The sequence below is a fragment of the Amphiura filiformis genome, chromosome 15 (genome assembly GCF_039555335.1).
Source record: "Amphiura filiformis chromosome 15, Afil_fr2py, whole genome shotgun sequence".
In the NCBI taxonomy this organism is placed as follows: domain Eukaryota; kingdom Metazoa; phylum Echinodermata; class Ophiuroidea; order Amphilepidida; family Amphiuridae; genus Amphiura; species Amphiura filiformis.
Window position 1 is genome coordinate 3,041,534 of NC_092642.1, and position 144,179 is coordinate 3,185,712.

The 144,179-nt window shown below is 36.6% G+C and overlaps 6 protein-coding genes across 6 annotated transcripts; 2 read left to right on the top strand and 4 right to left on the bottom strand.

Annotated features, from left to right (window-relative positions):
- Positions 1 to 32,828: 32,828 nt before the first annotated feature.
- LOC140172061 (broad substrate specificity ATP-binding cassette transporter ABCG2-like) lies at positions 32,829 to 59,088 on the bottom strand. The gene is made up of 17 exons (XM_072195408.1): positions 58,865 to 59,088; positions 55,807 to 55,866; positions 55,421 to 55,535; positions 54,003 to 54,155; positions 52,232 to 52,389; positions 51,442 to 51,593; positions 50,707 to 50,817; positions 49,933 to 50,141; positions 47,636 to 47,701; positions 46,954 to 47,039; positions 46,599 to 46,688; positions 44,787 to 44,911; positions 44,170 to 44,324; positions 41,248 to 41,337; positions 40,756 to 40,820; positions 39,496 to 39,578; positions 32,829 to 32,956 (listed from the first exon to the last, which is right to left on the bottom strand). Exons 1-17 carry the CDS (start codon positions 59,086 to 59,088, stop codon positions 32,829 to 32,831), a joined length of 2,070 nt encoding a protein of 689 aa, XP_072051509.1.
- A 4,210-nt stretch (positions 59,089 to 63,298) lies between these two features.
- On the bottom strand, positions 63,299 to 66,279 carry LOC140172062 (broad substrate specificity ATP-binding cassette transporter ABCG2-like). The gene is made up of 6 exons (XM_072195409.1): positions 66,257 to 66,279; positions 65,889 to 66,013; positions 65,180 to 65,334; positions 64,634 to 64,723; positions 64,080 to 64,144; positions 63,299 to 63,908 (listed from the first exon to the last, which is right to left on the bottom strand). The coding sequence occupies exons 1-6, from the start codon at positions 66,277 to 66,279 to the stop codon at positions 63,761 to 63,763; spliced, it is 606 nt and encodes a 201-aa protein (XP_072051510.1). The 3' UTR covers positions 63,299 to 63,760.
- Positions 66,280 to 68,751: 2,472 nt separating this feature from the next.
- Positions 68,752 to 78,529, bottom strand: LOC140172063 (broad substrate specificity ATP-binding cassette transporter ABCG2-like). Its single transcript, XM_072195410.1, has 9 exons — positions 78,306 to 78,529; positions 75,259 to 75,318; positions 74,785 to 74,899; positions 73,611 to 73,763; positions 72,840 to 72,997; positions 71,623 to 71,774; positions 70,562 to 70,675; positions 69,771 to 69,994; positions 68,752 to 68,835 (listed from the first exon to the last, which is right to left on the bottom strand). The coding sequence occupies exons 1-9, from the start codon at positions 78,527 to 78,529 to the stop codon at positions 68,752 to 68,754; spliced, it is 1,284 nt and encodes a 427-aa protein (XP_072051511.1).
- A 17,864-nt stretch (positions 78,530 to 96,393) lies between these two features.
- On the bottom strand, positions 96,394 to 120,478 carry LOC140171150 (broad substrate specificity ATP-binding cassette transporter ABCG2-like). Its single transcript, XM_072194338.1, has 10 exons — positions 120,170 to 120,478; positions 114,786 to 114,845; positions 109,238 to 109,352; positions 103,354 to 103,506; positions 102,556 to 102,713; positions 100,131 to 100,282; positions 99,555 to 99,653; positions 99,059 to 99,278; positions 98,259 to 98,321; positions 96,394 to 96,459 (listed from the first exon to the last, which is right to left on the bottom strand). The coding sequence occupies exons 1-8, from the start codon at positions 120,427 to 120,429 to the stop codon at positions 99,085 to 99,087; spliced, it is 1,191 nt and encodes a 396-aa protein (XP_072050439.1). The 5' UTR covers positions 120,430 to 120,478; the 3' UTR covers positions 96,394 to 96,459; positions 98,259 to 98,321; positions 99,059 to 99,084.
- An 18,948-nt stretch (positions 120,479 to 139,426) lies between these two features.
- LOC140172064 (uncharacterized) lies at positions 139,427 to 141,034 on the top strand. Its single transcript, XM_072195412.1, has one exon. It carries the CDS (start codon positions 139,427 to 139,429, stop codon positions 141,032 to 141,034), a length of 1,608 nt encoding a protein of 535 aa, XP_072051513.1.
- A 763-nt stretch (positions 141,035 to 141,797) lies between these two features.
- Positions 141,798 to 142,169, top strand: LOC140172065 (uncharacterized). Its single transcript, XM_072195413.1, has one exon. The coding sequence runs from the start codon at positions 141,798 to 141,800 to the stop codon at positions 142,167 to 142,169; it is 372 nt and encodes a 123-aa protein (XP_072051514.1).
- Positions 142,170 to 144,179: the final 2,010 nt, after the last annotated feature.

Consider the following 144,179-nt stretch of genomic DNA (forward strand, 5'->3'; position numbering starts at 1 on the left):
ATTCCATTTACAAATGGAATTTATAAATTCCATTTATAAATTCCATTTATAAATATTATTCTACTTATAAATTCCATTCAGAAACTCCATTTAGAAATTTTAGTTAGAAATTCCACTGACAAATTCCATTTATTCTTTTTCTTCTTCTTCTTCTTCTTCTTCTTCTTCTTCTTCTTCTTCTTCTTCTTCTTCTTCTTCTTCTTCTTCTTCTTCTTCTTCTTCTTCTTCTTCTTCTTCTTCTTCTTCTTCTTCTTCTTCTTCTTCTTCTTTTCTTTTCTTCTTCTTCTTTTCTTCTTCTTCTGCTTAACATGGGCTCGGGAGGGGGAATTGCTACGTACTTAACCTTGCTTATCGGGTCAGCAGTGACATCATCGGAGTCCCATGCTTGTCCAATCCCCCAAACATACACAAAGTCATCCACAATACCAAATTGATCCACCGTATACATATGACGAACAAAATTCTTCTTTGACAAAAGCTTGTCATATTTTGCCTTCACTCCTGTTGGAAAAGTATAATAGACTCTTACGAGTGGATATTCATACGTAGTGGTAGATAAAATTAATAAAAGTTTTAACTTCAACACTACACTATGTTTTGCTTACCTGGAACGTTTTACAAGTTCGACTAGCGTCTTTAGCATCAGTGAGAGATATCCCGATTGTAGACAAGATATTATCACAGCAACACCATCTGCTGAAGACGCTAGTCGAACTAGTGAAAACGTTCCAGGTGAGCGAAAAATAGTGTAGTGTTGAAATTCATCTTAGAATGGTATTTAGGAAAAGAAAGAAAAAAGGAATGAAAGAAAGAGAACAAAATAAATAAAGAAAGCAAGGAAAAAGAAAAGAAGAAAGAATGACACAAATTGTGTGATTTAGATATCATATTGCTAAAAAATATCATATACATGACATGTTGTATAATTTCATATTTTAACATGTTTTTTTCTTCTTCTCGTGTTTTATATGTGTGTTTAAGGGGGTACTACACCCCTGTGGTAAATTTGTGACTATTTTGGCATTTTTATCAAAAAATAATATTACACTGGTAACAAAAGTTATGTATATTATTGGGGCAAGGAATCCAATTACGTCACTGAAATTTCAGTGATTCAAGACAAGCGGTTCAGTAAATATGATAGGATATGAGGTACATCCTTGCTGTACCTCTTTTCTTGTCATAAATAAAGAACCGCTTGTCTTGGGTCACTGAAATTCCAGTGTAGTAATTGGATTCCTTGCCCCTATAATACAGATAACTTTTGTTGCCACTGTGTTATTAGTTTTTGAGAAAAATGCAAAAATAGACAAAAATTTATGGAGGGGTGTAGTACCCCCTTAATGTGTAAAGATCCGCGCAATTTGCTATTGTTATTCGCGCAAATCATTTGCCCATGATCATGTTTAGTACTCAATGTTCAAAATGTTATAAGATTGAAATTACTTGTCTTAAGTTTTTCATTTTACACACCCTCTTTGCCAATATACGGTGGAGCTCCTATGTTCACAAGTATCATGTCCTCGGTAACGAGGTCTTTCAATCCTTCTGTATTTTTCTGCATTAAAAGGTCCGAAAAGGTAGAAAGAATGGTTGTTATCTAACTTATCTTCACTTCCAACTCTGCAGAATCTGTACAGAAACGACAAACATGGTGAATGCATCGGTATTGATCGAAGTTCAGCAGAAATTATTAGGTGAAAGCTGTTATGTTTTCTAAAAACTCCTTGGCTACAAATTGCGATCATAAAAGATCATCGGCATTATTTAAGAATAAGTCATATGCGTGTCGCATCAAATAATCAAATAATATAAATATATATTTTCTGACATATTGGTCTAACAAAATTTATATCTTTAATATGTTCAGAAATATGCCTATTGATGAATGTATATATATGATGTTATCATATAAGATCTGTTTTAAAGTCAGAACCGACTTTATATCTTCTATTATTTTAAAAGAAATCAAATAGTGTTTATGAGCTATGGCGCACTGAAAAAGAATTTGAACTTGTTAATGATCTTTTGACTTACCCATGGCAATCTCGGCAGCACTGAAATCCACAGCAGTTCCTAGCATGAAGACAAGAATCACCAGATAACCACAGGTCTCCATAGTGAAGATAAAGTGACGATGAGCGGAGCAAATCTGAAAGGTTCCAATAATATTAAAAAATAATGCTGTATAAGTACAAGTTGTTTCAAACGAATGATGTTATATAGAGCACAATTATCAGAAAAATGATATTTACTGTATGGTTACTTTGGTTTTTGTACACTGCGAACTTATCTATTGTACTATATAGAATCGCCCAGAAAGTGCAAAGCATGATTATGAAACTATATTTTAAAATAATCATATAAAGCTTGATTTAAATACACAAAAAGTACAATACCATACTAATCATTGTGATGAGTATTTATAAAAAAAACCCTAAATTTAAACTCCGGATTAAAACGTCATAAAAATATATTTTGCATCTCTAATGAACACACAGCCCTACATAATTGTGACAAAGTGTGCAAAAGTAAAGTGATAAAACGAAGGATATGAAGACGAAGAAAAACCGTGAAATCTAAGGTGAGCGCGTAGAGAGAGTGTCCGTGTGATGTAGTGTAATATATCCGAGTGGTCGCGGAACAAAATGTAAGGCGCTTCGAACAAATTACAAAGGCGACATTTGTTTTATATACATAAACAAGTAATGATATAAACATATTGCAGCCAGAATAAAAACGTCATAACTACAGGTTGTCCCAAAAATAATTCATTTGGAATGCGAATAATTTGAGAAAAACTTTGAAACCTATGAGGTATTTTGAAACTGTACCATGTGTACCGTAAACAGAAATGATAAGTTTTATTATAAACTTTATTTCACTTCAATCGGTCATTTAGAGATGGATGGAACATAACGTTTGTTCTAGACTACCGATTGAAGTGGAATGAAGTTCATATTAAAGCTTGATATACACCATACGGTTAAATACCACTAATTATGTATTACACGGGTTTCAATGGGAAAATGGCTAATTTCGGGTGGAATTTTCTCATATTCAGAACTCTCACAGTTAAATGCCACTAATATCAGGTGAAACTATATGATTTAGATGCCAAATGATCAAAAACACAGCATAGGTGACCTGAGACTTTTTGACGCACGTTTTGACTTGTTTTAACGCACTGTACCGTAAACACCTTAAAATGACAGTGCGCCCTCGAAGCTGAAAGTTACAATATGGTAGGGCGAATATTTACTAAAAACTAAAGCCGTGCGTATGAATTTTGGTACTATTACAACAAAAATAATGAGAGAAAATATACCATTTTGAAGCATCAAACCCTAAAAAGTACTTTTTTGGCAATACAACTTGATTAATTTCAGGGATTTTAACGCAGTCTTTTCAGATGCGATGAGAACAAATAGTTACTCGTCGTATTTCCATGTATCGCCCAGGCCTATTAGTGGTATGTAACCATACGGGTTTCACCGTTTTTCTTTTTTTAACACCATGTACAATCATTTCATAAAAACACAGTGAACCATCTGCGAAGGTCCAAAATATAAAACAATAACAATTTACTACATGCGCAAATAATTTTGTCAATAATTACAAACAATGATGTTTACAATTGACAAATTACAAACAGTGATGGTTGTAAGGGCCCATACTACAATGATACAATTAACTTATATTATAGCAATGTAATTAAGGCGATCGAGTGGGATGGCAGGTGCCATATTTTTCCAGTGTTAGCCATTGAACTAAAACAATGCAGTGTAAATACACTGACTTTTAATAGGAATGAATCAAGGTAGCCAATAGTCGCATTTTATATTTCCCACTAGTCTTGCGATTCTTGCGTTATAAGGCCAGTAATATACCAAAACGAAAGTCATGGGCGTTATGCCCCTCCCGAGAAAAGCAGGCACAAGGGGTAGCAATTACGTCTCTATATAAGCCCTGGGATCTTCCTCAAAGATCGCACTCCATTACTCTTGTGTGTCAGCTTTATTTGTCTCATTATTTGAGTGCAGATACCACTAAGTCATACTCACTTCCATCCTTAGCAAACTACTAGCGTCAATATCAAATATTAGTACCAAACAGGCCTATTAAAATCAGCATAGCAGATGCTGCTTTAAAAACAAATACTTTTTACTGCCCTATCAAAACAAAATACCCACTGATACATACAAAGTAACAGTGGGCCAGCGTAACGGGCTAAAAAATTTGAAAATAAAAACGGACTCAAAATTTTAACCAAAAATTGTTGAAAATAAAATGAAAATGGCGAATGTAGAAACTGGAGCATTATTTTATTTTTGATTTTGCTTTTCTAATTTATGGGTCGTCCAACATTTTCGCCATTTTCACTTTCAACGCCCTCTCCCTATTAGACTAGAGATACGATAAAAATCGGAGACATTCAATATCACTAAATACAATGTCATCCGAAGCAAAAGCTCAGTGGTACCGCTTAATAAACGGGAGAAATGGATTTTTTAAAAATTTCTCGGCCATTTCTCGGCCATAATCATGATAATGCGTTTCCAACTTCTCTGTTCCGGATATTGTTGGGCGTTTTCATTATCTGATTCTGTTCAATGTTCAACACCCAATGGGAGGAAGTAGGATATGATAGAATAACAGATAACTCAGAAACATATTCTTGTGTTCTGATATTTAAATCATTTATTGAATACAATTTTAAACATTTTACTGTGTAGTTTTAACATCATTGAATAAAACATACTTAAATCAAAGACACGTATTTCTGCTAAATATTCACGTCTAATATAACACACACTTTTTATACTTTTAAAGACGTGTTAAGTTTTATTAGTTTACATGTAAAAGATTAGGAGACGTTGCATAAGATGTTTTGTAAAGCGCTCAGAGGCTATTTGCGTATGGCGCTATATTAAATCTCTCTTTATTATTATTATTATTATTAAAAAAGGGGCCATTTGGTGAAAAAGGCATGGTTACTGGCTGAGAGAACACAAAAGTGGTCATTGCGTGAGAGGGAGTTCAAATGACAATATTTAGCCGCAAATCTCTGTCACCCGTTATTAGTGATTCATTTCTAATTTACAAAATATAACCAGCATTTATATATTGGTGTAGATTATATATTCCTCCTCTCTGTCTAATTTGCGATGCCGGCCACCACTAATAGTGATCAATCTTGGACGTGTAAGAAAATCGTAAGCGTGTAAAATCTTAGGCGTCTAAGATTTCATTGGTCAAAACTTGAGTACGTTTAAGATGATTGGCTGTTTGATGTTTCTGGCTGTAATTCGTTGATTTTATTCAACCGCGTAATTCTTAGATGTCCAAGTTTGCGTCTTATGCGTCTAAAATTGCATCTTGGACGTCTAAGATTGCACCTTGGACGTCCAAGGTTAGGCGTATCATCTTTTGATGATATCCGTCATTCATTATTATAATATAGTTTCAACGCGAGTATGCAGGCCCGCTGGTTAAGAGCCGATTAGGCGACGTAGCATTGATGGTGACTTGGTGAGTATGAGTACAAACCCCCTATTTTTCCAATAAATAAGATTTCTAAAGGTTTTATTAGGTTTCATTTGTTTGTACCGCCTCTCTCTGCCGTTGCTATGGGCAGACCGAGGACAAAGGGGTATTCATGGTATGCATCATTTTCAAATTTTCATGAACTGCAGTCAATAGCCAGCATCTGCGATTTGTATTTTGCCTAGAGGTCTTTGTATAAAGTGTTAAATGGCTCCTTATGGATTATTAAATCTACTGAATTTCATATAGCTAAAAATATATTCAACATATACACATGTTGAAGAAGGTTGACATGCTCCGTCCTACCAAATCAAGAGTAAAGATATGTCTGAATTAATACCCAAAATGTTTGCTTTGCACATTTATGAGTTATTTACGGCTAAATTTGTTTTTTTGTGATGTCAAATATTAAAATAGCTGTCATTTTAAAAATAAATTGAGTAGAAATTTCATTTCTATTGTAGATGTGTCATGTCACATGGTTTTTCAACACTGGTGAATAAAAAAAAAGTCACAGCACAACTCCAAAATTTATATATAAAAAAAAGGCAAAAATCAAATTTTTGTGCTATTTTGGCTATTTTTAACCTAAAAAAAGTAATTTTTGCATGGGGAAAAATAAATATATATTTTATTGATTTAAAAAGTGTGTCATTATATATATGTTATGTGGAACAATGAATGTCTGTGAGCCACAGTTTTTGATCTATGGGCCTTTTAATAATCACAGGTGGACTTAATATGCATAATTTTGTCAATTTTTCCATAATTAGGCTGAAAATGGTAATTTTTAGTAATTGTAACAAACTTTCAGTGTCTGGAAAGTGGGAACTTCTTATCGATATATTATAGTACTTTCATTTTAAGCTATTTGTAGATCCACTGGTAGCTCGGTTTAAATGGCAGCAGCAATTATGTCAGTCAATTTGACTAATTTCAATGCAGTAAAATCATTTTAGTCACATTTTACTGCATTGAAAGTGGATAAAATTGCTGCTACCATGGTAGTAGGCATACTAGTGGATCTTAAAGTAGCTTAAAATGAAAGTACAATTACATGGCCATAATATTAAGTGAGGTTCCCACTTTCCAGACACTGAAAAGTTGGTTAAAATGGACATAAAGGACCATTTATAGCCAAAATAGCACAAAAATATGATTTTTGCCATTTTTAAAATATTTAATGTTGTGCTGTGACATTTTGATTCACCAGTGTTGGAAATCCATGTGTCCATCTACAATAGAAATGAAATTTCTACTATAAATGTATTTTTAATGTTACAGCCATTTTAATATTTGACATTTTTGGGCAAAAATTAAAAAAAAATCACGAAAACACATTTTTAACCCTAAATAACTCCTAAATGTGCAAAGTAAAATGCGGGAACTCTTTAAATATTAATTTAGAAATAGCTTTACTCTTGATTATTTTGTTGTGTTTTCATGTTGTACCCAAGAGGGGACTACGAAAGTGGAAAACCAAGGGCCGTAGAGAGCTGTAGAGACGCATGGCCTATAGTCTATATATTCCATACTGGACAACAGGAATGTGCGTGTGACGTAATTACCCGCAATCGTGGTGAAATGCTTATTCGTTCGTTCAACAAATTGATATTAATGTCTACCAAATACACATTACATTGATCTATGAATAGTAATATCTCTGCGGATTGATCGCAAAATTCTACTGAACAGACTTTAGCAGAGAATGATATACTACATGTAGTTTGATTCTTGAATACAGCTATATATTTGTACGGTAATTACTTAGTATATTGTACAATGCGTATTGTATTATATTATTTGGTTATAACCATTGAAATATCGTTATTCATTTTTCATGAATGATTATAATCAAGATCTATATACAAATAATGTTACCACAGTGGCGTATATACAAATAGCTTTACAATTTTACAAATATAGTGCAATGTTATTTTCATTCATAGATCGATGCCATCATATCCAATCAAGTTTACCAGTAATACTACCATTATTATTTACTCATCACTATTTTACAACTATAGTTACATTTTGTGACAAAGTAAAATCGCATTATTTTGTTTTGATCTATACTATGATGTGCTCGTAATAGGCGAGAATTATTCGGTTTATGATACTGCGCGAGTCAAATAAGTCCCAATTTACGCCGCGTAAATTCACAAAAGCGTACGCCAGTCACCCAATACGCAAAGCAAAATTCGCGTAGGGTACCGCGTCCAGCAACTGTGTGTACGTCAGTCTATATCAATTCCCGTGTTATGAGCCCCACCTATTACGAGCTGATCAGAGTATAATATAGCAATCACGTCCGATTAAATCACCATTAATGCGTTTATAAACTTACGTCATTTTCTGTTTTCAATTATTCTAATTTCTGTGCATTTTATATAATTATTTATACACTAAAAAACCTGGTTACTATATTCCGTTTGTAATACGCTTTGTCCATTGATGCAGTTGGATGTTGTGCAATAGGCTATGTCACTCTATATTCTCGACGATCTTGATCATGATTGCTTACCTCTTAAGTAGATGGAATATTTTGCAGCTCTGTGTCTGTGATTCCAAATGTCTGTCGCCGATTCGAATGATGAGGTGTAGCTTGTTTACGACGATTACTGATGATAGCCGCGATTGTGTACAGATATGGGTTGATTGCAGAATTGATAGGTAGAATGACCGTAACAGACCATGCAAATACTGAAGGGGGCAAAGTCAGTACACCAACTTGCACCAGAATCCCTAGCAGAATAATCGGGGACCAACAAAGGAAGTCTGTGAGGACTATGGCGGCAACTTTGACAGTCATTCTGATCTGGTCTTTCATATCCTTGTTTAAACCTACACGTTTCGCTGACTCGAAAACAAATCGCACAATCTCCACATAGCACATCAGTATGACGAAGTAGCAGATGCCGTTAAGACCAAGGAATACCGCTGTGGCATAGTATAAGCCAGGAATATGGCCGAGAGATTGAGATTTGACTATGTACTGCTGGTATCTGTAAATGGCGTTATCAGGCCAGATCCATTCTCTCGATACATTCTTTGAGAACTGTTCGATTTGAGCCAGTGGGAGGCCAATGCACACGTGAGAGTTATCATAGAATTTATAATTGTTCCCAGCTAAAACAGATGGAACGATTCCCAATGCTAGGGAAATCAACCAAATTAATATAGCTAGTATAGCCGACGAAGCCCTTCTTAACTTGATTTGGGAGTAAGGAAAACGAATGTTCATGAATCTATCGATGCTTATCAGCGTCACAAAGAAAACAGAAGCTTCACTAGATACTATTGACATTGCTCCAGTAATTCTGCAGGTAATACCAGATCTCCAAGATTCAGATTGCATCGGAAAATATTTACCGAAGTAAATATCAGCAGATGCAATAATTAGCATGTAGATGCCCATGAGTAAATCAGAAATTGCCAGGTTGCTAAGCAGAAATGTTTGAACTTTGTTCTTTTCATTTTTTGTTTTCTTTCTGCTCAAAACAAATAAGTTCCCACCTAAAGCATTCAAACCAATAACCCACATCATAACCATCAACACTCTATCTGACAATAATCTATCGCATGTCAAATACGGAGATCGCACATCTACAGCATTACAATTAATATCACTTGGTACGTAACATTCACAGATTTCAGTTTGGTTTACAACTATTTCAACCTGCTTTGGGAGACCAATAAATGTGTACTTATCAATCATTGTCAATTCATTTTTCAGTAAGCTCAGGTAAGTAAGTTGAGCTAAGTTGTTAAAATTGGGAATACTTGTTAACTTGTTCCCAGACAATCCCAGTATACGGAGATTGATCGTATATTCAAATATACGTACATCTAATGCACGTAGTTGATTGTAATCCAAGAACAAGAGTTGTAAGCTTTGTAATCCAGAAAATATTCGGTAATTCAAGTTTGATATTTGATTGTGGTCTAAGGCAAGAGTTATCAACGTTTTCAGCTTCAAAAATAAGGCATAACTAATTATTTCAAACATGTTTACGTGCAACCCAAGAACATGTAACCTGGGTAAATCGTGAAATATTGTACTGTCTAATGACATCAGTTCATTCTTATACAGGTGAAGATCAGTCAGGTTGTGCAAACCATGAAACAATTGCTTTGGTAGATGTTGCAACCTGTTCTCGTACATACTCAGTAAAGTCAGTTTACTGGTCTCATTAAACAAATCTTCATGTAATGACACCAATTGATTTTTCACAAGGTACAACACTTTAAGGTTGGTCAAACCATTAAATAATCCTCTAGGCAAAGTGGTCAGGATGTTATCATATAGATACAGACTAACCAGCTTATTGGTCTCATTAAACAAATCCCCGTCTAGAGAATTTATATAATTTTTCGAAAGGTACAATATTTCAAGGTTTAACAATCCGTTAAACAACCCTCTTGGCAAAGTGATCAGTATGTTGTCATGTAGATTAAGATGAACCAGCTTACTGGTTGCATTAAACGAATCCCCGTCTAGTGACCTGATCTGATTTCTCGAGAGGTACAATATTTCAAGGTTTATCAACCCTTTAAATAACCCTCTTGGCAAAGTGGTGAGGAGGTTGTCATATAGATCCAGATAAACTAGCCTACTGGTTGCATTGAACAAATCGCTGCCCAAAGAAGTTATCTGATTTCCAAAGAGATACAACCGTTCAAGGTTGGCCAAACCCTTCAACAACATATTTGACAACATTTTCAACTTGTTATAAGCAAGATGTAAAACACTAAGATTAATTAACTCGTCAAAAACATGAGCATCCAGAGTGTCCAACTGATTACCATTCAGGTACACTTCTGTAAGGTGTTTCAAACCTACAAACGCTCGAGAGTGTAATCTAGACAATTTACAATCACTGACAAAAAGTTGATCTAAAAATTTCAGATTGACAAAGGCATTTTCAGATATCGCAACTATATACTGCCCTGATAGATCTAATATACTGATATCATTGGGATAAATTATTAGGGATGTCTGACTTGAATGGAAATTGTCATTATGACAAGTATATTCTACATATCTGTTACCAAGTGTGTTATTACAATTAGATGGAAACTCAAACGAACACATATTATCAGAGGAGCGATAACAAGACAAAGTACGATTGAATTCATTCTTTGAACAATAACCTTTCTTACTTAGTCTAGGAACCGGTTGTTTTGGTTCATTATCGGAATGTTCTTGATCGCACCTAGACAGGGTCTTATTTATTACTATGTCGCTGATGAGGATACTGGCATTACCTTGCAGAGACAGCTGAAGTTCTGCGTGCGAAAACGCGACGAAGCAAGGTTCGTCTGTTGCTATAACTTCATACTTGTTTTCGCAATTCAATAGATCACCTTGTTTCTGCACGTAAACAAATGTATCATAAGGCATCCGATGAGGTATATGTATCATGGCTCCTCTTCCGACAGATGTTGTCAACTGTACATTGCAAATGTCGACTGGATTACTAGTAAATTTAGTCCAGTTTTGTCCTTCGATGTTTTCCATTGTGAGCAGGCAGAAGTCAGAGCTGTTCTGAACATGCTGAAGAGTAGTTACATTCCATAGAGGAACAACTTGTAAGTCGGCACTGGCGTGCAATTTCAGATTGCAGTTGGTGAGTGCAAATAACAACAAAGTGGTAGAGAGTTTGATATGCAGCATAATTCTCTTCATTGTTGTTGTCCCTGAAAGTAATGCAAAAACAATACAAATTGTCCATCAAATAATAATAGTAACAATAATAATCAGCAGATATTTATAAAACACAACTTGTAGGTAAACAGACTCAAAGCGCTATACAATGCAAACATAAGAAAAATAAATGAAACATACATTACATCATAACTGGCTGGTACTAAATATAAAATATTGGTAAACACAACTGATAAAATCATAAAACCTGAAACAAACTTATTGTTGTTGCGAATTGACGAGACTTTATCATTGTGAAAATCTACGCCGTTTGATGCAATATCTCCAACTTCATACCAAACGTCTGCATGAGCGCTATGGTATCACTGGTACCGCTCTGGAATGGTTACCTTATATTTGCCCAACAACTGTTGGTACTTAATACATTTGATGCGACTTTGACTTTCACTTTATATACCTCATTGTATTCTTGATTCATGTTTTTCGTTTTCTGTAATTCGTGTATTTTTTCACATGCAATAATTTAACATGGTACTTAATTTTTGCTAGTTCTGGTAAATTTAAATATTTGACTTCCTTTAAATGTAGGTTTTATTGCTTTTCAATTCGTTTGGTTTGTGAAATACTTTCATCGATTTCTTGGTTTTCCGCTCACGTGTTACCTTTTTGTGATATACATCTTTACTTATTGCTTGCCCTGCTGTTTGTTAATTTTGTTTGTTTGGCATTTTTAATATCGTTTTATAAATTACGCATTGGCATGTATTGGTCACTGGTGGTTTTGATGTATAATATTTATCCATGTTTCTTTGTTAACGTTCAAGTATTGGGCTATACAAAATAAAGTATTTTTATTATTATTTTTCGATTTATGACATTGTTGATACATTCATAGCAGAAATTAATTTCCGCTCAAAGATATTGTACTCTTTGGCTCCGGTATAGACCCGTTGCCAGGAATTAATTGTGACTTCACGGAAAAAGATCTAAAAATAGTAGCATAATAGTAGAAAAGAAAGAGGGCAAGATATACCAACTTGATGTGGGGAAACAAAATACAGACTAGACGGTATGCAGAGGTGGAGAAAAACAACAAATGTAGGCATAGAAGTAGGTAAAATTCCACAGCCAAAAATGACCAATTCCAAGAACCACAGAAGTGTTAAACCTGCAAAAACAACAGGGATCAATAGGAATACAGAACAGAAGTGCACCGGAACAAGTGATAAAAATCACTGTCCAAAGACACGAAGAACCAAACAACCAATGTAAGTACATGCAAAGTTTGATGGCCAAAAGTTGCCAAATAGCCCACAGAAGTGTCAGGAAAACACTTACAGGATGAGTAAAAAAAGTGCAATAGAGCAAACAATCGATATTTATGTAAGAACCACGTCCATCTTTCTCATTATTGAAAGTTTCTATAAATGCCAAACTAAATAGTCACCTTATGTGAAAAAATGAAGTGACTCGTTACTAAAGTTTAATTTTTATGAGTCCTTTTGCTGCGATACCCAATTTCATTATTTGTCCACGAGGTACCATGCATTTTGAATGAGAGCACACAATGCACGATAAACACACCAACTCTGAAACTGACTGTAACTTAAATAAGGTTGACTTTTGCGTTATTTTAATTTCTTTTTTTTTTTCTGTTCAAACAAACTTTCTAACATTACTTTAAGTCCTTCATACCTCACTCGACTCTAGCTCCAGATTTTTAATCCCAATATATCCAACTTACTGGATATTTTGTAATTCACTCTACTTCAAGTTGCGCGCATTTCATTTCGATATTTGAAAAACCGGCCTACAAATTTATATGTTTTTTGATAGAGAATAAACACCTTTTAAAGAAAAAATGAAAATAACAACAAATAATGTTTCTTCTCCTTAAAAAAGACCAAGGGCAATAACACTATGGATGCTCCATTTTTATTTAAATGCCAATGAGGTTAAGCAAATTGCAGTTGTTTCAAATCTACCTTACACAGAGTGGGCTGACATTCAAATTTTATATTCTCTTGGACAAACATTAAAATCGGGTATCGCTATAGAATGTGTCATAAAAACAAAACGGCAAATGCTAATTCCTTGATGTTTTCAAACAAGATCACTAATGGATATGTTATTTATAAAATGTTTTAAAACCTAAAAGGTTCAACTCGGTTCTTAAATAAAAGTGGATTCTTTTCTTTATTGCACTTTTTTTGACTCACCCTGTAGTACAAAAGTGCACAAGTGATGAAAATCACTGTGTACGTTTAGGCAGCCCAAACAGACAACAACAATAAAACCGACGTTTCGAGCAGATAAACTTCTCTTCTTCAGGGACAGACAACAAAATATAAAATCAAACAGCGAAAATTACATGCTGTAGTTTAAAAACAAATTGTAGTCAAAAACTGGTAGTGAACTTGCTTTCATGGAGTAAAGACACAGCTTATTTTGCTCTGAGCTTGTTGTCGTGTTTGCTACTGAGTTCTATTTGAACTTGCCTTCAGTTTTTCAACGAGTGCATATTTGAAGAATTGCCTTCCCAACAAATCATAGAGCGTTTCGTAGTATTTAAAAAAGAACGTTATTAAAATAATAGGCTATACTTTCTACAGTAGATAGCAACGTGTATAAGTAGGTGTAAAACTAAGTTCGGTCGGTTTAATTAAAATGATCGTCAGTTTATAAATCAGGTGAAAAGTTTACCAGTGCATATTTAAAGAATTACTTTCCCAGCAAATAATAAAACGTTTCGCAATATTTTAAAATGGACGTTGACAAAGCACAATTTTTTTTTATATTAAAACGTTTTATATTCTTTTTTTTATACCTAAGATTTAATTTAACACTATTTTTCAACGTTTATTGAAGATTGTTTTCAATATACGGTATTTTGACAACATCGTTACAACATTTTTATATTAAAACATTTTTCTAATTTCTTTTCATACCCAACATGTTATTAACAGTTGCAATACGTTTTGGAAAATGTATACAAACATTTTTAATAACATAATTTGTGTTTGCTGGGTTCGTGTAAGAGTAAGGCAGGAAAAAAGTATATATTTCTTATTATAAACGGCTTTGTTTATTGAGTTTTATGCTCGAAGGACGTTAGTAATGGTATAGTCTTCATTTTAATCTGTATATAATTATTAAAGCAATAATGTGTGTTTTGCATAAAGAATAGATTATTACGATGGAAATATTAGTCGAACGCGTACACGATGTGCATAACACAGTACGTACATGGCGTGCAGGCAGTTGTGACCGACATGTCTCACGTTCGAATGAGTGGCTCGCATTGGCAACATATGCGCTGGTATTAAATGTTATAATATGGCTTTAAGGTTATAATTAGGGACCAATCAATTTTTAGATTAAAAATTAATCTTATAGATTTGAATTTTAAATCTTAAAGATTTAATTTTAAATCTGTAATATTTAATTTTAAATCTAATACTTGAATGGTCCCTAATCACAATTCTTTAGGATTTATTTTAAATCCTTGAAATTTTGAGTGTACAGTGGATTATAATAGCCTTCATTTTGTAATGGTAAGTTACCGATTTGATGTAAATTAATTTGGACTTAATTGCCATTGGCATTGTTTTGTCGACAACTTGCCAATGTCGGATCTTGAGATTTGACGATTGTCGGTGACCACCTCGATTCGCCATTTATAGGTGTGGGCATTGCTTCTAAAATAAATATAGTTAAAATATTTAGATAATTTATTTTGTTTTCCTGGTGATAATAACATGAGTTATATACAACAAATATTGCATGTTTCTATTCGTTCAATGGAAAGAATATTTTCATTCGGTGAAATATGATCTGTTGCATTTAATTTAAAGCCTCGTTGAATGGAACAGTCCATATTTCACATAATGAAAATACTCTTACCATTTAACTCATAAACATGCAATACCGTATTTGTCTAATTCCACTTTTTAGATGCTGATGACAACCTGAATCCTTGTGATATGACGCTACTTATTGATTCAATTTATTGACTCAATCAAATAAGGGCCGGAGTAGGATAATCACTAGGCATGACATTATTATAGGCCTACTCATTAGTGCGACAAAACCAAATATCTGAAAACTTACCCACTTTGCAGACAGGAAATGTTTACATGATACACTATGTAACGTCTGGAAAAATTTACCGATGAAGCTTGGTTGAGCGAAAAGCATAAAGTGACAACGCTCCGGATCTTACCTAACCACCCGACTTAAAAAAAACACCCCGCTGTAACGCTATTGTTATTAATTAAATTACGATATCGATAAACTCTTATTCACATGGACTTCATCTTTGTTAGAAAATACTTTCTTTTCATCATAAATGTCTCTTGCTTTGCTCTCTGAGATGATTTTAATTATATTGCAATAGCGACAAATCTTGAGAACATTGAAAACCGAATCCTATGCAAAAAAATCGAAAATCTAATTTATTTCTAACGTAAAGCAATCAAATTTCAGATCAGAATGTGCTTATATTATTGTTTACTTTTGTCTATTATCCCTGTGGTTTTGGATTTTTACTAGCGCAGTGTCGGTGTACACCACCATGGTTCACACACCAGTAGCGTAGCCAGCGGGGTAGCGGGGAGGGGGCAGAGTGCCCCCCTGATAAAAAATGAAAAAAGTGCCCCTCTGGCAAAAAATCAAAGAGAAAATTTGGAGGGCAAAGGAAAAGAAAAAGGGCAAGGAGGCCCTTTTCCACCAAAGGTCACCCAATCATGGGCCAAAATAGAGTCAAATACAAAACATTTTCGCGCTGTGTGCGCATATTGTCGTAATAAAGCCCTTTTTATCCTGATAATGGGCGAAAATAGTGTAAAATACAAAATTTTGGCAAGCTACGCGCGCATATTACCCCAGTAAAATGTTTGGTCTATTTATATATATATATTTATTTAGGAAGAGTTAATATTAATAATTTTTTCTTGTGTATTATAAGCTTAGCATTTTTTTATCTTTTTTTGGATAATTTATGCATATCAGGAAAAACGAAAAGTCAAATTTGTCATATGATGATAATCATTCCATCCCAGCAGCTATATACATTGTGAGTACATAGCATTGGATTTAGGAAGACTTACCTGAATGCGGCAAATATCGACATTTTTTACTTGAAATATTGCTCTGAAACAGTGGCACATGGTTCTAGTGTGATTTGGCAACGCAGTACGTGCATGGTTGTCTGTCTGTGTTTCGTATTTCCTGCTATGTATACGAGAAGTCTACCGCATCATGCATCATGTGCACGAATTGAATAGACTGCACGGTCTATTTATATATATTTATTTATTTATTTATTTATTTATTTATTTATTTATTTATTTATTTATTTATTTATTTATTTATTTATTTATTTATTTATTTATTTATTTATTTATTTATTTATTTATTTATTTATCAATCAATCAATATATCAATCAATTAATCAATCAATCAATCAATCAACATATCAATCAATCGATCGATCAATCAATCCAACAATCAACCAAGTACTCAAATATATCAACATTCAATGGAAAAATGAACTGATACCTAACTAATCTAATGTATGTGACCGTACAGCACGAATGAGCCGTAAATTTCCTAAAATGTATTCTGAGTCACAGTGTAAAATGTATAATGAAGGTCTTATTCATCAGTAACTCAAATCTCATTTTGATAGTCAAACACCATTCTTTGGACAATAGCCTTTCTTGCTTACTAAGTACCGCTTGCTTTTGCTTTTGCCAATAAAATAACATCAGTTGCTGTTTTTAACAGTGATATTATTATTGAGTAATTCAACGTTATGAATTGCATTTTTTATATGACTGTTGCTCTCCGTTATTGTTACAATAATACTCAAGTACAAATAAAATATATTACGAAAAATATAGTTGAGTCATTTGATTAAAATGCTCTAATCAGCAGATATTACTGCTAATAGGTCATCAGTATACTTCTATCAGAAGTATTATAGTACTGCTAGTAGGTCATCAATGCTGCCATCAGCAGTAGATAGCATTGCTAGTAAGAGCGAGCGTGGCTTAGGGTACTCGTCTTTGTCGCATGAGGTCTCCAATGCACATACAGTCATAGCGTAAATACACTCTCAAACAAATATACACGATAGCTTAGTAATCGTATCTCCCCGCTTACTCTATTTTTTAGATCAGAGATTGAAGTGAATATGCAATTTGCAAAAGCATCACCACAATGAAAAGTTTTAAAGTTCTCTAATTTATTATAGAAGAAGATTATTCGATAAGACAATCCATATTTCCCCTCGTGATTATATTTCAACCTTTACCACGATCATAAACGAATTCGAGGCAGTAGTATACATAGATACCGTACCCTGTTAGAAATGATCGTAATTTTACAGTTCTTTTTAGCCACAAAATAATGGTCTATAAAGTTTGTAAATTAAATTAACAAAATTCTGACGTGTAGTACGTTTTGAAATATTTGAAAGTATTTACCGTAATTAATTGAACGAGAACAGGTACTTTTTTATAACTGACAGTTGCTCTCCGTTATCGATACAATATAACCCCCATTCAAGTACAAATTACATAAAATATAATACGAGAAAGTGCTTTAAAATGTATTTTTACTGAATTTGTGTTAAATAACTGGAACAGTGCATAATATTTCAAGTGTCCACTGTAGATATGTTCGTAGTTTTACAGATACTGTCAGACCTAAAATAACCGTCCTTTAAGTCCTTTGACGTGCGATAGGTACAGTTTATTAGAATAAACTGTCATTGTAAGTAAAATAACACAGTTTGCTCTTTTGGTTTTTATTTTTTTTATTGTTTTTTTGGTCAGTGACATATCACCATTGGGTTTAACAATTCATGTCTTTAATCGCGTCCGATTTTATCGCAACTACTTAATGCAAAAGTTTGTCTTTGTTTTCGTGCATGCATGTCACGTATTTGTTTTTCATTAATAAAACGTTTTTATTGATCATTGATCGTTTCATGCGTTAACAAAGTACTGGTAATTGCTAGTGGGCCTTACTCATTTATGAGGTATCTTTTACGTCAGAACATACTTTAATACCACTCTCACAAATTGATTTCCAGCGACACTTTGAGCGCTCAATATTACTTATAAGTTTCACGATTTTAATATGTGAGTATCACGCACACCCTGATTACCGTATGCTATAAACCCGCTTTCGATCAACGACGCGATCTCTGATCTAGCAACATTTTAATCAACAGTTACTTGTATGTGCTATACTTTGGGGTTTTTCGCAGTCAGATTTTGCTATGAAGCCAAGATGGTAACACACAGATTTTTCATTTTGAACGTTCAATTTTATGTTACACTCTTTGCTCTTTATAATTTCATATGTGTAAAAAGCTTGGATGAATTCCAGGAAGAATTGGAAGGTGACACGGACTATTCACAAAATGGTAAGTGTATTCTTTGTTGATAAAACTTTGTTTTCTTAAAGTGATTGACTGCACTTATTAAAGGCTAACGTATACTCCGACATTTTTACGGGCGTTTGCGCTGTTTCGGATGTTTGCAGCGATATTCCGGTTGTCCGCAGCGACCTTCTTTTTTCTGCTCAAACGACCAGCTTTGTGCGCCTATAATATTGACGTCTTCGGCAGCTGAAGATTTTAGCTTCTCCGCTACGGCAAAACGTCTGCAAGACGAAGGGGTATACGGTGGCTTAATGCTTTACTCTGTATTTGTAAAAATTGTGTTTATTAGCGTCTGTCCTTCGTTGATTCTAAGAGTTTACAGGACTGAGTGCTTCTAATGCTGTGAGCTTTTCGGAGTCTTCTTCATTTTATAGAGCTAGGCTTTCAATATCTTCAATACTCTAAACATGCGAGTAATTTTTTTTTTTTTTTTTTTTTGGGGGGCTTTGGGAGCGCGAGCCCCTAAGGGCAAAAGCAGGGCAGCCAAAACGAAGGGGCGACGGAAGAAGAAGGGGCGGCCAAAACAGAGGCGGCCAAAACTAAGAGGCGGCGGAAGAAGAAGGGGCGGCAAATACAGGGGCGGTAAAAACGAAGGGGCGGCAAAAATAATTAGTATAGAAAAAAGGGCGGAAAAATTTGAAAAAGTATAAAGATTTTTGGAAAAATTGTACTATACATCAAAATGTGTTGCTTTTAGGGCGCTAGCGCCTGAAATCCTTTTTTTTGTGCTCTTCAATTGGGGCAACCTTTTCGGGCTGTTGGGGGCGGCAAAATTTAATTTTATTCAGCCCCCACCGGGGGGTAGGGGCGGCCACGGTACGCCACTGCTAAATAGACGTAGCGTGAATCATCGGGACTGATTGAAGGGCCACTGGGTCTGATTGAAATTTTGTTGTCATATATCTTCAATACTCTTACTTCGTCTAATCAAATATGGCGTGTAGAATGAACGTTTTATATTTGTGTAGAAATTAAACGAAATTCAGAAGTTGTTATATTGATTTGAACTTCTTGTTAAAATTACCATAATTATAATCTTTTTCATTAGGAACTGGCACCATTGGCTATATTACAGAAGATCTAGAGCCGCTTCGGTTGAACCAAACCAGAATAACAGTTCATTTGTGTATATATTATACCCATGGTGGTAAACATTCGTGTAAAGGCCGCTGCTTTGCTTTAGGATATGTAACAGATGATACCTTTTGCCAGTGTGACAAGCTTTGTATACCTTATGGCGATTGCTGTTACGACTATGAATATGAATGCTTTAGATCACAAGATGGGAACATATCTAATTCCTTTAACAGCTCTAATTCTAATTTTGGGAATGTATCTGACCACGATGGCACTGAATGGCATTTTCCTATTCCTAAAGAAGACGGTTTAGAATATTCAACACACTCTCCAGTCGTTTCTGAGACCGACAATGACTATATAGTACCCACTCCTCCCAGTCATTTGTTAGGTGATTTTACAAAACCAATTCATCCTTGGGAACTTGAAACGGAAAAGTATTGGAACAAAGTATTGGCAAGAAATGTGTCAACATTGGTCAGAAGATTTGGTTGCGTCAGACCTACTCGAGACAGTAATGCATATCTCCTTATAGACACATGTTTGACAAAGACACCGACGAGTCATCGTTGTACATCAACTTCTTCATCTGATCCATTTTCTTACATTCCGGTACTTGGATTAGACAATGTGCACTACAAAAATGTATTTTGCGCTCTTTGTAATGGATGAAGCTACTCCGTTCTTCAATTGTGGCATTTAGTTTTGGCCGATTGCAATGCTTCAGAAACGGAATATAAAAATCTAACAATTCTAAGCGAGAAATGCCCTGTAAAAGTTTCTTTTTCTGGTAAGAATGAGCCACGCGTTTGTTCAAGCGAAGTAAACATAGAATGTCAAGATGATAAAATTCTGTCACAGTCATGCATAAGTTATTCGGCACCTATCAAAATTAATGGCGTCCTTATCAAGAATCCTCATTGTGTTGCATGTTTCGGCTGGAATACAACGGCTTTTGCAAATTGCTCTATGGGTGAATCCCGTAACCAACTGGACACGATACCAGAACATGGACAAGCAATTGGACCTTCTGGTCCAGAAAATGATGTCAAAGGGCCAACATTAAGTATCTTATTTGACTTTTTAAGTGGTAGTGCTGAAGTACACAAAGACGATGAAATCACGTCAATTGATTTGCAGACATGTGAAACAGGAAAAACTTACGATCCATTCTTAGGTATATGTCGTCAGCTATCATGTCTAGATCATTATGTTTTCATCAATGGCACATGCATCAAGCTTATCTCAAATTCATCTAACCTAATTCAACCTGGCGTCTTTCACATTGACTTGGGATTCTTATTAACCAGTACTACCAATAAGGATGATGAATTCATTCAAGAAATTCTTCAGAATTTACGTCATAATTTGACCTTCGACAACGATTTGTATCTCTATAATGCATCAGGTGTATTGTGGGAAAACGACACGTGTACTGGACCAGGAAACATCAATCAGTACGTAAAGTTTTCGATTAATGAATCGCAAGATACGTTATTAGCTGATTTAGCTGCGACAGTTTCCAGCCTCTTGCAGAACTTTATGAGTCATTGTCAAACATCTACGAATGGAACTAAGAAAGGCCTCCTGATGGAATTCGCAATACGGAATTACGATGACCAAATTAACATCTGTGACGCTTTAAGTATGAAAAAGATTGCTCTTTCAAACGTTACAGATGTTCAGACTTATAATGGTAGTATTGTTGTATCGATGGACGGCATGAATATCACACAATTTGACGTCACTGAAGTATTTCGCGAAGTGGTGTTTTCTCGCCAATCAGATCAAGATTCTTGGCTTCAATCTGAGGAGAGCTTCGTTTGCAAACCAAAATTGAATTGCAAATTAGTTACCCTGAATTCATCAGAGTTTAGCTGGTTGAACAACGAAAAAAATTCACTGCGTCATACCAGCAGTAGTGAAATACTTACGTCTGCGGAATTTATTGAGATATCAGAAGACCGTGTTCAGATTTGTGGAAAGGATCTCGTGAGTCCCGACTTTCTCGATAACTTGCCCCCTGGCACATTTTATGCCGAAACTGAAGGTCAGGTTTTGTTGACAACAATTAGTCTACCCTTGTCAATGGTTTTCTTGAGTTTAGTTCTTATCACTTACATAACTTTTTCCGAACTAAGAAATATCCCGGGAAAAACAGTGATGAGTTTATCCGAGGTCTTACTTCTGGCTCAGTTGTTGTTACTCGTTTGCATTGATAAAGTTGCCAATAAAATTGTATGCCTGGCCATAACATTCATTTTGCATTACACATGGTTGGCTGTATTCTTCTGGACAAATGTGCTTGCATTTGACTTGGCTAGTACCTTTGGCGGGTAGCACAATATAATGGCTTCAAATTCTTCGACACGTTTTGTCAAATATTCGTTTTACGCATGGGGATACCCGCTGTTTTGGTGGCCATCACTACCATTGTCCACTTTACGGTTCCTATTGAAGGCATAAAAGAGAATGTTTACGACATAACGTCTGCCTGCTTTCTGCGCTCAGGTTATCCAACATTGATCGCATATGGAATGCCTATTCTGTTTATTCTGTTGGGCAACTGTGTATTGTTTTCATACACTGTAGTTGGAATTCAACGTACCAGAGCTGCAGCAAAAATACTGCACAAAGGTGGAGAACAGTCTCGTCAGATAAAAAAGGATCTGAATTTAAGCGTTAGGGTAAGTATTTCAATGATTCCATTGTTCGTGTAATTTATAAACACAGAACAATAGCGCTTTAGGTTATAGCGGCCCTGATTTGGTAAAACGATCTAACTTAAAATTTGGACATTTTGAGATAAATCCATATCATGGATAATGTGAGGGCGCTCTTTATATTGGTGACATCCTCAAATCACCACCATGCCGCCAAATAATGAGATTTATATATTTTCTGAGACATTAGATTTGTTTAATAATTTATTTTATTCAAAAAGAAAAACGTCAAGTGTTCAAACTTTAAAGGTCGTTTTCTCGAAACAGCGATTTTAATTTCAATTTAGATCATTTTACCAAATCAGGGCCGATAGGTGTCTTTTCATGAATTCTACAAGAATTCTAGTTCCTAAAATCCATTATCCATTCTTTGAATTTGTCGAATTTGTAAAATATATTTGATCACAAACAATGTTTGCCTGTTATACTAAGCTGCACTCTCTGTAGCGGCAGCGATAAGATCAGGTTATTGGAATTGCTACTTTGGATTAGGCGCGGAAGCAGGAGGCGTCGCAACGCCCCCCCCCCAAATAAAACCCCTGAAAAATCGTGGTACATGCATGTTTAGGAATATTTTTGGGCCAAGTTGGCTATATTGCCTTTTTGTTTTATGGATTATAAACACCTTCAGTTTCAAGAATTTGTCAACCTTTTCCAAGTAAGACTCTGTGGAACATGCGCAACGCAATGGCCGCTTCGTAGCCATTATCTACCCGCCCCTGCAGTTCCTTGCCCTCCCACCCCAACTCCTTGCTAACAACAGCATTTACAAAGTCTTAGACACGGGCGTCACATTTCACAGATACCCAATTGTGTTTCTTTCTAAAAACTCGGAACTTTGAGAAATCAAATTTTACCACCAAAAATATTTTGAAAACGGATTAGGGAATTGTTTCTCAAGTACTGTCTAATGTTCAGCGAAATCAGAATACAAATTAAGTTAACAGCATAGATGACGGTGCAGATGCCCTATTCGCTAATTCAAAGGAATTCATGCGTAACATGCATTTTACTACGAATTGATATTCGGCCGGTAGTCTGCCAAGGTCATTAAATCTTATTTGCCATTATTATTGTTTTCTTGTTTAATATTTTCCTCTTGTTTATAACATTTTCAGTTATCGGTCATCATTGGCCTGCCATGGATTATCGGCTTCATCATACCCGTAACTAACATACCTGAATTGTGGTATGTTTTCATCATTCTTAGCTGTTGCCAGGGTCCTATCATCTTCATATCTTTCGTCTGGAATAAGCGAGTATTGAATATGTGGAAAAGTAAGGCCGGCTGCAGGGGAAGTACTGATTTGTCAAAAATTGGCGATAGTGGAAGAAATCAACAGAACACAGTTGTCACCTCACAAGAATCACGATTTTTCTGAATAAATTTTAGTCTTAGCGGAGGATACGTCATGTTAGAATGGATAGAAAAAACGGTAATGAAAATCACTGTGCTGTATTATGATTCACCCTCACTGTAATAAACAGTCAAAATATGCAACTTATGCATTCGGTAAAGACGTTGACAATATTCCAAATATTGTCCATGGCTGATTTTAGTTCCTATCATTGTTTCACACCATCATTTTCATACAAATTCAATGCTAAACTTATTGTACATTCAGTAGTGTAAATTTTCATGCACCCGAACCTGATTTCCCAACCACTTGAAAATTTCTAAATTTCGCTATTGCGCTTTACAGAAAGTCGCCAACCACTTGGCCTTAACCTTGACCTATGGCGTTCACTCCAACTTGGGGTTGAGTGGTGCCATCTGCTTCATGATGTCCTGCCACTTCCTTCTGTCTTGAGCTAGCCTGGTAGCTCTGACCAAAGAGCTGATGTTTACTTTATTACGGTCGGCTTTCAGGCAGTCACTCCATCTATTTGGTGGTCTCCCTTTGCCATGGATATGTGCCTCAAATGCTAGTTTAGGAAAACGTGATGGTTGCATTCTCTGTATATGGCCGAAGTACCGGAGTCTTTTTGATGAGATTCTGTCCAGGATGGTAAATTCCATGTCGAGGGATTTACGAATGGCGGTGTTTCGGAACCTGTCGAGACGTGACACCCCCATTATTTTGCGAAGGCACATCATTTCAAATGTTGAAAGTCTGTAAGAAACATATTATAAAACAGTTATAGCATATAAGGGATGCAGCTCTATACAGGCGCAGAACACTAACCTGCCTACATATAATATCTATTGCAGCAATAATCAATTCCCCAAGTCTGAACATTTACAATAAATTCCTGGCCCAGACTCTTTTTCACAAGAATAGTGGTCAAACCCGGCAAGGTATAGAGGGTATTCATTACTACGTCATTGATGTGATTGCTCATGCATAAAATTCCTCCACATAAGTTATTTAGCTTAATCGGGAGAGTGACCTCTTGAAATGATGATCACTTTATCTTTGAGTTATTACAGTGAGGCCCACGTACAATGTTCAACACAAAGTGAACAATGCTATACTTTGGAGGACAAACAAACCAACACCGCCAAATTCGACTGACATGTGTACAACGTTGGAAGCTATGGGGAAATTGAACACTTGTTGTCTGATCATGTATGTGTTTATGGTTCGGGTAGCGGTTACTTAGCAACTCTCGTTCCGCTTGGGTTTATTGCATACACTCTATTCGTTAAAATCAAATAAATGCAAACTGCTAGTGACCGCCATAAGGAACTCCTTGTTACTCAAAGTTATTCATGAGGACAAATGACAGGACTAAGAATGCTGTGATGATCCCATGTTTGATTTGACAAAATAAGAGTTTTATCATAAAGAAGTATTGTAGTCATTAACGAAATGTACCGAAGACACGCCCAAGTTGTAGTTGTGAGTATTAAACTGTGCAACAAATGTACCCAAATATCGCTAAGGAGAATGGCGAAGATAAAGTACAGTTATATAAAAGGACAGATAAGCACACTAATTAGCTAATGGATATGTCACAGAGCCAGAACAGAGCGCCAAGAACATTTCGGAGTCTTTTGAGATGCTGCTGGCAACTTAATACATCATCACGATCGTGAACATTGTTAAGCTTCCTTCAATGTATAATAGCAATATCTACTCTACACGTTGAGTTAACGCATATTGGACCATTGACACAGCGGACCTTATGACATCTTAAGGTAACCCATAAAGCAATTTAGTTATTAAAAGGATCACGGATGCTTCTATGAACGTCAAATTATTGTTTGTAAATTATGTACATATATATAATAAATGGTGCATTGATCTGGCGGTTAACTAGTATTGTCATTTGAGTAATGTTTTCCGTGTTATGGAATAATTGCCCATTAAGATGATAAAGAACGGTAAGGGAGGAAATCAACACTCGGCCGGCGGTGGACTGCCGGTTCCGGTCGGTTCCGTCCTGTTGGAGCCGGTTTCTTCCGTTCTAAACAATGGAACACGGCTCAACCATCGGTTCCGGCGGTCGAGTTTTGCTTACATCCCTGACAGAATTAACAGGTAGTCTACCTGATAAGTATAAGCACGGTCATAACAATGCCTATGTTGCATGCAAATACCAGTGTTACGAGCCGTGACTCAAGGCCAAAATCACTTTTACCCAAATTTTCAGGAATGTACAACAATAATATACTGTTTAAGTTAACAATATCTGAATTTTGTGTGTGTTGTGATCAAAGGTTTAAACCACTAAATTAATATCTGAATCTTTTAACCAAAAGATAAGTATGATTTATCAATAATCTTGTGCGAGAACATAAATACATACAGTCAGTCAGAATCAATCAATTACACTGTGTAAAATAAAGTTACTTAAACAGCTAAGGTGCTATTTTCACCTTCCATGCAATATCGTCAGGAAAACAGGTCTGCCTTGGATCAACTGATTCCACTTCCATTGACAGATGTGTTGTTTAATAAACCAGACTTCAGCAAGTAGATAGAAGAATATATGTATTCCTTTCTTGGAAGAGGTACACACTTTGACGTATTCTAGATCTTCTCCGATATTACTGGATAGTAGTATATTGACTACATTAGATATGTCTGGTTCGCAATTTCCCTTTTGTTTTTGAAAAGTTGAAACTTGAGTCATTTACAGTTGCTGTTTTTGACAGTGATATTTTCGTTGAGTTATTTGGCGTTGTTTTCTGTAATTAATTGCACTTTATTTTTTTATAGCTGACTGTTGCTCTCCATTATTGATACAACTCCATTCAAGTACAAAGTACATAAAAATATAATACGAGAAGAATAGTTGAGTCATTTCATTTTAAAAAGTTGAAATTTGAGTCATTTACATTTTGACAGTGATATTTTCATTGAGTTATTTATCGTTATTTCCTGTAATTAAGGGATCTAAAATGAGCGTTTATTGCGTTTCGACAGTATTTTTGTGGGACATGAGAGCACCTCAGACCTATCGAATTGCATTCTGAATACGAAGCATGTCTTTCTGATATCAAATAATTTTCATTTTTTGAAAATCACAATATAATACAAATTTTATGACAAATTATAAAAATTTGATATTTTTCCAATTTTTGATATACAACAGCCCTCGAAGTAAATTATATAAATCTAATGACATATTCTTAAAGTGTATGTAGCAGGGAGGAAAAGCCGACGGTCAATTGAAAATTTTGACCTTTCATATTGAAGATATGGATTTTTTCCCAAAAGACCTAATTTTTTTTGGTGTTTTGGGAAAAAAAATCCATATCTTCATTACGAAAGGTCAAAATTTTCAATTGATCGTCGGTTTTTCATCCCACCTACATACACATTAAGTATAAATCATCAGATGTATAAAGTTTACTTCAAGTACTGTTAAATATCAAAAATATCCATTTTTAATGATTTGCCATAAAATGTGTGTTAAATTGCGAATTTCAAAAATCAAAATTATTTGATATCAGAATGACATTCTTCGTATTCAGAATGCAATTCGATATGTCTGATGTGCTCTAATGTCCCACAATAAATACTGTCCAAACGTTCATACCCCAGCCCTTAATTGCACTTTTTTTTTATAGCTGACTGTTGGTCTCCGTTATTGATACAACTCCATTCAAGTACAAAGTACATAAAAATATAATACGAGAAGAATAGTTGAGTCATTTCATTTTTAAAAGTTGAAACTTGCGTCATTTCCAAATCTCGTAGATAGTATTGCTAAATGCCACGTCAGTAGTAGATAGCAATGCTCAATGCTCCAATCAGCAGTAGATATTATTACTTATAGGTAACCAATATGCTTCTATCAGCAGTACGATCGTATATACAGCAGTATATAGTTTTGCTAGTAGATCATCAATTTTGTTAAGATAATCATTAATGTGTAAATTCCCTTAAAACTAGAAAAAAAAGCCAAATCTGCCCCCTTGTACGTCTTTATTTGGCCGGCACTTTCTCAATTTATGACCGACTTTAATCAAATCGTTTACGACATACCCGTTAAATGACAGAAATGTCTTTAACAGAGCACGGTATTGTATAGCTGTGGGTCCACTTCAGAAATGTTCGCAATTTCGCAACTTATTTTAAGTCCAATATAACGCTCGGGTGAGGGAAGTAAAATAACACAGTTTGCTCTTACCTTTTATTTGTGACAGCTCAAATAACACCATTGGGTCATTTAACTCTCTTCACGCGGGTGTCGACTGCAGACGACAAGTTTCAAAATTTTTAAAATTCAAAAATTTCAGAAATGTAAATTTTCATGACCATATTTGGAATCAGCATGAAAAATGCATTAAAATGAGTACAAACAAGCCTAGTATTGATTCAGTAGTTCTTAAGATAGCTCTTGATATTTTGAGAAAATATTTCAAAACTTGAACTTTTTCCATGGAGGCGCATGGATAGCACGCAGAGCATTACACAATTCCTGTCTTTGATCGTAATTACTTAATGCAAAGGTTATTTTGTGTTTACACGAATGCCACGTATTTGTTTTTCATTAATAAAACGTTTTTTATTGACCATGCGTTAACATATTACTGGTAATTGCTAGTGGGCTTTGCTTTTTAAGGCATCTTTTATGTCAGAACAATCTTTAAAAGCTTCCTCTCAAATTGATTTTTAGCGACAATTTGAGCGCTCCATATAAGTTTCACGATTTTAATTATGAATATATTTTGCTGAAAAGTCGTTTTCGATCTACAACGCAATCTAATAACATTCTAATCAACACTTGCTTGTATGTGCTATACTTAGTTTTGTCCGCAATCAGATTTTATTATAAAGTTAAGATGGTAACACACAGATTGCTCATGTTAAACGTTCAATTTTATGTTGCACTCTTTGCTCTTTATAATTTCATATGTGTAAAAAGAGCCGATGAAATACTGGACGAATTCCAGGAAGAATTGGAAAGTGAAACGCCGGTCTATTCAGAAAATGGTAAGTGTATACTTTGTTGATGACACTTTGTTTTATTGATGTGTTTGAATGCACTTCTTAAAGGCCACCGTATACTCCGACATTTTCCGGTTTTCCGCAGCGACCTTCAGTTTTTTCTGCTCAAACGACCAGCTTTGTGCGCCTTTAATATTGATGTCTTCGGCAGCTGAAGACATTGCGGACAATTTTAGCTGCTGCGCTACCAACGGCACAATGTCTACAAGACGTAGGAGTACACGCTGACTAATATGGCTTCCTCTGTATCTGTAAAAATTGTGTTTGTTAGCGTCTGTCCTTCGTTGATGTTTAAGAGTTTACCATGTTTACAGGACTGAGTGCTTCTAATGCTGTGAGTTTTTTTGGAGTTTCTTCGTTTTGCAGATCTAGAGGGTTACAATGTCTTCAATACTCTTCGCTGACGTAGCGTGAATCATCGAACCTGATTGAGAGGGCCCCAGTCGGGTTTTTTTTGTATGTTTTTGTCATATACCTTCAATGCTCTTGCTTTGTCTAGTCAAATATGAAGTGTTGAATTAACGTTTATAGTGTAGAAATCAAACAAAGTTCCTATATTAATTTGAACTTCTTTAAAATTACCATAATTATTATCTTTTTCGTTCCAGAGCTGCTTCGGCTGAACAAAACCGGCAAAACAGTTCAATTGTGTATATATTATACCCGTGGTGGTAAACATTCGTGTAAAGGCCGCTGCTCTGATTTAGGATATGTAACAGATGATACCTTTTGCCAGTGCGACAAGCTTTGTATATCTTATGGCGATTGCTGTTACGACTATGAATATGAATGCTTTAAATCACAAGATGGGAACATGTATAATTCCTTTGACAGTTATAATGCTAATTTTGGTAATGTGTCTTACCATGATGGCACTTCCGAATTGTATATTCCGAAAAAAGGGAAAGAAGACGGTCCAGAATATTCACCATTCTCGTCAGTTGTTGACAAAGATCCGGCACCTTGGGAACTTGAAACAGAAGAGTACTGGAACAAAGTATTGGCAAGAAATGTGTCAACATTGGTTAGAAGATTTGGTTGCGTCAGACCTACTCGAGACAGTAATGCATATCTCCTTATAGACACCTGTTTGACAAAGACACCGACAAGTCATCGTTGTATATCAACTTCTTCATCTGATCCGTTTTCTTACATTCCGGTACTTGGATTGGACAATATGCACTACAAAAATGTATTTTGCGCTCTTTGTAATGGATTGAGCTACTCCGATCTACAATTGTGGCATTTAGTTTTGGCCGATTGCAATGCTACAGAAACGGAATATAAAAATCTAACAATTCTAACGGAGAAATGCCCTGTAAAAGTTTCTTTTTCTGGTAAGAATGAGCCACGCGTTTGTTCAAGCGAAGTAGTCATCGAATGCCGAGATGACAAAACTTTGTCACAATCATGCAAAAGTTATTCGGCTCCTACCACAATTAATGGTATTCCTATCAAGAATCCTCATTGTGCTGAATGTTTTGGCTGGAATACAACCATATTTGCAAATTGCACTATGGATAAAGCCGACAAGCAACTGGGGAATCTGCTACCAGATAATCCAGGAAATGATGTCAAAGGTCCAACATTAAGTATCTTATTTGACTTTTTAAGTGGTAGTGCTGAAGTACGTAAAGACGATGAAATCACATCAATAGATTTGCAGACATGTGAAACAGGAAAAACTTACGATCCATTCTTAGGTATATGTCGTCAGCTGTCATGTCTAGATCATTATGTTTTCATCAATGGCACATGCATCAAGCTTGTCTCAAATTCATCTGACCTAATTCAACCTGGCGTCTTTTACATTGACTTGGGATTCTTCTTAACCAGTACTACCAATAAGGATGATGAATTCATGCAAGAAATTCTTCAAATTGTACGTCATAATTTGACCTTAAGCGACAACGATTTATATCTCTATAATGCATCAGGTGTATTTTGGGAAAACGACACGTGCACTGGACCGGGAAACATCAATCAGTACGTAAAGTTTTCGATTAATGAATCGCGAGATACATTATTAGATGATTTAACTGCGACAGTTTCCAGCCTCATGAAGAACTTAATGACCCATTGTCAAACATCTACGAATGGGACCAAGAAAGGCCTCCTAATGGAATTCACAATACGAAATTACGATGACCAAATTAACATCTGTGACGCTGTAAGTATGAAAAAGATTGCTCTTTCAAACGTTACAGATGTTTGGACTTATAATGGTAGTATTGTTATATCGATGGATGGCATGAATATCACACAATTTGACGTCGCTGAAGTATTTCGCGAAGTCAAATTTTCTCGCCAATCAGATCAAGATTCCTGGCTTCAATCTGAGGAGAGCTTCGTTTGCAAACCAAAATTAAATTGCAAATTAGTTACCCTGAATTCATCCGAGTTTAGATGGCTGAATAACGAAAAAATGTCACTGAGTCATATCAACAGTAGTGAAATACTTACGTCTGCGGAATTTATTGAGATATCAGAAGACCGTGTTCAGATTTGTGGAAAGGATCTCGTGAGTACTAACTTTCTCAATAACTTGCCCCCCTCTCACATTTTATGCCGAAACTGACGGCCAGGTTTTATTGACAAAAATTGGTCTACCCACGTCAATAGTTTTCTTGAGTTTAGTTGTTATCACTTACATAACTTTTTCTGAACTAAGAAATATCCCGGGAAAAACAGTGATGAGTTTATCCGAGGTCTTACTTCTGGCTCAGTTGTTGTTACTCGTTGGCATTGATAAAGTTGCCAATAAAGTTGTATGCCTGGCCATAACATTCGTTTTGCATTACACATGGTTGGCTGTGTTCTTCTGGGCAAATGTGCTGGCATTTGACTTGGCTAGTACCTTTGGCGGGAAGCACAATATAATGGCTTCAAATTCTTCGACACGTTTTGTCAAATATTCGCTTTACGCATGGGGGATACCCGCTGTTTTGGTGGCCATCACTACCATTGTCCACTTTACGGTGCCAATGGAAGGCATAAAAGAGAATGTTTACGACATAACGTCTGCCTGCTTTCTGCGCTCAGGTTATCCAACATTGATCGCATATGGAATGCCTATTCTGTTTATTCTGTTGGGCAATTGTGTGATGTTTTTATACACTGTAGTTGGAATTCAGCGTACCAGAGCTGCAGCAAAAATACTGCACAAAGGTGGAGGACAGTCTCGGCAGATAAAAAAGGATCTGAGTTTAAGCGTTAGGGTAAGTATTTCAATTAACTCAAGGTCACTCAAAAATACGCACCTGCGACCTAAAACTCCATTGTTCTATGTTTGTTTAATCAATTTATATTGATTAATAAACATAAAATTGAAAAGTCCATGTCGGAGAAAAACGAGTTTGAAAAATGCCGATTTGTAATGAGGTTGTGCTGTTGTGTTTTTGCACTAGTTTCGAATTTACCGTGTGAAAACTGTTCCCAAGTGTTCAAAGCACCTTCTTGTACTATTTTTACTTCATATTTTAGCTTTTAAATGGGTAAAAAACGATTCGAAAGTTATACGTCAGTATATTAAACGGAAAAAATACCGTAAACATATGAATAAGTGTATTACATAGTGGTGTATCATACGATATGCCACTATGCACGCAGTTTTTCGTAAATAGGAAACAACCGCCATGATAAGGCACTATGTGATACACTTTTTACGAAAATAGTACATCACATAGTGACGTATCGTGGCACGATACGCCAATATGTGATGCGCTTGTTTTCCTATTTACGAAAAAGTGCATCACATAGTGGCGTATGGTACGATACGCCACTATCTGATGCTCGTTTTCTACATTCTTTACTATTTTCTTATCATGCGCCAATTATTAATTATTTTCAGAATTAAAAATACCAATTAATTACTTAAATTTTAGCTTTGGGACTTGGTCTAATTGAAGAGGATAATATATTAATATTTCCCTCTTGTTTGTGCCTAACATTTTCAGTTATCGGTCATCATTGGCCTGCCATGGATTATCGGATTTATCATACCCGTAACTAACATAGCTGAATTGTGGTATGTTTTCATCATTCTTAGCTGTTGCCAGGGCCCCATCATTTTCATATCTTTCATCTGGAATAAGCGAGTATTGAATATGTGGAAAACTAAGGTCTACTGCAGGGAAAGACTGATTTGTCAAAAACTGACGATAGTGGAAGAAATCAAAGGAACACAGTTGTCACCTCACAAAAAACACGATTATCTGAATGAATTTTTGTCTTAGCGAAGGATACTTCATGTTAGAATGGATAGAAAAAACGGTAATGAAAATCATTATGAAATGAGTTACATAAAACGATTCACCCTCACTGTAACGAACAGTCAAAATATGCAACTTACGCATTCGGTAAAGACGGGAACAATATTCCAAATATTGTCCATGGCTGCTTTTAATTCCTAACATTATTTAACAAAATCATTTTCATACAAATTCAACGCTAAACTTATTGCACAATCAGTAGTGTAAATATTCGTGCACACGAACCTGATTTCCTCACAATTTGAAAAATTGTTCTTCATTACCCGGTTGCGCTTTACAAAAGTCGCCTTCTACTTGGCCTATAAGTAACATCTTATAAAACAGTTATCATTAGGGACGCAGCTCTATACAGGCGCAGAACACTAACCCGCCTACATATAATATCTATCGCAGCCAGAATCAGTTCCCCGTGTCTCATACGGCCGGAACAATAATAGTACATTCCTGGCTCAGGCGAATACATTGTTCCACAAGAATAGTGGTCAAAATCAAGGTATTTCTTAAAATCAAATAATGATGGTACCAGGTTTGATTTAACAAAATAGTAGTGTTATCATAAAGAAGTGTTGTAGTTTACGAAATGTACGGAAGACACCGCAAGTTGTTGTTTTGAGCATTAAACTGTTCAACAATTTAACAAATGTACCCAAATACCGTTGAGGAGGATGGCGAAGATAAAGTACATAAAAGTACAGATATAACAAGTTTACTTTACAAGTGACTAACTTTGGAATTTAGAGTGCTCAAACCCATTACAGGTGAGCTATAGAAACAAATTCAAAGTATAGACCTCTGGCAAGGCAACCGTTACTAATAGTTTAACGGAATACTCTCACTTACGATCATTGGGTATACCAATCATCAGACGGATAATTTGTCATGATTTCAACTTAACAGAAATGTTTATACATGTATATACATTCTGCGGTGTCGAAAAAATGACAAACCAAGCCAACCAGAACAGTCTCTACTCTACAAGTGACTAACTTTGGAATTTAGAGTGCTCAAACCCATTACAGGTGAGCTATAGAAACAAATTCAAAGTATAGACCTCTGGCAAGTACAGATACGTACATTAATTAGCTACTGGCTATGTCACAGAGCCAGAACAGAGCATCAAGAACATTTTTGGATTCCTTTCGGGTGAAAGGCTACTGACAACTCATCATGATCATGAACATTGTTAAAGTTCCCTTTAATGGATAATGACATTATCTACTCTACACGGTGATTGATTTAACGCGTATTGGAACATTAACACAGCGGATCCTATGAGACCTTAAGGTAACCCGTAAAGCACTTTAGTTATTAGACACGGATGTCTCTATGAACTACAAGCATATGTGTATATAATATATTAATAATAAATGGTTCGTTGATTTAGAGGTTAAATAGTATTGTCATTTGAGTAATGTTTTCCGTGTTATGGAATACTTTGTTGCCTATTAAGATTGTATTATAAATCAATCAATCAATCAATCAATCAATCAATCAATCAATCAATCAATCAATCAATCAATCTTTATTTTCATCAATCTCATACAAACATTATAGCATCATTATATACAATTATTGTGAATTAACAAGATTTGATGAAGGTAGGTACATCACAAAGCCGAGGCCTGATGACGATGTACCACCTTTTAACTAACAAATTATAATTTAATCAAAACAACGAATATACACATAAACATAAAAAAGTAAAAAATAAAACATTTACAAAGAACCCATATTAATTTACCGTAATAGAATTTTAAGCAAACAAATATTTTAGCAGTAGTATAGTATCAAGTAGTATAGTGAATAAGAGTCAGCACAATATGAATTATATGTAAAGAATGGTAAGGGATGAAATCAATACTCGGCCGGCGGTGGATTGCCGGTTCCGGGCGGTTCCGTCCGGTTGCAGCCGGTTTCTATTGTTCTGATCAATTGGTCGAGTTTTGGTTTCATCCCTAACAGAATGATAGGTAGTCTACATAGGATAAATTTAACTAAGCACGCTTATAACAATGCCTATGTTGCATGTAATTAAAACAATATTAATTAAAATTAATGGTTTTTAAAATCATTCTAGCCCGCGAATTTCTTTATTTTAAAGTGACACACCCCCACACCCCACCACACAAAAACATACTTCTACACAATACAATAGTACACTAGATGGCACAGCTGTGTTTGAGCAAACACGAATATCTATGGCCGTGACTTCCACTCTAACATCCTTAACATCCATGACACCGGTCAACCCACACCGACTCCCCCTTAACGCATAACATCTCTAACCGAATGTCGATGCACTTTGGGCACGATTGTACAATTTTTATGCTAATTAGCTAATTTGCATATAATTCAAAACAGAAACGTCCAATGAAAAAAAGATACAATATACGATAAAGAGACAATCTTGCTCATAAGATTTGCCACATTTTGGTACCAAGGTCGCGAAGCGTCCAATGAAAAACTGAAAGACAAAAAAATTAAGTCATATACAATGTTGCTCATATAATTTGCCAAATTTTGGTACCAAGGTCGATACACTCTGGACAACATTTGAGCATTATACTTAAGGCATTATAAATACACAGGTTCCCACTTTCTGACAAGAATGCCAAATTTATCTTTTCGAAAGGCAATCCTTTCCTCAACCATTTCCATAAAATGTAATCACTCTAATCAGAGGTAGAGGTGCAACCATTGAATTGTACACTTGTAAATGCATATTTTGGTAAATATTTATGACGACAGTATTATCAGCCTTCATGTCGTTGATCGTGTTGCTCTATTGCACAAATTATCTACTGGAAAGGTTTTATGTGTTTTCATGAATGGCTCGTACGCCTTCATATTTTATTTGTTTATTAATAAAACGTTTCATTGAGCATTAATCGTTTCAGGCGTTAACAAACGCATTAGCTATTTATTTTACTTAATGAGTATAGGATAACTGGTAATTGCTAATGGGCACTTGCTCATTTAAAAGATGTATTCTTTAAAAGCACTCTCTCACATTGATTTCGAGCTCAATTTTGAAAGCTCAATATTGCTTATAAGTTTCACGATTTTAACAGGTGGGCGTGCATGATAATTATGAAAAAGATCATAAAATTCACTGCGAAACACGTCCACACGTTTTGTTGAAAAGCCGATTTGGACGACGCAATCTAATAGTAGGGATGCCCACTGTCAATACAGTTTCCACTAGAACGATTTTTCGTTCACTGTGTGCGTGGACTCACACACGTATTGTCTATGGAGAAACTGATCGATACAAGAAATCCCAGGCCTGTTAAATGGCATACATGACTTGTTTTGATCCAAATGTAGGCCTATATCAGGGTGTTTCAAGAAATTCCTGATTCCACCAGAAAACATTAACCAAACTTTTTTCTGTTTGGTCAGTAAATAGAGAGGACCTTCCTTCATGAAGAGATCAACTTTTTTTATTGAAAAATTTAATGAGATGAGAACTACAACAGGTTGAAGTGACACCATTCCGTGCATCAGGTGTTCAAACGCAATTATCTCCGAATTTGGAGTGAATCAGACAAGCAAACTTACATACTCATAAAATTTAACTATTTTTGAAGACAAAATGTGTAGGATGTTAAGAAATTTAAGAATGTTTAAGCCTACCGCGGCCCATCTCAAATCATGCACTTCCCCGTGCACTTCTCACTACCATGTCCATTTCATATGCTATCCATGATAATCCGTCATGGCTTCCATGCACTATGTATTGCTCAATGTAGTAAAGATAACCTTTGAGTTGGAGCAAATTTCTCAAAATTGGTAGTGATTAATGTTACCAAACTTATGCCATGATGAAATATAATAATTTTGGAAGATAAAATGTGCTGACCTTAAAAGATTGAACAATGTTTAAGATTACCGCTTTTCATTTGAAATAATGCACTTATTGTTCATCTCCTCTATGGAGATATTTTCCATGGCGGCCATCTATGATCATGCTTGAGGTTTCACCAAACAAACCATGGGTTTTGAGGTCTTATATTTTTTGTTGAATGTCAACAAAATCGATTAAATTTTCAGGATGATCTTATTTTCATGTTGTTATAAGCAAATATAATGTTCCAGATAAGCTAGTTAATAAATACATTAAGAAAAAGTACCTTAAAGTTGCACTTTCTGTTAGTATTCCTTTTTGGACTTTAACTTTTTAACATGTTCCAGCAGCCCTATATAAAACCGTGACACTCGAAAGGCCATATCTCTGGAATGAAACGTCCGATTAAGATTATTTAAACGCCAAAATGTTTCTTTCATCAATTCCCAGCCAATAAGTTAGGTCTGAATCAATTTAAAAGTAATTTTTAGTGGACATGCCTACTAATAGCATTCAAATCAACAATCGCTTGTCTCTATATATAGTATACATCGTTGTTACCCAAAATCAGACTTTCTCTAGGAAGTCAGCGTGGTGGCTCACAGATTGTTTATTTTAAAAGTTAAATTTTGATTAATGTTACACTCTTCGCTCATGTGAAGAAAAAACTGGTACGGATCAAGAAAGCCTTGAAGTCGTGTGTAGCTAAGGCCTGCAAAATATGAAGATATTTAAATTCTCTATAGCTATCACCGTTGTTCTATAACCATTAAGGTATAGGATATTTGTTGTTTTTGCCATAGTCCCCGAATGAAATGTATTGTACTCACTCAGGTAGCATTGTGTGTGAATTTTACATCCAAACTAGGTGCTATTCTTTTTTATGGGCATTTTAGTGTCTAAAATGGCCCAAAATGAGGGTTTTTCAATATTGCCGTCCATTTCTAATCGTCACCCCCATAGACTTTACATGTAAAATAAAAAGGCTCATAAAATTTCCACCTAGTTCGGATGTAAAATTCACACAAAATGTTTTTTGAGTGATTACAAAGATAATTAAATACTTTTCATGCGGGGGCTATGTGGAATTTTTTTAAATGTATTCCTTGTACAATGGAATTTCACAATAAAATGTCCATTGGAAACAAAGGTGCTATATCAAACAAAGATGACCCTATGTCAAACAAAGATGACCCCAAACAAACCTCATCAGAGCATTAGAAGCACTCAGTCCTATAAAGTCTTTATAAATCAATGAAAGACAGAAGCTTAGAAACACAATTTGGACCATTGTTTCGAGGGAGCAGGAACAACGAGGTGGAGGAGGAGAGGTAAAGTGTTTATTTTAACTCTTTGTCAGTAAGAATGAGTCACGCGTTTATTCCAGCTCAATATCCGTTGAATGTCGATTTGATGTGGTTCTATCTCAATAATGCAAAAGTTATTCGGCTCCTATCCCCATTGTGCTGAATATTTCCGCTGGAATATAACCGCTTTTGCAAATTGCTCGAAAGATGTGAACTAACACATCATTATTTTGGGACCAAGCCTGGAGAAAAGGGACAAGTAAGTATCTTATTTGACTTTTTCAGTAGTAGTGCTAAAGTACGCAAAGACGACGAAATTACGTCAATAGATTTGCCGACAAGTGAAACAGGAACAACTTACGATCCATTCTTAGGTATATGTTATCAGCCGTCATGCCCCCTGATCATTATGTTTTCATCAATGGCACTGTCATACACCAAGTTTGTCTCAAATCTATCCTACATTATTTACCCTGGCGTCTTTCATATTCGCATGGGAAATGTTCAAATATTTACAAAAATGGTAATCGTAAAACTGTGAACATTATTTTGTTTTTAAATTGACAGAAAATGTTTATGTCCTATACATAGCAAAGGAAAACTGGTAAACAAAAACGTATATGAACTATCACACTATTATGCCTGGCATTGGTTTCTCTTCCATTTTGAGTTGATATATTTGGGTTCAAAATGCATTTGTATGATTTTTAACAAAATTGTACCCGAAAAATGTCATTAAAACAGGTATAACTTTGAAACGGAGCACAAACTTCACATTTGCTGTTTGTCATGTATATTATGTCATGTATGTAGAGAATGACTATTCAATATCCATCAATTAACAAATTGAATCATACTATCTTGATACAATATTTGGAGCAAAAGCATTTTTTTGTGAGGTTGTCAAATTTCCATCAATATTTTGCTTTATTTCTCAAAACCCCATCGACACTTTGAATTTCATATACTTTCTAAAGCTCACTGCTAAAAAAATACATTTTAAGGCATATTTTATAATATTTACAGCTAGGCGATATCAAATTAAAAAAAAGGACAATTTTTGCAAATTTCTTGGGTTTGTTTGGTTGGGTTAGAATTTCGCATACTTAATGTTGGTCGGTATAGGTTGGGGTCTATTTCAATCGATGCAACATTTTCAGTCTAATATAGGTTAGAATATAACACCCAATTGCTATACAAATCAAAGCTATTTCATTCATCCACATGCTTCTGGCTGAGGAATCAATCCCTTGCTGGCCAAGGTATACATCACCAAACTCACTGTAAGATAAAATAGAATAGGTGTGTTAGTTTGTGAAAGATTCATTATTTCAACAACTGCTAACATGAGTGGTTTTTATGGAAGCAATTGGGTTGAAGCTTTCTGTTCCACTTGACAGACAGATAACACACTATGTTAGTCCAGCAAAATACCACAGTTTGTTGATGGAGATATTTCAGTCTACCGTTTCGTTGAGTCGACAATACAATCGAGCACTATTGGCTCTACTACTGCCTTTGGCAAGACCCGCGAACCGAAGTTCGAAGACTTCATGCAATTGTTGGTAATTTTTGAACCACCACTAGCTAACACTAAGTTCCCTCTTAGAAGAACGTCATACTGCTGCCTTAAATTAATAACTCTCCAGGCCTTTTAATTTGCAACCATTCTGGAATAATCAGTACTATTTATGGCATATTACAGCATTTCTAACAATAGCTCATTACATCAACACAAACCAATCAGAATCCACCTGTGTACTGGATTAGTGTCATAGCGCCACCACTTAGTGTTCTAGAAACCTCTGGAGAAAATCATGATCATTCTAGTGGTTTACATTATGTATGATTGTTTACTAGTATTTTCCATTGAGTGTACAGAATATTCTATGTACAAACCAATGGCAAACTAATGACAAAATAAATATTATGGATTTTTTTGGGGGGGGGGAAGTGTACGATATTAAAAATACAAAACATTCAGCTTGCGTGGGCACATCCAACTTATAAAAGGAGGATCCTTTAGAAAAATAGTGTCATGTGAAAAAAATATGTCTAAAAGTACCCCAGATAGCTAACATGTGTGCACTGAAAAACAGGGACATTCAAATATAGAAAGGTTTATGGAGCAGATATAGTTATTTAAGAATGCTATCCTTTCCACATATACGGTCAATTGGCAAAACCAAGAGAGATGTCTGTGTTTAATTATACCCACTGACTCTTTCAAACTCTTACTTCCGTCACGTCGTTACTTGAAGACTAATCAGTCCACTTTTGACATAATTTTCAGGTGAAATCTGGACGAAAAATATTTCATTTAAATCGTTTCGAATGATCTTTCCTCTTTAATCAGGACAAGGTCTTCAATGACTAGGTTTTGGGCCCACGGAACGCTGCAGAGGTAAAACCTCACAGCTTCCACCGCCAATGCTACCGCCAACTGCTATAATCTTACCATGTAGAGTTATCAGGAAATGGATTGCAGAAGACTTGACCGGACAACTCATTGGCGAGAACAGTCTGTAAATGGAAAGAGGGAAAGAAGGCAGTGGTATTGTATGATGTACGGTGTCGATATGAGATATATGACAGGGAATCAGGGGAATCTGTTATGTATATATTTGGTGGTGACGGAGAAAGTTGCACAGAAGTGGTGATTGGATAGGAATAAAAAAGCTTACTGTACTTAACCACGTCATGGATAACTTTATAGGAGTATGTACATGTCGAATGAAAATCCTTTTTTGCGGTAGTCATGTGGCCTGTAATTGCAGTTGAAGTATTGCAGCCTTTTCCCGTCATTTAGCTAGGCTAATCTTCAATGTTTTATGAGCAAACCATAATACGTAATATAGAATCGATAGGACCCGATTGAGATTTACCCTCATTTATAACAAAAAGCCTCTATTTTTGGGACTGCTTATGAATTACTTATGGCTGAACTTACATTGTAGCTATACCGAACAATGCTGAACCATTTAAGCCAAGCTAGCCAAGGTACTGGAGAGTTGATGTTTATCAAAAAACCTCCAAACAGCTGCAATACAAAAACAAAAACACGATGATTAAAGCCTTAATGTACGATCTTTTTAAATTTTTAGATTTTTCTTTTTTTTCTTCCAAAAAGATAAAATAGTTATTATGCAATCACTATGAAAGTTCCCAATACATTTGGACGCGAAAAACATTGGAAATTTGCAAAGAAACAACATCATAAACTTCACCTCTATCACTGGAAATATCTCGCACTTTTTGGATTAAGACGGCGAGTGCAGCATCAGAGTTAGTCTCCTACGCAGCCAGTTTGGTTACGCTCCCTCCACATGTGTGGAGGGCCACATGTGTGGAGGGAGCGTAACCAAACTGGCTTCGTAGGAGACTACATTCTGTGATCATTCCGATATATTATCATAATCTGAAAAATTATGATAATATGTCGGACCAACAGAAAATCATCCCGTTTTACTACAAATAGGTCGAATTTGACAGTTGCTGATAGATTTAAGTTGGAACATGTGTAAGTATTACAAATATGCCAACAAGACGGTTTTGAAAAAATAAAAATAAAGGTATATTCTGCAAAAAGATCGTACATTAAGGCTTTAAGGGTAGACGAGGTATTGTTGGAGTTCTTGTACTCCAGGAGCACTCTGTGGTCTTGTGTTCCAGTAGCACTTTGTGTTATTATGCTACAGGAGCACTTAGTGTTTATCGCAACGGATTTAAGGTGGTACTACACTCCCCGATAAATTTTTTGACTAATTTTGCATTTTTCTCAAAAAATAAGTACACACTGGTAAGAAAAGTTATGTATATTATAGGGGCAAGAAATCCAATTACTTTACAAACATTTCAGTGATGCCAGACAGGTGGTTCATTATATAAGAACCAAGCAAACACAAAACGTTTTCGACATCATTCGCAAAAGGTTATAAAAGGTTGTCAGAAAACGTTTAAATGTCGGGTTATATAAAGGGTATATTAAGAGTATAAAACGTTTTCATAAACTTAAAAAACATTTTTTGATAATCTACTGCTCAGCAAACAAAAATGTTTTACAGAAAACGTTTAAATGTCGGGTTATATAAAGGGTATAAAAACGTGTTAATAACAATTCAAAAACATTCTTGAAAACTTGATCCAAAATTTCTAGACAAAATGTTATTTTGTGGTTGAAAAAATATTTTGCGAAAAATGTTTGCCCAAAATATTTTCAATAACGTTTTAAAAACGTTTTAAAAACGTTTTCATGACCTTTATATATAACCCGACATTTAAATGTTATGAAAAAAAACATTGTAAGAACATTTCTGTGTTTGCTGGGTTCAAATACCGTAAAACCCCGTCTACAAGCATATATAGTGTTTTTTATAAAAGCTTAATTAATTCGAAGCAAGCGTTAATATACCAATACAATAGATCGGTCTTAAAATAATACTTGTTTGTATATGCTTGGATCCGTAATTTATTTGCTCAAACTCCATAATGGCGACTGGATTAATGTAGCTTTCATCAGAAGCACACTATATGCTTGTAGACGGGGTTCTACGGTATTGTAACATAATGTTATTTAAGTATTGACACAATATTTGGGGAAAATGTTTGCAAAAACAGTTTATAATAACATTTTTTTGAAAACATTTAAAAATGTTGTTGTAGTGTGTTTTCATACAAAATGTTTTGAAATGTTATCATGACCTTTATATAACCCGACATTTTAATGTTATTAAAACGTTTTAACCTAAACCAAAAGCCAAAATATAACTTATTTAAAACGTTTTTAAAACGTTTTTGTGTTTGCTGGGAAATGAGGTACATTATAGCGGTACCTCTTTTCTTATCATAAATAATGTACCGCTTGTCTTGAGTCATTGAAATTCCAGTGTAGTAACTTGATTCCTTTTTTTTTTTAGAAAAATAAAATTATCAAGGGGTGTAGTACCACCTTAAATGCACGCATTCAACATGTTAAAGAACAGAAGGGCGTATTTGATGGGAATTCATACTATCAAATCCAGTTTTGGATGTCATACCTTGTTACAGTTTCATGCTGCTACGCAGCACTTCATCAGACTGGCTTCTTCTTCTTTCCTGAAGTTGCTGCCGGTGGCGGCGCTAGAAGCTGGTCGAAAATATTTCCCCTCGTCTCTGTTCATGGTGTTTCGCCCTCGTTTCCTGATCCAAATTGCCTCTCTAATCATGCTAATCTGTCTTTTGTTCCTGTTGGCCTCCCTTGATATGATATTAGCGTCCTCCCAACCTATAACATGGTTGTTTTGCGCAACATGGTCTGTAATAGCAGATTTATTTCCTTCTGCGAGAGATTGTTTCCTCTGTGACCGAGTATGTACCCCAAGTGCTGCCTTCTCCGCTTCTCCTTGATGTTCTTTTAGACGTGTGCCAAACAAGCGTGAGGTTTCGTCAATGTCAGGAAACAATCGCTCGCAGAGGTAAATAAATCTGCTATTACAGACCACGTTGCGCAAAACAACCAACCATGTTATAGGTTGGGAGGACGCTAATACCAGATCAAGGGAGACCAACAGGAACAAAAGACAGATTAGAGAGGCAATTTGGATCAGGAAACGAGGGCGAAACACCATGAACAGAGACGAGGGGAATTATTTCTTACCGAATATTTTCGACCAGCTTCTAGCGCCTCCACCGGCAGCAACTTCAGTAAAGAAGAGGAAGCTGGGATGCCAGTCTGATGAAGTGCTGCGTAGCAGCATGAAACTGTAACAAGGTATGTCATCAAAAATGGATTTGATAGCATGAATTCCCATCAAATAGTATTTATGAACAATCCAGATGAACCTAATACAACATAACAGAAGGACGTACTTGAAAAATGTACGAAATGACATACCACCATAATGATGTTTGTAAGCCCTATTATGGGTAGGACATCAAATATGTTATCCCCGAAGGTTCCAATCAAGACGAAGAGGGCAGCTGTGGACCATGCAGTCACAACTAAGTTACCAGTAAAGATGAGGTATGCCATAAATTCAGTTTTAAAGCCTAAGAAAAACAAACAATTTCAGCATGAGTTAGTGTCACCATTCGTCACCATTCTGAATGTATGAGTAAAAGGTGGGTCAAAAATGTAAAATATTACTTTGTTTTGCTTTAGCAAGAGCTGCAATATGAAGTGAAATATAGATGTAATTTATCTTGATCATTTTATCTTGGTAAACATAGCTACTGAGGTCAACAGAAGTCAACACTGATCATAAATATTCAATGGGCATCGACACAATTTCCTTGATATTTTAATATCAAGGAAATTTAAAAAGCAATAATTTATGATTTGCATAAAGAATAGATTCCTATTTAAATGTTAGTTTTCACTGATAGCTACTGGTCACACTGTCCTCGTTTAATTTCAAGCCAAATTTTGGAGTTACAAATTTTTCATTTTTCCGCGTCATAATCAATTAAAAAGCATTTCACGTTATCATAAACCTATAATATGTAAATTACCGATTATCCAATATGATACTGTTGCATAGAGAAATATGATGACAGCTCTAAGAGGGAGCAGGTCACAGAACAGTTTCCCAAGGAAGAAAGCCGAAGTTCGATAGAAGCCACTTCTTGACTCGTGTCTGAAAACAACAAATAAAAAACCAAAAAAACAAATACATATAAAGACGCCATGAGGTCCCCTTCGTCAAAACAGATACCAAAGTCTTAAAAAGGCATGGATTGATCACTATCACGGATAAAGTTACATTTGCATAGGCTTATTAGCAAATAATGGCGTTATTATACGGGCGAACATGAGAGCCATTAAAAATCATTAGGTCTTATAATAAGAATTTATAATTTGAATATTTAGGTCCATAATATCCTTCTATAGGGTCCACAAGTTATAAGTTCCCCCTAAATACTTTTTAGAATAAATCGAAAAATATTTAAAGAAATGCAAACATATAAAAATATTTGGGTAGCCTTATTTGTTTTACACACAGGGACCAAATTATAGCGTCACACGTCATTGCGTTCAGTCACAATGTTTTTTTAAACAGTGCTAAAAGTTGCATCTGATCTCAAACAATATACAGTCAGCCAGGTCTATTCATGTGTTTGTTAAAGAAAACCTGACTGCTATGCACTCAGGTGCAACTTTTAAAACGGCCTCTTTTTTTACACAATTAACCATTTGTGATTGAACGCAATGATGTGTGACGCTACAAATTGGTCCACATGTGTAAAACAAATAGGGCTATGCAGACCTTGTTACATTTTTACATTTCGTAAACTATTTTTTGACTTATTTTAAAAAGTATTAGGGGGAACTTATAAGTTGTGGACCCTATATAAGGACAAGTATCAAGTAGCTAAAAACAATCATAGGGTTTTGTATATAGACGAAATATTACTAGACAAAATATTCGCTATATTGGTCGCAACAGAAAAAATAAAAGAAAAATAAAATGTAAAAAAGATCATAACAAATATTTCAGTGTACTTGGAAGAAGGGAGTATCGTGCTTGACGCAGATGGGTCTAATTATACTTTTCCTGAATCGTTATAATAGTATAGTCAAAAACCTCAATTCCGTGACCATTCTCTGGCTAGTAAGGTTTGACGATTGATATGACTTCTATGGACTATTTAGAAAATATTTAGCCCCCATGTCCCTCGCGAAAATCCCGGCATTTTTCGCTAGAGGGCAAAATCCAAAATGGCCGCCGCCACCATTTTGAAAATTAAGTTTTGAACCAGAGCACCTATAATCATGTAGAAAGACACTTTTTCGGGTATGACATTAGTTTGACATTACGGCATCATTTTCACCCAGAAATTCAAGATGGTGCCCTGCACCATTTTGAAAAATTTAGTTTTGAACCAGAGGACCTAAAATCGTGTACAAAGACACTTTTTTTGGATAAATCGTCCACAAGGATTTCAAATCTGACATTACTTTGACATTACGACCTCATTTTTACCCAGAAATCCAAGATGGCGGTCGCCGGGTGCCATCTTGAAAAAATAAGTTTTGAACCAGAGTACCTAGAATTGTGTACAAAGACACTTTTTCGGGTAAGTCGACCCCAAGAAATCCGAATCTGACATTAATTTGACGTTATAGCATAATTTTTGCCAAGAAATCCAAGATGGCCCACATTTGGTAGAGCGTAAATTAATTTTTTCAAGATGGTGCCGGCCACCATCTTGGATTTCTGGGTGAAAATGCCGTAATATCAGACTAATGTCAGAATCGGAGAGTGTATGAGAGAGAAAGAGAGATAGATAGAAAGAAGGGATGGAAGGAGAAGATTATCTTACAGAAATATAAATCGTTCAGCAATGAAGGTTTCCAGTGTGTTCATGTTGAAAAAGTTACCTTGCATTACTATTAAGAATAAGGCTCCAACTCTGTTAAAGAAAGAAGAAAAAAAAACATTTATGAAATATATTGTATTAAAATAAACGTGCAGAACATATACGGAACGAAATAGGTTAATAAGTCTTTAAATTGCCAAGGAATAGGAACGGTCTAAAATTTATAAGAATAGTTTGCATCGTTTTGCTCCAAAAGTGGAAACTCTGCCGATTGTTTAATTTGACAGGGAGGGACCAAAGTCTAAGGTCGGGGAAAATGTCCCCATGCACCCTGTCGCCGCCAAAGTCAAAATCTGACCTGTCTTGAATAGCATTTGCTGGTGCTCCGCCTATCTGGAAGTACAGTGTGCCCATGATAATGCTGAAAACGATAGCAGTGACTGCCTGAAAAACAGTATTACAGCAAAATATTAATAATTGTTACTTCATTAGTAAGTCATGGATAGTAAAAACTCATTAGACTACTCTTGTAGGTTATGCCCTGCCCCCACCTCAGTGAGAAACTGATCAACTGTATTTACAGGAAAGGGGGGAATGTTCATCTTATGTAACATTCTATATCTGATTCATATACTTCAACTGGCTTTGTGAAAAATTGGTCAACTGCTTTGAAACGAAATTGAGTGCCAGCATAGTCAGAGGCGACACCCACTTTACACCCAATACATAGCCAGCGGTATATGGTTAGTAAATGACGTTTTTTTCGGCCATGGATTTTCAAGTTCGCGAGTATATTAAGAGTATTCCCCACAAGACTGAACCTAATGACGGATTTATTCGCAGTCAGTAATATCAAAATATACCAAGAGAGTGACGATGACCGTATTTGCCGGAAGCCCTAACCCTAACCCAAACCCTAACACAGATCCTAACCCTAACCCAAATCCGTTCCGGCAAGTACGGTAATTTCTTTACTACCAAGAAACGGTGCGCATTTTGTACCATGTTTTGTGCCCTATTTCCCTCTGAGTGACACTGACCTGTTGTATTGTTGTTCGTGGATTACGAATAACGTTTAGAAACGCTCTCTTTCCAATATGTCTGAACTGAGAAAAAAAATCAGTGAAATAATTTTAAAAAATCATTACAGCCACATTTATAGCATAATTGTTTATTGCTCTATAAAATTATTGTTCAAGCACTATATTTTAGTACCATCTGCGGTGTTTAGCAATGTTTTCCAATTCATGAAGCTCCCTTGTTTGTATGGTGTTTCTTGTCCCCGAAGACAAAGGACTATGTTGATACTTGTCTCTCTTGATACGAAAACAAGATTTTTGACTTAATATTTGATGCAGGGGTCTGTATGCATCAGACAACATTAAAAGTGAAATAAAAATGACAAGTGTGGTAAAGTGTGGTTTGACAGTGACAATTCTCTGGATATCGAGCAAACAACGATTTTCACCCCTTGCTGTTTGAACATGTTGAAGTCCTTTGTAGTCCTTCTCCAGCATTTGTTCACATTCTCATGTCTCTAGCTTTAGATGTTGTTTTCATTAATGTAGTGACGTCACATTTTCTATCGTCTCCGTTGTTCTTTTCTTACTGTCTTTAGCTGTAATGTGAATCTCCTTGTCCTCCATTTTTTCTTGATCTGTACGAGATGTATACTTGAGTTATCACTGTGCATGTGCTGTTAACAATTTCGTTTGTTAATCAACCATTCAGACAAAAGAACTTTTAAACTGACCATGCTGAAGTACCGTCGAATCAAAGCATTTTCGGACTATAGAAAATGTCACTGCTACACAGGAAAGCATCAGCGCGCTCACGCTAGTCAAATTGTCTTTACACAAAATTTAAATATATTTGAATTCAAAGGCGGTTTGAACCATAAGACTTTACAAAAAGTAACACAACCATTATAAATACACATTTAGGCCTTGCTTAAAAACTATTATTCGCATTCACAATATTTTAACATAGAAAAAAGGATGGTTTATTTTACGCTCATTATGATAGCTCATACGTCCAAAGTTGCAGTTATTTGTATTGATATCGTTATGAATTCGGCAGAGTGACGAATCGCGAATTTTGAGCAAATCGAGTTTTTGTATGCTTATTATTATGTTTCAGATTATCTTTTATTTGCACCAAAAATTAATGGTAAATCTTACTCACCGACATAGTTATTGAAATTTTGATTTGGACGAATCGCGCCTAAGTGCGATAAATGAATTCGGCAGAGAGACGAATCGTATACTTAGCTGTCCAAATCATGTTGATCTATAGTATTGTATAGCGGGAAACCCCGAATTTTCTATATTACATGTCATATACTAATATATTTGATACCAACGTATAGCTGAAGGTATCTTCTATCCAGTGATACCAAAATAAGTACAAACATTCCCACACGTGATATTGCTGTGGTTTAATAATGTTAGTGCGCGCCCGTGAAATTGGAAAATCCCTCAAAATCATACGCAAAATATAGGCCAATATTGTTATTTTTGCTTTAATATCCTCGAGTTTTTGCTAAATATTACAGGGATGACTATTTATAACTATTATAGCAAGTTAAGTCTACATAGCCTCAGGAGGACAACCAGTAATTTCTACACAAAAGCCCCAAATTAAGAATGCGTGCTATGGTTTACACGTAGTTGAATGCGTATTCGACCTCTCTCTGCGCAGTGGTAGATACGTTTTGGATACAGCATAAAGCCGAATAGCTGTTCAAACGCGTTTTGAGGGATATATCGATTATTTCAGGACATGCAAGTATTGCCAAAAATGCGTGTACATTCACTTCTATAATATACATTTCAAATGAGTGCTCACGAATGTTCTAAATTTTTAGAAGGACCAATGGAATGGTACCAAGATTTTCAAACGCCGTTTACTCAGAACAACAATTTTGCGTATTCGGCACTCTGCCGTGTTCATAACGATATGAATTCAGCGCGACGATATTGACGGATTTTACATGCCACAATGCTTTTCTGATAACCATTGTCCTGATTCATCGCTGTAAACAGCAACTTTTAAATTCGGATATTTTCTTTTAAAAACACTACTGTGTTGTTAATATTGGACGACATTGGATGAATGTGGTATCAAAATGCGCGTACATGCATCCTCCTTTCTATGTTTAAATATTGTGAAATCGATGACACTATAGGCGCATTTGTAATTAACGACTGCGTTACTTTTTGTAAGGTCTTTATGTTCGCACGACGGTTACGACGGTACAAGACTAGATGTGGTCATATAGTATCATTTTCAAGGGTACACTGTAAATAGAGCTAGTTTAATAAAATAACGAACATACCTGTGTAAAAACGGAGGTTCTGTAGTTGTATGTCTGTTTTGTTGCTTCTTCAAATTTGAATTTCTCATACATGGCATCGGCCTCTGTCGCCACATGACTGTAGTAATCCGACTTCTTGAAGCATTCACTAAGTAACACTTGTGGTTGACAGGGTTCCATTTCTTCAGTATCGTGTATGTTCACCCCGTTCAATATGCTAGAGCCACCACCTGAATGTACATCTGTTAAATTAAAGAAAGGCCCGTGCCCCGTCGAAAGGCCACGAAATGAATTAAACAGAATGGAACGTGTAAGTTAAACATCGATAGGGAAACTACTTCATTTACAGGCAACGTTATATAGTTTGTGCCGGCGATTTGCAGCTCCGACGGAATATCGGCCGCAAGACTTCCGATTACATAATATGGCCTTAACTCTGGTATTCCGGGCTTGTATTGTCCTTGTTGTATTGTTGTTAGCACAGTCCGTATGATGTCAAACACCAGAGAAGACTATAACACCACGTTCTCTTCAATTTACGGTTCCCAACTGTGAATTTTCTTTTTGTGCCACATTTTTTCGCATCTGAACACCAGCACAACAGCAAAACAAGTCATCGGAGACCAGTCGTGTCATCATTACCTTTGCACTTTATTGGTACATTCAAAATACACCAGTCTATTGAAAATGTGTTCCAAATATTCGGAATATGTAATACATGGATATGAATAATAAACCATGTCTACTCCAAATGAATATACACAAAATCTACAAACAATCGCTCTCTCAAATTACCTGCGGCACCCGCTTTAGTGGTGTTGGGTATCCTTGCAGCTCCTGCTTGGTTTTGATGTATGGAATCAAGAAGAAAATCGGCTGGGTTATCCTGTTCCTGACGTACATAACCTACCAACGTAACAACATTATCAAGTTAAGAGGCCAGTGGATGCACTATGTTGATGACTTCTTCCTTGCTGGTTTCCGGCAAAGAATTATTAAGATTTGAGTGACACTTGCGGTTTCATACACTCATGCCGTTTGCCGCTGAGTGGCGTACAGTAGACGCATTGCAGACAAACGGATACAATCAAGGCTTGTCATTGGCTGATACAATTGCTTGATTTTCCACAAAGATCAAGCACATCTGGGTTCCAGTAATGGGTACTCGCATTCTCACAAAACTAAGTCTCACATCCGTTTCAAAACACAATTTGGATGTGCCACTCATTCGAGGATTTAACCAAAATACGTCACAAAAATATTTTTAGGAGGGAGGAAAAGTGAATTTAAATAATGGAATTTTCTGTGATTTTTTGCTTTAAATGGTGGTACATGATATACACAACGAGAAGGGTGGACAAAGTTACGGATAAAGGCTTCTATGCTTCCGGGGCCGCAACTGGCTGTGCAATACGACAGATTTGACTCGAGGCAATGGCACCAATGTCAAATTAATTCTACGTTATCTGCACTCACCATTAAACACCCCCTATAGTGGTAGGGTATTCTATATAAAAAATAGTATATTACCATTGTCCTTAAAGAACTCCAAGACATCGGTAGTTGCACCATGATAAACAGTTTCACCCCTTGAGAGCAAGTGTAATGTATCAAAAAGACGGTAAATTTGGTACCTCGGTTGATGTATCGAAAATATGATCGTGTGTCCTCCCCGTGTTAATCTGTGTTTGAGACCATAAAATTACAAGACATAATCAGCATTCGGACAATGTGTCAGTTCTTAGAAAAATGGAACAAAATTCTCGCGATTCACAGTACGATGCACTGCCATCAGTTCGGTTGCTCCTGCCAGTCCAATTATTGACATCGCCCATTAATTATGTTAATAATTAATGGTGACGTTTAACCTGTTTAACTTGTTTCAGACGGGAACGTATTTTCGTTGCGGCCCAAACTTGTGGCAGTAGTTACAATCATTTTGGATTCAATGCAAGTTAGAGTGAGCTGTTATGAATGTGTCGAATCATGGTATCATGTGAATGGCAATGACTTCTGGCGAAAATTGATATTTTGAAGTGGGATTGACCAAAAATTCTAAAATTACAGTGACACTTTTATTATGATGTAAAGCGTGTCAAAACGAAACACTTTCATTTATAAAACAACACATATATCCAGAAAAACAACAGATTAAGACATATTTTAGTGAATTCCGTATCCATTTAAATCTTCAATCATCTAATCTAGACAATGAACATTGATTTTTGTAGTTGAACGATCATGCTACTCCAACATGTCTTAAAGGAATTGGACCTTGCAATTCCACATGTCATACTACTTTTTAAATAAATGATCATACTCTTCCAATGATCTCATGATGGACACTGCAGTACTCGCATCAAGTCCTGTGGTTGGTTCATCCAAGAACAGAATTCCCGGTTTGATAATCAATTCCATGCCAACGCATGTCCTCTTCTTCTCTCCTCCTGACACACCGCGGATATATTCATTACCAATCTGAAAATAATATTCCTCTTATCAAACATTATATTAAAAAACCATATTGTCCACACCAGGGATGTCTCGCGGTCTGTCCTCGGTGACCTTAATGCGGGCTTGTAATAGAGCACGGAATGCCAATCCTATAATAGATTTGGCAAAGGTTAACCCTATAATTACGAAGTTGTACCAACCCCCAAGATTTTTTATCCGTTAGAAAACATGATAAAGACGCACGTATTTACGCTCAAACGGCCTAAGCTAACTAGAGATCCATCCCTTGCGCTCACTTTAGTGATACAAATATTACCCCAGCATCTTACCCGGGGTTATGACAATAGAGGTGGGGGGAGTGTGAGGCCCATCATTGGTGTCTATAGTAAAATCAATGATTTTCATTTCACTCATGTAAAATTATTCCAAGAGCTACTGACATTTACTTGTTAAGTTGAAATAGTCATTTCCTTTTATATTGAGGAAAAAATTATGTGAAAAACGCATTTTTTGTAGAATCTTGGACACTTCGAAAATAAATTTTGCCTATACTTTTGTACATGGCCAGAATTTCCAAAATTTGCATGGGCGCCCTCACATTATGACGTCATTAGCGACTTTATGTGCGGGATGTGTGTACTTATTTTGATTTCACTGGATAGAAGAGACCCAAAGCTACACATTGGTACCAAATATAACGGTATAATTATGACGTTTATAATTGATAGGCCGTGTTACAAAATATGGCTCAGTAGTTCTAGGTTTAAAGCGAGTCGGAGCCTTCAGACCACATTTTCCCATCAAGTTTGGGTAAGTCTGCTTAAATAATTAATATGTTCCAACTTTATATGTTGATCTTTTAGGAAATGAGTCAAAGAAGCCACTTGTCACATTTGCATATGTATAGTTATAAGCCAAATCAAAAGTTTTCACTCCCAGGAAAAATCAGGCACATTGGGCAAACATAAAACACATTAGAATGAGTCTTGTGATCTCTCGTATTGAGCCACACCTTTGCCGTTGAGTTGGGTTTTTTATTTTTCTCAATATTTGAGCACAAACATCGCTTGTTCAGGCACCGCTCCAACACGCCTAAAAGCTGTAATGTACAATTTCCTTCAAATTTGTTTTTCTATACTCAAAATTCTGAAATAATACTAGTAATTATTTGGGGAAGGGGTTCTGTCCATTTTGAGCTGAAGTAACAAGGCAAGGTGAAAGAGGCCCTTTAACTGGAGGACATAAAGTTATAATTTTATGAATAATGACTTGATGTCTACCTTCGCTCTGTTGACTTAGAAACACAACAAATATGGGTGATTCCATTTAGGTGGAAGTTGGGAGATGTGTAAACATTACAAATATGCCAAAATCAAGTTTGAAAAATAAATAACCAATTTCATAATTTATTATAAGAGCGTACATTATGGCTTTTAAGAGCATTAGGCCTCGACGCGTCCATTGTGCAATATAGGTTACACCAAATTAATGTGGAATAGATAAATAACAAATTCAGGACGATTGATAATATAGGACTAGGTAAATGATCATGTCCGTGACGACTGAGATTCACTGCTTTTTATTTCCCCATACAATTGTGTGGACTCTCTCCATTTACTCTTCTGTTTACAACGAACCTTTGTATCGGCACAATCTTGAAGTCCAAGTTCTTGTATGACATCGTGTACTCTCTGTTCTCTTTCCTTCTTGTTAACTGAGGAAGGAAGACGTAGAGCTGCCGAGAAAGTCAGATTCTCACGGACGGTGAGTGTTGCCATAGCGACATCATTCTATATAATGGACATTGAAAAGAAAATGGACTAATGAAATTAGCTATTCCAGTTGAAATCCATACACTCACTATGGAAGACTTGACCTTAATCTCCTCCACAGATGGTGTATAGATTTTAAATGAAGTCATCCAGTCAGGTAATCCTATTTAAAATCAAACTTCCCTGTGTAGGAGTTTAAGGTCATAACTTCCATAATGGGGTGTATGGATTTCAACTGGAATATGCTAGCCCAATATTGAAATTGACCATTTGGAAATTAAAGTTAATAAATAAATAAGAAAAAAGTCTGAAGAATCTTTACGTTGTTTCAAGATCTAATCGAGAAGAGAATAATATGGGATTCCTTGGGTCCTGAAAAGTAGGCAAATATCTCGAATACTTGGCTGGTTGCGATTTAGAGTTTTTAAACAATAAGGCGAAACCAGTTTGGTCAGCCAAGTATATGAGATATTTGCCTACTCTTCAGGATACACAGAGTATCCCCCTCCCCCAGAAAGAAATAACTCAGAACTTGAAAAGTTGATCAATTATAGTTTGGTATGTATGGGGACAGCCTGTACCAATAATTGTCAATGACAGTGATGTAAAGGTTATTTAAGGTTATGTTTATAGTTCAAGGAATAAAGTAAAACTAAGTTGGACCCACGTTGGCATTGGTCGCCAACGCCGCCGATTGGCCAATGTTGGTACAGCGTTGGCATTCCAACGTAATGCCAACAAATTGATTGATAATCGTTGCATTCGATTGATGTTCATCACCATAGTCTATTCGACTAAAGGTCAATGCCCCCAAATGGACTTTACTGTAACCAATTAACGTTTGACCAACGTAGACGACTATGTTGGCCCCAACATTAGCACTATACAGTAGTCTTGGTATATATCGACAATGACTATGTGGAGATTCTTCAATGCCGAACCATATTATCTTCACACTTTTTTTTGACATTTACAGTGATGGTTTACCTATCGCTTTCCAGAACCGTCCGTTTACCAAGAGGATTCCTATAACAGATTAATTCTGATACGTGGGTGCAACATCAAAAGGTCCTTAATGGACTACCCTGACTTTACACTTTTTGAAGACACACACATTCTGAATCTTCAACTGAAAATTGTGTTTGAAGAATTTTTCCGCCATACTATGAACATGATGAATCATAGGCTTATTAAAATGCGTTAATAAAATCTTATTTTCGGCAGAAATGGATTTGACGCAGTGTTGCCCTGAGCCCTCGACAAGCTTGACTTTATTGTTATACCTCAACAACGTATCCAGAAATATGGCGAAAATCAGACGGTAGAGGTTTGCCGTTGATAAGAACTCTCCCTGTGAGCCCACTGATATCCTTACGAGCAGCCAAAATGTCCAAAAGACTGCAAAATATTAAGACAATAATTATGTTAAAAGCGAATTATTAAATTGAATATTCTGATTGACAAAACATTCATCGTCAATTTACAAAGTCCCATGCCAATGTCTGCTTAGTCTTAATATCTGAACAAAATTGGGTATTTTCCGCTGGAGATAAGATAAAGTTGATTCGAATGTGAACAAATTATGAATGGCTGATGGAATTCAGGAAATTATAGAATATACCTGTATCATTGAATTTGATTCATCTGAAATGATATACTTCATACTTACGTTGTTTTCCCACTTCCAGTAGGACCCATTATAGCATTTAAACCTGGTTTGAAGACACCGCTGGGAAAGAACAAAACAATTTTGAAATGAAAATATAAATGTATAATAATTTCATGGTCATCACTACATAAACTCATTGAAATTATTAATGTTTTGTGGCAAATCTGGAAAAGGCGGGACAGCTGATATGACTCATTATCAACACCTGATTACCGTCGTAGCGCCCAATTGTCGGCTACCCTTGCCTGTCCTGTAAAAATGCCCAACCCAGTACTTGGCCAGTTTGAATTTTCGTCAGCGTTATAAGCTGTTAGTGCCTATACAGGGTGTTCCATAAACAGCGGGTTCCAACGAATCGTAGGCCGTATCAATTAGGCAGTCAAGTTAGCTCAATCGTTAAGGCGTTCGACTATGGTGCGAGAGGTTGCGTGTTCGAACCCTGGCGGTGCCTAGTATGCTCTCGTGAAAAAATGAGTTAGCTTGAAATACCTTTGGACAAGGAACTTACTGCTTATTGTCTCGTTGTTACCCGTACGAAACTCGGGGAGCTGATCCTGGTTGCGATGGTTATTTGTGGAATGTCTAGGGTGTGCGCTTTTGTAGCAGCTGATTTGTTGTTAAATGGTTTATGGAATGATGTGGGGCCGTAGTGGTCAGCGACAACCTGTAAAGTGTGCTGAGGCTTGTGGATCAACGTCTAGGCGTTGTGCCTGTGCGTAGCGCACTATAAATCACTGCGCTTTTTTGTTGTTAAATAGTGACGAATTTGCAAAATGCGCATTTCGAGAAAATCAAATTTGAAAACTTAACGATTGTCGATTAAAACCTGGTTAAAAGCAATAATAATTGGCCTATACCATATTTTCAAGGTAATTCACTTATAACTATCAGAGGATAATTCTGCCAAAAAAATCAATATTAAATATAATACATGTGAAATGAGCTAATGACAATTTCGCCGTTCAAATGACAAATACGCCGTGCAAATACGTCACTATGTGAAACTGTTGAGCAAATACGTCACAATGTGAAAAGGACAAACCGCAATTTTACCGGGCAATGGCAAAGTCGCACAAATACGTCGCTCAAATACGTCACTATGTGAAACGGCAATTCTTCAAATTGCAGATACGACATACTGGGCTTGCACAGTATAGGTGACCCCGGAGTGACGTCACAAGCCGTTGACCTCCGTTGACAACAAATCCGATTCAGAAGTCAAATTTGTAGTTTTCTGTGGTTTGTCCCTTTTCAAATCGGCCAAAATACTACCATTTCTATAACTTCTCGACATGGGGCCTCCAGCCAACAACAAAAATAAAGACTCTCCTCTACATGTTCATGTGTTCAGCTTCACATAAAATGCAATTTTAACCTTTATTTTACCGAAATCGGCCCGAAATTTGCTCGATTCGAGGTCAAAACAAAAGGTAAACAAACTGAATCAGCCTCTGCTACAAGTCTTCAACTAGTCGCACTGCTCCATGGTCTATTGTGGGTTGAAAACCGTAAGTGTAGGCACTGTAGCGTCATGTAAAATAAGTACCCGGATGGCCGGTGTCACCTATAGATGATCGGCAAATACTGACATTTCAAGGTTTTGCAAATACGACATAATTAAATCAATCAATATCTTACCAATTAAGCCACTTTGAGGTATGGTGTTTGGTGAATATATAGAGTAGACAATAATAAACTAATGTTCCAATTTTCAAAAATGTTTGAAAATGTCGAATACGTCATACGGCTGACGGAATGTAGCGATATTTCAAAATATGTTTTCAACCATCATTCAGTGTCTAAATATAAGCCCCGCTCAAAAATCAGTACATTTGTGAAATTTTTTTTTATAGGACACTTTTTGAGAACTTCAAAAATGACACTCAAAATTTTCAGAGGCAGTTCGTGCCCCACCAATCGATTGCAAAATTGAGAAAATCCCATAGGAAAATTGCCGAAAAACGGCTTGTGCTCCCTCCCAATTAGACCCGGTGTCCCCCAATCATGGACGACACCCCCCTAATATGCGCCACTGCCCAGGTTAAATGCCTGTATACCGGTAGTATTAGCTTAATTTACATCTTATAGGGCTATATACCCAGCAAACACAAAAACGTTTTAAAAACATTTTAAATAAGTTATAATTTGGCTTTTGGTTTAGGTAAAAACGTTTTAATAACATTAAAATGTCGGGTTATATAAAGGTCATGATAACGTTTTAAAACGTTTTGTATGAAAACACACTACAACAACATTTTTAAATGTTTTCAAAAATGTTATTGTAAACTACTTTTGCAAACATTTTTGCCAAATATTGTGTCATTACTTAAATAACATTATGTTAAAATATTTGAACCCAGCAAACACAGAAATGTTCTTAAAATGTTTTTTCAAAACCTTTTAATAACATTTAAATGTCGGGTTATATAAAGGTCATGAAAACGTTTTTAAAACGTTATTGAAAATGTCGCAAAACATTTTTTCAACCTCAAAATAACATTCTGTTTAGAATGTTTTGTATCAAGTTTTCAAGAATGTTTTTTGGAATGTTATTAAAACATTTTTATACCCTTTATATAACCCGACATTTAAACGTTTTCTGTAAAACATTTTTGTTTGCTGAGCAGTAGATTATCAAAAATGTTTTTAAGATTATGAAAACGTTTTATACTCTTAATATACCCTTTATATAACCCGACATTTAAACGTGTTCTGACAACCTTTTATAACCTTTTGCGAATGATGTCGAAAACGTTTTGTGTTTGCTGGGTACTTCTTCCTTATTAGTGCCTCCCTCATATGTATGAGTATTATCGCACTGCGTACAGACAAACGGTTCTTATTTTTTACTCTGGAACCTAGAGTAGATGCATGTATTTTTGAAGTACAGTCAACAGTACCGGGATGATTCCCTGCTCTTTTCGAATAGCCTGTGACGTTCTTTACCGTGCACACTGCATTAATGTCAGAAATACATGTGCATGCACTGTAAGTATATATATAATTTCCAATTATTACTGGGGGTTACGTGGTTAAGATACTTTCATCTTTACGTTACCTTATTCCTTTCAAGATAGTCTTTTCAGCTTTCTTGAATATTCCTTCTTTATATTGCACCGTATAGTGAATGTCATGAAAGGACAATGTGTTCCCAGATCCTGCGTCGTTGTTGATCATTCGTCCTTTGGCGTCGACGTTGGTTGTGATGTTGACGTTGGTATTGCCGTCAAAATTGACGCAGGATGTAATACCAACATTTTGGGATCCGATGGGTTGATACATGATGGTTGAAACATGGGTTGAACATGAAGTTCACTATAAAGCGGCAAACCAGCTGTTTGGGCTCACTGTGCATGTATACACGTATATATATATATATATATATATATATATAATAAGAATCAAACAGATTCGATATCCGATTTATAAGCAAAGTCTCAACTTACAGATCATAAATCAGTTCACATGATTTGAGTAAATAAAAACGCTATGATTACAGCTTTATCGCTCTTTGCTTGCATATGGTGTGACTATGATAAAACATTTGTTGTCTATATTAATCCTAATAAGAAGCTACGCGTGCAATAATTATGAGCCGGATGGGGGTAATATTTCCAAACGGCGTGCCAAAAAATGCTTGCCCCAATACGCTGGTTTCATAGTGTCATGCCACTTGCCACATCGCGGTAAACGATTTGTGATTGTCGCTTGCAAGTAAATGCAAACGACAGTCAGCGCTCGGCGACATCGGCTTGTGAAACCAACGTTGCCACAATATTCTCATTGGCCAAATTAGCGTACAATGCCATACGTAACGGGTGACAACACTCATGATTTATCTGCAGGACACTCTACGCTAGTGTTTCTGGTGCGACAAGAATGTCAAGGAATGTCAAGGGCGACTAACCATCAAAATATCGCATAACAACAGGTGATGAAAATATTCAAAACAGTTTGCAAAAACAATACAAAGCAAATCTTTTATATACACTTCGAAATTAAAATGTCTTCACTTCAAGCAATAATGTGTGATTTGCATAAAGAATAAAAATTTTCATTTAAACGTTTGTTTTCACTGATCACATTTAATTACGGTATCCCCTTTTAATGTACGGAGCATTTCGTTCGACGTGTGTAGAAATAAGCTGACATCTACGGGACATGTTAGGAAGCATTCGATCGGTGAACTCTGAATAGAACCGGGTCTCCCCGGTTTTAATATAAAAAGTTAAATTTTACTTTTTAACTTTTTATATTAAGCCTGTTATTAAAGCGTCTTAGTAGAAATCCAATTAAAATTGAGTGTGTCGATGTGAAGCAAATCACACATTATGGCTTTAAGTTTGCCCATAGATTCGCGGGTTGTATGACCTATAGTCGCTTATCATGCGCTTAATTTGTCCGAACCTGGAAAAGGTCGTAAAATTTCTAATCAGTCATTGTGGAAACGATATCTATTATTTACACAAAAGTATTGTGAACAATGTTGAACTTGAACTTGAACTTGGTAGTCATGTTTGTGTGTCGTCTATGTTTCCAAAGATAAAATTCTTTGTTTGGGTTCACGATTAGGCCTTACGAAATGTGTTCTAATTCAAACATCTTTTAGTCACATAACTGGTTAATTACAATTATTATTATTATTATTATTATTATTATTATTATTATTATTGTTATTATTATTATTATAATTATAATAATTATTATTTATTATTATTATTATTATTATTATTATTATTATTATTATTATTATTATTATTATTATTATTATTATTATTATTATGGTGGGTGATAAAGAAGTATACATCGACAGCGGCTAAAGACTGTTTTGTAGAATTGAGACCGCACAAACACACTAATTAAATGGGATACGTAAAAACAATGCTACTTTTTGGTGCGCGTACACAAAGCGTTCTATTCACAGGAAAAGCGTTAATATGCCGATGGGCACTTATTGTCTTAAGACAACATGTTATATTAACTAGATGAGTAAATGGGAGTGATCACTAAGTAAAACGGGAAGATGATTGCACTGTAAATTTGACATTGTATGGCAATTGATATCATACGGAATTACGGAATTGTATCGTTCTCCACTGCCCAGACACACATCAAGATAAAAGGGAGTTAAGACGAAGAAGAAGACTCACATTATCTTTTCCCTCTATATATACATGAATTCTTCTGAAAACGTTAATAATTGCTTTGCAAGTCTATTCGATATTTAGTGTGTTGGTATATATTCGATATTAAGCGCCAGAATTTAGCGCCACCTACGTTAAGCTACTTTACGAAAGCAAATTAGGATTGTTTATATTGTATAAAGTAGTTAACTGACTTTTTAGCATCTTGAATTTAAACCGTCTTTGCGTTAAAATATTTTCATTTACTTATTCGTGGCATGACCCAAAGTCACTTATCATGCCCTATGTCGGAAACTGGAAAATTCTAATCAGTGAACGGTATTGTCAGCAATGCTGAAGTTGAACTTGGAATTCATGTCTACGTATTAGCTCGTATTGCGTATGTCTTTTTAACAATAAACTTGAACTTCGGAGTCATGTTTGCGTAGAGTCTATGTTACCAAAGATAAGATTCCCTGCTTGATTGCCCGATAAGTCTGGGTGCATGATTACTCAATGTATTAAAAACAAATGTCAGGATAAATTCCGATTTGTTTTATTTTCTATTGCCTGTGCAAAAGTATTAGACGAGTCAATCAACGTTTGAGATAGACAAAGCTGAAACACCAATGTTTTTGAACGATAGTGACTCTTAGCACGATCCTTGAACACATATCCGAAAAGGAGAAACAAGAAATACGGTAATGGGCATATATCCAAAATGGCCGCTAATGCAGAGCTCAAATTGCGAATATGGATAAAAACAACTCATTGTATTCCTTTCATATCTCCTCTCAAATTTACATTTTTGGTAATATACCTTGTTACAATTTAATGCTTCATCGGACTGGCAACGTTGCTTCTCGAAGTTGCTACCGTTAGTGGCGCTAGAACCCAGGGAAGCACCATGAATAGAGACAAGGAAAAATATTGGGACCGAATATTTTCGACCAGAATTTAGCGCCACCAACGTTGAGCTACTTTAGGAAAGCAGAAGCAAGTCTGATGAAGTGCTGCGTCGCAGCATGACACTGCTCTGAAACTGAAACAACGTAGGTCCACAAAGTGGATTTCATGGTATGATTTCCCATTTAAACAATTGATTTTAGGATTTGATACATTATTTTCTTTTTCTTTTCATCCCTATAACAAAGTTGCTATGTGTAGTGTTGAAGTTAATCTCTTTAATCATTTTATCTACCACTACGTATGAATATCCACTCGTATAAAGTTGCTATGATTTAAAATATTGTAAAATTATTTTATATGTATCAGATATAGTTTTTTATCAGGAATCTTGTTCACTCTGGTGTAACGATTCTATGCAAAATATTTAATTTTGGAAGTGTCCTTTTCTGCCTTTGATTACTGAACGATTGTTACACATATTTTGACCGATATTGGTTTTGTCAATCTGCACATCTCTTTACTATTATTGATTAAACATTTGCTATATAATATAAAATATTGTAAATACACACCAAACAAGAGCAGCTATGATGCTGAAGTCTCACCTGAATTTATTATTTACAATTTATTTATTGAGTCTAATCGCAACAATTTGAAATTTGACCACTACAATTTACAAAACAATTTTGGAACCGATGGCGGCACTGACAAAGTACTTGACGATTGCCTTGCTCTTGTAGGCGTTGAACCAGAGCATTCTAAGCCCGGACACCACTTATTATGGACACTTCCTGTTGAACTATAAATTAAATAAATAATGAACGTGATGAAATTTCGATAATAAAAGAATTTTTTCAACTTATGATCGAGGATGAGCAAGTCATGTTACACAACACGCATGATTTGGGATAAGCACGTGGATAATAACAGTGCAGGTCCGAATTACATTCTAGAAGACGGCGACGTGTTTTGAAAATGAACTTGACCTTAATTATCATTAGTGGCTACATTACTGAGAAAATGATTGGATACTTGGTAATAAATGCAAGGGGTGTTTAAGATTCATCCTTAGCGATATCTTGGACTTGACCTGGCAATAAATGCTGGTTCTTGAGATGATTGAATGTTAGGCCAAAATAAAACATGTCTGTTTCCTGTAGCAGGTCAAAAAATTCAAATGCGAAATGCGGTTTTTTATTTTAATTTTTTAAATCCATGTCTTAAAATGACAAAAATACCTTTCTTGCTGCAAATTGGAATTGGAATTTACAGTGGGTCTCTCCGACACACCCAAAAAAAATCATATTTAAGAATATTTATGATCCCCTTTCAACCTGCCGATTAAAAAAGGTATTAAAAATGTGTGTGTTTTCTCCAGTAGTTTTTTGTATTTTTTTTTGCGATTTTTCCGTTTTTATGTTGTTGTTTTTCTTTGAAAAGTGAAAAAAATTCTTCAAAATAAGCCATCAAAAACATAATGCGCGCTACAGGAAACAAACTTTTTTTTTGCCTTACAGACGATTACGTAAAACAAATGTCACCTCATTATCAAGCATCTCCAGTTTTTAATAGGCCTCAGTAGCCTACATACACAACCCTGCACATTACGGACAGAAATAGTTATTGGATAGCCTCTTTATGAACAAAGTTCAGGCGAGATAGAAATACATTTAGTGGGCGCTCAAGAAGAGTTCAATCCTTTAAGGAATCTTGTTCACTCTGGTGTGACGTTTCTACGCAATATACTTTAGGAATGTTCGTTTCTGCGTTTGATCACTTGATCGGTTCAACTGTTGCTATGGGCTAGTCCAGTTGAAATCCATATACTCCCCTTATGGAAGACATAACCTTAATCTCCAACACAGGTTTGTAGATTTCAAATGGGAGTCACCCATTTCCATTCCAAGAAACTTCTTCTGTGCTTATGCCAATCTACATAACAGTCTGAGTCTGATGTAGGTGAGCGTAAAACATCCGATAGTTATACAAGCCATACCTATTTGATTGATCCACAAGCCTCTAGTGGAGAAATCAATCCCTTGTTGGTCAAGGTAATCATCACCAATCGCACTGTAGAATAGAGACAGAAAAATGATATACTGTGGATGAACTGCTTAGGTTTAAAATAGGTCAAGTGTTATATCAGCCGAAGTCGAAGGTCGAACCTGGTATCAAATTTGGCGCCGGATTTTTGCATAGCATATTCTCCCATTCGCCCACTACGTTAACTAATAATCTTACCATGTAGAGTTATCAGGAAATGGATTGCAGAAGACTTGACCGGAAATCTCATTAGCTACAACAGTCTAAGGGGTAAAGAAGGACAGAAATATGCGTAAGAAAATATTGCATGTGTACCAAGCGAGCATCAATCCTCCTGAATAATAGCATGTATAAATAGCTTGAACTAAAATTGAGGGAAGAATGTCGTGACAGAAAAAAAAAACCACGTTTTTACAAACAATCAAAAATAAAAAAGAGAGGGATTTGAAGAAGAAAAGTTAAGAAGATCCGATGAAGAAAAAGAAGAATCAGGAGCCAGGAGGAAGAGGAAATAGAATGAGAGGGAGAGGAAGATGAAAAAGGAGGTGAAACAAGAGTATAAAGAAGACGAGGAAGAAGAAGAAAACGTGGCAGCTAAAATACCATAAGTTGACGCTTAAGTTTTTTAAAAATGGCTGTTCACTACCATTGTATCCTATACACAAAGTTGCTTTTTCATTGTATATATCATTCTTACAAATGCACCAGAAATAGTTTTACAAGATACTCCAATAAACTATAGGTAAACTCACATTGTAACTGTAAAAAATGATGTTGATGTATTTGAGCCAAGCTAACCAAGACATAATTGAGTTGATGTTGATTATAAAACCGCTAAACATCTGAAAGAAAGACGTTTTAAGGCAAGAGTAAGATTTAATCGTTCATAGTAAACGAACACCTTCCCCCATTTGGAGTAGGAAAATATTTAATTAAATATTGAATACTGGAAACAGAAATACGGTGTCAGTATCACATGTTAAGTATCATGTATGATAATATCCAAGTCTCAAGATAAGGAGCGGCGGGTTCTCTATGTCGTAGGACTTCTTGGGGGTGGCAAAGGTGACAAAAGCAACTTTTAAGAAAAGCAAATTTGACGAAAATGGGCTAAAAAGTACATAAAAGGCCAAAGGGGCAACAGGGGGAAAGACTTCCAAAAGGGAGTGAAGCTGCCCTTACCCCCCCTCCTTGGCTGAAATACCTTTTAAACCAATCGGATGACAGGAGTCTACCATATAAGGTACATATCGATATCTGTTTGTCTATGGAAAATAACATAAAAATGAATGACATACCAGCATCAGAGAGACAGAAATGCCAAACGCTGGTAAAGTCTTATCCAAGGCATCCGCACAAGATCCAAACAATACAAATAAAGCGGCTGAGCTCCACGTCATCAAAACCAAGTTACCAACATAGATGAGATAAGAGACGAAATCTGGCTTGAAACCTCGGAGATGGAAAAATAATTTAAATGCATAATCAGATATTTGCTGAACGAAAATGTTTTACCTGCACATAACAATAGGTTTTCACTAGCGTTGATGTACTTATTGTAACATTTCCATCAAATTAGATTTGTATTTCTTTTAAAATTTTAGCTTTAGCTGTCAGATATGTCCGAACAACTGAGGCAAAGCAAGAATTCATTCATTACAGCACCGGTGTCGGCAATGCGTGTCACTCTGTCGGTCGTGCTGAAGTCGGTCTTTGGTGTGTTATGTTTACTTCGTACGCCATGTACGAACAGTGTATGGGTTCGACCATAGATAGTGATGGTTTGACTAATAATTATTTTGATCGTGTGAATAAAACGATAGGATTATCGTTTTATTAAAAATCTCGGATTTTGTCACAAAAAAGGCGTGATGGCTTTAATTATTGTAGGACTACCCCAGGTTTCCATTGAAATTAACAGAATTGGCCGTCATGTTACAGATAAAGCAGAACGACCTAAATTAATCTTCCACACTTCGTGTCAATTTCATTTTATACAAAAAATACCTATCATCCAATAAGTAATTGTTGCATACAGGAACGCAACGAATGCTCGTAGAGGGATCACATCAAATAACAGCTTCCCAAGGAAATAGGCCGAGGTGCGGTAGTAACCACTTCTTGACTCCTGTCTAAATAAAAGAAAACATAAGATATATTATATTATTATTATTATTATTATTATTATTATTATTATTATTATTATTATTATTATTATTATTATTATTATTATTATTATTATTATTGGCAATACCGTACTTAATTTATCCTCGAATTTTTATAGTGTGCCAATCCATCTGTTAAAAAGGATAGCGATGTTTTCTCGTTAAGGCTGGTGTTATATAATAGTGATGAGTTTCTGGACAATTTCTAACCGATATTCCAAAGTGCTGTACATCTGCTCCCACTATAAACTTTTGTGAGTTTCTGGACAATACGTGTTCGCTATATAACGTATATCTGCTTGCACTATAAACACACCAACAGAGAGAATCGGTTTTACTTACAAGAATAGGAATCGTTCAGAAATAAAGGCATTCAGTGTGCCAATGTTGAGCGTAACGAGTTGCACAACTACTAAAAACATGCAACCAATTCTGCAAAATAAAAGTAATACAAATATAAACTGTCAGTCGGCGGGTTACACTCACCCCTGATTTCATGCGGCGTGAAGTTAGCTAAAAAGAGGCTTGATAAAAAGAGGTTTGATATTAGAAAGATCAATAATTGTTGAAGAGGTTCATTAGGTTTGTAGAAACTCTTTTTATACATTTGATCTGGGCAAAACCACAAGTTATTTACTGACTTGACAGTTTCGACCATCTTGGGCGATGACCATCTTCCGACTGATGTTTGTTGATCCAACTTCAGTACACCAGCACACGGTTGTTTGATGGCATGTAAAACTGAGTCATTTTTAAGATAAGTTGGTGGGCTATTTATCTAAAATCCTGTTTGCATCTTTACAGGGGGTAGACACTTGTTAAATGGTATTAGAACACCAGTAAACAGACTAACAGATGACAAGGGAATTTTCAAAAAAACTTTTTGTCATGAAATGTAAGGTAGAACTCATATTATTTGGATAATTTAAATTTAAAATATATTTAAAATAGCACCCTCAATTTGCACAGAAATGCACAGTTTATAGAATTAAAATTATCACAAAAAAGCAGAAAAAGATGAATAATTTGATATAGAAACGAAAATCTATGTTAACAATTGCTACAAAATATATGTGTATATACAGTTTATTAGAGTGATATCTGTTGGTATTATTCAGGTCTAGAATTGAACATTTTTAAAATAATGTTTTGTTAGATAGATAGATAGATAGATAGATTTATTATTATCTTTTCACTCATACATAATAATAATACATTATAAAGATATAAGGAATAATACATTATAATAAACTATGGAAATGCATAATACAACGATGAGTGAAGGAATTACAGTTGAGGCCCAAAGGCCTGTAGCTCTGTAACCATTTGAAATAGGTATATGGCATTTATTTGACATGGCAGCAGGTTGGTAGACAACAAAAATGCCGAGTCCAACCAACCAGCTGTCATGTCCATCAATGACATATCCTATGTAACATTTAAGGAAAAAAAACAAAGAAAAATAAAAAACAAAATTCACATATCAAAAAGTAATTATTGAAAGTAAATTAATAAAATTAGTGACCAAAATATTGATGAGGCACACAGGATTGAAAGACTGTATACAATTAAGAATAGCTTTGCATAAGATGTTGTTTATACTTTTTCAAATTAATAAATGATCCCATCAAACAACCGTGAGCAGAGGGCACACTAGCGTAAAGAAGAAGATCGTATTCGTGACTAAGATAATGAACAGAGATGAAGGGTATATTATCTTAGTCACGTATACAATCCTCTTCTGAAGATGGCCATCTCCCAAGATCTGTGGGATCATGTTACAAACTGGTACTTTATTTGTACAGACTGTAGTAACGAGGTTAAAATTTTTGCCCATTGAAAGAGGATACGGCAAATTGTAGACTCCGCAGGGGCCAATTTTAACGAACTGACGTGTTATATTGTTCATGTAAAATAAAATCAATAAGGGATGGTTTGCATTGCCTAGAATGCTTAATCACTGGAGTAATAATAGGGCAAGAAATTTAAATTTACCGCATCTATTTCCACTGCGTAAGGAAATCTTGACCTTATTAATGTGAATTATAATGTCTAACCTGTCCTGAATGGCATTTGCCGGCAATCCGTTCAACTGGAAGTAGAGTATGCCTGCCAATATACTGCATGCAAATGCTGTGAACACCTGAGAATATAATAAGACGACAATGCAGGCATACCGTCAGAGAGTAATCATTATGTTACTACCATGCATTTAAATGAAGCTTATAATTATCATGGCTGCTGCCGCTGCTAGGACCTTTGCGATGACATACTTTGGCTATAATACACTTTCACCATAAAATATTGAGAATTTCATTTATTATCATTCTTGTATGACGATAAACACCAAAAAAGTAGATAAGTAAAGTGATAAAGTAAGCAAGCATCTGATGGGTCATTTGATTACAGTAAATATGTTGGCGTTACAACAAGCAGAATATTTCTCTCCTTTAAAAAAGTCTATTTGCCGTTTTATGTTTTTCAAAGAACACGATCAAATTCGTCTGCTTTCAACAGGGTAGCCACAATTTTCAGACCCAAGCGCAAAGCGAAAAATCACACAATATTCATCTTTATTAACCGTTGATTTCTATTGGACAGCAACCAATGTCAAATATTTAATACTCTATATATATTTCCTACATTGTAAAAACAATGAACACGGAGGGTCAAAGGTCCTTCTCATTGGGATTTCGCGTGTCAGCCTAATAGGCAATGATACAAACCTGTCTCCTCGTAAGCGTGCTTCGAAGGACGTTTTGTAATGCTCTACTTCCAACGTGTGTAAGCTGTCAAGAAAAAGGAAAACGTAGTATATTGTTTAAAGAAAACTACTACTGGCACTCACACTAATAACTGTTCGTTTTTCGGAACTCCCAGTAAAAGATGCTACGTTGGTTGGGAGGATGGTGGACATGGTTATGTATCGGAGAGTGGTAACGTCGGGGACCTGTGTTTGCGCACCTATACTCATATCCTGCTTTGTTATATTACTGCTAAAAAACCAACATCTCTTTTTTGGCGTCGTTTCAATTTCTTTTTCATTTTGATTGCATTTATCAATGTTAACTTTCCGTTTCCAGAAGCTCTGTGTAGAATAGGTTTGCTGTAAATCGTGTATGTGTGACACCCAAATGTAAATGTTGTTCTGTGCCGATGCGTCTATTGATGGAAGGATCCAGGTACTTTGAAACCTAGGTTTCATTATCATTGACTTTTTATTTTTTCGGAGAAGAGCAGGGAGGGTAACTACTTGATTATATTTCTACATGTTCATACTACATACTCTGAAAATTTGAGAAAATTCGCACGAAGCCGTTTTTTTTAAATCACATTTTCGTTCCTAAAATGGGGGTTATAGCGCCCTGAAAGGGCACTCTCTCCATAGGGCTACATGTAAAATGGCCCTAAAATAAAACATCGTCGTTAATTTTTCCTCAAATTTTGCATATGATGTAGATTTAACATCTGGAATGTAATGCAAGTGGTGTCGTTGCTGCTCTTCTAAATTCATTTTTAAAATGTCCGCACCAGACCATGGCCCTCATGAAAAGCTTTATCGCACCGCAAGTGCTGACATATCCATTTAGGGGGGAGGTGGATTCCCGAGACAACCCGGAGTAGAAACAATATGCAAAATAGAAAACATTCTTTTTTTAGAGAGGAAGATCCGTCCTTGAGTCTACCTACTTTATACAAGTATAGAAATATACAAATATAATACCTGTGTTAGAAATGAGGTTTTGTAGCTTAATTCTTGTGTCGTGACTTCTTCAAATTTGAATTTTTCATACATCGCATCAAGTTCGGTCGCCATATAACTGTAGTATTCTGACCTCTTGAAACATTCACAAAGTGGAGGTTGTCGATGACTAGCTTCCTTTCCAGTACCTTGTATATTCACCGTATCATAGTTACATAATCTTCCTCCTGTGGCTTCATTAATATCTGAATAAAATTGAAAAAAAAGAACTAGTATAGGCTCCTGAACATAAAGAACACCGGGCTAAGATGGTGTCCTACTGGAAAATGTTATCTTTACCCAACAAACCCCTGATATGCCACTGGGACCAGCTCTTTTAATAACAGAACTACTTACACTCCTGATATGCCATTGGGACCAGCTCTTTAACAGAGCTACTTATTTGTACGGGCTTTATCGATATTTTTGATAAGATGAATTCGTCTCTTACCATTATGGCATAAGCTGCGCTTGCGCTTGATATAGGTAACCCCGAAGCTACGTCACATCCGGTCAGGAGCCGTTGAAAACAAAGCACAGCGCGGCGCCTAACCCAAACAACAACACAACATCGGCATTTACGTTTTGTTTGTTGTCAACGGCATATAGCCCGGATGTTAAAAACTTACCCGGATGACCGTGGTGACCTTTAACCCCTTTTTGATTTAGAGATTTAGAGTCCTGGTCCTGGTCACATAGAGTAACGTAGTAACGTATATTGGGCTTCATCAATATTTTGGATTGTTCTCTAAATGAGAGGAAAGCGTAGTTACCTATGGCACCAGTTGCGCTTGTGCTTGATGATATAGATGTGGCACCTGCTTGATTTTTTAGAATGGAATCGAGGAAAAAATCTGCCGGGTTATCATGTTCCTGACACACATAGCCTGCAAAATGACAAAGTTATTGGTTAATAATCTTAATAGTTTTCGCCCTAAGCAAAGACGGAAAAGATGACAAATCTGTGTAAAAATTACATAGAACCCCACTGAAGATTACTGTTTCGTATATATGCTAATCTAATCTTTTATTTTCTAAAAATAATTCAGGGGGTCTATGTGGAAGTATAAAAATCCACCGCCTTTCCACATAACTCCTTGACAAAAATCGGAATCGCAATCCAATTGGTAGTATCGGGCCCTGACTGCAAAATAGGAACGACGAGTATTAGGACCGACAGGAACCAGGTGTGAAGAAAACTATAGTCAATTCGTCAGACAACTCTATAAAATAACATGTACAATTTGAAATTCTCCCTTTTATAATTTTAAAGTGCATGCAAAGTTACAACAAAAATGTATTTTGCAAAAGTTATGTTGCACGTTTCCCGCGTTTTTATGGTAGTACAGAGTATCTTTGGTAATATACGTGCAGTGTAGGGGTATCTCTCACATCTAAAAAAGCTAACTAGCTAACTTTTCCAAGGTTTATAAGAACCAAATATTAAGCAGTAGAGTCATTTATCATGTTTTTAGACTATGGTGTAACTAAACATTTTTTTAAAGAAGAGAGTGAGAAAGAAAAAGCAACACCCTGACGCCTAAAAGACTTCGTTTCGCTACTTTGATCAGCTGACCAGGAGGATTTGAGGTCATTAAGTTAGAAACTAAAAGTGAAACCGATAACACTTTCTTCGTAACAAAGGATAGAGACAAAGCTATCAATAGAGACTTCCGCTAAGAGCTGCGACAATGGGAAACCACGGGACAAAAACCGAAATTAAAACTACAAATGTGGAGACGTTTTTGATTTCGTATGATATAAACATAAAGTTAATAATATTATAAGACAAATAAGTAAAGATATTTGATAAATCTGATAAGTGTTATGTTACCATTTGCTGTAAAGAAATTTAAGACATCAGTAGTCGCTCCGTGGTAAACTGTTTCACCCCTTGAGAGCAAGTGCAGTGTATTAAAAAGGCAGTAAATTTGGTACCTCGGTTGATGTATCGAAAATATGATGGTGCGTCCTCTCCGACTTAATCTACATAAACAAAGAAGATTTATAATTTTTAACAATAAAAATTACTATTGTACAAAACTATTGCATGGAAGGAAGCTGATAAAGAGAAACAGTGATATCATACTGGCGTATAGACCCTCCGATATTGGTGTGGTAGTATCAACCTAAAAGGGCACATTGAGCCAAATAACACTTTCCAAGACCAGGACAATAACATTAGCATTTTTATAGCTGTTCTGCAGGATGATTTGCAAATTATAGGGCAAGGTTTTTTACTGGAGGTCAAGCTTCGATCTTGTCTGATGATAAGGATTTAAAAATGTATAGTTTGTTCTATCTACTATCTATTGAGTTATCCTACAAAAACCTCATTTTAAAGCAAAATGACATGTTTTTGGTTGTACGGGAGTCAAAATTTCAACTTTGGGCAAAAAAAGTTTCAATTTTGGCTAAAATGGTGGCAAATTGCTCATTTTGATATAAGAATCAAGAAACGGTATAGAACTTAACTTCTAAACTGTTTACCTTATTTTATCAAACACTAAAAAAGGGCATCCTGAAATGGGTATGAAGTGCCATACTACCAGTACTTTGCAAACTAACTTGTACATTGTTGCCACAAATGCTATTTTGACTCTCTTGAAAATCCATACAGATAATTCCAAATTAGTTTTTTCTCATTATTTGACACAAGAGCAACTTGAAATGTCAGAATATTTAAGAAAATTGCAATATTACCCCTGAAATCCCAACGAAATTCCGAAATCTATCGGTTTTGGCATTAGGCATTTCAGACACAGCCAGTGAGTGATCACATTCAAACAGAGGATCACAACTGATTCAATTAAGAATAAAATGGCCCTCAAAGAGAGCACTTTGTCATTTGGACCCCTTAAATTCCCAATTTTGGTCAAGGTCGCCAAACTTTGGTGGCCCGCCATTCGCAAACGAAATGGAATTTGAATTTTTTTTTTGTGACCTCACCTAGGGATCCATGAGAGGTACCCCTGAGCCAAAGGAGAGCAAAATCCAAGAGGGTGGGTCTACACTCAGTCTGTTTTGACATGGAATGACCCTATATCTTACTGTGATAACAATGTTATGACGGATCCTGCAGTACTCGCATCGAGTCCTGTGGTTGGTTCATCCAAGAACAGAATTCCCGGTTTGATAATCAATTCCATACCAACGCCTGTCCTCTTCCTCTCCCCTCCGGACACACCGCGGATAATCTCATCACCGATCTGCAAATAATATTTAAAAGAAGCAAGTAAAGATTCAAGCTGTTTTTATATTTTAAAATATTATAAATTGACAATTTTGTGTTGGTGTGGCTTGAACATTCGACGAAGAGATTTGATATATAATCAATTTCTAGATTTTACAGGGATTAAGAATTACAAATTTGCACCGATTTCGGTAATATGCACGTATATTGTTTATATATAGCTTCAGGCATGCAGAAAAAAGAACAGTTTACACTATCCGTGAAGCATGGTCAATGACCTCATGCATATGACCTGTCTTTAAAGCCTTAATGTACGATCTTTTTTCAGAATATACCTTTATTTTTTTCAAAACCGATTTGTTGGCATATTTATAATACTTACACATGTGCCAACTTAAATCTATGAACAAACTGTCAAATTCGCCCTATTTGTAGTAAAACGGGATGATTTTCTGTTGGTCCGACATATTATCTTTAGATTATGATAATATGTCGGAAGTTTATGTTGTTTCTTGGCAAATTCCCAATGTTTTTTGCATCCAAATGTATGGGAACTTTCATAATGATTGCATATTATCATTTTGGAAGAAAAAAAGAAAAATCTAAAAATTTAAAAAGATTTAACATACCCTTGTGTCAGCACAGTCTTGAAGTCCAAGTTCTTGTATGACATCTTGCACTCTCTGTTCTCTTTCCTTCTTGTTAACTGAGGACGGAAGGCGCAGAGCTGCTGAGAAAGTCAGATTCTCACGGACGGTGAGTGTTGCCATAACGGCATCATTCTATATGATGGAAATGCACAAATTTGATACTCAGTTGATTATAGCCGCGCTTTTGATTCCATCTCTCATGCAGTTCTTTTGGCAAAGGTGCATCGCACTTGCGGCTTTAGAAGTTCACTTCTAAACTGCAAATCTTAAATTAGATTATATTAAGGGGTACTACACCCTGGCCAATTTGTGCCTATTTTTGCATTTTTCTCAAAAATTATAGCGCATTGGTGACAAGTAAGATATGTATATTATAGGGGCAAGGACTACAACTACTGCACTGGAAATTTTATTTCAGCACAGACAACAGTTGTGGAGTTACAGTCAAAAATGAGGGAAAACCAATATTTGATCAATAAATCAATAACTACTTGTCTTGAGTTGCTGAATTTTCAGTGCAGTAGTTGTAATCCTTCCCCCTATAATATACATGTCTTACTTTTCACCAATATGCTATAATTTTTGAGAAAAATGCAAAAATAGGCACAAAATGGGCCAGGGGTGTAGTACCCCCTTAAATCAAATTTAATTTTGAAGTGGACCTCTAATGTCATAAGCGCGGGGTAGCGTTGCCAAAGGAACTGCAAAAAAACCCCAAAACAACAACAAAATAAATAAAAATAATTTTTTTAAATAATTTGTAAATTATTTTTTTGCCAAATTTTTTTTTGCATGATTTCGGACAATTTCAGTCACAAAATTCAATGAATTGGCACAAGTCTAAGCATTCACAATTTATAGTACAGGCTATGAGTTTGCTCATAAATATAATATTTCATGTTATTTTTGATAATTGGTTATGAAAGATATTAGAAAATGTGTTTTTCAAGAAAATTAGAATGCATAACCTGAAATTAGTTTTGGTACAAATCTTTGGGCGTGTTTTGGCCATTATTTCAAAATATTGACCAAATATTAAAATTTGACTTTTATTGCCAGTTAGAACTAAAGTAAAGGATTATGATTTGTCATTTGTCATTTGTAATCCCAACAAATTAGCCCTGTATTTTTCTGGAATGGTGAATAATGTTACCTGTATGACGTATCCAGAAATCAGCCGGAAATCTGCTGGTAGAGGTTTACCGTTAACAAGAACTCTCCCTGTTAATCCACTGGTATCCTTACGAGCAGCCAAAATGTCTAAAAAACTGCAACAAAAAATTATTACCATGATTACGGTATTATTCAATTAACTATAAAGCTGAATAAATGCTGCTGAAAAATCGCTATTCTGATCACCTATTGTTATTTTGTTTATTATACCCAGACTCATCTTACATAATTGAAACAAAATTTGTCCTCCTTTGAATAATCTCCTTTTTCTTATTTTTATTTTCCTCTTTCAGCGTGCCCTATCCGAAAGTTTATCCCCATATGTCGCTTATCAATCATGACGCCATTTTATTTGAAATTAAAGAGTCGATATACCACAAGGTGGACTTCTGTACTTCTTTTTGTTAATTGTTCTTAACAGAGAATTTAATAAATCATATTTGGATGCACTCACGTCGTTTTCCCGCTTCCAGTAGGACCCATTATAGCATTTAGACCTGGTTTGAAAACACCACTGAAAATAAGGAAACAATAAAAACGAAATAAGTCTCAAAATTACTAGAAAGAATGCATCTATACCAGCCATCATTATTTGAGACACCCAATAATATTGACATCATTGCGGGGCGATTCCAGTTGAAATCCATATACCCTAGAAACGTACGACCTAAATTTCCAAGATCTTAAATTCGAGTCACCTATTCAGGCAACCCAATTTAAAGGGAGTCTCCGCAATCATAACGTTATGCCTTATATGTAAGAAAAATAATTATCAAGCACGAATCATGTGGTTTTATTTAAAACAAACTCATAGTGACCATAAAAACGAATAAAACCATCCGTCTCTCAAAACGCGATATTCAAGCGCCGAAATTGTCGAGTGCAAAGACGTCCCAGTAATATAATGAAGGCTGACGTCAATTGAGCACAAATAACTATTACGTCACACCTCAGACATGGCGTATACATGCTCACTCACACACAGAGAGGTCAATTACCAGGCTATTGTCAGTAGCCTTAGTCGGATGTCCCTCGGCTCATTATGCGTCTCAAAGGTCGGAACAAAATGGCCATTTCTGCCATCATTTCTGATATCGGGGCGATCAAAGTGTTTTTGTTCATTCTTCAATGGATTTTGTACATACTCGCCTCCTTTAATAAACTACTACTTAAAATATTTGTTAAAAGTATCAATCAATTTAAACAACTTTGATAATGATCCATAAGTGTAATAAAGTTATTGGGTGAACACTGAACAATGATGTTTTCCCTTGGGTTTTCCGCCTAAACGTGTTCACGCCAAAAACAACTTTACCCAATTTAAAAGGTTCATATCTCAAAATTGAAAAGTCTGCTGCAAATTGTTTTCACATATTCGTAAAGAACAGCTTCTTTAAAGTATTTGGTGAAAAAACTATCCAAAAATGTATTAAATTAAAAACGTGACGCTAGTTTTAAATTAAAGAGTCAAAATTAACTTTGTCCACGCGAAGGCCTACTAGCTGTCGCGTCGCATCACTTGCAATGCCGAGTTCGATAAAGAATGAGAACCACTCAGTATACGCACAAATTTGTTCAGCAATTTTATATAACACAATTAAATAAATCAAACATGAACAATTTAAATGTCAAACTATGATAAATTCGTCATGATATGCAGCTTTCACGCTGCAAAGAAAAACACAATTCTCTTCAAATATGCGCAAAGCAATAATGTAGCCTCAGACCTGATTTTTTTGTCATTACGAAATGTTATCTACAAGAAAGTTTGAAGTTATTGAACTTATTGCGTTCGTGGTATGTTCGGCAAATTGTTGCGTCGACAACTGACTCTGGGGTTAGCTGCAAGTTCACTTTGAACCGCTGCAATATTTGCAGCTGAACGACCAGTTCTTGGACGTCCGATCCGTGCTTTGCATCTATTCATCACACTTCCGAGGTTGTGAAAGTTGTTCGTATGTCGAGTTATGGTAGGTTTCGGTGTGATCTTACGTTCGAGAAACGAATCCGAAATTGACGCTGCACTACCAAAAAGCTTTCTGTTCTGAATTAAGTATACTTCTACCATAAAAATCATCTCTTGTGTTGTGAATTGCCTTATCTTGGCACCTTGCAAACCTATTTAGAAATAAGCCAAGCAGTCACAAAACGCACGAAGGCCTATCTAAAATTCAAAAATTGCGCCAGATAAAACCTTTGTAATTGTGTAATTTTTATGCTAATTGTTGGTCAATGACAGGAGTGAGTACATGACAAGTAAATGGGGGTTAAAATCGATTGTATTTCTTTCATACATGTAAAACAATCATCACTTTTCAAAGACAAGCCAAACGTGTTTACCAATTAATGTATGCCTAACGCATATGTTTCTGTTTCTGTTTCTGTTACGGTAACTTCCCTTGGGAAACTCAGTATCACAGACAAAGCTGCATCTACACTAAGCTGGTTAGACCAGTTACATTGATGAGAAACGTTTTACGTCTAGGTTTAATCAGTCATGCTGGCTGACCATGTAGACGTCAGAATTACTCTTGGACCTATCAATTGATTAAAGTGAATGCAGCGACAGAAGTGGGGGTTCGAACTCACAACCTTGTGATCACGAGTCCGGTGCTCTATCCACTACACCACAAGGCCCCATGTATGCCGTACTCTTAGCAATCGGACACATACCATTGAATTACGTGTGGACAAAGTGATTTTTGACCCTCGGACGTAAAACTAGCACCATTTTGTTAATTTAGCTTCTTTTGCTTTAATTTCTTCATCACATACGTTTAGAAATATATGCATTTAGAATATGTAACAATATTATGAATAGCTCTTCTACAATTCGAGCAACCACCCTCTGAAATTGGGTAAAGTTGTTTTTGGCCCACACTGTATAATGTTAGTGAAACACCATTGCCCAATATGTGGTATGATACTTTTTAAGATTTCCCGGCAAAGTGGGAATTTATAGGGCACCTAACAAACAAACTTTGTGCACATGAAAATTGAATTACCGGGATTGAACTTTCCTCTGATTTTACTATTATTTGTTTTCTATCTAACAATCAATGTCCGCCTAAAACTCAAAGGTTTCTCATGGAAAATACAGTGTTGCTCATACTTTCTAGCTTTTATAGAGGCCTACCCCTAGTACAGTATGTTATTAAAAAATAGACCAAAACCAACTTGAAATCGAGCTTATAACATGTAGCACGTTTATAATGTTTAAAACACATTTAAATGTTTCCTGTGATGTCACGTGCGATTTCATTTAGCCGACTAGTTTTCGCCCAGACTAAGTGGCGGCGCCACGGGTGGGTGGGGGATGCACGGGGGATGGCAAGTGCCCATAGTCTTGACTCCACAGTTGTCTCCCAATAAAAACCTAAGATTACGAAAATTTCCACTTTTTGCATCAATTCTGCATACATTTGTTAATATTGCCCCCCGTACACCCCCAGAAAAAATCTGGCGTTATGGTATAATTGCTATTAAATACACAATTTTTACCTTATTCCTTTCAGAATAGTCTTTTCAACTTTCTTACATCTTCCTTCTTTACACTGCACCGTATAGTGAACATCATGAAATGACAAAATGCTTCCAGATTCTGCGTCATCGTTGATCCCTTCGACGTTGGTTGTGATGTTGACGTTGGTAGTGCCGTCAAAATTGACGCAGGATGTAACACCAACATTTTGGGATCCGATGGGTTGATACATTGGTTGATACATGATACTTGAACGTGATCTTAAATGTAGTGCACTCCAATCTACCAGCTGGTAGGGCTCACTAATACCAGAACCAAGCAATATTCAATCTATCTCACGGTTCACGCACTAAGTTTCAAGTTCATCTAATAAAACAAAACCAAGGGTTTCATTTATCACTTGTTTATCATGTGTATACATACTTTCCGATAATGTATAAAAGGTCATGTACCGCCAGGCCTAATGTGATTGTTTGACTATCAGATAAGACACGTAATGTCTGTAAATATAGGCTACCTACAGAGGTGAAGGTAAATGAAACTTTATGTAATCTTACTTTATCATGAAACCATAGGCCTAGGACAGAGAGACTGTTTCCTCTTGAAATTTGTAAAGGCTGTACATATACGTGTAGAGTACATAATGTTGATAAAATATTTTGCAACAATGTTTGCCAACAAATATTTTGCAATAACATTCGGACATTTTAAAAATACGTATAGAGTACATAATGTTGATAAAATATTTTGCAACAATGTTTGCCAAAAAATGTTCTTGTTGTATTTAAAAATGATCTTGTTGTATTTTATTTTATAGAAAACATTAAAAAAAATGTTTTCTTGACCTCTATTCCTGACATTTATATGTTATTAAAAAATGACCAAAACCAAAACGCGTTGTTGCGTTTTTGTGTTAGCTGGGATCACGTGCGATTTCATTTAGTCGACTATTTTTTAATAAAGAGGCATATGATCCGAAGACAGAGAGAATATTTCCACTTGAAATTTGAAGAGGGTGTAAAAATACGTGGTGGTCTAAATTTTCTTTGGAAATGCACAATTTTGAATCATATAGGTGTGATAATTAGAATTGATTTACTTGACTTAGGTACATCTGGTCCTTCAGATTCCTCCGAGTCATCCTCCTCCTCTCTAGTCTGGATTGAGCCTGTTGCTCAGCATCCTGGAGCGGCATTCATACACACTGTTAAAATTAATTAGTCAAAAATATGGTCTAATTGGACTAATTTATAATTAGTCATTCAAGATCATTTTTTTTAATTCAAGAACTGCTGCCGAAATTGTGTATTTGTAATGCCAAAAGAACATTTCACATCAATTTGCATCATTTTACAATATTTTCATGACTTACAATAGCCAATTTGTACAAGATATCAAATTGCGTGACTAATCATTGACTTAAGACTTCGTGATCTAATTAGTCATTTACGCGAATTACTAATTAAATTACCACGTGAATGACTAATTGTTGACTAATCATTAATCAAATTACTAATTATCAATTCGTAATCAAAATTAGTCTTTTTATCAATAATTAGTCATTCAATTAGTAATTTAATTAGTAATTCACGTTAATATGCAATTAATATAGCTAAGGGTCTCCTCTATCCAGTAATACCAAAATAAGTACAAAAATTTCCCACATAAATGTCGCTATGACAGCATTACCCCATTCGCCCACTATGGTAACTAATAATCTTACCATGCAGAGTTATCAGGAAATGGATTGCAGAATACTTGACCAGAGATCTCATAAGCTTCAACAGTCTAAGGAGGAAATAAGGACAAAGTAGGAAATATGCGTAATAAAATCTTCAGGTGTACCAAGCGGGGGTCATTTCTTCCGAATAATATAATGTATAAAGCTTGACCTAAAATTGAGGAAAAATGTCAATAACAGAATAACAAACAAAGTCTTTAAATTCCTAATCAGTGATTGTGGTTGTATTATCAGCAATATTGAACTTGAACTTCATGTTTGCGTATATAGTTTTTAACAATAAACTTGAACTTTAGAGTCATGTTTGTGTATAGTCTATGTTTCCAAATATAAGGGGATTCTGCGCTTGGATGCCCGATTAGTCTGGATGCATGGATACTCAGTGTGTTCTAATTAAAGGGATTGACAATTAGAGCTGTTTAATAGGAACTCATACTATAGAGTGCACAACTTATAAGTTCCCCCTAATACTTTTTGAAATAAATCAAAAATTATTTAACGAAATGTAAAATTGTAAAAAGTTATGAGTAACCTTATTTGTTTTACAAATCTGGACCAATTTGTAGTGTCACACGTCATTGCGTTCGGTCACAATGGTTCATTGTGTAAAAAAATAGGCAATTTTAAAAGTTGCACCTGAGTCCATAGGAGTCAAATTTCAAAAAATACAGTATGTCAGGCCTGTTCATGAGTTTGTAATGGAAATAAAACTTAACGTCTAAGATGTGCAGTAGGAAATGTGTCCTCCTACACTGTTAACAAGTGCATTACAACGTCAGCGCATGCTGTCTTCGAAAGTCCGGATCCGTTGTGGTTTCAGCCAGATTTACTATTGGTATCTTCTGAGGGGTGGTGCAATAATTATGTGTACCCCCGGGGGGGTGAATTCTCAAAATGGTCTGCCAAAAATCGCTTGCCCCCCCCCCCTTTGGCCGTGCCAAAAAACCTTTGCCCCCCCTTTGGCCGTGCCAAAAATCTTTGCCCCCACCCTTTTTACACACTAAGATTTTTGAGAACCCGAATTTAAAACCTTGTCTTAACATATAATGCGAGCGCAGCGAGCAGGAAATTTTGCATATTTGAACGTGTTCGTAACGTTTTCCTACGCCTTTTTAGGGCGTAATATAGAAACGGTGCCCAAAATATCTGTGCCAAAAATTGCTTGCCCCCCTTTCGACCTGCCAAAATCGCTTGACCCCCCCTTTCGACCTGCCAAAAATGCTTGCCCCCCCCCTTTGGCCTGCCAAAAATCTTTGCCCCCCTATAATTCACCCCCGGGGTACACATAATTATTGCACCACCCCTGACGAACAGACATGACACGTCAACGAGGTGCTCTCGGCTGATTTTTTACTTCTCCTGTCACCTGAAATTTTCGAATTGCATTAGGCACAACTCCCATACGAAGAGCAATTTCTTTCACTGGTACATTTTTATCCAGCAAACATATTGCTCGACCGCGAAGGAAATCGGACAAACGTGGCATGATTAAAATGTGACTTTTCTTAAGTGATGAACTGGCGATGTATGGTCTTTTCTCACTGCAGTACATATCCTGCCTAATTCAGCCATTTATCATTTAAAAAGAAAAGATTTAAACAACTGCTTTTCTTTTGAAAACCAAAGATTGAGTTTTTCTTTAACAAACACATGAATATTCCTGGCCTACTGTATTGTTCGAGAGTTGACTCCTATGGACTCAGATGCAACTTTTAACACTGTTAAAAACGGTCTTTTCTTTTACATAACAACCCATTGTGACTGAACGCAATGATGTTTGACGCTATAATTTGGTCCACATGTGTAAAACAAATAAGGCTACCGATACCTTTTTACATGGTTGCATTTCGTCAAGTATTTTTCGATTTATTCTAAAAAGTATGTAGGGGGGAACTTATAAGTTGTGCACTCTATATCAAGTCTATATTTGGTAACATACATTGTTACAATTTCATTCATGCTCCATGAGACTGGGGGCGCTAGAAGCTGCTATAAATAATATCAAGACAGGCCAACAGGCAAAAGACAGATTATATAGGCAATTTGGATAAGACGACGAGAGGAATCACCATGAATAGAGATGAGGGAAACTATTTTCACCGAATATTTTCGACCGGGTTCTAGCACCACCAACGGTGAACTCACTTCGAGAAGAAGCAATGTTGCCAGTCTGATGAAGTGCTGGGTCGCAGCATGAAACTGCTCTAAAACTGTAACAAGGTATGTCCCTCAAAATGGAATTGATGGTATGAATTCCAATCAAATACTGACTTTCAGGGTAATGACATCATTTCAGGATCTGTCTGTTAACATCCTTCTCCTTGTTGTTATCGTCATCATCATTACAATTATCTTGTTACACATCTATGGAATATTTTACAATTATGGAATGTTTTACAATTAGACTCCAGTTTTTTGTAACGTTTGTGTCCAAGAAAATAAACAAGACCAAACACACCCCCACACAAAAATGCACAACCACGATGACAACTGTTTATGACAAAAGGCTTTATTTGTACACAGGATAACAAGAAAAAAACACCTGGTGCCTTACTTTTATTGAATAAACAGAGTTGCTGCAATTTTAAATATTGTAAAATGTATCAGATATAGTCCTTTATCAGGAAAATATTAGTTTTGAATAACCATACTTGTTATAATTCAAATAATTATTGTAAAATACATATCAAACAAGAGCAGTCATGCTGCCGATGTCTCATATGAATTTATTATTCACAACGAGTGGTTTCGCTTTTTCTGTCGCCAACCGCTATCCATCCAAACAATTATGCAAATTTGTTGTTGCAAACAATTATGCCATTTTGTTGTTGTTGTTGAAAGCAATGATATAAATAGTGTAAAAACGATGCACAAAATGGCTTCAATTGAACCTTTCATTTTGCAAATTTTCACAACTTCTGATTGGGACTTGAACATCCCCCTCAAATACTCCCCTTGTGTATGGATAAACAACTGGCCGTTTTTGCTTCTGTATTAGACACCCGTATGTTTTAAGCAATAACTTAATAATTGGGCCCAAGTAAATAATGTATCTTTTTCTATTACTAAAATTGTACCCAATAATAGTGTCTAAATCGCCCACCAAATGGCTCCAATTGGGCATTCATTTTGCAAACTTAAAAAGGCAATAATAATACAATAACAGTGAAAACTTGTCCACGAATGGCTTCAATTGGGCCGTCATTTCAAATATTTTCGGCTTTTTCAAACTAAAATTTTACACAATAATAGTGCCAAAATGATCCACCAAATGGCTTCAATAAAATTGTACCCAATAATAGTGTCAAAATCGCCCACCAAATGGCTCCAATTGGGCATTCATTTTGCAAACTTAAAAGGCAATAATAATACAATAACAGTGAAAACTTATCCACGAATGGCTTCAATTGGGCCGTCATTTCAAACATTTTCGGCTTTTTCAAACTAAAATTTTACACAATAATAGTGCCAAAATGATCCACCAAATGGCTTCAATAAGGTCTTCATTTGGCAAATGTTTCTCACTTCTGATAGGGGCACATCCACCCTCAGACACTCCCTGCGTCGCGCAAGCGCTCCGAGATGCCCGCTTCGCGGCCATATTGTATTTCACAAAACAAACCTAATTTGCTATACATATTGGGCTATTCGTGTTGAAATTCATACTCCCGCTATGAAAGACATGACTTTAATCTCCCACAAAGGGGGTGTAGATTTCAAATGGTGTCACCCATTCAGGTTACCATAATTTGAAATTCACACTCCCTGTGTGGGAGGTTAAGGTCATGCTTTCCATATTGGGTGTATGCATCACAACTAAAATAGTCCATTTTGGTTTTGTCAACATGTTGAATCTGCACCTGGATTCTGAACATTATCAGAAATTAGATAGATACACAGACAAGACATAGAGGATTTCCTCTATGCTTATGTCAATCTACGTAGAAGTCTCAGTCTGATGTAAGTGAGTGCAAAACATCCGATAGTTATACAAGCCATTGCTACTTGATTCATCCACATGCCTCTGGTGGAGAAATCAATCCCTTGTTGGTCAAGGAAATCATCACCAATCGCACTGTAGGATAGAGACAGAAACATGATACACTGTGAATGAACTGCGTAGGCTTAAAACAGTTACTTTAAATATTACTTGATAACACTCTTTTAAGAGTACAAACAGCGGATTCGGTTTTTGGCAAATTCATGTTATGCATGCATTATTTTTGAATTAGAGAACAAGGGATCAATGCTTTACATAATAGAGGGCAGCATATCAGTATTTTAACGGAGATCAGATGATAACAGCGTAATATTAATCAAAAGAGGGCGGTATATAGGTTTAGCTAACGGTCCATAGCAGCACGGTCGACGAATACATGCGTAAAATGAATTTACCAAAAGCAGAATCAAGATTCGGCCGTCTGCCGAATTCATAACGAATGACATAAAAATATATCACATTGTATTTAAAAAACACAGACATTTTTATGTATATATGTTACGCAAAATACATAAATATTATTAGCAGATTAGTAAAGCGCATATAAAGTTTGCACAAAAAGTAACTCAGCTGTTATAAATACGTGTATAGATTCAGAACTAATAATTGTTTTCACAATATTTCAACATAGCGAGAAGGATGATTTATTTACACGCATTTTGATACCCCATTCGTCAAATGTCGTTCAATATTAACAACACAGAAGTGCTTTTACAGAAAAATACCCGAATTTAAAAGTTGCAGTTTACACTAAGCGATATAATGCCAACACTGTAAACACGTAAAGCCCGCCATTATCTTCGCGCTTACTTCAAAATCAATACAAATAACTGCAACTTTTAAATTGGTGTATTTTTCTTTCAAAACACTGTATTGTCAATATTGAACAAAATTGGACAAATGGGGTATCAAAATGCGCGTAAATAACTCATCCTTCTTTTTATGTTGAAAAATTGTGAAAACAATTGTTAGTTCTGAATCTGTGGACGTAATTATAACAGCTGAGTTACTTTTGTGCAGACTTTAGTATCAACAGTCAGGGGTTATCACATGCCCTACTCTTTTTGAAACTGACTGAGCTACATTGCTGTCATAGTCTACACGGAACAGACGTCCCCAGCTCTGAAGTACGCACCACAAGCTAGGTAATTGATCCCTTATTATGAAGAGCGCAGATGCAAAAAACGATTATATTATTTTTTCCCGATTTGAGACATAGGCAGTTATAACTTGCCAATAAAGAACATTATTGGAAAAATGAATTTTACTCATAGTTTCAAAAATATCCTTGTAAATTAAAACTAGAATTATAGGGCATTCATAACCTCATTAATATACGCAGCGATCCAATCACAGATAATAACTTTTAAATACGCGGACGCAAATGCAGGTCATTGAAAAAGTATAATGACCGCGTCTCGTGACGTAGCTAAAAGTACCCTCTACAATGACCGCGTTACGTGACGTGCTCCGCGTTCGAACAATTTACGCGGATGCTGGCCGCCGTATTTGGACATCACAATGAATTCGGCAGAGTGACGAATCGAGCATTTTGAGTAAATTGAGTTATTGTATGCTTGTGATTGTGTTTCAAGCGATCTTTCATTTCCACCAAAAATTAATGATAAATCTTACTTCCCGACTTAGATATTGAAATTGTGATTAGGACGAATCGCACCTAAGTGCGATTAATGAATTTGACCAAAAGACGAATCGTATACTTAGCTGTACAAATCAGGTTGATCTATTGTATAGTATAGCTGGAAACTACGAATTTTCTATATTACATGTCATATACCGTTTACCAATGGGTAGCTATAGGTATCTTCCATCCAGTGATACCAAAATAAGTACAAACATTCCCCACACGATATCGCTATGACGTAATTATATCAGAGCGCCGTTGCAAAATTGGGAAATCACAGAAATTTATACACAAAATATAGGTCAATGTTGTTATTTCTACTCAAAAAATCCTTAATTACAACTAAATATTATGGTGATGACTAATTATAACTTATAAACCAAGTTTAGAATCTATAGCCTTAGGACAATTAGAAATCTTTACACAAAAGCCCCAAATCAAGGACGCGTGTTATAGTTTACACGTAGCTGAATGCGGATTCGTCCTCGTATGTAACTCTTTTTGACACTTTTTGGAGTTAGCATAAAGCCGAATAGCTGTAAATACCTTATTCAATCGTCGGCTTCGACTGATATGCCACGTGACCGCAAGATAATTTCATTAGAATTTTACAATGGGTCAGTCTCATCTCACGATAATTTTCCATGGTATTTTCTCCCATTCGCCCTCTAAGTTAACTAATAATCTTACCATGTAGAGTTATCAGGAAATGGATCGCAGAATACTTGACCGGACAACTCATTAGCTACAACAGTCTAAAGAGTAAAAAAAGACAAAAGTAGGAAAGACAAGTAAGGCAATCTTGCATGTGTACCAAGCGGGGTTGATGTATAAAGCTTGAACTAAAATTGAGGAAAAATGTCGTGACAGAAAAACACACACACTTTTACAAACAAACACAAATAAAAGAGGGACGAAAGAAGAACTAGAAACCGCCGTTCCATAGAACGGGTACAAGCCGACTCTTGAACTTTGACCCCTAAAACTTGACCCCTGGGTCACGGATGGGGTCAACTGCTCTTGTATTGTGCTTAGGATGTCATAAGAAATATTCCTGGTGAATTTCAGCTTAATCGGAACTTATACATGGATTTTGATTTTTTAAATTTTGATTGACCTTTTGACCCCTTTAATGACCTTTGACCTCAATGGAAAAAAAACCCTATGTACACCGACAAAATGCATTGTTCCAATTTTAATTAAAAAATTCTACCATGTTTAGTTGTTGAGATAAAAATTCTTAAAATTATTTAGCTAAAAACAGGCAGTGACCCCTTAATGACCTTTGACCCCCAAAATAAAAATACCACGCATACATCAGGTAACACTGATTCAGGTATGATGGTTATATTACTCTGGTCTGTTTACATTTTGAGATCAAACATTTTTGAACATTTTTGATAATTTTGGTTTTTGACCGGAAGTAACCCCTTAATGACCTTTGACCCCAAAACTGTAGGCACCCTAAAGACCCTGGCTAGTAGCGATGCATGTGTGCTAATGGCGACTCTCTGCTATATAATTTGTAAAGACAGTGATTTTTTGAATATGACCCCCTTAATGACCTTTGACCTCAATTCTTTTTGACAAGTTTTAAGCACTGCCACATGTTGATTCATATGCATGAGTCAGATGATCATTGCATGTAACTTGTGGAAGGAGTAGCATTTTTTGTGAAATCACATTTTTGACCATTATAGCTAGGTCAAAGGTCACAGCAAGGTCAAAGTCAAATGGAAGGTTTGGCCTAGCCCAGTGGTCTTTTGGGTCAAGTTTGGTTGAAATCTGTCAATCCCTTGCGGAGCTAGATGCAGTTGATTGGTTGCCAGAAGAAAGAAAGAAGAACTAGAAACCGCCGTTCCATAGAACGGGTACAAGCCGACTCTTGAACTTTGACCCCTATAACTTGACCCCTGGGTCACGGATGGGGTCAACTGCTCGTGCATTGTGCTTAGGATGTCATAAGAAATATTCCTGGTGAATTTTAGCTTAATCGGAACTTATACATGGATTTTGATTTAAAAAAAAAAATTTGATTGACCTTTTGACCCCTTAGTGACCTTTGACCTCAATGAAAAAAAAACCTTATGTACACCAACAAAATGCATTGTTCCAATTTTAATTAAAAAATTCTACTTTGTTTAGTTGTTGAGATATAAATTCTTGAAGTTATTTAGCTAAAAACAGGAAGTGACCCCTTAATGACCTTTGACCCCCAAAAATAAAAATACCATGCATACATCAGGTAACACTGATTCATGTATGATGGTTATATTACTCTGGTCTGTTTACATTTTGAGATAAAATTTTTTTGAACATTTTGGTTTTTGACCGGAAGTAACCCCTTAATGACCTTTGACCCCAAAACTGTAGGCATCCTAAAGACCCTGGCTAGTAGCAATGCATGTGTGCTAATGGCGACTCTCTGCTATGTAATTTGTAAAGACAGTGATTTTTAAATATTTTTAGACTTTGACCGGAAATGACCCCTTAATGACCTTTGACCCCTTATCTGAGCACACCCTATAGACACCGACTAAAGTCGAGTCACATGATATAACCATGTCCTCATCGCATGAAATTTGTGGAAGGAGTAGCATTTTTTGTGAAATCACATTTTTGACCATTATAGCTAGGTCAAAGGTCACAGCAAGGTCAAAGTCAAATGGAAGGTTTTGCCTAGCCCAGTGGTCTTTTGGATTAAGTTCGGTTGAAATCTGTCAATCCCTTGCGGAGCTAGATGCAGTTGATTGGTTGCCAGAAGAAAGAAAGAAAGAACTAGATCTGGTTACAGATCTGGACCTAGCTGGGGCCGGAAATGCCAGTCTTAACTTAAAGTTTGACCTTTGACCGGCTATTATGGACATCTCACACCATTAATGGTGCATCACTGTAGCATGTAGGGGCTTTATCCGTCTTCCATAGGCTGAGATACAGCTACTTTTCTGTAATTTTAATTTTTTGTTGTTGCAAATTTGACGTTTTGACCTCCTTAATGACGTTTGACCCCAATATAAAAAAAACCTCATATACACCGAGAAAATGCATTGTTACAGTTTAAATTTAAAAAATCTACTATGCTTAATTATGGAGATAAAAATTCTTGAAGTTATTTAGCTTAAAACCGGAAATGACCCCCTTAATGACCTTTGACCCCTTATCTGTGAACACCCTATAGACACTGACCAAAGTCAAGTCACATGATCTAAGCATGTCACCATCACATGTAATTTGTGGAAGAAGAAGCATTTTGAAGATATTTGGTTTTATACCGGAAATGACCCCTTAATGACCTTTGACCGCAAATCTGTGAACACCCTATAGACACTGGATATAGACAATGCATATGTGCAAGTGACGTCATTGTAGGATGTAACATGTAAGGGAAGAAGCATTTTGAAATTTGTTGCCAGAAGAAAGAAAGATCCGGTAGCATTGTCCCGGCTAGGTAAAGAAGAAGAAGAAGAAGAAGAAGAAAGAAAGAATTGGAAGAAGACAGAACAAGCCGACGTTCCGTCGTCGGCTTGTAAGAAGAAGAAAGAAATAATTGGAAGAAGATAGAACTAGACTAAGCTGTGGTCTAACCCACGAACACAGCCGTGTTGTTACCCCTAATGACCTTTGACCCCAAAATATATGAAAACGGCCATAGATATTGGCTAATGTAAATGCATGGGTGCATGCGGCACCACTTTGCTATGTTACTTGTGGCAGAAGGGGCATTTTGAAGGTTTTTCGTCTCAGACCGGAAGTGACCCCTTAATGACATTTGACCCCACATAAAAAAATACCACATATGAATTGGGTACCCACAATTCATGTGTGAACATACCGTTACTGTCCTATGTTTTTCTTAGCAAATAAAAATTTTTGACGGTTTTTCGTTTTATACCGGAAGTGACCCTTAATGACATTTGACCCCAAATAAAAAAATACCACATATGAATTGGGCACCCACAATTCATGTGTGAACATACCGTTACTGTCCTATGTTTTTCTTAGCAAATAAAAAAAATTGAAGGTTTTCGTTTTATACCGGAAGTGACCCCTTAATGACCTTTGACCCCAAATCTGTGAGGACCCCATAGACACTGGGTAATAACAATGCATGTATGCAAGTGGTGTTACTGTCCTACGTAATTTGTGGGAGAAGAAGCATTTTAAAGGTATTTCGTTTTGTACCGGAAGTGGCCTCTTAATGACCTTTGACCCTAAATAAAAAAATACCACATATACACAGGGTAATTATAATTTATGTGTGAACATACCGTTACTGTCCTATGTTTTTCTTAGCAAATAAAAATTTTTGAAGGTTTTCGTTTTATACCGGAAGTGACCCCTTAATGACCTTTGACCCCAAATCTGTGAGGACCCCATAGACACTGGGTAATAGCAATGCATGTGTGCAAGTGGGGTCACCGTCATACGTAATCTGTAGGAGAAGAAGCATTTTGAGTTGAAATCACGTTTTTGACCCCTATGACCCCTGCGTGACCTTTGACCCCACGAGTTTCATATGACATGTAGGGGCATGGTCAATGATGGTTATGACCAAGTTAGGTCAAAATCGGTGTAAGCATGTAAGTGCTAGAGCAAATGAAGTGGTCGGCAGAAAGAAGAAGAAAGAAAGAAGAAAGAAGAAAGAACCTGTAAGAAAAAAGACACAGCCGTGACTAACGTCACGGCTGTGTAACAAGCCGACGTTCCGTCGTCGGCTTGTAAGAAAGATGTAGAAGATCCGAGGAAGAATAAGAAGGAGCAGGCCAGGGAGGAAGAGGAAATAGAAGGAGAGGAAGATGAAAAGAGAGGTGAAACAAGAGTATGAAAAGACGAGGAAGAAGAAAACGAGACAGCTTTTGACGCTTTTGTCCAAAAATGGCTGTTTACTACCATTGTACCAACGAAAAGTACATATCCTATAAACAAACCTTTTCATTATATCATTCTTATAAATACACCAGAAATATCTTTACAAGATATTCTAATAAACTATACGTAAACTCACTTTGTAACCGTAACGGATAATGTTGATGTATTTGAGCCAAGCTAACCAAGACATAATTGAGTTGATGTTGATTATAAAACCGCTAAACATCTGAAAGAAAAGACGTTTTAAGGTGCGTCTGTAAGACGGGATGTAAGAGTACGATTTAAATAACTCGTTTTTGCCTCAGTAACGAACTTGTTCACCCTTTCTGAGTTGCAAAACTTGTAAACTAACATTGAATACTGGAAACTGATAAATATAATCACGTAAGCCAGAAGGGACGGGGTGGAGGGGGGCATATTCCACCCCCATAAGTATAAAATGGGACGACAAAGAGTAAAATGTCCTTAAAATGACTAGAAATGGGATACAAATTGAACAAATGAGGACGAAAATTTGGCTTTGCCCACTAAAACAAATATCCTGGCTACGCTACTGATAAGCGTATTGTATTGTCAAGATAAGCGGTGATGGTCTGTGTAAATGGTGTATAGCAGTGTTGTTCGTAAGTCATTTCCAGAGCGGACAAATTTGTAAAATAACAAATACCTTTGGTGATTTAGATGATGCGTTGCAAAAAGTCATAGAGATTTTAAATACTTTAAAAATAATGAAAATAAACAACATACCATCATTAGAAAGAAAGAAAGACCAAACGGGGGTAAAGCGTTATCCAAGGTTTCCGCAAAAGTTCCAAAGAGTACGAATAAAGCAGCTGAGCTCAACGTCATCAAAACCAAGTTACCAACGAAGATGAGATAAGAGACGAAGTCTGGCTTGAAACCTATAGGAGATGGAAAAATAATTTAATAATTTAAATGCATAATCAGAGATCAGTGTTTAACTGCACATAACAATACACTACAGAGGCTCCGGAAGATATGGGGGGTGAGGATCCCATGGTGTCTGATCCAAATTATTTGGGGGGAGGGGGCAATGGTATTTTTCCATAGCCACCAAAATTATGGGGGGGCACTGCACTGCACTAACCTGAAGGCCTTGTCTCCACTTTCCACATAAATTGCTCGTCATGTTAGTGTTGGTTGTAAACCATAAAGGCCATTCTACGTATACAAGGACATGACCACAAAACACGAAGAGTGGTCAGAACTTTGAAATTATAGCTACTTTAGAGTCCAACATGTCCTTTAAATTGAGCTTTCTTACATTTACATGATTTACATTGATTTATGTTTACCATGATATTTCCCGACAAAACTAATTTTATGACAAATCCGTGAATTTTTAAAGGAAAAAACGACATAATTATGCTATTATAACATGTGTTTTGTTCAAAATTACTCTGCGTAATGCGAGTAACCAATTTTCTCATCAGTGTCATGCTCAAAGTCATCAGGCCGAGGCGCCCTATTTAGCGTTAGCTTTGGATATTTAAATGTTTTATTTATTTTCCACCTAATGAGAGACCATGATTCAGTTCTTTCACTACCATTAGGTCAAACCCTTGAATGTTGTGTTTGTTACCACAAAACATGAAACAACAAGGCTAACTAATAACAAAAGCACAGTACCTGTACTCCGATATTCAGAGGCCGGGAAAAAGTGTAATGAGAGCAACTGTGGAATTGTCCATATTACAGACACGTTCATTTTTACCACCTTCGTATCAATTTCATTTCGTCGGATGTATTCCATAGGGGCGTATAGTGATTTTGGTCATTTTTTTGAAAATTGGCACATATGTTTTTAATAATATTCTCTTTCATTTTTCTAAGTCTCATCAGTCATAATTAGCAAATTAATTATTAATTAATTTATTAAATGTGGCGTATAGTTACAAAGTGACATTTTTTGTATTCCATAGTGGCGTATCGACCATACGCCACTTTGTATACACATTTTATAATTAAGAAATATCGGCAAAAATGAAAAACTTTGTATATCATAGTGGCGTATACCTCGCTACATGTCATAGTGACCTATACGCCACTATGGAATGAAGACGACGAAAAGTAACGCCATAGGGATTACACGGCGATCGAGGTGGCGTAAGGTTAACATCAGGTTAGGGTATTGCGTTTTGCGTGTTTTCCATGGTGACGTATAGTTTTATACTTGATTGCTGTCAGTTTGCCAACAATATTATGTATTTATTTACTTTGAAAAATATATAGAAATAAACTCTATTTAGTTAACTACCGAAATTTCACATCATTTTCAAAATATGATGAATGTCTGATTTACACAACTCGATTTTAAATTGGTATTTCTTCAAACCCGATTTTCTCGAAAAGGTGTTTATTCGCGATGCCTCACTATACGCTTCTATGGAATACAGCCGACGATTTTATACCAAAAATACCTATCATCCAATATGTGATTGTTGTATACAGGAACGCAATGAATACTCGTTGAGGGATCACATCAAATAACAGCTTCGCAAGGAAATAGGCCGAGGTGCGGTAGTAACCACTTCTTGACTCCTGTCTAAATATAAGAGATATAAGCAAATAAAACATACACTCTATCATGAACAACTTGTTTTCACTGATAAGTGATCACATTATATCCCCTTTAAAATTCGAGCCAAAAATCAGGTAAATCAAAGAAAAACGTTCGTTATTGAGCTTCACACAGCTGGGACGTAAGTGCAGATTCATCAAGATCGGTATAGTAATAGTTCTTTGTATCTGATCCTGAGTATTCACTTACTTGTGCACGTTTCAACAACACTTGGTGTCTTTATCAACACTTGATGGGTAGTGACTGCTATTGGCAACCGACGCTAGAAGTTGTTTAGAACAATAGAATCCGGCTCCAACTGAATGGAACCGCCCGGCGCCGGCGGTCGACCGCCGGTTGAGTTTTGATTCAATCCCTTAGTGATTTCTTTCAGCACAAAATATGTGCCAGGTACACCGTATATTTACTTGCACTATAAACACACTAACAAGGAAAGCGATTATACTTACAAAAATATGACTCGTTCAGAAATGAAGGCATTCAGTGTACCCATGTTCAACATAACGAGTTGGACAACTATTAAAAACAAGGCACCAATTCTGGAAAGTAATAGTAATAAAAAATTATCGGTCGGCGGGTTACACTCACCGCGTAATTTGACCCCGATTTATTGTGCATGCAGTCAGCCGGGTTTTGAAGTGGGCTAAAAATTTGCTTCAAATCCCACTTGAGAGACTACTTTCAGTCCATTCAAGAAATTTAATCCTTGGTGCCATCTATGTTTTGTTGTGGTGATAGGGTGGGAGGGGGGGCATTATCTCATTATGTTGTGGTGTCTTTTATCCTGCTTGGCTAAGTGCAATATATTGTGTCTCTTGGATCTTGGGGCTTCATGCTTTTAACATAGTGCTGTTTTTAAAAAATGTTTGTACTTTTAATGTGTTAATAATCTTTGTAATTTTTATGTGTATTTATAGTGCAATACTTTGTTTATTTCCATGACCAGCTTGCAAGGGTGGGGTCCACGCATCTCTTAGATGTCAGTGCTTCATTTGCCACTTTTGTTGGGCAATGGCAGCCCTTGCTTGCTGGTCTAATTTTGCTGTATATTTCTGTTGAAATGCCTAATGAATAATAAATAAATAAATAAATAAATAAAAGAGGTTTCAAAGAAATTCTATTTTTGCAAAGAAATCCCATTTTGCTTTCCCAGGTACTATATTGGTACTAGTTTGATGTTAGAAAGATCTCAAACCAATACAATAATATTATTCTTGAACAGGTTTGTAATTTGTAAATACATGATCTGGTCAAAACCAACCGTGTTTTAAACCGACAATTTCGACCATCTTCAGCGATAGCCATCTTCACAGTGCAGTGATGTTTGTCGATCCAACTTCTGTACACCAAAAGAGGGCGCACTAGCGTCCAGACAAAGATCGTATAATACATGTGACTAAGATAATGAACAGAGACGAAGGGGCATATTATCTTAGTCACGCAAAAATTCTCTTATGGGCGCTGGTGCACCCTCTGCTGGTGTACAGAAGTTGGATCGACAAGCATCACTATGAAGAATGGTCATCGATCAAGATCTGTGGGATCATGTAACAAAATTGTGGTACCTTATTAACTGTGCAGACTAGCCCGTCTAAAAAATTGTGCAAGTGAAAAGCGCCCTTTTGCCAATTAGAAAATAACGTTGTGACATGATGCTTACATCAACGTCAAGGGCGTAGTCTTAGCTCTCTCGTTTTTATCTCGAGATATGTTTAGTTAACAACGGAAGAGTAAAATTACAACAGTACCACTTTTACTAGGAAAGAGGGCTGTACATGTAAATCAATGATAGCATCAAGTTTATCAAGAGCTATCAAGAGTTCCTTCGTGAAATCAAAAGAATGCATCAATTTCACAACAATACAAAATTGTGTTTACTGCTTTTTCTGTTTTATCATGTGTGGTTCCCAAGTATAATGATTGTCTTTTTTCACTTAAATCCGATAAAAGATTCATATTTCACATTCTGATGTAAAATTAAATACATGTGCATGTCAGTGATTTTATCATGGTAAATACTGTTTTCTTTGTCACTCAAGACATGTTTAAAGACAAACAAATATTGCACACTTATAGGTTAATGAACGGTATTACTTGTTGGGAGAGAAATTAGACAAAATAATGCACGCACGCTGATGTTGATGCGTCTAATGCACGAGCCCCGAAGGAGGGAGTGCATTAGACGCATCAACATCATACATTATACGATTTACATGTACAGCCTTCTTCCCTAGTAAAAGTGGCACAATTGTGATTTTACCCTTCATTTGTTAATTTAACATATCTCGAGATTAAAACAAGCATTAAAACGGTATTTAAGAGCTAAAACTGCGCCCTTGACATTGATGTAAGCATCATGTCAAAACGATATTTTCTAATTGCCACAGTGGGCGCTTTTCACTTGCTCAATTTGTTTTGAGACAGACAGCTGTTTAGCAACGAGTTTATAATTTCCACGCTCATTGGATACAGTAACTTTAGACACCACAGAGGCCAATTGTAACGAAACTGATCTTGGTTCGTCATGTAAAATCAAACAAATTATGCATGGTTAGCGTTGCCATGTAGAATGCTTCATTAAATCCACTTGTGCATGGAAAACTTGACCTCAAGGCCTCATTTCGTCGGGTTCATAACATAATGACGTATCGTGATTTTTGGTCATTTTTGCCATTTTTGTTTATGTTTTAAACATCGCTCTTTTCAATTACGCCAAGTCCCAAGCCTGTAAATTAAGTAATTAACTAGTAATTAGATAATTAAATTGACGTATAGTTAAAGAATGGTACAAATGTAGAAAAAGTTTTTACGAAAGTTTTTACGAAAAAAGGCGCATGACATAGTGGATTATCTTGATCACATGATCACGGTACGCCACTATGTGATTTTGTTTCGTAAAAGGTGTATCACAGAGTGTAGTATCGTGGATACACCACTAGATGATGCACTTTTTCCTATGGCATTTTGTCGTTTCACATACTAACGTATTGTAATCCTTTTTAACCATTTAAAGCTGAAATGTGAAGTCAATATAGATATAGTAGGTGCTTTGAACACTTGGGAACAGTTTTCATACAATGAATTCGAAATAAGTGCAACAACATAAAAAAACAAACTTGTTACAAATCGACATTTTTCAAACTCGTTTTTCTCCGAAATGCACTTTACAGTTTTCCTTATGATACGCCACTATGTGATAAACCTGACGTAATGTGATTTATAATGTCTAACCTGTCCTGAATTGCATTCGCCGGCAATCCGCTCAACTGGAAGTAGAGTATGCCTGCCAATATACTGCATGACAATGACATGAACGCCTGAGAATATAAGCCGACAATATAAACATATCACTAAGAAGTAATCCTTTTGTTATTTAAGTTACTACCATTACTTATTTATAAATAAAGGTTGTTCGCGGTGTTATGACTGTAGTAACAAGTTTAAGGGGGTACTACACCCCTCAATAAATTTGTGACTATTTTTGCATTTTTCTCAAAAAGTAATAACACACTGGTAACAAAAGTTACGTATAATATAGGGGCAATGTATCCAATTACTACAGTGGAATTTCAGTGACCCAAAAGAAGCGGTTTGATACTTATGATAGAAAATGAGGTACCGCTAGGTTGTACCTCATTTCCTATCATTACTGAACCGCTTGTCTTGAGTCACTGAAATTTCAGTGTAGTAATTGGATTCCTTGCCCCAATAATATACATAACTTTTGTTACCAGTGTGTTATTAATTGTTGTGAAAAATGCAAAAATAGTCACAAATTTACCACAGGGGTGTAGTACCCCATTAAAACAATAATCACTTATTATTATCATGATCTTTTCCATGGAATACTAAGTAAATTCATTGGAAGAGCACCCGCACAGTCACCTTCGTAGCCTTATTTCACCCTTATACCATGATACATATGAGCACTCCATTTATATAATGCATCTTTGAAGGTGTCTCAAGAAGTCTTTCTTGAGCTGCATATCTCCTTGTCTCGGGTAGGCATCAAACAATTCTTGAGGTCTCTGGACTTAGTTTGTCGCAATTCCAGCATAAAATATTGAGAATTTTATTTATTATCATTCTTGTATGACAAACATCAAAAACGGTAATTCGATAAAGAAAAATAATCTTGGTCATTTGATTACAGATGTTTGTCCCAAATAATTATGAACAATATGGGAAATAATAAATTATTTTCACATCCCTTTGGAAGAAATGTACTGGCAATTGGATACTGTACTGGTGGCGCGAGTGTTTGGTCTGCGAGCATTTATGCGGTCAATATTTAGTTTTAGCTATTATTGCCGTTTGAATTTTTATGTTTCCCAAAGAACACGATAAAATGTGTCCGCTTTCAAGAGGGTAGCCCCCGGGGTCACTCCAACTTGGGAGGTGACGCGTATGTATGGCTGTTAAGACCACCCTTTACAGCATCGCTGTCACCCAAAGACCCCATATATTTTATGAGCATATGCTCTGTCAACCAAAGACCCCATATTTTTCCGTTCTATCTGTCACCAAAGACCCATAAAATTATTGTCATTTGAAATGCAACGAGTCATCTATCACTGATTTTGTTACTAAATAACAAGCCATTTGAAGCCATTTAGAACTAAAATTTCAATTCTCGAGGCTTCTTTTGGCTCTCACCCAAAGACCCCATTTAAAAAAGGTCATATTCGCACCCACCGCCCCCTCCCTAATTTAGATCCAAATGGTCCGTCTCTCACCTAATGACCCCCTATTTTGTACATTATGCTCTCACCGAATGCCAACTCACCCAAAGACCCAATTTTTGTGATATTTTGCTCTCATCGAATGCCCCTTCGGGCGAAAGTGCTAGCCCTACACCTATATCCATTTCATATTGAAGTGTCCCCTGGTAGCCACAATTTGCAGACCCAAGCGCAAAGGTAAAATAATGTCACACGATGTTTGTCTTTATCGTTGGCTTCTATGGGACAGCAGCTTACCGTAAGTCGCAGGATTCAATGTCAAAACTTTAAAACTATATTTCGTAAATTCTAAAAAGAACCATCACGAAGGGTGAAAGTTTCTCCTCATTGGGATTTCGCGAGTCAACCCTAGAGACTCATGCAATGACACTGACCTGTCTCATCGTCAATTTGCTTCGAAGCACGTTTTGAAATGCTCTCCTTCCAACGTGTGTAAGCTATCAAGAAAATAGGAAAACGTAGTATATTGTTTAAAGAAAAAAGATGAATCCCAAAACGTACCAATACTGGCACTCATACTCACCAATGTCTTGCTCTGTTATATTACTGCTTAAAATACTCAACTATCTTTAATCATTTCCATTTATTTTTTATTTTTTACAATTTTAACTATCAATTTCCAGAGGCTCTGTGTAGAATAAGTTTGCTGTGTAACGTGTATGTGTGATATCCAAATGTAAATTTTGTTTTGTTTCCGAGCAAACACACAACGTTTTACAGAAAAGGCTCAAATGTCGGGTTATATAAAGGGTATAAAAACATTTTGATAACATTCATAAAACATTTTTGAAAACGTGATGAAAAAAACATTCCCACAGAATGTTATTTAAATATTGACAAAATATTTTGCAAAAATGTTTGCCCAAAATCATTTTATAATAACGTTTTAAAAACGCATTCTTGATCTTTACATAACCCGACATTTAAATGTTTTTTATAACATTAACATTTTTGTGCTTGCTGGGTAGGTATAACCAGGGGCGGATTTTTAGTTGTTTACCACGGTGGCCCTAATGAAAATTTTTCCCGCACAAAAAATGAGACTTGGCCATTATTGGGGAGCCCGAGCCCCCAGTTGAAACAGTTTGCAAAACAGGGAACTTTATTCTTTTAGAGAGTGGATCCACCTTCGTATCTACCTACTTTATAAGTATAAAATATACAAATATAATACCTGTGTTAGAAATGAGGTTTTGTAGCTTAATTCTTGTTTCGTGACTTCGTCAAATTTGAATTTTCATACGCATCAAGTTCGGTCGCCATATGAGTGTAGAAATCCGACTTCTTGAAGCATTCACAAAGTGGCGGTTGTCGCTGACTAGCCTTCTTTTCAGTACCTTGTATGTTCACCGTATCATAATTACATAATCTTCCCCCTGTGACTTCATTGCTATCTGAATACAAATGGAAGAACTATTATCGGCTACTGAACATATGAATACCTGCTAAACTGGTGTCTACCGGGAAAATTAATTTTGCCACCTCACAAACTCCTTCCTTGATATGTCAGTTGGATCAGCTCTTTAACGGAACTATAGTTACGTGTATTGGGCTTCATCGATAGTTTTGATTGTTCCCTTAATAATAGCTGGTCATACACTCATTAGTAACGTATATTGGGCTTTATCGTTATTTTGGATTGTTAAAATGAGATGAATCTGTCTTTTTACCTACGGCACCAGTTGCGCTTGTGCTTGATATAGATTGATTTTGAAGAATGGAATCAAGGAGAAAGTCTGCCGGGTTATCATGTTCCTGACACACATAGCCTGCAAAATAGCAAAGTTATTGGTTAATAGCACGTTTTCCTGGTAAACTCAAAACAAGACTCTTGAGGCCGGCTGGGGCTAAACACACACAAGTTACCAAAATGTTATTTACATTTAAAGGCCTTTTCAACAGCTGTATCTAATTGCTCTCTCTGTTCGCAAACACTACACTGCAAAATTTAAAGACTTTCTTTTGTCTACTTTGATAAACTGATCTCAAACTAGGAAACTATCATCATATTATACGTTAGAAACTAAAAGTGAAACAGATAAAACTTTGTAACAAAAGATTGAAAAAAAGCTATCAATAGAAACTTCCACTGATAGCTTAGCTACGACAATGGGAAACCACGTGACCTCAACCTAAGCCAAAATCAGGAACTTGAATGGTCCCATTGGACACGTTTGATTTCGAATGATATAAACAAAGTTCAAATAAGTAAAGATCTTTGATAAATCTGACAAGTGTTATGTTACCATTTGCTGCAAAGAAATCCAAGACATCGGTAGTCGCTCCGTGGTAAACGGTTTCACCCCTTGAAAGCAAGTGCAGTCTGTTAAAAAGACTGTAAATTTGGAACCTCGGTTGATGTATCGAAAATATGATGGTGCGTCCTCTCCGACTTAGCCTATATAAACGAAGAAGATTTTTGAAATCGTAACAATAAAACATTGTTGTTGTATTAAATTATTGTATTAAATTAAACAAAAACACTGTTCTTACAGACGCCCTGTATTATATCACGTAGAACAGTTATCCACGTCCGCCGAGCCAGATCTCGACGAACCAGGATTTTTCATTGCATAATTAAAATTATGCAATGATGAAAGTACACGTGACAATAAAATGTGACCCGGCAGCACAAATGAGCCGTAAATTCCCTAAATTGTATTCTGAGTTACGGTATAAAATGTGTACGAAGGTCGTATTCATCGGTAACTTAAGCTGGCGCGACATCTGACTCATTTTTATAGTCACAACACCAATCAATAATCCTATTATTGAAGTGGATAAGCTTCTACCTTAGATGGCTATAGAACTTTTAATAGCTCTGGTCTTTGTTTGCTTTTGCTAAATCCTTTTCAAGTGGTGGGTTACCAGGCATTGTATTTTGTATAGGTATGCATAACCAACAATTAAACCTCGTTGACTTGGGGATGATTTGAAATGACCGCCAATTATGACTGTTTGATATTTATTGCCAGCATGTAGACGCATGTATAAATGAAAAAAGCTATAATTTTGTTGAAGGAGCAAAGTTTAACAAACCATAACCCCGCTTCTGGATATCGTTTGAAGTCAAATGATATACCATTTTTAAGTTTATGATGTTTATTTTTAAACACGAAATAAAACAAAATTGACCAGGGGAGGAATTTACGGCTCATTCGCCGTGAACTGTCACAAATTATCAAAGTACATTGCAAAATAATCAAAAGCAACGTTTTTGGAGTTGATTGCAGCGGTGTACTGACCGGGTGAGGGGTGGGTGGGTGTGGAGCAAGGGCAAGCTGTCCACTCTGGTTGAAAATACCGGGTCAAAATTTGCCAAAAATAGTAATAGAGGTTATCCACTTTAATCATGCGTGACTTCTAACAAAAGGCGCTGGTTCCCGTAGTATACCTCATTCAAACTAATTCAATGCACGACCTCGGAGTTACCTGCATGACTTTGGCGGGCTATTTTGAAATAGTCATGGTTGCACATGCAGGTACTTCTTTTGAAAGTCCTAAACAAGGTATAGGAGTCGCTGGTACGATATGCAGCTTATAGAACACGGCTAACCTCTATATGCATCTTCCGTCCAAACCACTGTCCCCTTTGAAACAAATATTGAAAAAGCCCACGACCGGAAAGAAACCAAATATTCCCATCTCATCCACGATCTGAATGACAAAGGTTTTAAATGTCAACTGTTTTGCATCGAAGTAGGCAGTCGTGGCCTCATAACTCACGAAAACGAACATCGTCTGAAATCAATTTTACAGGCCAGCACGAAGAAAGTCAAACCTCTGAAGAAGGAGCTCAGCCAGCTCGCCCTCCTCGCAAGCTATACCATCTGGAATGCGCGGCATAATGCTGTTTGGGAGAATTGTTCCTACATAAAATGCTGAGCTCATCCTCTGGAGGATTTCACTTTCTTCTGCATCATCCTTCCCATTACCAGGCTTTCATGTTTTCTATTAACCTTGCCTTTTTGATGAAATGTGTTTTATATATTTAATTGTTATTTGTGCTGTTTTTGATGTCTACCCTGCATGGGTTTGGGTCTTCCCAAACCCTGTCCTGGGTTTCATGTTTCCATTCTTTGTGTTTTTTAATGAATAAAGAGTGATTGATAAATAAAAAAAATGTGCATCTTCCGTGGTATGGGCCTGATTTTAGGCCCCAATTTTTTGACCCATATTAAAGTCATTTTTATTTAGCTGTTCAGCGGGACGATTTGCACCCCCGCTTGGGGCCTCCGTGCGCCGCTGGGTGATTGTGAACACTGAGTCCACTCTTTTCTTTTTGTTACAACATCTTAGTTTGACAAACCTTATAAAATTTTGTGACAATTATTTGATCTGACGGATAATGTTTTATCTTACACACTACTCAAACTTACGGTATGTTGGTCTTTGATGGGATTTTAGCTATTTTTGGCGAATACTGTACGTATTGTTTGTTGCAGGTTTATTATGTCATGGGGTGAAAATAATTATATAGTACAACTTTAAAAAATGTATATTTACAATAACAGGCAGGGGGGTCTTGTAATGTTTTTGCGCAAAATTGTTAACATTCAACTTTGATGAGCGTAGCCGGGCAAGATAATAACAGTAAATTCAGTAAAATGTGGGGGAGATCAAACCCAGGCCCTCTTATTTGTCAGACTAGGTCTGTAACATATATCTTACTGTGATAACAATGACATGACGGATCCTGCAGTACTCGCATCAAGTCCTGTAGTTGGTTCATCCAAGAACAGAATTCCCGGTTTGATAATCAATTCCATACCAACGCCTGTCCTCTTCCTTTCCCCTCCTGACACACCGCGGATTAACTCATCACCGATCTGCAAATGATTTTAAAAGATACACGCTGCAAGCTGTTTTAATATCTTAAAATATCAGGAATCGGACAATTTCCAATTTTCAATATGCAACAAAAATCTCAGATATCCGATTTTTTTAACACGTTGGAATGTATGGTAAAATTAAACTCGGCCAGTTTCGAACCGGTAGTTGATTCCATGACCCTTAAAATGATCCACAGAATAATTACAAAATTATGCAGGGGTAAAAGAGTAAATATGCTCTAATTCCATTTATCTGGTTTATATTATACAGGGATCAAGAATTACATTTGCACCGACTTCAGTAATATGCACGGATATTGAAAAAGAATAGTATACACTATCTATGATGTATGGTCAATGACCTTTATGTATTTAACATCGTAAAAAGGTCAAAACCAATGATCATCGCCACAACGTTTCTTTATTCTACCTTTATCAATTCACGTTAAACGTTAAACCTTATCTCTTGTTATCTCACTCTCTCTCTCTCCCTCTCGATCCCTCCCCCCTCTCGCTATACCTCTTTCACGCATTAAACAAATTTATCACTCTCCCTGATTGTTGCTCATCTGTTTTCTTGTCTCTTTTTGTCAATTATTTCCCAATCCTCATCCCCATGACCTCGTCTTTATCATACCCTTGTGTCAGCACAATCTTGAAGTCCAAGTTCTTGTATGACATCTTGCACTCTCTGTTCTCTTTCCTTCTTGTTAACTGAGGAAGGAAGACGCAGAGCTGCTGAGAAAGTTAGATTCTCACGGACGGTGAGTGTTGTCATAACAACATCCTCCTATATGATGGAAATGCGCAAAAGAATTTAAGTTTTATTTATAATTTTTTATTGAAAACTTAATTTTGTTAAAATTAATGTTTTTGTTTTGATTTGTTTGTTTTGTTTTATATTACATCTATTTTTCTTCCAGCTTTTTTCTCTAACGGAAAGTTCCTCTAAACATGCTATTAAGACAGTTTTTACTATAATTAGCTTATTTTTGTTAAATCGGGAATGCTATCTGCCAAGCAATATTTTGAATCATGGCCCTCAAAATGGCCCAATATGATAATAGTCCAGGCCCTGTCCTACAGACCCGTATACATTTTTCAAAGAGGAAAGTTTGAAAGTTGATTCGAGTAGGGTATGCATAGGTCTTCCAGATTCTACTAGGTGGAAAATTCCAAACCCGGGCAAACTCTGTATATGGCCATTTTTCAAAATGGCCGCCAAAATGTACTTATGAACCATGTAAAATGACAATAACTCTAAAACTACTTGACCTAGAGGGGTGATTGAGGTGTCTATCCCCACTAAATCATTGCTGTCTGATTGAATGAAGGGGGTTTCATGGATGTCTGAGGTCCAGGACACCTGGAATCCAAGATGGCCGCCCGTAGCAACCATAATCATCATATTAGCCAGATGATATGACAATAATTCGGAATCTGCCTGACCTACAAGGGTCATTGAGGTGTCTATCCCCGCTAAATCAAGGCTGGTTGAGTGAGTGAAGGGGATTTCATGCATGTCTGAGGTCCAGGACACCTGAAATCCAAGATGGCCGCCCATAGCAACCATAAATCATCATATTAACCAGGTGAAATGACAATAATTCGGAATCTGCTTGACCTACAAGGGTCATTGAGGTGTCTATCCCCACTAAATCAAGGCTGGCTGAGTGAATGAAGGGGGTTTCATGGATATCTGAGGTCCAGGACACCTGGAATCCAAGATGGCCGCCCATAGCAACCATAAATCATCATATTAGCCAGGTGAAATGACAATAATTCGGAATCTGCTTGACCTACAAGGGTCGTTGAGGTGTCTATCCCCACTAAATCAAGGCTGGCTGAGTGAATGAAGGGGGTTTCATGGATATCTGAGGTCTAGGACACCTAAAATCCAAGATGGCCGCCCATAGCAACCATAAATCATCAAATTAGCCAGGTGAAATGACAATAATTCGGAATCTGCCTGACCTACAAGGGTAATTGAGGTGTCTATCCCCACTAAATCAAGGCTGGATGAGTGAATGTAGGTGGTTTCATGGATGTCTGAGGTCTAGGACACCTGAAATACAAGATGTCCGCCCGTAGCAACCATAATCATCATATTAGCCAGATTAAACGACAATAATTCGGAATCTGCTTGACCTACAAGGGTCATTGACGTCTCTATCCCTACTAAATCAAGACTGTCTAATTGAATGAAGAGGGTGTCCTGGTTGTCTGATGTCTAGGACACCCACAATCTAAGATGGCCGCCCATAGTAACCATATAATATTCACATTAACCAGGTGAAATGACAATATCTCGGTAACTATTTAATCTAGAAGAGCAATAAGGTGTGCCACTTCGCTAAATCAAGTCACACCAAATCCAGATGGCAGTCATAGCAACCACTATAAACCAAATGAAATGTCATTAGAACCTATGTACCTATGAAAATCAAGGCTAGTTTCCATGGTTATCTGAGGTCTTGGACACCTAAAATACAAGATGGCTACCCATAGCAACCACATGCATATTTCCACAGTTATAACTCTTGCAAATGATTTGACTCAATACAATACAATACAATACAATACAATAAACGGAATTTATATAGCGCCTTAGCATAAGTATGAACAAAGCGCTTTACAATGATCTTAAAAGTACAACTTACACTACATCTTAGGCTACAGTAAAATGTACAACTTAATTAAAAATAAAAAACTTAGTTTGGAAACAAATAGGTTTTCAGATTAGATTTAAAAGTGGCCAGACTATGTGAAGTACAAAGTTTTACAGGTAATTTGTTCCAGAGAGCTGGCACAGAATTGCAGAAGGTATTATTCCCATATACTCGGCATATAGGTACATGAAATGTTGCCCACTTAACCAATGTTACGTTATTGATTGTTAATTTTGTTTGTTAATGTTACAGGTGAGTAGAGATTGACAGATATGACAGAGGAAAAGGAAGAAAGTACATTTGAGATCGATGGACTTAATCTCCTTATTCCCAAACCTGTTCATGCTCCTCCAGACCCTGAAAAATGTATCATTTGTTAAAGAAGAGCAAAGAACTCTTGCAACAGGCATGATGTGGGCTTAAGGACCCTCATCTACCTGATTCCTCGGGTGGTATGTGGACGTTTCATGTATTTGTATATACCTTTTATAACATGCAATCATGTTATGGTACTTGAATGTATAATCAGGTCCAAGAATCTTAAGCTTTTTGTGAACATCATCATCTTTGAGTTCAGTTAGAACCTAAATCAAGGCTAGTTTCCATGGTAATCTGAGGTCTTGGACACCTAAAATACAAGATGGCTACCCATAGCAAGCACGTGCATATTTCCACAGTTATAACTCTTGCAAATGATTTGACTCGGGGTATAGGTACATGAAATGTTGCCCACTTAACTAATGTTACGTTATTGATTGTTAATTTTGTTTGTTAATGTTACAGGTGAGTAGAGATTGACAGGCATGACAGAGGAAACGGAAGAAAGTACATCTGACCTCGATGGACTTAATCTCCTTATTCCCAAGCCTGCTCATGCTCCTCCAGACCCTGAAAAATGTACGTATCATTTGTCAAAAGAAGAGCAAGACATCACAGCCACTTCAGAGTGGTGAAACTGGTAGGAAACGTGTACGAGCAGTGACGAGAGGTAGCTGAACTCAAAGATGATGATGTTCACAAAAAGCTTAAGATTCTTGGACCTGATTATACATTCAAGTACCATAACATGATTGCATGTTATAAAAGATATACAAATACATGAAACGTCCACATACCACCCGAGGAATCAGGTAGATGAGGGTCCTTAAGCCCACCTCATGCCTGTTGCAAGAGTTCTTTGCTCTTCTTTAACAAATGATACATTTTCAGGGTCTGGAGGAGCATGAACAGGTTTGGGAATAAGGAGATTAAGTCCATCGATCTCAAATGTACTTTCTTCCTTTTCCTCTGTCATATCTGTCAATCTCTACTCACCTGTAACATTAACAAACAAAATTAACAATCAATAACGTAACATTGGTTAAGTGGGCAACATTTCATGTACCTATATCCCGAGTATATGGGAATAATACCTTCTGCAATTCTGTGCCAGCTCTCTGGAACAAATTACCTGTAAAACTTTGTACGTCACATAGTCTGGCCACTTTTAAATCTAATCTGAAAACCTATTTGTTTCCAAACTAAGTTTTTATTTTAATTGTTGTACATTTTACTGTAGCCTAAGATGTAGTGTAAGTTGTACTTTTAAGATCATTGTAAAGCGCTTTGTTCATACTTATGCTAAGGCGCTATATAAATTCCGTTTATTGTATTGTATTGTATTGAGTCAAATCATTTGCAAGAGTTATAACTGTGGAAATATGCATGTGGTTGCTATGGGTAGCCATCTTGTATTTTAGGTGTCCAAGACCTCAGATAACCATGGAAACTAGCCTTGATTTTCATAGGTACATAGGTTCTAATGACATTTCATTTGGTTTATAGTGGTTGCTATGACTGCCATCTGGATTTGGTGTGACTTGATTTAGCGAAGTGGCACACCTTATTGCTCTTCTAGATTAAATAGTTACCGAGATATTGTCATTTCACCTGGTTAATGTGAATATTATATGGTTACTATGGGCGGCCATCTTAGATTGTGGGTGTCCTAGACATCAGACAACCAGGACACCCTCTTCATTCAATTAGACAGTCTTGATTTAGTAGGGATAGAGACGTCAATGACCCTTGTAGGTCAAGCAGATTCCGAATTATTGTCGTTTAATCTGGCTAATATGATGATTATGGTTGCTACGGGCGGACATCTTGGATTTCAGGTGTCCTAGACCTCAGACATCCATGAAACCACCTACATTCACTCATCCAGCCTTGATTTAGTGGGGATAGACACCTCAATTACCCTTGTAGGTCAGGCAGATTCCGAATTATTGTCATTTCACCTGGCTAATTTGATGATTTATGGTTGCTATGGGCGGCCATCTTGGATTTTAGGTGTCCTAGACCTCAGATATCCATGAAACCCCCTTCATTCACTCAGCCAGCCTTGATTTTGTGGGGATAGACACCTCAACTACCCTTGTAGGTCAAGAAGATTCCGAATTATTGTCATTTCACCTTGCTAATATGATGATTTATGGTTGCTATGGGCGGCCATCTTGGATTCCAGGTGTCCTGGACCTCAGACATCCATGAAACCCCCTTCATTCACTCAGCCAGCCTTGATTTAGTGGGGATAGACACCTCAATGACCCTTGTAGGTCAGGCAGATTCCGAATTATTGTCATATCATCTGGCTAATATGATGATTATGGTTGCTACGGGCGGCCATCTTGGATTCCAGGTGTCCTGGACCTCAGATATCCATGAAACCCCCTTCATTCAATCAGCCAGCCTTGATTTAGTGGGGATAGACACCTCAGTCACCCCTCTAGGTCAAGTAGTTTCAGAGTTATTGTCATTTTACCTGGTTCATAAGTACATTTTGGCGGCCATTTTGAAAATGGCCATATACAGAGTTTGCCCGGGTTTGGAATTTTCCACCTAGTAGAATTTGGAAGACCTATGCATACCCTACTCAAATCAACTTTCAAACTTTCCTCTTTGAAAAATGTATACGGGTCTGTAGGACAGGGCCAGGACTATAAAGGCCCAGCGTATACAAGCCGGTCATCACGTCATGTGACCCCGGGTTACCCCGTGGGTCACATGACTAGGTGTTTACCGCTCTACCTCACTTTCTGATGAAATCCCATGGATGTGGGATGAAATATCAAGTAAGTCAAATATTTGTTGAGAGAACTGTTTAAAATCTATGTTTAACATACAGACTCGTTGCGCTATGTTGAACCAGTGGAGTGAGCTGGTTCAACCGACTTTATTTGGAGGGGTCAAGAATTTGTGGTTGTAACTAACAGAAAACTATAGATTTCGCTTAGCCGACGAACCCTGAAACTAGCACTATGCCAGCGAACATTTGGAATTTTTCTTTTGATTTAAATTTATTATTATTAATATACCAAGTTTACATAGTTTATGCCCAATCGGCCAGCAGTATGATAGTACTGCTGTTTAACCCATTGACACTTTTTCCCCGGATCGGAAATGGTGATGGCGCTGTTTGAAAGCCCATATCTCGAAAAATAATCGTAAGAGTACGTAGTTGTGTATATATATTCAAAAGCATTTCTACATGCGCCCTAGTTCATTTAGGAATGATAGCAACTTAATTTTTGCTTAGTAAAATAGTATTTAGCTATCAAATCAAGAATAAGATTGCCAGGAATTTTTGTGTTTCTATCCTCTATTGTATCATAGTGGGTACGCAGTCCAATATTTAGCCATTAAAATTACTGTAATAATTCAAGTGATATTATAACTTGTATTGTATTTTTTGTTTATTTATTCATCAATTAATTTACCTATCTACATCACTGCAGGTAAAAAGAGTTGTTATAATGCAAGGGGAAAAGTCTTGCTATAATAATAAAATTTAGTAATAACCGATGACGTTACCTGCACGACGTATCCAGAAATCAGTCTGAAATCCGATGGTAGCGGGTTACCATTGATGAGCACTCTCCCTGTGAGTCCCCTGGTATCCTTACGAGCAGCCAAAATATCTAAAAGACTGCAAATATATTTCACATAAATAAGGTATTTATACGCCAATTAAGCATAGTGTTTTCTAATAGGTATATAGGATAAACAGACTGAAAAAAGGGAGATGTTTCAAAAAGCTTAGGGCAGGGTCTTATTTTAAGCCGCTCATCTTCCGGAGCATTTTGACACCTTCAGAAAAAAATGAGGGAGTTCGTTTTTGACCCCCCCCCCCATTACAATAATTTTGTATTATGCATAGGGCCTGCACTTTGGCTCGACATTTGAAAGGGGCGTGAATTAATTTTTGGATACGCCCCTATTATAATTAGGTAATACTCGACTCACATTCCCTATATGTATATACATGTACCACATGTAGTAAATCTGCCTGCTTTATCTGTATTGTGCCGTTCTTAAGCAAATACGGTAGTTAAACACGATTTCATCAAACATTATAACAATAACTCTTTTACAGTGTGCAATCATCCCGGGAAATAATTGGGCAATAATAGAGAGCTATAGAGGATGTGCGTGAAATTATTGATTGGCTCCATACAAAGGAATTGAACCGGTGTCCTTCACCGTAATCATGGCACAATGCAGTGCATTCAATCAAACGTTTTCGTCAACCTATTTGATCGTATAGTGCATTTGTTATGTGTGTGAGACGAGCTGTCGCGGTAGATTGCAATAGCTTGTAATCATGCTTTTGTTGAATGAATTTGAGTACTCCGCCATATTTACGGTATGATACGTCACAATCTAGGTGATTATTTGCATTGGATGTCTTGAATACGCTGGCGAGGTTGTGTAATAATCGGATTAATGCTATAACAGTAGGTGAATACAAGTTTTGAATATATCGCGTTGCAAAGCCCCATTCAGTGATCCCAGCGAAAGTGAAAAAAAAAATCAAATTGTTACTTTTATAAAAAAATTTAATGAAAACAATTGGCAAAAAACCCAAGAAAACGGCAGTATCGACGAAGTTGAAGCCCCATTCAAATACATGTAGCTAATTTATATACTGTCAGTATATAAATTACAGATTCACGTAAATGCATTATTTTTGTCTTAAATAGGCCTACACGGCTTAGGGCTGAACCACTAGCAGAAGACACCACACCACTCCACGCCATACATAAATTCTCCCAGTCACATTTCCCCAATATGAAATTTAAAAAAAAGTTTAATTTTAATAGTACTTCTATTAAAGTTTGGCAGAGGCGGGGTTCGAACTCACGGCGCCACCACGCCGCTTTGGATATGCTCTATGAGCCTAGCGCCTTAGACCACTCGTCCACTTGTCTTGATGGAATCCATTTGAAACTTATTTGAAGATATAATCGCAACTTCAATATAGGCCTACCACGTGACAAGCAAAAGCAGAAAACTTACCATATTTTGGAATTTTATTTGCCTAAAAACATTAATGTGTATTAATAGCGCTCAATTGTTGTTAATCCGACAATAATAAATGATAAATGCGCGTCTATATGGACAATACATTATATCGATTTTGACATGTGCTCGCACGGTGTCAGTACATTAGCATGGTCAGTAAAATACTATAGAGGAACCTACCATTTTTCTTGTATACACGTTCGATGTTTTTATCAATTACATAAAAAATCCATTTTAGACCCCAAATGTTTCTTCGGGAAATAAATGATTAGAATACCATAAAAACGAAACAGTAATCTTTTGCCGGGTCTAATGTTATTTATACATAGAATTTTAACGTTTTTTCTATCCTTATTCTTGCTCAATTAAAAAATATTTTGGCGTATATAAAATTGAAATAAAATTCTCTGCCTCATAAACGACCTCAAATGTGCCACATTTGGGTATCACGAATAATTATGATGTGCAGTTAATATTCATATTTTCTTTTATACAGAGGATGCTTCAGTTTTGACAGGAAAAATATTTTCTTGAAAACCCTCTCACTCGGTTATTTCAAAACAGTAACCACGCTTCCCTAGAATGTGCAATAATTTAGCATTAACATTTTTCTTATTCTAACAGCAAGCATTTCTAGTATGAATTATGGCAAATGTGGTGTAAGAAGACACCAAGTTGATGTTTTATGACCTTTGACATTCTTTTGTGGCGAGTGACATGGTCAGTTCAATTCACGCCGAGTGTCCTTGACAGGTTTAACTCTGCTTCAGTGGTCATGAAAGAATTCAAAAGATAACCTCTGCCCCAACAATCCCAAGCAATTGTCTGAAACTGCTCTTCGGATGATGTATCATAAGAACTCAGTCGTCAAATGATGATAGTCATATAATGACCAAAAGATTATTACTGACTATATCATTGAAGACTGAGTTCCGCAGTCTTGTACAAAATCTGAATTTTGATGATTTTTACGATCGTCCGGATGAAAAAAATCACTGAATGGGCCGTTAGTTCCTCCTCTCCTTACACTGGCAATATGAATTAAAAAAAAATAAAGAAAAAAAATAAAACAAGAAAAAAAAAAAGACAAAGAAAAGAAACAATAAAAGAAAAACAAATATGAAAAGTTCGAACAATATTTGGTTTATAAAATTAATGTGACCGTGATGAGGCTCGAACTCACCACCTTCCGATTTAAAGTTCGAAGCGCTAGTGTACAACATTCTGATGCCTTACCAAGTGAGCTGTGCTCCTGAGATACGAAATAAAAATAAAATAATACACTGTATACCTGCTTGTGTCGGTAATTGATTTACTCAAATTCCATAATGGTACAGTGCAACAGAGCAAAAAATGCCCAAAATTTAAAAGCTATATAATTTATGACCACTATACACTACACATAAAAATACTAATACAAGGGAATTTCAACGTAAGAATCCAAACAATTAAGTACCAACATGCACAGCATTGTCCTTATATCACATTTGGGTTTTTAACAAAATGTTATCAAACCTCTACTGTGATTGGCAGCTGCACAATGCATCTCTTTGATAGTTGATAATGGCCATCCATTCAGCAAGTGGCTACTAACTGACCTTGACAGGCTTGAATGAGCAATGTCATCTGCTACAAAACCATCACACTCTAGGACCTGGTCACTCCATAATGCTACAGGGAGCACAGTACTTTGACAATGGAGTGAAAGACTATTATTATTGATTAGGCGCGGATTTTAAAAGTACAGCTCCTATGGGTGTATAGCAAAAATCATGTAACTAAAGTACTAAATGCATTCTGCAAAATGCGCTCTGACCAATTTATAAAGCATTTATTAGCTTTAATTTGACATATTGTTTGACATATTTGGAATTATGGTAAATCATTAAATAAAATATTTATTAGTTAATCAATTATGTAAATTAATTAAAAATTTAATGCAAATATGCATATTTCTCTGACAGAATTGTAGGATTTGACAAGAGCCATCTTTCTTGTAAGTTTGATTCTTATAACATACCGGTATCGTATTGCGTCCCGTTATAGTTGCAGAAAAAAAATACGCGTGCAGGACACCCCCCCCCACACACACACACCCACCCACCCCCAGAGGATCGTACCGTTTTACAATCGTATAACATTCATTGGCGCTAGTAGTAGTAAATTCCAATTTTCTTTGCTTTACCTCACTTGTTCTGCTCAAAATTAAAAGGGGACATATCTGACAGTAAAAGCTTACATTTTATGGAAATTATGTTTAACTATTTGCTTAAACAGCACAAAACAGATAAATCAGACAAATTTACTATACATAGGCCTATACATGTATGGTATGCCAAGGACTGTTTAAGAATATAACATTAGATTTATGATATTTACTTCGAGGACTGTTATATATCAAAAATGTGAAAAATATCAAATTTTAATAATTTGTCATAAAAATTGTATTATACATGTATCGTGAATTTCAAACAATGAAATTTATTTGATATCAAAAAGACATTCTTCGTATTCAGAATGCAATTCGATATGTCTGATGTGCTCTCATGTCCCACAAAAATACTATCGAAACGCTCAAAACGCTCATTCCAGATCCCTTAATTTGGTTAATTTTCTTTGTCTTTTTTTTTTTTCTTTTCTTGTTTTATTTTTTCTTTCTTTATTTTTCTTTGATTTATATTGCCAGGGTAAGGAGAGGAGGGAACTAAAGGCCCATTCAGTGATTTTTTGATTTTTTTTCATCCCGGCGATCGTAAAAATCATCAAAATTCAGATTTTGGATACTAGACTGCGGAACTCAGTCTTCAATGATAGTCAGTAATTTTTATATTTTGGACATTATTATGACTATCATTTGAGGACTGAGTTCTTTTGATCCGAGGAGCAGTTTCAGACAATTGCTTGGGATTATTGGGGCAGAAGCATATCAAACCTGTCAAGGACACTCGGCGTGAATTGAAAGACCGTGTCACTCGCCACAAAAGAATGTCAAAGGTCATAAAACACCACTTTGGTGTCTTCTGCTATCTAAAGGCCTATGGCTGATTTTGTACCTTTCGTCATTGTCATAGATGTGCTAACATAGCTTGCTAGTGCAGTGGTTCAGCCGAAAGCCGTGTGTCTAAGACAAAAAATAATGCATTTACGTGAGTCTGTAATTTATATACCGGTACTGACAGTATATAAATTAGCTACATGTATTTGAATGGGGCTTCAACTTCGTCAATATACTGTCGTTTTCCTGTTTTGTTTTTTTGCCATTTGTTTTTCATTAAAACAATTTATAAACGTAACAATTTGATTTTTTTTTTCACTTTCGCTGGGATCACTGAATGGGACTTTATAGCGCGGATTATTCAAAACTTGTTTTTACCTACTGCTATATAGCATTAATCCGATTATTACATAACTTTGCCAGCGTATTCAAGACATATAGGTTATGTAAGGGATAAACTGTACATGGGTATAGAGGATTTGAACCTGTGTCCTTCACCGTAATCACGGCGCAGTAGCCTACAGTCCATTCAATCAAATGTTGTCAGTGTGCGAGACGAACGATGTATAAATCTGGAGGTCACATTATCACTTATCATGCTTATTGTAAAAAGTTTGTCCAATACATATACTGTGTGTATTGTTCCCGGGTATTGTCAATGCAGTCAAGCAAACAGGTATTATATTTTGAAAAGGCCGCTATAGTATATTCACAGGGGTGTCTTGAATGGCCAATCATATGGGACATAATCAAATTGCAGTGACTGCTTCCTTTGTTACCACATGTCAGTCATCTTGTGATTATTGGACCATGTAAACCTGCAAAAAACGAGCCAAAGTGCAGGCCCTATGGGCAATATTCTATATCAACCTATATATCGTTTAATGGTTTGTTAATGATAATATATCAGATTTGTATCTTTTATTGCAAGTTCTAGCTCCAATTTAGGTGTGAGGGCGTGTTTAGCCTGAAAGCCGTTACGCACACACCCCTATTGATTTGTTTAGCTGTGTCACAAATGATATATTTTATGATGTTCATGAGTAATTTGGATACACTTACGTTGTTTTCCCGCCTCCAGTTGGACCCATTATAGCATTTAGGCCTGGTTTGAAAACACCACTGAAAACAAACAAACGTTGAAATATTAATGTGAAAAAGTCTCAAAAGAACGAATTTGAATCACGAACAAAGCACCACGCTCCAACAAGGAGTGAATTGTCGCATTGAACGCACTCCGTGGTTCCTTGCCTCATTAACAGTTCATTATACGTCTAGCCTTTGTCTGTTGTTCCAATACAATTCCCATTGTATTTCTTTTTTTCAAAGTCTGATGAACTGTCGAGTATATAAAATAACGTAACGTGGATGCTGGTCACAATATCTATATAATTTGGACAGTTCAACAAACTTTATTAACACTAACCCCATTTTCTGGCATGTAGATAATTTGGACAGTTCAACAAACTGTGTATGAAACACTGGCCACATGTTTTTGGCTTGTCGGACATTTCAATACACTTGCAGTCATCGAAGTGTATCATTCAAATTTTAATTATGTCGATAGTATGTACACAACAAACACACTGACATATAATTCACGTACAGGTTGTAACAAAACAAGTTATACAATTTAGAAAATATTATTAGGCAAACATGTCACTTATTGATTGTATCAAATGAATATATGAATACAAAACCCACCCAAGTCCATGGGATGTGATTTTGAGAAAAAAACATGTGTATCATTTAAATTCCTTCAGTTAGATTTACCTGGTCAATATGGAAAGTTTTACGTGCAAATTTCAGGGACTTCGTGGGGGTTCATTTTAAATGCTGGATTTGGTTGTTTTTTTGAATCGTATACAAAATAATATAAAATAAATTTCGGATTTATATAGCGCCTTTTTCCAGCTAGATCTTGAAGGATTCAAAGCGCTGTAATTTCGCTGCCATGGTGAATCATCACAATCAGATCGCATCATCTAGGCCAGTTGCAGCCGAGCCTGGCGCAGACCTATTCACACTTAGATTGTAACATCCCCCAATTATCTATGCAGCTCCCCAAATTCCATTGGGTGAAGGAAGTTTTTGATAACCAAACAACTAATCATCACTTGATGTGCGAAATTGGCAAAAAGTGGTGCAACTCGGACGATTAAAGTAAAATCGGACATGATGTTTGAATCTGGACTAGGAAAGACACCAAATAAAGTGTTCTATCATCTACTGCATATCACATTTACGCCATGACCACTCCTTTTACAATTGCTAATCATGAAAGTCGATTTTACGCAATGCAAGCTTGACATGCGCGAAAGTGTAAAAAGTAGCCCAACTCCTGAGAAGCGAAATTGCAATTGTTTGTAGTATGATTGAACAATATTTGAACAGGTACAACACAGAATAACAATCACTTCGGGGTTTGGATCTATGATTGCAGACATGCACAGGTGATTAGTCCAACCTGATAGTGCAGCGCGATATGTTCAAAATTGTTTTGACCAGTGTTCAAAACCAGTGTCCACTGATCAGTGTTTTGAAGTATTATCCAAACATAATGTCCCATGAAGACCACTATAGGCTTCTATAATCTTTTGCGTACAAAATCCTTGCACAGATGAAAACTTTGAAAACAGTGCTGCTTGCGCCATTCGCACTCACGTTTTCAGAAGCAGTTTAATACACCTACTCTATGCCACTTTATTGACAGACGTGTAGGTACATAAACCACACTTCAGCAAGTTGACAGAAGAGTCTTTTGGGGGAAAGAAGCGCACTTTGACGTACTCAAACCACTAAATGACTGGTTTGCAGGTACCGTCCTTTGAAGGCACATAGACTGTAATCTCATAAAACAGCCCAATACAACACTTAAATAAAATTTGCCCCGAAATCATGTTTACATTTCAGTGATAGTTACAAATCGGAAAGTCACAATTCTATTAATAGCTCATTCCTTTACAATCCCATTTAGCAATAGAGTTTTTCATATGATGGAATGCAATGATCACATTGTGTTATCTAGGAGGTTCCATGATAATAATCGATATCTGACTGACTTTAAATCAAGAGGCGATTTAACGGTTTTAAGTGTAAATCAAATTATATTACTCCGAGTACATCACACCACCCTCTTATAAAATAAAATTCAAATGTAATGAAAACCTTTATGTTTGTTCGTACTGGGGGATAAATCCCCCAATATTTTGCCAGGGGGATGCATGGTCCACATAATCATCCCCCCCCCAAATGTTGACGCCTATATGGGGGTTTCTGACCAAATTAACCTCATATTTAAGCCCCCAAAGCCCAATTTTTTTCGCGCTACGCATGAATTTATTCCACTCTTGCGCAATATTTCATCAGTTTAGCTTCAAAATACCATAAACTTATTCTGTCACCAAATGGTGTCGGATTCACTATATTTCAAGAACCTTTTTCCAATACCACCACCCCCAATGTCAAAAAGAAATCTACACCACTGCACCCTCTACCACCTTCAGCGCCACAACAGAATATAAGCGATGGCTATAATGAAGGTGAGGAGCTGGTTAGTCGAAAATGTGTATCTCCCGTGAATTAAATGCTACGAACTATCCTTCATAGCGAACTTGACTAGTTGAGCACTTTTGGACGTTTGAACTTTCGTAAATCGTTATTAAAAAGTGACATTAAGGTGAAAGAGGATGGGATGTTTATGTTAATATGAAATAACAAGCATTATTTATTGAGTGCTTTTACAGATAGCCAGTAAACCCGGGCAGTAAATAATGGTCAATGAACAAATCGCTTTGGCAAACGAAAGAAAGAATAATATCATGTTAACTTCAAAATTTCTCATTCCAACCATTTTTTAATATACATGCATGATATTGTATAATATATCTTGCAGTGTTAGATTGTTCAGATAACATGAGTAAAGGCTTAATATGGGTTTTCAGTCGATAAATTATTAAATTTATAGGTCTACTATAGGCTATATACTAGCAAATACCAGTATAATCATAACAAGTCTACCTTATACTGGGTCAGTGTGTTTATTAGGAAGACACAACAAATGTCAAAGGATTTCTTCATTTAACAGATTAAACCGAGAAACTCAACAAAAAATTAACTTCAGTTTATTATATTCCCATCATTTTAAAACAATACATAAAATAACATGTTCAAGTTCAAGTTTATTTGTTTTCATCTCAATACGCATCACTGTTATCAATGGAACATGCAGGAAAAGAATACATTATTACTAAGATATTTATAAACCATAAAATCAAAAAAGAGATGAGACGAGATGTGGATGCCTTTAAAACACGACACGCAAAGCGTGAAAATTGTGGCGCCTAATCTGAACAAGATGGAAATAAACACTACCAAACAGTATGTACAATAATATCTTGTGGCCGAAATAAAAATATATATAAACACATTTTGATACAAAGAATACAGAAATGAATAAGGTATGATTTCAACACTGAACAGATAATATTGACAAAATTGGCTTCAAATTTATTGTGCCAAGTATATTGTTGGGTATGGGCAGAGAGGACAGTACAAGACAGGACAGGGCAAACCCAAGTAAAACAGACACCATAACAAAGTAATATATTCAAACAAAAAAGAGCTACGATAGGCACACACATTAGCACCCTAACATCACCCCCCAAAAAAAAACCTAAAAAGGGGATGGGGTAAATATATTTTGACACACGTAAATATTATGGGACAATAAAATAAAATAAAAGGCTCCGTTAAAAAGGTTTAGGAAAACACAATATTAAATGACATGTCATGTCAAAATTGCTCTGCTGACCTGACAAACATGGCGCATTTGGCTATAGTTCACCATTCATGTTTAAGGCTACATGCTCTTTTTGGTTGAAATTTTTGGCGGGAAATAATCCCGCCAAAACATTAAAGTAATCTTTTCCCACAACTAAATATCATAGTCAGGAAATTAATGATGCATCTGGTAGCTTAGATCATAACTTTCATTGCACTTAGTTGCAATTATCCCAGAAAATTCTTGATTTGTTTTTACAGAGTCTTGAATTGTCGATGTTTTTGATCAAAAAACATCACTCGGTGTATTTTGAAACTCGAGGCATTAACTCTTCTCAAATTAGCCCCAAATCATAATTTATTATATGCACGTGTAGCAAACACCAGTGGAAATAATTGGACGTTGTTTGCGGAGCCTAAATTTGGTTTGATTTTATTTCACAATAATTCTAAGGTGAGAATTTTGACCTGACATTTACTTTTTGGATTTCAAATTTAAATTTATTGATATACATATTTTGAATAAATAAAGAGTACGCTTACCTTTCTGCAACACTTCCCGGTATCATTAAGCATCTGCTGATAACCAACATTTTAGCTGAAAACAGTCCCTTCCTATCATTTTTGAACAAAATATGGTTCAAAAGTCCGTACGCTGCGTGTATAAACTAGCACAGCGAGATAACGAACAGAGCTATTTACGGTGGGGTATCTATTGTAAGCTATTAGGGTAGGCCTATAGTATATCTTCCCGCAAGTGACAAGATGTGTCAAGCAGGGCGGTAAATTCAAACGCTATTGTCTGGATCATTGAGTATCGATTGAGCACGTATACATGCAGCACGGACGTGTGTGGTCCTCCCCAGGTTTTGACATAAATTACAAAGGACGTTGTGGATGACCCAGCGTTTTCATTTTATTATTACTAAATTAATCGTCGTTTATCACGAGTGCTAAGAGTTGTACCAGTTCAATTCATCAAAATTAATTTGTATTAAATGAAAAACAAACAGACAAGTAGAGTCATATGTCTTTCTATGACCGTATTCCTACCAAAATCAAAATCAAAATGATTTTCAATACACTAGAAACGTGTTGATATGTATATCTTTGAAAATCGCCGAATGTTAACCACAGTCACCGTGGCACAGCATAGGCATCTTTAGCATTCAGTGAAATTGGCAGTGGTTCGAACCCCGGTGAAAATTTTAGTATTTTTTATTCTTTTTACTAATGCGCTGTGCCGTGTTACAAACACGCCCCTGAATGAAACTCATGGGCATGTACCCTTTAGTTGGGACATGTGTAAACATTACAAATATGTCAACAAAATCAGGTTTGAAAAAGTTGATTAATTTTATAGATTTATAATTAGAAGATCATGTATTATGGCTTTAACTGCTATATGTGTTCGGAACCACGATTAAAATGATCACAAAACAAAGTCAATGGGTTGCTAACAGGCGTGTCGATGCGTCGTAGTGAATATGACGGCGAATACCACACAATATATCTGTAGTAATCGTGTAAAAATAATTGTATTAATCCGGGAATTGGCCCACTAACAAGACGGATTGACGGTAATGGGTGCATGCACATGTACCTTATGTAGTAATGATTTAACAGGGTAATTTGAAAAACTAACTAATTTTCAAATAGAGTACCTTAATCCTGTCAGGATTGTCTTTTCAGCTTTCTTGCACCTTCCTTCTTTGTAATGTACCGTATAGTGAATATTATGAAATGACATTAGGATTCCAGATTCTGCGTCATTGTTGATGTCTTGGTCCTTTGGCGCAATGGACGTTGGTTGAGCCTTCAAAATTGACGCAGGATCCATTTGGGGATCTAATGCAGGATTGATGTAACAATGATCGATACATGATTTTTGAGTAATGATAGGGCTCACTATTATCTCTTCCATGATAATACCAGCAGTAGGCCTACCATCAGACGAGTAGTCACGATTTGGTGTAATTAGTTAGACAGTTACTTGTCCGTTTAAGCGGATCGGAGCGTATAGCGGACCCGAGAATATTTTGCAGGTCAACCGCCTTTTAGTGGTATTTCTATACTATTTTGGTCATAATCGTGTATAAGCTCAACTTAATTTTTTAATAGGACGTGATTTTATTGCTTTTAAAAAAGTTTCATGTGTGGTTTGGTGATAATCAATATTATGCCGCACTTTCTTTTTTGTGTAAAAAGATTTTGTAAATTGTTATCATGTTCATGTAAGAAGAGCAAGCCCGGGGGAGGAGGAGCTAGGGTAACTCAACTTAAATTTTGGAGGGGTGTGCGGCACTCCGCATCAAACTTTGAACTATTGATTTTTGGACAACAGGGGCTTCATGAACTGAAATTTCAACATTTTTGGGGTCTAGCAAACGAAAATTGCCGGGCAAATATTTTATAGGCTGTGGAGCTAACAAGTTCCAAATTTGTCAAAATTTGAGCTAAAGAGCTACAATATAATATTTTCAGAGGGACCTGACTTGACTGCTGCACATACCCGTACCACCTTTACACGAGAGTGCCCCCGGGCACGCGATATAAATTAACAGTGCTGCACAAACTGCGATTTGACTTCAATAGACTTTCAATATGTGCGATTCGAGGCAGCAGATAGAACTGCACACATTAAATGCAGGTTCATTGGCGACTAAAAAGGGCTACCGTGTGATATTATCATTGGCAGCTTGTGTGAAATGAGCGGAATTCGTAATCAAACCGGTGGCGGTAAAGACCAAGAAATAACGTCGAGGATGTCTACTGTCACCGGAGTGACGAGGAAAAGCAAATTGAGTGTCTTGACGCACAAAATCAACTTGAATATTTTAATCTTATTATACTGATATTGAATATCGGCAAACTACTGGTTCTTTTTTTAGCGAACTTGTATACCGTAAAATAAAGGTTCCGTGTGTACCGTAACAGGGTCAAGTGATGCCTGAATAGGTTTCAATTAAAATTTGAATGGGTTTTTGCCCGGGTCAATTAATATCTGTTGAACCAGGGAACAAAGTCATAGGCCTACATGATGCAGGACCTGTACTATATATAATTCGTGCTGTGTAGCAGCTTCCTGCAAAAGTTTATTATGCTTAATAGTGCCAACTTTGAAATAAAAAATTCGACAAATTTGAACAACTAGGAGATCACCCGTCTTTCGCGAATCTTTAACTGTGGTAAATGCATCGAGTTTGGATTTGATTGGAAAGGTTTACTTGAAAAAACTTTATGACCATTGGGTTAGGGTTACACTGCAAAAAAGTTGGTCAAATCTTTCTACCTATTTGGTTGGGCAAACTCTTTTACTTATTTGTTGGTCACGGCTTGCCCAATAATAGTTAAATCTAAATTCTTATTGGGCAACCTCTCATTTTGACCATTTATTTATCTTTATTTTACTACGAGAGGAGTAAAGTTGGTTAAGTTTTTGGCCACGTAATTTATATACGACTGTTGTGCAAAATAAATCACATCAGTTGGGCAAGTTTGCAGTAAATTGCGTGAATTACAAGTTGTTGGGCAAAAAGATGTAAAATGTTGAGCAAAGTTTTCGATCATGCGCACTGTTGTCTTTTCATTGAACAACAGTTGGTCAACATTCGCGCGGTTCGGTTCTGGAAAGCACATTTTCGATCTTATCGTAAAATGGCGGATGACATGGGTGCTGGCAGAGTGGGGGCTGGCACAGCTAATTGACACCTTTAAAGGTGAGTTTTCTCTAAATTAATTATAAATACATACATTATTACACGGTGTTACTTGCCTCATTTCATTCTGACCACTGTGTATGAAAAAATACTGAGAAATTTAGTGAAGTTGTTTTACGACATGTACGAGTCAGACACTGGTGATATGCACGCATAGCCATGCATGCATGATGGCAGTCTGTACTGAGCAGTTAATAAGCTTACGTATCAGTTTTTTTATTAATCAATCAAGTATTTGAAAATAACTTAACTAAATTTCTCAGTATTTTGTCATACACAGTGGTCAGAATGAAATGAGGCAAGTAACACCGTGTAATATTGTATGTATTTATAATTAATTTAGAGAAAACTCACCTCACAATTGAAAAATATTTGCCCAACTAATTTGGCAAATATTTTGCTTAATAATTAAGCTAAAAAATAAACCAACATATTAACCAATAATGTGTAAAATTCCCAACAGTTTAATCAAATGTCCAACAATTGGTACAATCAACTATTTGCCCAACAGTTTTATTAAATATTGCCCAACAATTAGTGAAAAATATTTACCCAACTATGTTGGTCAAATATTTTGCTTAACAGTTATGCAAAAATAAACCAACATATGAACCAATACCGTGTAAAAATGCCCAACAGTTTGTTCAAATTTTGAACAATAATTGGTAAAACAAATTGCCCAACTGTGTTGGGTAACTTACTTTGCCCAATATTTGAGCAAGTTTTTGTAAACCAACTGTTGGTCATAATTTTTGTACAACTCTTGTTGGTCAAATTTTGACCAACTGTTTCATGTGTTGTATATAGACCAAACTGTTGGTCATTTTTTTGACCAACATTATTTGCAGTGTAGGGTGTCGTTGCTAAAGACTGGAGTAAGCCAGTGGCATACCTGGGATTTATGGCGGGGGGTAGGGGCAAGCATGTATGGGACGGGGTCCAAATTCCAAATCCACCAAAAAAAAACGGGTTTAGGTGAGGGTGGTGCCAAACACCCCCATCCAAAAAAAAAGGTCCAAAGTAAAAAGAATAATTTACAAAGGGAACATTTTTCATGCAAAGGTTTCTTTTTTTTGATGGACTTAACTCCTTCGGACACAAAGGAAGATGGCTCGAGCAAAAAATATTGGATATTGATTTGTGAAAACAAATAAAAAATAATAATTACCTCAAACATTGAATTCTTTCATTTCGGATGTAATTTTATCCAGTTTTTTTTTAAACTTCAAAAAATTCACTTTGTTTGGTAATTATGATTTTGAATTTCCAAATCATACACATACGCACAAACATCTCCAGTACATTTTACTAGTAATGTTTAAACGCCCAAAACGCATTGCGCATTATACGCATACTATTCAAAATGCGATACGTGTGCGAACACAGTACGCGTATATGACAAACAAGTGTGCCTACGCACAAACATGCGTAGTACATAATTAGCCTCTCGTTATAAAAGGTCAGCAGACCTTGCTCGTCCTTCAACATGTTTGAGGGGAGTATGCCGATTTAATTTGGTTACGTAAGGTATCCTTTCAAAGCAAACACTGTGGACCACAAGAGCCTCGTCCAATGGCACAGTCCAATAACCTCAATTACATAATCATAGTGCAAAATTTGACCTCAAGTTGCAGAGTATGAGTTTTTGTACCCAAATCTTCAAAGGTCATTCAATAAATGTACACATGTATTGGGGTATAAGAACTTCCCCTGATAGATGAGAATGTTGTGGATCTTAATGAAATGAACTGGGAATTGTGTCATTGTAAAAGTTCTAATGTTGTCCTCGAGAGAGACAGTTATATATGCTTCGCTATGCATCTGTGTGTTAAAACAGGCTACCATTGCAAAATATTATGAAGCGAGAAAAACGTGCGTCTGGTTGTACATAACACGCGGGCAAGACAGGCAAAACAATAATGTAACATTAATGTTTCACATTCCTTCCCCCTCCATATCAATGTTTAAGCAAACACTTGACTAAACGTCATTTAATTTGAAGGTTACTACTTGTTTATAAAGAATGCAAATGAAGTGCTCAAACCTAAACATTTTCCTAACACCCCATCCCTCCCCCTCCCCCTTCCCCACCAATCAATGTTGGGTTCTATTAGGCTCCCGTGACCAAACAAATTAGGATTCAAAATTGCAGAGTCCGAACACGGAGGCTATTCATAATACCCAAATCAACATTGTTACGGGGGAGGAGGGGGTCGAATATGGTGCGTGGTCCTCAAGTGTCCCAAGGCTAGTTTCCGTACTTTGCGTTTTGTTTACAATTTCCTTTCCGATGGTAATGAAAAAAAAAAAAATTGACAGTGATTCGTCGTCATCATTAACATTATCACCATCATCATCATCATCATTATCATCACCATCATCACCATAATCATCATCATCATCACTACCATTGTCAAAGGAATACATTTCTTAAATCACGTTTTTAAACTTCGAGCCTAGTTTGCCACCAAAAAATATCAGCTACCAGATAAGGCTCAAATAAAAATAAAGTGAACTATTTACAGTCCATTTAAAAACAAATTTGTTTTAGATAATGATTTGGAAATTCAAAATCATATTTCCAACACAAAGTGAATTTCTTTGAAGTTTAAAAAAAAGTGGATTTAATTACATCCGAAATGGAAGAATTCGGTGTTCTCATCAATTATGCAAATTAGGGACTGTGTACAATTGTACACATTGTGACTAGGTGACGAAAGTCTTTTTAGGATACAATAATTGTACAATGTACATATTATGACTAAGTAATGACACTAAAATTTGGTAACATGTGTATTACACATGTTACCACATTGTGTAAAGCAACAAACTTTAACCCTTTGTTTCTTTTCTCTGTTGTCTTCATACATCATTAATTTGGTATGAAATGCTAAGAGACAGTTCTTGTCCTTGGAGAGACAGAGAAAGACATCACTCTTGATACAATTGATTTCTGAGAAAAAGTGTGTTACCCCACCCTACACGATCCATTTCGGGCCCACCACCGATAAGTTACTCCTGACTATCTCTGTAACAAATTTTTGAAACATTTGATCAAATATAGTGTTCCGACAAGGTGCTGTTGTGGGTGGTGCCCTCTTAGATTTTAAAGAGACATTGAGCTAGGCGAGGGCGCACTGCACTAGAGGATAGCAGTAACTAATATACTTCCGCTGGCATACAGGGTGCAATAGAAGTTCATCACTCACAACGGTGGTCACCAGCTTTATGCATAGTCATGCTAAAGGTCGATCGAAACATGTTGAAATCAGCACAATTCAGAGATACGCCTTTTTGTTATGAAATTAATTAAAATCCTGGTGTTGAAATTAGGCACGAAATTGTGTCTTTTAGTGTAAGATTTTTGATTTTTATAGGCCATAACTTCGGTCGCGAGCTTTTTTCGGTATTAATTTTTTAGCGTTTCAAACTAAATATAGTTTGCTAAAGAAAGATATTTCCCACCTCTGTAAGGCACATCGTGTTGGTCTTTATATTATATTTTTGTCAGAATATCTGTTTTGATTTCACCTTTTTTCACAAGTGACTGCCAAAATGTCCAACCAGTACTTCATTTCTAATATAACCAGCAGAAATTATCGATTTTTCTATTGTGGCTTGCAAAATCATTCATCCGTGGGTACATTCGCGAGTTGACAAATTGGTAGTCGGATTTGATTCCTACACCTGACTAGCAGCCTTTAGTTGGGTAGCCGTCGGCTACAATGCACTCAAAATGTGGGTTACTCCTTGATGTGGGTTACTCCTTCATGTAATTTTACACGAAATTAGGGTTAGGGTTAGGGTTAAGGTTAGGGTTAACTTGAATGTGAAATGATTCGGCCTTGGCAGAAATTTTAAACTGCATTCCATCACCCGTTTTACACCTTCCGCGAAAACACAGGTAGACAAAAGATAGATTAAAGTTTACAACACAATACAGTTCCCTTCGACAAAACACACAGCTCGTCCATTCGCTGTTGAAGTGACAAAATAATCGGATTAACTACACGCGGTATCTATGCATTGAAGTACTTGCAAACAAAAGGACTATGTATGAATAGATGCGACGGGATTACCTGCGGAATTATCTCCATTATATATATTATTAGCTATTATTCTATTAACCCTCCTCGTCCTTGCATCTTCTCTAGGTGTTAGGCGGCTTTTATTTGCACAATTGGACGCTCAAAACACCAGGTTGGTGCTAGCGGCTACCCAAAGATGTCCGACCAAATCCTGACCATGACTTGGCTCGTTGGATTCGTCTATACTCTCTCTTTCTTTCTTCATTTAAAGGGTTAATATGCAGCCCCCATTGCACAAAATTGTAAAACCCTTAAACCTATAAGGGGCTATAGGAACTTTATTTTACCTATACTGATTTGGCAAGTTGCCACATACGTGTCCTAACCTGTTGACTACACAGCTGCACTGAATTGAAGCTCACATGCGTCTTTTGCCATGGGAGGGGGAGTAAAATGGACACAGCTTTAAAAGTATTAGGAGTAGAACCCCCGGTGTTTTTTATTGTATTTTTTATTTTTTTTCTCTTTCATTTGACACCACTTGGAGGGTTTTAGCTTCGTGGCATTTCAAGATATGTCCATTTAAGACCAAATGGTTAGTCAGTTAGTAAGCAAGCTAGTAAGTAAGCTAGTAACATACACTAATAATTATAGGGTGGTCCCGCTATGCGGTCCACCAAAAACACCCTCAATACTGACTTTGGAGACCCGCCTTTAAGTATTTGTCTAAAATAATCACAGGCCTATATTATACAATCGCGGACCCGACTGTGTGATTTAAGGCATGGGTCTACGCAATTACGTGCAATCAGTTCAACTTTTTGGGTGGGTGCGGCGTGCCGCACCCACCCCTGTATGCTCTGACTATTGACCTACTTTTTCACATGCCGCAGTGTTAAGAAAATATTCGTGCTGGTTATATCCCAAACACCCACAGAGGTGATAGTTTACGGCGAGTTTTGTAATTATTACTTGATTTTGATATGTAAGTAATACGATAAAGTCGTCATAGGCAGTAATGTGTTTGTATTAAAAGAAATAACAAAAATAATTATTTAAGTAATAGAAATACTATTTGGAAATTGCAGCAAGATTTGCAGATGTTTTTATTTGAACAGTACCAGTTCACCAGTTTTGCTAGTTTTCCTAATCTTTGGGCTAAATTAATAGCATCGTGAAGGTCATATATATCATTTTATACTGACAGCTTCGGCATGTAGAAATACAGCTTATATGTGCATTGTGTGCAGTGTGTACATAGGCTATTTACTTTTCAAATCTTTGATGCTTTGGTATTATAGACAAATTATTAGAATGCATGTGTACCAGTAGAAATGGCCCAGGTTGAATAAAATAAATAAACATATGAATGAATATTTTATTCCCTGGATTATTTTTGTTGGGACAATATAATTATATAGTTTGACGCTTTGAAATACAGTTATGTTAATCATAATAAAGTTACAAAGTTAAAAAATAATATCGAAATATTGTAAAATCAAACATTTCCCCTCATAAGTTGCAATACAACATATTGAGGAAATTGATATGACAGATTTTTAACTTTGATCTGGACAGATACCCCAGCCCTGTTGTCTCACCAGAGAAGATGAGCAGAAGTCTTTCTATCTGATGATAAAAAAACCCTCTAGGTATGATTACGAAAATGTTTTAAATAACTATTATCTACAAAAGTTTTATAACCATGTTTTTATATAAAATGTTAACATAAAACGTCTTGTGTTATGATGTGAAGGGTTAATATAAAAACAGGGAAAATCTGTTCCAACTGACCAGCAGAGAACAAAGGATAAGCAATAGATCAGATTAAAATCAGGGAAAATATGACACAACCTCCAAGGGGGGAATAACAAACGTATAAACGTATAAAGTTAAAAACTCTTTTAACTTTGTTTATACGTTTTGTGTTATTCCCTATTGGAAATCGATGTTGTGTCATATTTTCCTGTTTTTAATTGTGAACTTGACTTACTCATTCTTTCATTTCTCTTGACAATTTTTCATTTGCCCACCCTATTCCTTTTAAAGGAATTTTTATTCTCTTCTCTTCGGGGTGTGGTGGGGGCATATTCGCGCTTAGTAAATACGGAAGCAGTCTAATTAAATAGGCAAAACATGATTACACATCTAATTCATGTGTAGCGTATTAATATTTGTAATTTAACATTAAATCAGGTTGAATTTTGTTAATATGCTAAGCTCCGAAAATGATTGATTATGGACACAAATATTAGCATGATGCAGTCATGGTCCATGGCAAAGGCGATTCGACCTTTGTGGCATTAAACCCAGTTAACAGGAAATTAATCCAGTAAATCGATTCAGTAAAGCAAATAAGCTCATGCATTCGATCACTAACGGCCCACGGCAACAAGCTTCGGTCGATTACCCCAGCTGCAGCGTGTGTAAACTCTAATTTGCATAGAGGCTGTACGTGAAATTATTGATTGGCTCCAAACAAAGGATTTGAACCGGTGCACGTAATCATGGCGCAGTGCAGTCCATTCAATCATATGTTGTCATCAACCTATTTGATCACAGTGCATTGTTATGTGTGTGAGACGAACTGTCGCGGTTGATTGCAATCAAACAAACGATGTCTTATGTATTACTTTGTTCCGTGATGAAAATCGTGATGTTTTATTCAATCACTCTTGAAAAATGTATTTCTTTTGTAGGCCTATTAGGCCTACTTTGTTTTGTGATGAAAATCGTGATGTTTTATTTCATCACGCTTTAAAACAAACGATTTCTCATGTATTACTTTGTTTCGTGATGACAATTTTGATGTTTTATTTCATCACTCACGAAAAATTGATTTCTTATGTATTACTTTGTTTCGGGATGAAAATCGTGATGTTTTATTTCATCTTCGCGCGCTAGAGAAAACGATTTCTTATGCATTATATTTGTTTTGTGATGAAAATCGTGATGTTTTATTTCATCACGCTCTAAACAATAATTATAGTTACATGCATTTCAAGAAAAAAATCTTATTAAAACGGTAGGCCCTATGTTGTTTAGAAAAAATGTAGAAAGTGATGATGATGATGATGTCGATGATGATGATGATGATGATGATGATGATGATGATGATGATGATGATGATGATGATGTCTCCAAAAGTGTCCCGGTTTGTTTTTCTTGCCCTAAATCGTGCGTATCTATTAATAAGGCATTTCAATAATCAATAATCAGTCCCGTGACGGCCTCCACTAACTAGCTACTAACTTGGGTTTATGGGCGCTGATATTTCATGTTCACTGTCACTTATTTATCAGAAAAGTGCGACCATTTGTCAATCACCTACAGTACCCAATTTCGGCATACTATATAAGAAACTCATCATGATGATTGCCAGAGAATAGTTAAAATGTAGCTTGTACCGTTTTTTTTGTGGCATCCTTCAGAAGTGAGCGGTCCGATACCAATATTTTCGGTCAAATCTCCATTCAATTAACACGGGGAGTTGGCTAGCTATGCCTTGCCCTCACTCATATTTTACAAAAGTGCGACTATTTCTGAACATCTAACCTAGCTGTAATTTTAGGTCATGTTAGAGAAATATATTTGCTAGAAGTTTGGAGAATAGCTAACATATTGGCTGGTTATTTTTTACACAGTGATGTTAACTAGGCAAGTGCCCATTCTTCCAACGTAGATCATTTGTACAGGTCACGCGTCAATGGTGAGAGCACTGTGTATTGTGTATAGGAAAACGGACAGTAACGGCAGTATGGTGCGAGCGAAGCGTGCGAAACTTGACCTCATATTTTTTGGGGGTGGGGTATTTTTTTTTTTTTTGGGGGGTAAAAGCAGAGGGCGGCCAAAACGAAGGGGCGGCGGAAGAAGAAGGGACGGCAAAAAGAATTAGTAAAGAAAAAAAGGGCGGAAAAATTTGAAAAAGTATAAAAAATAGTGAAAAAATGGTACTATACATCAAAATGTGTTGCTTTTAGGGCGCTAGCGCCTATAATCCTTTTTCCTTTTTTTTGTGCTCTTCACTTTTTCAAACCACCGAAAAAAATTGGGTCAACCTTTTCGGGCTGTTGAGGAAGGGGCGGCAAAATTGAATTTTCTTCAGCCCCCGGGGTAGGAGCGGCCACGGTACGCCCGGGGGGTCACGCCCATTGTGGCCTGTACACCATCCGCGATAATGAAAACGCGTAAAAAGTGTAGTTTTTCGTGGGTAGACACGATACGCGCGTATCGTGTTTAGGGTGTCAAAAACATGAAAAATTAGAAAAAAGGGTAGCAAAATTGCAATTGCTAATACGCGGAAATGAAATTTAGGGTATTAAATTTGATGCAAGGAATAAAATCCCTGTTTAGGGTGTGAAAACAGGCCCGTGTTACCATCCTTGTTTAGGGTGCTTTTCAAAAGTTGATTATCGCGGATGGTGTTCAGGCCACAATGGGATTGACACCCCCGGGACTGTACGCCACTGCCATTACCATCTAGGTATTTTTTGTTTTTGAAGGCCTATGCCCTATGACCATACTGAATAGCCATATTAAATCAAAATGAATTCTGGTGTCAATTTTTATCCCCTATTCAAAGCACTGATTTTGTATCACCTTTTGGGGGTTTAAAACACCTCCCGATCTCCCACCAATGTATTAACGGAATGTCGGAAGGCTAGACGGGTACCTATACCAAACTTATTTTCATGAAGTTTTAGCCTACCTTATTCCTTTCAGGACGGTCTTTTCAATTTCAGCTTTCTTGCATCTTCCTTCTTTACACTGCACCGTATAGTGAACATCATGAAATGACAAAATGCTTCCAGATTCTGCGTCGTCGTTGATCCCTCGTCCTTTGATGTTGACCTTGGTTGCGATGTTGACGTTGGTTGTGATGTTGACGTTGGTAGTGCCATCAAAATTGACGCAAGATGTAACACCATCATTTTGGGATCCGATGGGTTGATACATTGGTTGATACATGATGCTTGAATATGAACACGAAGTTCTAAGGGCTCACTATTTAACAATGCATGCAGGTACTAAAATATAGTATGCAGCTTCTATTTACGACCCCGGTTTACGATTGTAAATAATCCTTTTAAGCAAAGTTTCAAGGTCAAATGACTTAGTAAACAAATTATGGCTCTATCCGATAAATACTCTGCTTTGACTTTTCTGCCCCCAAATTGCCCCAAGGTGCAGTTTCAGCCTGCAGAATAAAATATATAGCCTAGTACATTTTATCAATATCTGTGATTTTATAAACCCGTTTGATGTTGTGCGAGTACAAATTATATACACGTATATGTTGGCCCTACATTCAAAACGCGAAAAGCAGAAGCAGATAAGGCCGGGATGAAAGGTTGCCATTTGGTGAAATTATTAAATGGAGTAACATAGTTATCTATATCTATTTATTGCTTTGTCAATATTATGATTGCAGCCGGGGGTACTCAATTTTGTTTGCCAAAATCTTCTACCCGATGACCCCCTTTAAAAAGTTATACCCAATGACCCCCCTTTTTTAAAATATTATACCCATGCGGCCAACTTTAAAAAAACCCCAACAAAACAACGTTTTGTACCGATAGGCCCTACCTCGCAACGCCGGTAGATACATGATACCTGCCACTTCTAAAGTTCAGTGCCCCCCCCCCCCGGATTGATCACCAATCATTAAAACCACAAGTAAAATCTTTTACTTGTGGTTTTATCTCATTTAATTCTTTAGCTTTATTCTGCCAAAAAAGTATATCAAATTGAAAAATCTACAGTTTGTAATTAAATTATGTTTGTATCTTTCATACCCCGGAACTAGGGATCGAATAGAAGTTCATCATATAATGGACGCCTGAACTGAACTGAACCACTTTGGGATTTTAATGTTTGAAAGTAAAATAGTTAATGCTAGTTAAATCTACATTTTTAGTCTTCATTCATGGATAACTTATTCGAAAATACCTTTAAAATCACAGTCAAATTATTTCATCATTTTATGGTTGTCAGCATCAATATTAATGTATACCAGTAGCTAGCAGTCATTTTAATAGCTTCTGTTTGGAGGTCGCTGTACCTGGTTGGCCTTCTCAGTTTCTGGGTCAAGTTCTTCGTCGAGTTCAGGTACATGTAGTACATCTCTGGATGTACTTTGTAGTTCATTGACTTGGTCAGCCAGTTTTGTGACAAATATATCGATATATCTTGTAACTGATTTACAATGATTTCCTGATGTTACCTTGGCTTGAGCGTGTTTATAGTGAGACAATTATTTAGCTAACCTGCCGCGTAGTCTAGATTTACAATGGCTAGTAAAACATAAACAAATATAGACTGCGTGGCAGTCCAGCTAAATACCGGATAATCTGGCTCATTATAAACACGCCCCTTTATTCATGAACTAGATAGATTACTGAACTTTGGTTTCCAATATACAAACTTTTGTTTTGGCCATCTATAGCCGTGTTCAGACGGGCTGAATATTTAAGGTGTCCCTCTCACAGCGTCATCATCCCTATATCATCGTGTCAAATTACCGTGATAGTAGGGCGAATCTACTTCAACAGCTACGCATGGCGATTTTGTTTGAGATAGGCCGAGCGACTCAGGCTAATCACTTGAACGATAAGAGATACCACAGCGTTTCCATTCATTAGCTGAAATGACACGTTTTTACGATCTGCGCATGCTCAGTAACCTTTTTGACGTTGCCAACACAAGAAAATTCGATTTGTTGTCAGGTTTTTCTCGCTAGGATCTAGTGTATGGTCACATAAAACATATTTATAGTTATACATTTGGAATTGTTTTTTACCTAGCTGGGGGTTTACACCCCCCAGCTAGGTATTGTAATCGGTCGGGTTCTTCCGCTGGCACAAACCACTGTAATCTTCCCGTTTTCTTCCGCTGGCAACAAAGTTAGTACGAGGAACCCATACCGTAGTAGCTCTGCACAATAGGTAGATAGATAGGGCAGCACCAATACGAAAATGTCATACCGATAAATGATGTGTCTGTTTTGCCCATTAGTTAGTACGAGGAACCCATACCGTAGTAGCTCTGCACAATAGGTAGATAGATAGGGCAGCACCAATACGAAAATGTCATACCGATAAATGATGTGTCTGTTTTGCCTGTTATTTTAAGTTTGTGTTGCGAACTACAACAAAGTGAAATTGCACATGTTCTTTTGCTCATCTATCAGGGCACAGTTCTTGAACCCCAATATATTTGTATATTCATTGAATAACCTTCGACAATAATGGGTACAAAAAACTCATACCCTGTTCTCAAAATGCAATTATCATCTGTTCGTCATCCAAGCCCAGGGAATGTGTGTATGAGAGGATTGATGGCTAATATGATTTTGGAAGGGCTCAGTGGGAATTGAAAGGTTATTGCAAAAAACTTGAATAATAGTGACAGTGATTGGTGTACACTCTAAATTAATAGAAAGACAGAAGCAGTAATGGCATATTTATATAGGTTTTTAAATAGAAATTTGATTTTGATATGAACCATGCAGGTGTGTTAAAGGCACTCCTTAACAGTAATTGTAGTATAAATTTATGGGTTTAATATTATGTTTACTATTAAAAGTACTAGTATTAGGCTCTGGCTTATCTTTTGATTTTGATTTTGCACCCATATTTTACAGACTTTGGTGGTATGTTTGGAAACAGGGGATTAATGAGCCAGGCTTTAAAATGTTTAGCATTTATTTCTATAATATGTCCGACCTCTTTCTTTGTATTAATGAAAGTGTTCTCTGGCCTCTTTCTTTGTAATGAATGTGTTTTTGGCTTGATTAGTAATTCCAATGTTAGTACCGGTATATCAGATGTGTTTCCTTTGCAGTAGGAACTTTAATTCTTTCAGTGCCATTATCATGGCAGTTAATATCAAACTCTAACTAGCATTTGTTTACAGGCTCTATGTTTTGTTTAAGTAAATGATTGTTGAGGGATTTTCTTGTCTCCTGATGTTAGGGTTTTTTGTTTTATACTTATATCTTAGAGTATGTATCTTATTTTGTTTGATTAAAAACATCTTGCATTAAGTTTTATATTTGAATCCCAGTTCCTAATTTATTTGTGTGGTTTAAAACATTAACAATTGGTGTTCTTGTATTTTATAGGAAATTAAACATGGTTTAAGATTATGCGCAACACAAAAATAGCTTGCAAATGGAATAGGCCTACATGAATGCGGGACATGAATTCATTTGTTTTCCCTACCTTTTTTTTTTTTTTGTTTGTTTATGAAGTTGGGGAAAATAGTATAAAAGCCTTTAAAAGTCTATAGTAATTGCATAGATACTTGGAAACTGTAAAAGAAGTGCAAGAACCTGTTCATGATACCTCCGAGTCCACTGGGTATTATACTGTGCGTGCGGAAAGCACTAATGTGGTGCCACATTACATTTGATGTAGTATATATGTCATGGACTGTAACATTTGAGCTGTTTAACACCCTTAATGCTCTGCATGCTAGCCATAGGCTTCAACATAAAAAGTTCTAGTTTTGAGATATTTTTTCAAAATATCAAGTCCTATCTTAAGAACCACTGAACCAATACCAGGCTTGTTTGTACTCATTTTAATGCATATTTAATGCTGCTTCCAAATCCCGGGTTCCAAATATGGTAATGAAAATAAACAATTATGAAATTTTTGAAAAAAAAATGAAACTTGTCGTCTGCAGTCGACACCCGCGTGGAGAGAGTTAAGGGGTCAATTGGTCAGGGTCCGGGGTCAGGGTATACAAGTAATATTGTAAATCATTTCTATTGCACAACCTTATGCCCTACAACAAGTTAAAACTGCATTTCCAAAAGGTTTCAGTGTTAGATGAATTGGTCAGTGCATCGTGGTATGATAAATGTTTATAAATGTGTACAGTTAATGTTACCAGTACATTTTATTGTTATCATGGTTATCACCCATTTGCTGTTTTCTGTAATCATGGTGATCTTGAATGAGAAATACTAGCTAGTACTAACAAGGTAAGACTGATCATAGTTTAATTAATTTAATTCTATTTAGTGATAGTTACAGGACTATTCATGGGTATTGGAATAATTCTGGTAGACCCTGCGCACAAGTATAACCCTAACCCTAAGCAACCCCAATTATAACCCTAACCCTAATCCTCACCGTTTATAAACCTAACCCTAATCCTAACCCTAATTTAAATTTAAATTATAAGGGGGCTGTCATTTTCTTTGGAAGGGGGGTCATGAATATACTGGGGAGTGGGGGTCATAGAATTTTTAGACCAATTATAGGGGGTTATAATTTTTCAAAACCCAAAATAGGGGGTATAGAATTACAGGGTGTCCCAGAATGATCTGTACCGAGAAAGATGGAATTTTTTAGGTATGAAGGGCATGTTGAATGGTCATATTGTTTTGCATTTTAAGTTTTACATATAGTTAGCTTTCTCAGATTTTTTAGTTTTTAAAAATTGGACGTTTCTATTAGAAGTTATAGAAGATTGCGTAAAAATGGTGAATTCTAAGTTTTGACAACGCAACCTATTTTGAAAATCCGTAACATTACTAACCGTTCAGCACAAAGTTATTTGGAAAAAGTTATGCAGGTATTTTAGTTGTGCCCTGTTCATATTTCCACTAAATAGCCGATATCTATCTATTATTTATGACGTTACGAAGCAATCATTATATGGAATTAAGGATTTGTGGCCTAATCCCATTCTCTCTTTGGCGGTAGTTTTAAATATAGTTATTGTGGTGTGAGGTCCATGTCATTTGAAATGCTTGCAGAGATCGAACTGCATTACTCGTTGACTGCCGATAAACGTCCCAATAAATCGGACTTAGTCACCGGTCAGTTCTCATGATAGATTTCCATGGCTAACGATGGTTAACTATGAAAACATGTTAAAGGACATCAAGAAAATTTTCTAAGTTATTTATTTTGAGCTCTTTCGAGTATCGACGAGTAATGGATATATTCTGTAGATTTAGGTTTTGTCTGTGACTGCTAATGTGAGGCCGTCGTAGGTCGTACGGGCTCAAACTCGGTGGGTGGGTGTAGCTCTGTCCTGGCAAGAAGAAGTTTATGTTCGTTAAGTCATCCGACCCCGGCCCCCCTCCCCCTCCCAGGGGTCATTTGAGATCAAATGACTAAAGACTGTCATATGGGCATGAAACTAGGTCGTACGAGGCTCAAACTCGGTGGGTGGGTGTAGTTCTGTCCTGGCAAGAAGAAGTTTATGTTCGTTAAGTCATCCGACCCCGGGCCCCTCCCAGGGGTCATTTGAGGTCAAATGACTAAAAACTGTCATATGGGCATGAAACTAGGTCGTACGGGACTCAAACTCGGTGGGTGGGTGACGTTCTGTCCTGGCAAGAAGATGTTTATGTTCGTTAAGTCATCCGACCCCGGGGCCCCCCTCCCAGGGGTCATTTGAGGTCAAATGACTAAAAACTGTCATATGGGCATGAAACTAGGTCGTACGGGACTCAAACTCGGTGGGTGGGTGTAGTTCTGTCCTGGCAAGAAGATGTTTATGTTCGTTAAGTCGTCCGACCCGCATGGGGCTCCCTCCCAGGGGTCATTTGAGGTCAAATGACTAAAAACTGTCATATGGGCATGAAACTAGGTCCTACGGGGCTCAAACTCGGTGGGTGGGTATAGTTCTGTGCTGGCAAGAAGATGTTTATGTTCGTTAAGTCATCTGACCACGGGGTCCCCTCCCAGGGGTCATCTAAGGTCAAATTACTAAAAAGTGTCGTATGGGCATGAAACTTGGTAGGTACAGTCAACATTTAAAGCAGCATTTTTTGAAGGTCATTTTGGGGTCATCCAAGGTCACCACGGGTCATCTGAGGTCAAATTAGTAAAAGCTCATATATGGGCATGAAACTTGGTAGGTACAGTCAACATTTAGAGTTATAAGTTTAGGTCATTTTGGGGTCATCCAATGTCACCCTGGGGTCATCTGAGGTCAAATTAGTAAAAATTGTCATATGGGCATGTCACCATCAGCCTGGTAATCGCGCCCAGCCGAGAACCGCCAAATATGGGTAACCGCCTAGTCTATTTTAAAACTGATGCATCAATGACTATGTTCATCATGTCATATAGAGGCCTTGCATGCGACGTATCATCCCGTAAATATGGCGGACTACTCAAATGCATTCAACAAAAGCATGATTGCAAGCTATTGCAATCTACCGTGACAGTTCGTCTCACACACATAATCCTGCACTACGATCAAATAGGTTGATGACAACATTTGATTGAATGGACTGCACTCCGCCATAACTACGGTGAAGGACACCGGTTGAAAACCTTTGTTTGGAGCCAATCAATAATTTCATGCAGGGCCTCTATTCAGTATCGAAGTTACGTAATGTTACTATGTCAACGGGATCACGCGCTAGAGTAATGAACCACGATCAAAATGATCACCACATAAAGTATATGGCACTCGAAGGCATACCAAAGTAGCGTGATCCGGTAACCAAGAGAATTACGTAACCACTTCGATGCTGAATTGTATCATTCTCACATAGATATAGAAATACTAAATTCGTTCACTATCTATATTTTTACTTCTAGTAGAGCTCCAATCTAAGGGTTAAAGTTATGTTTAGGTTAGGTTAGGATTTTTTTAAAGTACCCAGTACAGTGAACCTTATGGTACAAATGCGCGCGAAAATTTTAGCATAGGCCTATTGAAACTAAACTGGTGAAATATGGGACAAAAGTGGAATAAATTCGCGCAAAGCGCTAAAATGGCATTTTGTGGCTATAAAATGGCCAAATATGAGGTTAATTTCGACACAAACCAATACACAGGCGTCAATATTGGGGGGTGATTATATTGACCATCCCCCCTGGCAAAATATTGTGGCATTTATCCCCCCGATCTACGCCTATGTAATTTAGAGCCCTGTGACTCCATCGGTCTCCCTCTCCCTCGCTCTCCTCCCCCCTCCTGCCTGTTTTTCGTCCTCCCCTTGGCGCGGAAACTCTAATAGGCACAAAGGACCAATATGCGATACGTAATCTATTTCCTCTTCTTTCTATATCTAACCTCCTTGGGCCTACATATTAGTACTGATATATCATACGCTGGCGAAATTACGTAATTAATCGGATTAATTAACATAATGAGCAATAGGTGAAAACAATTTTGACAAAAGGAGTTGTCCTTGTCAATTTGTAGACATGTACTTTTGATTATTTACATAGCTTCTTCTCCAATCACTGTGTAAAACATCCATCCAAAAATCTGATTGCTATTATTATATGGATGAATGGACATATCACAAAAGGATTGCTTATCTCAATAGGGCATGTACTTAAGCATTTTTTTTTTTTTTTGACCGGCGTTATTGGGCGTTTTATCGGAGGTCACCGAGTAATGCCGAAGATCAAAATCGATTTTATGTATTGTGTATGTATCATAGGACGCTCGTATTAATTTCGTTTATTCATTGGATGTGCAACTCATATTTTATTAAATTATCGTAATTTTGTGCAATACATGTTGGGTGGTGGAATTCAACAGCATCGACGGAGCCGGAGGACCAGTGAATGATTGTTATTATTGATGTACCTGACTTTGTGATTTTATTCCAGCAGTAGACAACATGGTAGAGTAAATCTACCCAGACAGCGGCAGGACTCGACGGAAGTAACCTGATTAATAGTTCGTGATTTTTGTATGCACCGTGTGAAGTGTTATTGTGCTTGTTGATTGATGTCACCAGGTAAGCAGAGACTAGAGACAGGATTATTACACTACATCCAGCATCCAGAAGAAGGAGACGTTTTAGCTTTTACATTTTTATGCACCTTTTAAGGCTTCATTTTGTTTGACGTATCAGTGAAATAGTGATTTTGTGAATATGTGATCTAGTGACTTTGTGATTGTACCAAGTGACTTAAGTTTAGTATAACTTTTGGCCCAGCCAACTGGTTACACAGTAGTTTTGGCCCATGATGGATAGACATACGCAAACAAATCATCACAGCAGTAAGTTCTGCAGAGACTGCGACAAAGGCGATTCAACAGCCAGACCACGCAGATGGGTGAAGTGTGGGGATTGTGATCAACATTTTCATGCTAGTTGTAGGAGAATACAGGAGAAAGAATATAGACTCATTGTTAGAGGACGGAATGGTATTGTTCGGAGTGCGCTTCACCATGTACAATGTGCACCGAACCTGTCAAATTTGGACAGAGAGCACTAGACTGTGACAAGTGTGGGGCATGGACACATAGTTTATGTGGTGAAATGGATAACGATTTGTATGACGAAATAGTTAACACCAATTTTGACTGGATGTGTCCAATATGTGAGGCAACTCATTTTGATAGCTCATTCTTCTCGTCATCAAGTGACAACTCGGACCCAGAGTGTAGTACACAGGAGACGGGAAAGAAACAGAGTACAAAAGCTAAGCCAAAGTCATCTCACCTCAAAACCGTAAAGGGTTTTACCATATTGAACATCAACTTTCAAAGTATCATGAATAAAAGGAGTGAATGGGAATCATTACTTCATGACATCAAGCCAGACTTTATTCAAGGGACTGAAACATGGCTCGAAGCGTCCATAGACAATGCTGAATTCCTCCCAGAGGAGTATACAGCATTTAGGAAGGATCGTCCTAATGATAGACATGGTGGCGTTATATTTGTGTATAGAAAAGACATTCCAGTGATTCGTCGTCTTGATCTGGAAGGTGACAGTGAGAGCATATGGTGTCAGCTAGACATTGAGGGCAGGCGCTCTCTGTTATTTGGCACAGTGTACAAACCGAGACACGATGATATTGACACAGTGATTGATTTCAAGAATACACTTGAAATCATAAACAGTTATTCAAAATTGAAAGACATCATCATACAGGGTGACTTCAATCAACCCAATGTCAACTGGGATGACTGGTCGGTTATCAAGGATCACTCGGCCTCAAAGGAAACAGCTGAGCTACTCATGCAAGTTTTGCAAAACAATGGACTGGACCAGCTAGTTAAGCGTCCTACAAGATTAAACAGCATCTTGGACCTTGCAATGACAAACAACGCATCAATTGTAGGGGAAGTTGATGTAATTCCTGGCCTGAGCGACCACGAGATGGTAAAGACTGTTTGGAAGATTGGACTGAAACGTAATCGGAAACCCCCAAGAAAAATTTACTTGAGACATAGGGCAGAGACAGATAAAATCAAACAAGACTTGAGCAAATTTCAGGAGGAATACAGTAGCAGTAAGAACAACAATTCTGTTCAGAAGAAATGGGACAATTTTGAATCAAAAATCAAGGAAGTTATGGAAGCTCATATTCCATCCAAAATGATCTCCAGCAGATGGAATCTACCATGGTTCCAAAGGGAACATAGAAGAATGTGCAGGAAGAAACGAAGACTGTATATCAAAGCAAAGTTAACTGGTGATCAAGCTCATTGGGATGAATACAAGGAATTCAAGAAAGTGGTTAGAAGGACATTAAACAAATCCAGAAGAGACTATATTAATGGCACCTTAGCTGAAACGGTGAAAGAAAACCCCAAAGCATTCTGGTCTTTTATCAACAAGATCAGGAAAGAAGAAGCTGGAGTCGCTGACCTTAAAGTCAACAATAAGATCGTCACGTCAGATGGTGATAAAGCTGAAGTCCTCAGCAGTCAATTTGCCAGTGTTTACACAAGGAAGAGACATCACATATTCCGTCATTGGGGAGGAGTAACGTACCTGACATACCACACTTGGTTATCTATGAAGATGGTGTCCTCAAGCAACTCAAGAACCTAAAGGACAATAAAGCTCCAGGCCCTGATGGAATCCCGCCGTGGATATTGAAGATGACAGCTGAAGAAATAGCTCCGGTGTTGACGGATCTGTTCCAGTGCTCTATTGACGAGGGCTATCTACCGTGGCAGTGGAGAGAAGCCAACATCTGTCCCATATTCAAGAAAGGCGATAAATCGGACCCCGCAAATTACAGAGGAGTGTCACTGACTAGTGTTGTGAGTAAGGTGTTGGAGCATATCGTGCATTCGCATGTGATGGACCATCTAGAGGCTAATAGTATACTGGTTGATGCCCAGCATGGCTTCAGGGCGAAACATTCTACAGTCACCCAGCTCATCCTTACAGCTCATGACCTCACTAGCAGCATAGAAAGAGGTGAAACAGTGCACATGGCAATCCTTGATTTTGCCAAGGCCTTTGATAAGGTCCCTCATGAAAGGCTATTGGGGAAACTGGAGTATCATGGAATAAGAGGTCCCATCTTGAACTGGATGAGGCACTTTCTTACTGCCAGGACACAGAAGGTGGTCTGTAATGGAGCAACATCTGAACCAAAGAAAGTCATATCAAGTGTTCCTCAGGGTACCGTGACAGGCCCCTAGACTTCCTGATATACATAAACGACCTTCCTGAGAATCTACGCTGTACTGCAAGACTTTTCGCAGACGATTGCGTACTTTATGCATCGGGGAAATCAACAGCGGAATTTGAAGTATTGCAGGAAGATCTAAACAAGCTAGAAGAATGGCAAAACACCTGGTCCATGTCCTTCAACCCCAGCAAATGCTCTGTTATGAAGATCTCTAACAGCAAATTACCACCTGACAAGGCCTACACTTTCTGTGGGGAAACACTGAAGGAAGTTGACTCCCATCCTTACCTAGGTGTGGAACTCGACAGCAAGTTGAGATGGAATGTTCATTACAACAAGACAACAGCCAAGGCAAACCGTGTCCTTGGCTTCCTTAAGAGGAATTTGTGGCACTGTTCAAGGGAGATCAAAGAGAATGCCTACAAAACTCTTGTGAGACCAACACTGGAGTATGCAAGTAGTGTCTGGGATCCATACAGGAAGGGAGATGTACAGTCATTAGAAGCAATCCAAGCGCATAGAGAATTGTCTCTATGCGCTTGAGAATTCAACAATATAAATAATGGTAGCTCTATTATAATACACATTAATGTTTTAAGCAGATAAAATTCCAAAATATAATACGTTTTCTGCCTTTGCTTGTCACGTGGTAGGCCTATGTTGAAGTTGCGATAATATTTTTAAATAAGTTTCAGATGAATAACAAGAAGACAAATGGCCGAGTGGTCTAAGGCGCTAGGCTCATAGAGTACTAAGCGTTGCGCCGTGAGTTCGAACCCCGCCTCTGCCAAACTTTAAAAGAAGTAAATTAAAATTTGAATTTTTAAATTTCATATTTGGGAAATGTGACTGGGAGAATTTATGTATGGTGTGGAGTGGTGTGATAGGGCATGTACTTTAACTGGCCGGCGCGGTCCGGTGACTAAGTCTTTATTGGGCGTTTTATCGGCAGTCAACGAGTAATGTGGTTGTGGTACAGAAAAGTCGGCTCCTCAATTTACTGTACAGCAGCGTGGATTTCTTTCAAAAACTTACTGGCAAACTGGCAGCTATGTTGAGACGCAAAGAAGATTCATTAGACGATAGTGTATAACGTAAAGAAGTTTGACGAGCACGGAACTGTCAGGAATCGGCAGAGTGAAGCTTCAGGTGCTCGTAAGACTGCAAGAACTAGAGCGAACATTGCAGCTGTCCGGCAAGCTTTAAGGCGGGCTTTAAGGCGCAACCCCAACAGTAGTTGTCGTCGAAATGCTGTGCCAAACATCCCACGTTCTTCATTTAATCGTATCGTGCCATTTTTCAAAGGTATCCGAGTCGTTTTTCATCGATTTTACATTATTGTATGCCACGCCAAAACAAATAAAGGTAGCGTGCTGAAATTAACAGAATAAGTAGGAGACATATCCAACATTATAATGCTGGTATCAAAAATAGATACACTGCCCGTCTTCTATTTTTAGTTATTTTTGCAAACACGGTACAAATCATTCTGGGACACCCTGTATTAAGGGCTGGTGACTCAAACTTTTCGCGCGCTGTGCATGTGTTCTTGCACACAATCTTTCATTATATAATGCAAATATTTTGCGCATATAGCGCGCCTTCTTTACACACACAATTAAATTTTAACTCACTCCACACACTTCCTTTGCTCTAAAGTTTTGATGCGCTCCTCGCCTTTGTTCCGGCAATGAATAATTTGTCTTGAGTCTGTGTAGGTGGAAGTGGGTGGGTGGGGGGTGGGGGGGGGCATAATAATTTTCGACCCAAGTTAGGGTTAGGGGTTAGGGGTTAGGGGTTAGGGGTTAAGGGTTAGGGTTAGGGTTAGGGTTAGGGTTAGGGTTAGGGGTTAGGGTTAGGGGTTAGGGGGTTAGGGTTAGGGGGGTTAGGGTTAGGGTTAGGGGGGGGGGTCTAAAAAAAATTGTGCCCGCGATAGGAGGGTCATAAAAAATTTTACTCCGGTCACCGACCCCCCCCCCCCCGACGAAGAAAATGACATCCCCTAACCAAACCCTAACCCTAAAACACAGGGTGCACAGGGTAAACCAGAATTATACCTGGGTAATAATAATAATTCCTATTCATGTTTTAGTCCAAGACACAATGTTTATCATCACCGTTCAACATCTTTATTAACCACTCCCGTTTACTAACTGCTCCTGTTTACTCTACTAGCTCCCGCTAGTTTTGAATAAAATAAACACACTATCTGTGGTCATCTTGTGACTCCCTACATTTTGGTCATCAAAAGTATTATGCCCACCCCGTATTTTTCTTTCCGAAAATTTATGGCCCCCCTGTATATTTGGGATCCTCCTTCCAACGAAAATGATAGCCCCTAAGGGGTATTTATGGGGCTCAAACTCAGTGACAACAAACCTCACAACCAGGGGAACATTTTGCAGGGGTCATGTCAAATCTTAGAATTGCTGCATTTTCTGGCAATATGTAGGGGTACGGAGCTCAAACTCAGTGACAATGAACTTGATGAGAAGAGTAACATTTTGGAATATTTTGCATGGATCAGGTCAAAGGTCAGCTGGGGTCAAATCT

Coding starts and splice junctions, on each gene's coding strand:
- LOC140172062 (XM_072195409.1), bottom strand. CDS start 66,279: ATGTACAGCACTTTGGAATATCG. Junction 66,014..66,256: donor TACAGCACTTTGGAATATCG/GTTAGAAATTGT, acceptor TCTTTTATTTAG/ACAGGAGTCAAGAAGTGGTT. Junction 64,724..65,179: donor TTTCTGTCTCTCTGATGCTG/GTATGTCATTCA, acceptor TCTTTCTTTCAG/ATGTTTAGCGGTTTTATAAT.
- LOC140172064 (XM_072195412.1), top strand. CDS start 139,427: ATGTGCACCGAACCTGTCAAATTTGGACAGAGAGCACTAGACTGTGAC.
- LOC140172061 (XM_072195408.1), bottom strand. CDS start 59,088: ATGTATCAACCCATCGGATCCCAAAATGTTGGTATTACATCCTGCGTC. Junction 51,594..52,231: donor ATCATGAGATCATTGGAAGA/GTATGATCATTT, acceptor TCTCAAACACAG/ATTAACACGGGGAGGACACA. Junction 44,325..44,786: donor AGTATCATATTGGATAATCG/GTAATTTACATA, acceptor TGTTTTTCTTAG/GCTTTAAAACTGAATTTATG.
- LOC140172063 (XM_072195410.1), bottom strand. CDS start 78,529: ATGTATCAACCAATGTATCAACCCATCGGATCCCAAAATGTTGGTGTT. Junction 72,998..73,610: donor AAGACTGTGCTGACACAAGG/GTATGTTAAATC, acceptor TATTATTTGCAG/ATCGGTGATGAGATTATCCG. Junction 70,676..71,622: donor AAATTTCTTTACAGCAAATG/GTAACATAACAC, acceptor GTCATTTTGCAG/GCTATGTGTGTCAGGAACAT.
- LOC140171150 (XM_072194338.1), bottom strand. CDS start 120,429: ATGGAAGAGATAATAGTGAGCCCTATCATTACTCAAAAATCATGTATC. Junction 103,507..109,237: donor TTTCTGGATACGTCGTGCAG/GTAACGTCATCG, acceptor TCCATCATATAG/GAGGATGTTGTTATGACAAC. Junction 100,283..102,555: donor GTCATGTCATTGTTATCACA/GTAAGATATATG, acceptor TCGTTTATATAG/GCTAAGTCGGAGAGGACGCA.
- LOC140172065 (XM_072195413.1), top strand. CDS start 141,798: ATGTCCTTCAACCCCAGCAAATGCTCTGTTATGAAGATCTCTAACAGC.